Below are 129469 nucleotides of genomic sequence, written 5' to 3'. Positions count from 1 at the left end.
TCAAAAATTATCGAAATGGGCCCATTATTTAATTATTTATCGGAATGGTCTATTTTTCGCGAAATCGCGTCCACGTCAGCGCAATGTCAGGGTATGTGTCAGAAAATCGCGTCCACGTCAGCGCGAGTTGCTGACATTGCAACAAATCACGCCCTCAATGACGCGATTTCGACCCGCGCGTGAACAGTACCCAACGGTCAAAAATTTGACCGTTGCCCCCCAACGGTAAAAAAAAAAACTATAAATACCCCCACCCTTTTTTATTTTTCACAAACAAATCTTCTCTCATATTTCCTCTCAATTCCTTTCAATTTTCTTCCAAAATTCTCTCAATTTCCTTCCAAAATTCTCTCAAATCCATATTTAATTTCAATTTGCTCTCAATTTCCTTTTTTAAAATAATTTTAAAATTTTTTTATATTTTTATAAATCGTAAAAATTTGTATGATTTCATCAATGGCCGGATCATTGACTCGTTTTGATAAGCATCACATATCGGTGGAACAAATGAAAATGGTAAGTGTTAAATTTAATTTTTAAATATTATTTAAGAACTTTTTATTTATGCATTTTTAGATAATTATTAATTTATTATTTGTTATAAAAGTCTGTAGATCGGGTATTGGAATGCGATATCCGGAATATGCATGCTCCTCCATCACCGTTGTAGAGAACTACTTGCGGGAAGCGGGTTTTTGGCACGTGGCGACGGTAGGCGGGGATGCAAGTTGGACCCGAAACTGATCAGTGCGTTGATCGAGAGGTGGAGACCCGAGACGCACACATTCCATCTTCCATGTGGAGAGTGCACTATCACTCTAGAAGATGTCCATCTGTAATTGGGATTGCCGGTGGATGAGTACCCAGTCACCGGGTCTGCCCAATCTAACAATTGGGAGGCGGTGTGCTACGAGCTTTTGAGCGCTATTCTGGAGAAAATGGAGGGAGGTAAGGTCGAGATGGGCTGGTTACGTGACACATTCCCTGATCCGGATGAAGATTCAACCGAAATTGAAAGAATCTGATATGCTCGGGCATACATTCTTCAATTAATTGGAGGTTATCTGATGCCCGACACGTCACGGAGCCGCGTACATCTAAGATGGCTGCTGAAACACGTGTCTCCAGACGTTGTACATGTTTTCTAATTTGTACACTTCGTCCACATAACTCATCGGATCCAGACGGAGTTTCTGACAAGCTGCAATAACATGAGCGCATGGATAACGAAGTGCATCAAACTTCCCACAGTCACAAGTCCTATTTCGCAAGTGTACACGATATTGCCCGCCAACAACACCTTGGTGCGATCTGTCAAACTCTGTCACGCGAAACCATAAATTGTCTCGATCGTGACACACTGTGTGCATGATGTTTGCCCTCGCCTTGGCCTTGTTAATTTCTTGAACTACCTTACTGCACCATACATGGCCTCCCTGCATCTAACCTACATAACTTGCTGTTCACTTTGGAAATAGCGCCGCCAAACGAAAATATGTCTCTCGCACAACCGATGTTATCGGTAGATGACGCGTTCCTTTAAGAACAGAATTTATGCATTCAGCCAAGTTCGACGTCATATGGCCATATCGTAGGCCGCCGTCGTATGCTTGTACCCACTATTCGAAACGTATGTTACAAAGGTAATCCGCCCCTTCTTTGTTTTGGGATCGTAAGATTGCCAACATCTCATGAAAACGATCTTTATTTATTTCATACCCTGCCAATATAAGATTATAGCGAATAATTTATACCACTTCTACCAACAAAACTAATTCAAATTGACAAACGAAATAACACAGATATAGACTAAATACCCATGTTGGTGACTTGTTGTCATTCGCTCTTAGATGGATATTACCTGTAGTAGTTCGAAGCAACGTGTCTTAGGCAATATCTATGGTGTGTGCGCTGCCATAAGCTTTCCTCTCGATCAAATGCAGCTAGTATACCGGCGCCCCGATCTGAAATAACACAGATATCAGGTTGGGGGCACACATGCCTCCTTAACCTAGACAGAAAGAAATCCCAGTCATCAGACGACTCCCCCGGTGTTATTGCAAATTCAATTGGAAGAATTCTCTCACTGCCATCCTGTGCCACTGCAAGCAATAGCCGATGAGTATACCTACCGAACATGAAGGTACCGTTAATTTGTACCAACGGCTTGCAGTATGGAAATACGTCTCGACATTGCTTAAAGGTCCGAAACAGGCGTTTGAACACTTGGCATCCACGTAGCAATCGGCCGTTGTAGTACGTATGTTCCGTTTCAAGGTCTGTGATGGCACCTGGGACATATCTCTCTAGCACCTGACATCACTGCCATATTTCATTATATGAGGCGTCCCACCCACTATGCATCTTCTCCAACACCTTTTGCTTAGCTATCCAAGCCTTGCGGTAAGAGGGCGTGTACCCCATTTGGCTACGGATATTGGCAATTAACACCAACACTGAAGTCCTAGGATCTGCTTTTATCGTGGGCAGTATCAAGCTAGCTAACATAGCTGAATCCATTTTGGGATGATCTTGTGAAACACCTATAAAGGGAGTACATTAAATAATGCAACATTGCATAATAAAAGTATTATTCAGATACCGTCAATACTATACCTGTAGCACATGTATGTGGACCTTTGTACTTTTTTATCTCCCACAACCCTGTCCTTTTCCTTAACGAGGCGTAGATTTTCCATAAACATGTGCCGTCTTGCACCGCACACTTCGCCTCAAACTTATCAGATTTTGATTTAACGACGTGGTAGTTAACACCGTTTTTGATGCTATGTTGTTTCAAAGCACCAATAAAACTATCCTTTTTGGTAAACTGATTACCAACTTCAAGTTCACCGAAATCTACCCCTGAACTTGTACGATCACGCAACTGATGTGGTAGATTTGGAAACTCTAACGCATCATCTGCAGACAGATCGACATTATGCATTTAGGCTGGAGGTGAGTATGCTCTGAATCGTGGACTTTCTTCCTCATCTGAACTCCTTTCAGCATCTTCAACTTCTGTTGGAATAGGCTCCGGTTTAGAAAATAAGCCAACTTCTGCACCATCCGGCCCGAGCTCTCGAGGTGGATTCACATCGAAGTCATCTTCTAACCTACAATCATCTGCAGTGTACGAGGTCCCCTCACCGGTTGACGTCGTAGGGAGTACGTCATCCCTTCTTCTGGGCATTTGATAACGTCTCCAATTGGATGTAGATTGCCACCCACTAGAACTTGATGCCGTTCTCCAGTACGTATTTCCAGCATCAAACGTCGAGCCACCGACGTACATGTCCCATCCACCGACAGAGAGTCTCATGGGGGATGTGCATTCGGCACCACTACCGAACATGTGTTGTTCCGTATTTTGTAACCCGCTAACCGAGTGTCGGCCAGGGGTCGTGTATACATCTCGAACACCGGTCGCAAGTACATCAGTTGGCGATGTAAATTGTACATATAACTCAATATAAGGTGCTCCACTAGCAAGATGAGTCTGCACCATTGCCTCCAAGCTACGGGCACCTTTTATGTCGAACGAGTCATATGTCACCGGATCAACAGAAGAACAAAATCGATATGTGATAGACAGAACTTTCATTGGCGTCGTTCTGAAAATTTTACGCCTAATTCTTTTACGAAGTTCTGTCAAATCTATGTTCTGGTCAAAAACCAGTCGCACCGTATTCTCCGACAAAAAAACAACACCATCCTTGTTGTGGCAAACCTCACTATCGTAGTAAATAATAGTACTAATACGTTCACTCATATTTGAAACTCTAACCTTCTTAGCCTCTCTAAATTGTTTCTGCTGTGACTTATGCATTCTGAGAACATTTTTTACCTAATTTATAGCCTCAGTCCAAACATGCTACTGTAGCAAAAATGCGTCCACAATGGCGTGATTTCACAAATTCTTCTCAAATAGCATCCTGCTAGAAGCGATTTTATATTATTTGCTCAGAAACGTCAAAAAAAATTATTTCTCACATGACCTACTGTAGCAAAAGCGCGTCCACAAGGCCGCAATTTCACAAATTCTTCTCAAATAGCATCCTGCTAGAAGCGATTTTATACTATTTGCTCAGAAACGTCAAAAAAATAATTATTTCTTCCGTGACCTACTGTAGCAAAAGCGCGTTCACGAGGGCGCGTTTTTACAAATTCTTCTCAAATAGCATCCTGCTAGAAGCGATTTTATACTATTTTATAAGAAACGTCAACTCGAAATTATTTCTTTCAAGACCTAAAAACCCTAAAAAGCCTAAACCCTAAAAGCCAAAAAAACCTAACGTGGGAAAAATGACAAAATCATCTCCCCCGGAACGCACTACGTGGCGCCAGGAAATCGCGTCCACGTCAGCGTGAGTTACTGACGTGGAAGCAAATCGCGTCCTTGAGGGCGCGATTTGTTGCCATGTCGAACTTCATACCGACGTGGACGTGATTTCTGACGCATCTCGACATCGCTACCGACGTGGACACGATTTCGCGGAAAATGCACCATTCCGGTAAATAATTAAATAATGGGCCCATTTCGGTAATTTTTTTAAAAAAAGACTTTTATTGGTAAATTGCCCACTAACTTAGTCTTCAATTTTTATATTTTTGTCAATCTAACCCTAATTATATATAAAATAATAAAAATCATTTTAAAAAATTTAGAAAATTTTAAAATTAAAATTATATAAGAGTAGATAATTTTTTAAATAAATAAAATGAGGAAAATTTTCTTTAAATCCTCTAAAATTTATCTTTGTATTATCTATATAAAAATATCTAATATCCATTCTTTAAAATACCATAGAAAGAATAAAAATTAAACAAAATTATCAGTTATATGTTTTCTTTTTACCTATTTTGATTTTTAATATAATATTTTCATTATAAGGAAAAAATCAAAATATTATTTATTTTATGATTTGAGTTTTGAAAATAATTTAAATAAATTAAAATTTTGAATTAAATCGAAAAGAAAATTTCATGGTATATTTTACATTTTAGCTAAAGAAATAGTATCAGTGTCACAAGTCTTTATAATATTAATTCTAAATGTTCTTTAAAGGCATAAAACTTAATGAAAGATACTATTAATTTGGTTTCAAGAAACATTAAGGCAGCATATAATGATTTAATTTATTTTATTTTGTTCTATTTTTAATTTGTTATCGGATTCCATTGAAAGATAATCTTTTTTATTTTATTTCTCATATATATTATTTCTTCAACAATATTTTCGAGATTTTATATTTCTAGAATTTTCATATAGAATTTTATATTCTTTAAATTATTATGAGCTTCTTTTAGATAATTAATTATCTAGAATAAAGTGAATTTGACAAAAAAGAATATTTTAATGAATATTATATATTAATTTATATAAAAATTTTAAAAATTTTAAAAATTCCAAAATTTGACCCTCCTAACTTGGCCTTTTGATCTCCGGTACCTGCGATGAGGAAGTAATGAATAGGTGATTAAAAAGCGATAAAGGGTGATGTAAAGCCCAAATTTTGCCCGGGCCTAACAAACCCAAAAACTAAACACTACAGCCCAAATAAAAACTAAATGCATTCGGCTGAATAAGGCCCAAATTATTAACCCTAGCACTAGCCCAAAATACAAAACAGAAGCAGAAAGAACCCTAGCAGTAGCCCTCTTCCCAGCCTCGGTGCCGCACAACCGCCTCCACGCACGAACACACAGTAGCCCCGCATGTCGCGCACGTCGCGCACGTCGCACTCGCATAGCCTACGTACTTTAATCCAGTACCTACCTACAACAAAATCAGGAACCACGAGCAGCAAATGGCAGCAGAAATTACAACAAATGGAAGGGAGTTTTCGAGGGATTTTTTTCATTATTTTTGGCTATATAAAGCCAAATAAAATCTGTAAATAGGGGTTAGAAAAAAATGTGGTATTAAGAAATATTAAAATACAGAAACAAGGAATCAAAAGAAACAATTTTGGAAGGTGATTTTCTTCATTTTTTTTGTATCGCTTTCTTCGTTATTTCTTTGTTTTTTCGTTTTTTCTGGGTGTGCAAAACAGAAATAAAGAGAAGGAGAGAAGATTCTTACCTGCGTGGAGGAAGACGGAGCCCTATTTCCTTTGCCCGAATCGGAGTCGGAGGGAAGCTTGAGGCTCGCTGAAGTGGTTGTGGCGGCTGGGGGGAGTTTGGGTTAAGGAAAACCTAGCAGAGGTTTCCCCTTTGTTTTAGTTTTTTTTTTAAAAATGAAATGAAATTGTTTTTTAGAAAAAAAATTGTTTTTAATAATAAAAGTAAAACGGCGCCGTTTGGTGTAGGGATACCCGCGCGCGACCCGACCAATTTTCTCAGGATCTGCGTGTTTTTACTTTTAATGGTCTAATTCCGTAATAAGTCCTTCCGCATATCTTTGTCATTTCAATTCAGTTTATTCTTTGTTTTTAATTTATACAGTATATTCTATTTCGATTCCAATTAGATCCATGATTGAACAACGCCGTTTTTGTTGATTGGACCCAAATGCCAGAGGGGATTTTCTCGTCCAATTGTCGAAGTAGTCCCTCTAGTGTTGAACAGTTCCCAATTCGGATGTTTTAATATTTGTTTCAAATTCACCCCTGGGATTTTGTTTTATTTTCAAATTAGTCCTTATTATTATTATTTTTATTTATTAACATTTTTTTATTATTATCGTCAGTGTTATTATACTTATTCTCATTATTGTTATTACTATTATTATATTTAGTGTAACACCCCTTACCCGAGACTATCGCCGGAATCGAGTACGAGATGTCATCCAATTTAACTTACCAATTCGGAGCATAAAAATTTGCTTTTAAAATTAAATTCATTGTTCACAACAAAACTGTCCACCTGCGTGACTGTCACTAATTTAATTATAACTCGAGTTACGAGACTCAAAATTTAAATCCGTATATTTTCTCTGAAACTAGACTCAGATTCCTACTTACCATAAAATTTTCAGAATTTTTGACTTAGCCAATTAGTACAATTTATTCATTAAAGTATCCCCTGTTTCACAGCTTGACAGGTCTGACCTCTTGGCACTAAAAATCAATTATCTCATTGTACAGAATTCATATATGGTTACCATTTGTTTCTTTTGAAAATAGACTCATTAAGAAATCTAGAAATATAAATTATGACCCTTAATTATTTCTGTACAATTTATAATGATATTCTAAATTCAGAACAGGGGACTTTAAAAATCATTCTGACCCTGTCACACTAAAGTTCAAATATCTCAGAATATAAAATTCCTTTACCTACACCGTTTCTCTCATGTAAAAATAGACTTGATAAGCTTTAATTTTATATATCATTCACTCTCTAATTCCATTTCTACTATTTATGGTGATTTTTCACATTCACGTCACTGCTGCTGTCAAAGAAACTGCTTCTTTGTATTAACGACCATTCACACATATAACACCAAAACATAATCTTTACTGACCATTTCAATAGCTAATCTTAGCCATATCATATGAACATGCTCAAAATAATTAAGACTCTATACATGCCATAACTTTAAACATTTTGAAAACACATAATACCAAGATGGATGTGATAGTGTGATACGAGCTCCGACGATTCCCAATTCGAGCAAGCTCAAAACACTATAAAACAAAGGAAAAGAAAGAAAGGTGTAAGCTATAAATAGCTTAGTAAGTTACATGTAAACAATAATTACTCATTTAATAATTAACACTTTTAACATATAACTAATCACAACATTTCTTAGCAATTTCAATCACTTACACATGCACAATCTTACCAATTCACTTGCATATACATTTTCACACTTAACATTTATCACATATGCTCAATTCTTTCAATTGTACCTGCATACACACTTCATTTCATATTCACTTTAACCCATCATTAATCCCGTTGAACACTGGAATATACACGATACGTAGAGATTTATCACATAAGTGCAACACTACTATGTAGTCGGTTACCATCGTTATGTAGTGAAGCTACCACCGAAATGTAGCCGGCTACCATCGTTATGTAGCCGGCTACCACGAAATGTAGCCAAGCTACCACCGATCAATAACACCGAAATGTCCACGGCTCGCTCACACAAGTCGTCAGTGTCGCAACACATGCTAGATCACCCAGCACTCGGGACTCACTGTAACACTGTATCACTAATCTCTAGTGACATGTCACTTGTATCCACTTCTATTCCTAAGTTCAACCGGGAATTTACACTTAACACTTTATTTTCAACACTTTATCACTTGAATAATTCATGAACAATTTTCCTTCTACATTCAATATTAATTCACATATCAAATATAATTCACAATTTATAAAAATATAACTATTATTTACACGTAACTTACCTCGGATGCAAAACGACTATTTTTGTAATTTAGTCGATAACTTTCTCTTTCCCGATCACTTCCACTATTTATTCTTTCTTGATCTATATTAACACAATTTAATACATTTTATCAATATTTCATTCAAATACAATTCATACACAACATTTTGGCAAATTTACATTTTTCTCCATAACTTTTCAAAAATTCCACTTTTGTCCCAAAGTTCGTAAAAATAAAATTCACTAAATTTTTAAATTTCAAACTTCACTAAATCATATTTCATGCTCATAACAGCCCTCAATTTCACAAAATCACAACTTTATGCACACTTTACCATCTTTCACAATTTAGCCCTTTTTCAACATTTTCATCAAAATTCATCTAGTAAAACTTGTAATTAACACTTCAAACATTCATTATCTAACATCACTAATCAATTTACAATTATATCATGAATGGGTCAATTTTTAAACTTTAATTTCATTTAAATTAAATAGTAGAAACATGAAATTCAAGCATCAATAAGCAAAAAAATACGAAAATAATTAAAAACAGGCAAGAAATCACTTACAATTGAGCTTAGGAAGATCAAGAACCCTAGCTATGGTGACATGAATTTTTTTTGGCAGCAAACGTCTGATTTTGAAGAAGATGGACACTTATTTTCACTTTATTTTGTCTTTTATTCACTTTTGACAAAAATACCCTTAACCCATTACTTAGATATTTTTCTAGAATTACCCTTTTGTGTCCATAACACTAATTTATGGTTTAATTGCCACATAAACACTTCCAATTTCATACAATAATTCAATTAAGTCATTTAATCACTAATTAGACACACTTTGCATTTTTCCCAATTTAGTCCTAAAAATTCAATTAGGCACTAAATCATTAAAATTTCATATCCATATCTTCACACAATATTTCAATCAATCAGTAATTAATAAAATTTATAAAATTAAATTATTTCACTTGGATTTGTGGTTCTGAAACTACTATTCGATTAGGCCCTATTTCGGCTATCACATTTAGTATTATATTTTCGTATATTATTGGTTATTTTTTTATACATACATTACTTTATTATATATAGGATTCTGAGTTTTATATATTTGTACTTTAAAATTTTGCATAATTGTCATATATTTAATTTTTGTACTTTATTTGTATTAATAATTTATTATATTATTATTTTAAATTTATCATACATTAATTTTAAAATTCATTATGTAGTGCCACTCTAAAATTCACATTATTATTACTTTAAAGTTATTATGCATTATTACTTAAAATTATCGCTTTTCTTTATGTTCTTGTAAATTCAATATAATTTGTATATTTTATGATTTTATTTTATACTATATTTTGTAATTCACTTTTATGTACTTCTTTGTTTTAAATTTATATAATAACGTTTTTTGCAATGCTATTTTATATATATATCCATATAATTCATATTAAGATATTTGGTTTCATTGAAGCATTAAAATCATTTTGTTCAAAAGTTTTCAAAATAATGCAATACATGGAATTTGGGATCTTCGAGAGGATTGAGCCTTAACGTATTGGGTTCCAATTTTTTTCGTTGAATCTAAATAATCGAGAATATTCTTCAATCAAAACACATAAATAAATAAAAATCATTTTCGGTAATTCAACATGTTGTGTCCTAACGCATTGGGTATGACATTGTTTTCTCGAGATGAAAATTTTCCTAAAAAATAAAGGCAATATTCTCTATTTAGGAATTTTGGGAAATTGAACCTTAACTTATTGGGTTTTGATTTTTTCATTCGACCCAAATAACTGAATATCCTTTTCAAATTTAAATGCATGAGTTTTAAAAATCAAAAGACAAACTTAATTTTGAAGATTAAAATGTCGCGTCCTAAATCATTGGGCGTGACATTTTATTTCTTTGAAATAAGAATGTTTTATTATTTTAATTCATTCAAGTTAAAAGATCGTATTCTAAAATCTTTTCAAAATTTTGACATTAAGACATTAACAATCAATTCGGTACCAATTTTGGGCGTTACGAGGGTGCTAACCCTTCCTCGTGCGTAAATACTCCCGAACCTGTTTTCTCAAATTTCGCAGACCAAAATCGTTTTTAAAGTGAGCCAATCACACCTCACTAAAGTATCGGTGGCGACTCCAACTTTCGTTTTAAAGTCGATAACTAATTTTGTTTTTAAAAAAGTGGTTTCGACAGGTGAGTTTAGATGGGCAGTGCATTTACCTGCGGTTAGTGTAAAAACAGCGGTGACGGTGAGATTAGATACTATAGCAATACTGTAGCGTGAGACAAATAGTAAATTAAACGCACCGCACCGCACCCAATCGCCCATACAATCCCACCCTAAATAACCCTATAGAAGTTAAAGAAAAGGAATGGACCCTTCTTTGAAAATAAGGGCGGCTGATAAAGGAACAGCTGTTTCTCCACTTACCATAATCTGACAGGATCTTACGGTTCATATCCCTTCAACATAAAAAACTGTATGCTCTTACTTACATTCTCGGACGATTTTTGGTTCTGGCGAGATGGAACCAGGAGCTGAAGCAGAAAATACCTTTCTAACTCTAATACATACAAATTAATATAAATAATATTATAATGGAAAAAGCTGACGTTATTTTATTAGTTAAGTCAATTGATAATTTCTCCACATTGACTTATATGAATCAGATCCCAAGTTTGCTTATACGAAGATGAGTCAGGTTTCAGCTCCAGCTGGAAAGGAACATCCCTTGGGCTTCCACAGTATTTTACGTTAAACCGTCTTAAGAGCAATTCTTTTCAGTTATATTTAAGAATTGTTGCGTTGTTTTGGGCGTTCAAATGAATCAACCAATGGAGGGTTATTCATCAGATGGGTCCACTTCGTTTTCTAGCTCAAGGATGGCAGATGGATGGGATCTGATTAGCACTGAGTTTGGGTTAGTGAAGGGCTCTGATATCAATGGTGGAGTCACGGATTCTGTAACAGACCATCACCAATTGAATCAAGGTGAAACATCAGAAGCTTCATACCAAACCGCAGCAGGTGGTGGCCGCGGCGGTAGAGCTAAGCTTACTCCAGCTCAAAGAAAAGAAAGCAAAAGACTAAGTGATCACAAGTATAGGCAAAAGCGCAAGGTAAACTAAGTGGTGGAACTTTATGATTGCCATGATTTCTGTAGTTTTGATGTTAACATTTTGCACTGCAGATAACAGCAGATGAACAGGCTGCCGAGATTAAACACTTGAAAGAGGAGAATGAACAGTTAAATGCTGAAAATAGAAGGTTAAAACAGAAAATACTGCTCCCCCATGGGCAACTTGAGCATCAATGTTTTTCAGCCCAGGTACCCAAGTGTTTGGTTATTTTGAGGTTTCCCGCTTTTCATGCTCCATCAATATTCAGATATGATGACCTATTTATGAAGATCGATGCAGATATGATAATTTTTTGAATAATCAAAGGTTAATGCCATGTCTTTTATTTCTTGTTTCTAAATGCTAATGTCATCTGTGTTGTTTCCTGTAATTTGTAGGATCACCATGGATCTAGACCTGAAGCTTCAGTCAGGGTATGGCAACTGTTCTAGATCTTTGAGTCTATTGGTTTTAAGATATCTTGAAATATGATTACTAGTTATCTAAGAATCAGTATCTCGTATATATATATTTCCTTAGAATAGTATCTTGCATATGATAAAGGGCTGTTTGGTCGAGAGGAAGCGTTGCAAAACAAGTGAAGCAAGATGTGTTAAAAAGAGGCAGAGAGGAATATCGAACGCGATGTTAAGTTTGTATAAGCTTCTGATTCTGGAATCCTAATTTGCTTTTCCTCCCAATTTATTGTTTCAGCTCGGCAGTTTACAAATGAATGAAATAAAAAATCTGCAGCAGATAAATTCTGAAGCTGGAACATGCAGTAATGATGATACATCCATTTCCGACCTTCTTATGAAGATCGATGCTGATGAGGAGAGCAAAGTGAAGTTCTCGGACTTCACTGGCTTAGATGGGGAGCTCGTCACAGTAGGCAAATATTGTTTCCCACTGTCCCTACATCCGACTCTAAAACTCATCATTAATGTTTACGGTGATGTTGCTGCAACAAGTAAGATGAGCCCGAGTATTACCGAGAGGATCTATGTAATATTCTGCGCTTCAATCAAAGAGATGCATGATCTACGACTTGAGCAAATCACCGAGTGTAGGATATTGAAGTGGAAAGATGCCATCAAGGATGCTTTACGTATGAATTTCATGGTGGATTTCGCCATGGAACATTTGAAGAAAATTGCTTGCGCTTATATCGGTTTAATGGAACGTCAAAGGCTGGAGGAGGTGGCTTTAAGGATCTCCAAGTTAGAGGCTGAGTTGAGTGCTAGCAAAAAGGAGCACTCTAAGATATGTGAACGGTTCAAGGTGTACATGGATACTACAAAAGAGTTCATTGGCAAGCCTGTTAGCTTGGGTATGTTTTAGAGTTTTCCTACATTAGAAATGTACTTGCTTAAGGAATTTCGCAAGGGGATTTAATAGCGAGGGCTACCTAACATATATACTTGTTAAATATTTACATGAAAACAGGAATGTGAGTTTTTTTACAGAAATAGATTAAAAAAAAAATTAATACTGAAATAGGTTGTCAGATAGATTATTATGTTTTTTGTAATAACGTCTATCTCAGAGACGCCAATAAATATTTTATAATAATTTTTTTAATAATATTTTATTTTAATTTTTTTCTTTTAATAAATATCATTAATTTCTTTCCCAGGTCAGTATATGACCCGGTATAATACAAAGTAGTGGCGCCTATCGCCAATGGTAGAGCCTATCTGACAGGCGCCACTGCTTCTTATTTTTTTCTTTTAAATAAATAAAAAATCAAATAAAATTATATTATATAAAAAATACATTATATAAAAATTAAATGAGTTAACAACAACTATATGATTAAAAGAGTCAGTTATGATTAAACTTTTAATGAAATGATTTTTAATTTTTTTACAAACTTATATGTTAAACTCACCAAATACTAAACTAAACACAACAATTTATAATTTAATCCTAAATTACTAATAAATTAATTTTGTAAAGTAAGAGATGAAATTCATAATTAAGATATTTTAAAGGTGTCAACTGATAAATTTCTTTGTGTTCTTTTTAACAAAAACTTTCATTTATACCAAAAATTCCAAGGTAAATCTCACTTTAGTACTTTAAATAATGACTTATCTTTGGCATAGATAAAACTAGTTTTATACCCATCCATCTTTATTATTTATGTTCTTAAATAGATCAAATGTTATTAATCCCTTAACGGGATTTATAATTTTATAATAAAAGATAAAAGATTAAATAAATTTAAATTTCGAATATAATATTAAGTCTTACAATATAATATTGAAGTCATACAAATTTAAATTACTAATAAATTAATTTTAAAATAATTAAAACACAAAATTTATAACATAATCCTAAATTACTAACAAATTAATTTTAAAATAATTATAAAAAGCAAAAAATTACATTCATACAAAATACTAATCCAAAACTATAAACACTAAACATAAATAATTTATAATTAATAATTAATAACAAAAAAATCACAATATCTTAATTAAACTCTTTAAATTATAAAAAAAATCACAAAAAAATCACACTAAACATTCATAGGGTATTGGCGCCTACCTGTCAAGCGTCATTAGTGGCGCCTATCTGACAGACACCACCCGAAAACCCCTTTTTTATCTGTATTTTGACCCGTTAACCGTATTTTTACCTATATTTATATTTAAATATTTTTAATAAAAATAAAAAAATAATATTTTATTGAAACCAAAATTTTTTATTATTATAAAATATTCATTGGTGCCTAAATAGGCCCCATTACAAAAAAAAACAGTATATAATTTTTTTAGCCTATTTTAGTAAAAAACCCACAGGAATGTTGACAGCTGAGAACAGGCGCTTGGAAGACCGGAACAGGCGAAGACAGATTGAACAGTCAATCAACGAGTATAAACGTGAAAGTGCCCAGGTATTTCAAGTGTTTGCTTCTGAGAACTTGGTATACAAACATGTATCTCTACTTCATTTTATTAGCTTTTAGTAGTTTCGGAGCCGAAGTAGAATTCATTTTCACTATTCAGTTCATCATTTCGTTGCACAGTTTAATAAATATGTAGACGTAAGTATCGTCGGATTGTGTTCGTTATGAGTTGTTAAGTCTGTGTTGGAGGTGAAAACTGTCCTAATGATTGTATGCACGTGTGGCCTTTACTTATATAGCCACAATCCAATCCTTGACTAATCAATATCAGATCGATTTCCCCCTTAACCCTGACAAAGGTGTGCATTATATTGTTTTTCCCATCAACACTAGCGCCGTAGACAATAGTGCGGATTGCGTTTTTCTTGAGGGTTGGCATTCCATGATGGAGAATGGATTATCACAAATGACATCATTTTTTTTATGAAGATGCTGGTGAATTGAACTTGTACTTCGGGATACACAGATTATGGGGCATTCGAGTTTGTACTTGGGGATAGGCATGTTAAAGGTAGAGAGAATGGTATAGCAAAAATGCTGATAATAATGAATCGAAAGGACTTACGAGGCTGTCCGAGGAGTTTCACTATCTGCCTGCCTTGTTGTTCTGTTTGTATGATTGATGAACTTACCTATGTAATTAGTTGCAATTGTCTTCCCGTAAGTTTTGTACAGCACGTAATGGAAAAAGGTTTTTTGTTAGGTTAGATGTAGCCTTTACATTGATATCAAAATATCACTAATTTCATTTGCCTAATCTTGTTTCTTTTTGTGTGTGCGCGTGTGTCAGATAATGACAGCGATACAAGTAACCACCGAGCATTCCTGGGACATTAGGACCGAAAACATTGTGCTGAGAGCTGAACAATCAGAACTTAATGCTTGATTGCAGAGTTTGAAGGAGACTATCAGGTTGATGAACGAAAGCAATGTGTCAGATAATGACAGTTTGAATGAGACTATCAGGTTGATGAACGAAAGCAATGATGGTGAGGGTGGCAGGATACAATCATAAGCCTTCCTGAACTATGTCAACCTATTTTAACCTCTGCAGATATGTTATTGATGATCTCCAGCAGCTTACTACTGGTTACTCACTATAAATTTGTTTGTGCACTATAAATTCTTTTGACCAGAAAGTAGTAGTCTTCATGGCGTGGTTGTTGACTTAATCATGTCAGTTTCCTTTATTTTATTTTAAAGAATATTGAGCTTAATTTTTTTAATCCATCAAATCAAGGGTCGTCCAATTAATCAACCAAACACTTGTTAGCTACTCAAACCAAAGCATTAAGATACTTGAATCCGGATCCTTCTTTAGCTCTAGCTCGATGTCGACCTGGCAAAGTCTTTTTAAGCATACATGAGCTGACAGACTTACCGTTAAACTCTTCAGTAGCATCCATGAACAGCTTGGACCGCTCACATATCTTTGCATGTTCCTTTTTCCCAGCACTCAACTCAGCCTATAACTTTGATATCCTAGAACCCACATTATCCAGCTTTCAACGCTCAAATGTTCCATGGTAAAATCCACCTTCGAAATTTATTATATAATTATAATAAAATAAAAATAACCCAATCCGAGAACCGATCAGACCCGAAATCCGACACAATATAATAAAAGAAAACCTTAAACCCCCAAAGTAAGGGCTCCTTCTCCTACCTCCATTTTTTTCTCTAAAACAAGAGGAGACCATAGACCATTTTCTCTCCTATGGGGTCCTCCATTTATACTTTTGTTAGATTCTTTGTATCAACAATGGTGTGATGAACGTGGATCGAACACGGGACCTTCAGATCCAGGGAACTCAGTAGCTTTTGAGTTAGAAAACGAGCATGGATTGACGAATTAGCTTCGGATTTCACTGAAATCGGAACGATTGAAAACAATATTTTAGAAACGCCTCCTTCCGCTGTCTCCTTTTGTTTTTTTTTAACTGTTTTTTTAACATTTTTATTGAATAAGTTTAAGGTTTTATTTTTTTCAAAAGGTTTTAATCTTTCTTACGTTCGGTTGGTTGTTGAGGGGTTTTTTTGAGTTAATTTTTTTAGATAAATATGTTTATTTTTTAATTTTATGTATTATTAATTTAATTTATTATTTTTACATATACATCTTGTAGAATTATTTAAGTTTACATCTTATAAAAAATATATCACATATAAAATTTCATATTAAAAACATATAATTAATACTATTTTGATAAAAATATACAAACATTAGTGGTCAACATTTTCATTTACCCTTTAATGTTTTAAAAGTTTTAATTTTTAATCTTCTTTTATTATCTTTATCATACTTTTAAGGGTTAAAATATTCATACTTTTCTTTTGTCGTGGAGCTGAACCAAACATTACCGAAAGCTAAAAGTAAACAATTACATCATCACTAACTTCGTCTTCAATTTTTATATTTTGTGAATCTAACCCTAATTATTATAAAATAATAAAAATAATATTTTAAAAATTTAGAAAATTTTAAAATTAAAATTATATAAAAGTACGTAAATTTTTTAAATAAATAAAATGAGGAAAATTTTCTTTAAATCCTCTAAAATTTATCTTTGTATTATCTATATAAAAATATCTAATATTCATTCTTTAAAATAACATAGAGAAAATAAAAATTAAACAAAATTATCAGTTCTTTTTACCTATTTTGATTTTAATATAATATTTTTATTATAAGAAAAAAATCAAAATATAATTTATTTTATGATTTGAATTTTGAAAAATAAATTAAATAAATTAAATTTTGAATTAAATCTGAAAAGAAAATTTCATGGTATATTTCAAAGCATAAAATTTAACGGAAGATATTGTTAATTTGGTTTCAAGAAACATTAAGGAAACATGTAGTAATTTAATTTAATTTTTGTTTTATTCTATTTTTAATTTGTTATTAAATTTCATTGAAAGATAATCTTTTATTTTTATTTTTCATATATATTATTTCTTCAACAAACATTTTCGAGATTTTATATTTCTAGAATTCCCATATAGAATTTTTTATTCTTTAAATTATTATGAGCTTTCTTTTATAATTATTTAGAATAAAGTGAAATTGACAAAAAGAATATTTTAATGAATATTATATATTAATTTATATAAAAATTTTAAAATTTCCAAGATTTGACCCTCCTAACTTGGCCCTTTGATCTCCGGTACCTGCTATTAGTAAGTAATGAATAGGTGATTAAAAAGCGATAAAATCGCCCGACAGAAGTTAAAGAAAAGGAATGGACCCATCTTTGAAAATAAGGGCGGCTGAGAAAGGGACAGTTGTTTCTCCACGTACCATAATCTGACAGGATCTTACGGCTCTTACTTACATTCTCGGACGATTTTTGGTGCTGACGAGATGGAACCATCAGCTGAAGCAGAAAATACCTTTCTAACTCTAATACATACAAATTAATAAATAATATTATAATGGAAAAAGCTGACATTATTTTATTAGTTAAGAGCATGAATGATTCCGTAGAAAAGCTCACTTCATAATTTCTCCACATTGACTTATATGAATCAGATCCCACGTTTGCTTATAAGAAGACGAGTCAGGTTTCAGCTCTAGCTGGAAAGGAACATCCCTTGGGTTTCCACAGTATTTTACGTTAAACCATCTTAAGAGCAATTCTTTTCAGTTATATTTAAGAATTGTTGCGTTGTTTTGGGTGTTCAAATGAATCAACCAATGGAGGGTTATTCATCAGATGGGTCCACTTCGTTTTCTAGCTCAAGGATGGCAGATGGATGGGATCTGATTAGCACTGTGTTTGGGTTAGTGGAGGGCTCTGATATCAATGGTGGAGTCACGGATTCTGTAACAGACCATCACCAATTGAATCAAGGTGAAACATCAAAAGCTTCATACCAAACCGCAGCAGGTGGTGGCCTCGGCGGTAGAGCTAAGCTTACTCCAGCTCAAAGAAAAGAAAACAAAAGACTAAGTGATCACAAGTATAGGCAAAAGCGCAAGGTAAACTAAATGGTGGAACTTTATGATTGCCATGATTTCTGTAGTTTTGAGGTTAACATTTTGCAGTGCAGATAACAGCAGATGAACAGGCTGCCGAGATTAAACACTTGAAAGAGGAAAATGAACAGTTAAATGCTGAGAATAGAAGGTTAAAACAGAAAATACTGCTCCCCCATGGGCAACTTGAGCATCAATGTTTTTCAGCCCAGGTACCCAAGTGTTTGGTTATTTTGAGGTTTCCCTCTTTTCATGCTCCATCAATATTCAGATATGATGACCTATCTATGAAGATCGATGCAGATATGATAATTTTTTGAATCAAAGGTTAATGCCATGTCTTTAATTTCTTGTTTCTAAATGCTAATGTCATCTGTGTTGTTTCCTGTAATTTGTAGGATCACCATGGATCTAGACCTGAAGCTTCAGTCAGGGTATGGCAACTGTTCTAGATCTTTGAGTCTATTGGTTTTAAGATATCTTGAAATATGATTACTAGTTATCTAAGAATCAGTATCTCGTATATATATATTTCCTTAGAATAGTATCTTGCATATGATAAAGGGCTGTTTGGTCGAGAGGAAGCGTTGCAAAACAAGTGAAGCAAGATGTGTTAAAAAGAGGCAGAGAGGAATATCGAACGCGATATTAAGTTTGTATAAGCTTCTGATTCTGGAATCCTAATTTGCTTTTCCTCCCAATTTATTGTTTCAGCTCGGCAGTTTACAAATGAATGAAATAAAAAATCTGCAGCAGATGAATTCTGAAGCTGGGACATGCAGTAATGATGATACATCCATTTCCGACCTTCTTATGAAGATCGATGCTGATGAGGAGAGCAAAGTGAAGTTCTCGGACTTCACTGGCTTAGATGGGGAGCACGTCACAGTAGGCAAATATTGTTTCCCACTGTCCCTACTTCCGACTCTAAAACTCATCATTAATGTTTACGGTGATGTTGCTGCAACAAGTAAGATGAGCCCGAGTATTACCGAGAGCATCTATGTAATGTTCTGCGCCTCAATCAAAGAGATGCATGATCTACGACTTGAGCAAATCACCGAGTGTAGGATATTGAAGTGGAGAGATGCCATCAAGGATGCTTTACGTATGAATTTCAAGGTGGATTTCGCCATGGAACATTTGAAGAAAATTGCTTGCGCTTATATCGGTTTAATGGAACGTCAAAGGATGGAGGAGGTGGCTTTAAGGATCTCCAAGTTAGAGGCTGAGTTGAGTGCTAGCAAAAAGGAGCACTCTTATGTGAACGGTTCAAGGTGTACATGGATACTACAAAAGAGTTCATTGGCAAGCCTGTTAGCTTGGGTATGTTTTAGAGTTTTCCTACATTAGAAATGTACTTGCTTAAGGAATTTCGCAAGGGGATTTAATGGCGAGGGCTACGTAACATATATAATTGTTAAATATTTACATGAAAACAGGAATGTTGAAAGCTGAGAACAGGCGCTTGGAAGACCGGAACAGGCGAAGACAGATTGAACAGTCAATCAACGAGTATAAACGTGAAAGTGCCCAGGTATTTCAATTGTTTGCTTCTGAGTACTTGGTATACAAACATGTATCTCTACTTCATTTTATTAGTTTTTAGTAGTTTCGGAGCCGAAGTAGAATTCATTTTCACTATTCAGTTCATCATTTCGTTGCACAGTTTAATAAATATGTAGACGTAAGTATTGTCGGATTGTGCTCGTTATGAGTTGTTGTCTGTGTTGAAGGTGAAAACTGTCCTAGTGATTGTATACACGTGTGGCCTTTACTTATATAGCCACAATCCAATCCTTGACTAATCAATATCAGATCGATTTCCCCCTTAACCCTGACAAAGGTGTGGATTATATTGTTTTTCCCATCAACACTAGCGCCATAGACAATAGTGCGGATTGCGTTTTTCTTGAGGGTTGGCATTCCATGATGGAGAATGGATTATCACAAATGACATCATTTTTTTTTATGAAGATGCTGATGAATTGAACTTGTACTTCGGGATACACAGATTATGGGGCATTGGAGTTTTTACTTGGGGATAGGCATGTTAAAGGTAGAGAGAATGGTATAGCAAAAATGCTGATAATAATGAATCGAAGGGATTTACGAGGCTGTCCGAGGAGTTTCACTATCTGCCTGCCGTCTTGTTCTGTCTGTATGATTGATGAACTTACCTATGGAATTAGTTGCAATTGTCTTCCCGTAAGTTTTGTACAGCACGTAATGGAAAAAGGTTTTTTATTAGGTTAGATGTAACCTTTACATTGATATCAAAATATCACTAATTTCATTTGCCTAATCTTGTTTCTTTTGTGTGTGCGCGTGTCAGATAATGACAGCGATACAAGTAACCACCCAGAATTCCTTGAACATTGAGACCGAAAACACTGTGCTGAGAGCTGAACTATTGGAACTTAGTGCGAGATTGGAGAGTTTGAATGAGACTGAGAGCATCAGTTTGATGAAAGAAAGCAATGATGGTGAGGGTGGCAGGATAAAATCATAAGCCTTCCTGAACCATGTCAACCTATTTTAACCTCCGCAGATATGTTATTGATGATCTCCAGCAGCTTACTACTGGTTACTCACTATAAATTTGTTTGTGCACTGTAAATTCTTTTGTCCAGAAAGTAGTAGTGTGGGTTTGGATGGGCGATTGGGTGCGGTGCGGTGCGTTTAGCTTACTTTTTGTCTCACGCTACAGTATCGCTACAGTATCTAATCTCACCGCCACCGCTGTTTTTACACTAACCGTAAGTAAACGCACCGCCCGTCCAAACTCACCCGTAGTCTTCATGGCGTGATTGTTGACTTAATCATGTCAGCTTGGCCTTCTTTCCTTTATTTTATTTTAAAGAATCTTGAGCTTAATTTTTTTTATCCATCAAATCAAGGGTCGTCCAATTAATCAACCAAACACTTGTTAGCTACTCAAACCAAAGCATTAAGATACTTGAATCCGGATCCTTCGTTAGCTCTAGCACGACGTCGACCTGGCGAAGTCTTTTTAAGCATACAATGAGCTGACAGACTTACCATGAAACTCTTCAGTAGCATCCATGAACAACTTGGACCGCTCACATATCTTTGCATGTTCCTTTTTCCCAGAACTCAACTCAGCCTGTAACTTTGATATCCTAGAACCCATATTATCCAGCTTTCAACGCTCAAATGTTGCATGGTAAAATCCACCTTGAAATTTATTATATAATTATAATAAAATAAAAATAACCCAATCCGAGAACCGATCTGACCCGAAATCCGACACAATATAATAAAAGAAAACCTTAAACCCCCAAAGTAAGGGCTCCTTCTCCTACCTCCAGTTTTTCTGTAAAACAAGAGGAGACCATAGACCATTTTCTCTCCTATGGGGTCCTCCATTTATACTTTTGTTGATTCTTTGTATCAACAACGGTGTGATGAACGTGGATCGAACACGTTACCTTCAGATCCAGGGAACTCAGTAGCTTTTGACTTAGAAAACGAGCATGGATTGACGAATTAGCTTCGGGTTTCACTGAAATCGGAGCGGTTGAAAACAATATTTTAGAAACGCCTCCTTCCGCTGTCTCCTTTTGTAAGGCAAGTAAAATTCCCATATTTTTTGCTGTATCTGATGAGGCTGCATATGTAAACTTGATTCTCGTCGGGAGCTTTCTTCTGCTCATCTTACCGTGAAAATGCAGAAAAAGCAAGAATCGATGATTGGAAAAGTTAAATGTTTGGGTTCGCATCCAACCAATTCTGATCTTGTTCTCTCTGGGTCAAAAGATGGGTCCCTTGCCATTTGGGGCCTAAGATGCAAGAGTAACTCGAAAAGTAGATGTGATGAAGTCTGCCATCCATCAACTTCCATGGTAAAAGGAGCTCATCTTTCATCTCAAGCAAGGCGGGGGAGGCGTGGCAAGGTTGCTGTCGTGGAGTGCCTTTTGTAGATGTCCTGAGTGGGAGGTATTTGGGTTTTTTACAAAAATATTATAAAAAAATAAAAAATAATTAAAATATTATAATTTTTTTATTTACCAAAAAATATTTTTTTTTATTTACCAAAAAATATAAAAAAACAAAGATGTAACGGGATACTGGTCATGCTAATGGTATTGGCGGCACCAATGTATAATAGGGGGGTCGGTGGTGGGGGGCAGAAGGAGAGGGAAAGAAAGAAAGAAAGAAAAAAAAGGAAGGAAGGAGAGGAAAGAAAGAAAAAGAAGGAAAGAAAAGGAAAGGAGAAGAGAAAAAGAAAGAAAGAAGAAGAAAAGGAAAGGAGAAGAAAAAGAAAGAAAGAAGGAAAGAAAGAAAAGGAAAGGAGAAGAGGAAAAAAAGAAGAAGAAGAGGAAGGAAAGAAAAAAAGAAAAAAAGTAATTTTTTGTAATATTTGTGTGTTTAAAATTTATGTTATGTATATTATACTTATTTTATTATTTTATTTAGCATATATATTTTGTGAAATATATTTAGAATTAAAAAAATAATGGTATGTACATTGTTTAGGATTTTTTATGAAATTTACTTAGTAATTTGAAATTAAAATTTTAAGAAAATAGTATTAAAAGTAAAATGACAAAGAAATATGTTTAAGAAAACATAAAATACGAAAAGAAAACGGAATTGTATATTTATCGAAAATAATAAAATGTGAAAAAATACGAAAAATGTACATGTAATAAATTTCAAACATAATAAATTGAAATAATGTAAAATTATAAAATTAAAAATTACGATATTTTTAAAATAATAAAATACGGATAAAAAATACGAACAAATAGCCAAAGTAAAAGTGTATTAGTAAATTTTTTAAAAAATTCAGAAATAGTTTATACAAATAATTGAAACAAACTCATGAAATAATATAAAATAATAAAATACGAAAATAATATATTTTTATTGAAAGTAATAAAATCGAGAAAATAATAATACGACCAAAGGGCAGGGAAAAGGGTTTTGTTTCGGGTTTTTTACCAAAATATTACAAAAAAAAATATACCAAAATATTATAAACTTTTTTTATTTACCAAAATAATAGAGGAAAAAAAAGAGGGTGATGGAGGGGAATAAAAAGGCGGCACCAATATATGGCTAATTGCCTTTTAATCCCTCATTATTTATTATTTTCTTTTATTCCCCTTTAACACACTAAATTAATAAATTTCAAACTTTATGCTTTGAAATAATGTAAAATTATAAAAGACTAAGTTTATGATATTTTTTAAATAATAAAATGCGGAGAAAAATACGAACAAATGGCGAAGTAAGAGTGTATTACTAACTTTTTAAAATTCAAAATAATTAATACAAAATATTTCAAAGAAAATGTACTGAAATAATATAAAATAATAAAATATGAGAATAATATATTTTATTTAAAGTAATAAAATCGATAAAATAATACGAGCAAAGGGTGGATAAAGGTTATTTTTTACACCAAATTTATTTAAATAACACACTAAATTAATAAATTTCAAACATTATGCAATTGAAATAATGTAAAATTATAAAATTAGAAATTATGATATTTTTTAAAGGAATAAAATGCGGAGAAAAAAATACAAATAAATGGCCGAAGTAAGATTTGTTTACTAACTTTTTTTTCAACTTGCAAGCATCACAATGGCTCGGTTGATTCGAAGCGATATTAGACACATATCTGATGCAGTTAATAACGCGGTATGATTTATTATTTGTTAATCACGAGTTCTATTTATTTAAAAAGGATATACGCAGTATATACAAATAAATTATGTTATCGTAATATTTTTCTGTAATTTAACACTATCAGGACTCGTTCCGAGTATTAAGGGGCCGTGTGAGTGTTTTAAAGGAAGCTCCGGATGCACGATTGATGCCGTACCTGGATCTAGCCAGATTTGGGTCAGTAGTATTGATCCGATCCTCCGACTTGCGCTTTGATTTATTATCTGCGCTAATGGAGCGGTGGTGCCCGGAGACCCACACTTTCCATTTGTCGTGCGGGGAGTGCACGGTGACATTGGAGGATGTTGCATTGCAGCTTGGGCTCCCAATTGACGGGAGTCCTGTAACGGGAGTATCTTCATTTACCGATCCAGCTGCACTTTGCTATCAACTCCTAGGAGAGTCGCGAGAGGACGGTGATAAATATTTTTCCGGCATAAAATTTACATGGCTAAAAGCAAAAATTGGACAATTATCAGCGACCGCCACTGAAGGTGAGTTGATGTGCGCTGCTCGAGCGTACATCATGCATATGATAGGGACAGTACTCATGCCTGATGCAAACGATGACAGTGTGCATTTGTCGTACTTGCCCTTGCTAGCTGATTTGTCCACTACTAGGTCGTATAGCTGGGGTTTCGTCGTTCTACAAACGCTGTATTGGGAGCTTTGTCGGGCGACAGAGCCGTATGTTAAAGACATCGGTGGATGCCTCATACTGCTACAGTCCTGGGCACTTTATTGGATGCCTTTTTGGCATCCGTTAGTCATCAACCGTATCTGTATCCACTGCCACTCAGGTGATAAAATATAAATTGTCATTATTTGTAGTCATAATATATTGAGTAATGTTATCAACCCTAAACTCTATACTATTTTTTGTAGGTGGACGACCCGTCCAGGACTCGGAAGGTCGTGTGATGTCCCGATATACCGTCTCAGGATTGAACAGCATGCCCGGGAAGGGGTAAACTGTTATTCTAATATTCGTGACATCTATTCTATTTCTATATCTTACTCACATGTTATCGGTCTAACTCGTTACAATGTTATTACTCATACAGTTTATATGGATGCCATATCGGAGGCTAGAAATTACAAATGTTGTACCCTCGTCCGCACTCGTTGATTCTCACATATGGTGTACTAACACACCAATTATAAATTTCAACGTCGTCGAGTGGTATCACGGCGATCGGGTGCTTCGGCAGTTTGGCTGCATCCAACCTATCCCGGATCCGCCGTGCCAGGTGGGGGAAGATTACGGCTTGACAAAGAAAGGAATATTTCAATTGGATTGGGGAATTAAGCACCGAAAATTTATCGCACTGTGGAACGATCGATTGCACTGAATTCTTCAGATGGTTATGGCTACCGACCTGCAACCATCATTAGAGTATACACAATGGTATTATAGTTGCGGGTAGCCATATTTACTTGGAGGCCAGTCGACTGTAATCCCCCCGTACGGGCAGCAAGTTGGAGGATCGGACGCAGCGAGCTCGATGGATCCGGATCCGATGGCATATTATTCTCCGCAACTAGCAGAGCCCGAGCAGGACCCCCAGCAAGATCCCGGACAATCACAGTCAAATGTGGATTCACATGGCTATCTTCCAGATTTGGTGGGCGGTGAATATTATCCGAGCTTCGCAGAGGGCAAATACGCCTACGAGTTTGAACTGTTTGGATCCCCCGGCCGCAGTACGGCATGCCCGGCCCGTCCGACACGTATACGCAGCATTATGGGACTCATTCCGATTTAAGTTCGTCGGCGGTGAACGAGCCACAGGACCTTTCCTCTATGTTTGCCACACCCCCACCTGCGGACGATGAGGATGTTGGTCATTGCCCAGGCCGTGAGCGTTGACCTCCGCGTAGGTATACCCCTAGGACAACACCATCGAACCATCAATTTTAGGGGTTTAATGCACTTTTTGTATAAATTTAATATTTTTATTTTAATTTTTGCTTACTTATGAATTTTTTGTATAAATATCCATTATTCTATTTTTTTCATTATATTAAAGCTGAATCGAATTATGAATGCCTCTATTTTCGATATAATCTTAATAATTCCAAATGCGCACATGTTATTTTATACCTTAATTTGGAAACAATTTGGATACAATTTAAGCGTAAGCATAAGCTGAATAATAAAAATTATTATTAATTAAATTAATTTTTATAACAATATACATAAAAAATTTATAGCATTAGCTCAATTTCGACCTGATCAGGACAACTGTCCAACATGAAAGTTTCGGTTAGGGCATTTATTACGGCTATGACCACTTAACCTGCATATTCCTCAACACTTTCCGTCAGATTTCTCCCTAATGTCCATCTCATTACGGATTCTGCTTGACTGCGGACGACCCCTTGGATTCCTCCGTAGCCCTCTGTCTAGGAGAAGCTCGAAAGTCATCAGCGGCACCTTCCACCTAGATAGGTCAGGCAAGACGAGGAACTCATTCTCCTAGACACGCAATGTGCACTTCAGCGTGTACACATCATCGACATATTCTTCAGCATCAAGGTTGACTTTAGCACACGCTGCCACGACATGCGCACAGGGATAATGAAGTGTTTCGAACTTCTTGCACTCGCACCGTATGTTCCAGAGATCAACTTCGTAGGACTTAGGTCGACGACCGATGTTCTCAGTAACTCGAAACGTTTCCAGTCGTCGTGAATATATTTCCACGTTTATTGACCTCGCCAACCGACGGTTTACGACCATTGCATCCTTTACATGTTCGACAAACACATGTCCCGCCTGAATCTGGTCGACTTGCTGCTGACCCATTCTTGGCATCAAAGTAGCCAGCATGTAGAAAGTAGCAGAAAATACCGATGCAATCGGAAGATGACGTGTTTTCAACAAGACAACATTGAAAATATGTGGCTCTAACTCGTATGCTGCATACGTATTAATGAAAAATAAGTTCTAGTAAGTCGATAACATCAAATATTACAACTTATATTGAAAAGATAAGGTTATCATTTACCTATTGCCACGACTTGTCTCTTCCAGTCTGCATTCTTATAATCTTTATAGAAGTTAGACACAATGTGACGAATGCAGTAAACGGATCTCCACGGCACACCGGAATACCTAATAGCTGCAATTAAACCCTACCCTCTATCGGAGATGATGCAAATGTTATCGTTCCTAATAACATACCTTCGCAGATTTGTGAGAAAGAATTCCCAAGACTCCATGTTCTCTTTATCTACGATAGCAAATGCTATCGGGAGCACGTTTCTGTTACCGTCTTGAGCAACTGCAAGAAGTAAGATCTGTGTATATTTTCCATATAGCCAGGTCCCATCCATCTGCACAAGTGGCTTGTAGTGGGGAAATGCCTGCACATATGGATCGAACGTCCAGAACATCCGATAGAAAATCCTTTTTGCCGGCTGTAAATGGTCATCCGGGTCGTAATATAGACTTGTCTGCAACTCAATCACAGTCCCTAGTACGTACTCCCGCAGAGCAGCTATCCAACCTTGAAGCTCGTTATACGATGAATCGTAATCCCCATACAGATGCTCTATCGCCATTTGTTTAGCTATCCATGCCTTCCGATATGAGACTCAATACTGGAATTGTACTTGCAGTTCCGCAATGAGTACAGAAACTTTAATGGTTGGCATGTCCTTCACCATTGGCATGATACACGTACAAATGTTTTCGAATTAAGTTTTCCATGATCTTCTATCATACGTGTTGATGTGCATGTATGAGGACCAACAAATTTTCGTATTTCCCACATCTGAGAACTTCTAATGAATGCAGCTCATACCCGCCAATTGCAGTTTTTCGCTACCTTCCAACACTCCCCAATATATATTGTCGGAGTAGACACGGAGACTTTATAATCCATCGATATCTTCATGCTGTACCGTTTAATGGCATATATACAATCTTCTTTACACCTGAATCTCTGGCCAATGAATAACTCTTCATCATCAGATGTTACGGCCAGCCCATGAGAATGAGCTATTTCAGGGTACTCCGGAAACTCAGTTACATACGCTGCACCAGGGTCTATGAGCGACATGTGTGGCCCAGGATTATTGTGTATCAAAATACGTCGCATCTGCTCATCGACCGAAAAAGTGTTAATGCCTTCATCGTTGTTGACATCTTCATCGTCAATATCATCAGGTACATCGTCCACATCAGGATCACCGTCACTATCGACCTCTTCATCCCAGTGATCGCCACCACCTTCTTCTTCGCCAGCACCTTCTTCTTCACCACCAACCATATCAACATCGGGTGTAATATTCAGGTCGATACCGATCCCACCCATAGTTGATTCACTATCAACGTATGATATTGGAGCCACCATCCACGGTTCTTCAAATTTCGTCTTCTTCATCAGATGCATTAACATCTTTATTTTGCTCCATACCGACTAACTCAGCAAATAAGTGAATCGGTGCATTCTTCTCACTCCCTTTCCCACAGTAGAGATCGACCATTGTCTCCACGTCTTCGTCATCTACAAGTTCCATTTCGACAAATTTGACCGAATTTGTCGAAACTGGAAACTTGTAGAAAATTTTTGATATCCTTCTCCCACAACGTCTATGAATTTTTGTATTAATCTTTGTCTTCATTTCATCGAACGATACATTTCTATTAAATCTCATTGCTATTTGTTGTCGACATTCAAATACACATCCAACACTTGTTGTCAAGATGACTCCATCGAAATAAACGCATACAAGAAACTTAGCATCCTTCTTCAATATTTAATTTGTCAAAAAAACAAAATCTCATAAAAATTCTCGAACGGTAACTAAATTACTTCAAAAAAAATTTAATATTTCAATATGCAATTTTCTACATGAAAACCGTTTAGCCACTAATCCTAATAACTAACACACTAATAATATTAATAATTTTATCCTTAAAATAATACACACTAAAATTATTAATTTTACTAAAATAATAACTAACTAACTATAACAATAATACTAGTTTTTACTAACTAGTTTATTTTGGTAAATAAAATAATAACTAACCATAATAATAATACTAGTTTTTTACTAACAATAATACTACTAAGTTACATCTTAATACATTAATAACATCTTAATACTAACAACAACAACAACAACAACAACAACAACAATAATACTAACTAAAACTATCAATTTGAGTTTTATTAATTTTAATAACTAAACTAAAACAAAAAAATATTACAAAATATACAAAACAATAACAACAATATAATCAATTATTTTTAAAAAATATCTTCTTTTTTTCTTCTTTTCTGCAGCACCTCTTCTTCTTCTTTCTTTTTCTTCTGATTTTTCTTCCTTCAGCTGAACGGAGGTCGTGTTTATAACACGAGCAATGCCACCAATGCCTTTGGCACCATTGGTACCGCCAATCGTTTTGGCGTGACCAAGGTGCCGTCAAATCGGTGCAGACTTTTTTTTTGCAGGTTTTTTCTTTGTTTTTTTGTTTTTTTTATATATTTTGGTAAATAAAAAAATATATTTTTTGGTAAATAAAAAAAGTTATAATATTTTGGTTATTTTTTATTTTTTTATAATATTTTTGTAAAAAACCCGAGGTATTTTCTTTCCCCTTACAAAATTTGATTTTCCTTTTTTTTGAATCAAGCAAAAAGCAGACCTTTATGATGCAAGCAATGCATTTCCCGTTTATGAAAAACCGGAAAATCAATTGGTAACCCCAAAAGAAAATGTTTTTAAATACTAATTATCAACATTAAGAAGACTAAAAAATTAGGAAGAACAAGGATAATGTCTGAAGAGGTTACTAATAAACACCTTCATTAAAAAATAAAGGAAAGGCGCCATCAGCGAAACTCCCAGATTTTGGGATTTGATTTCAGCCTCCCATGAATCAAATAAGCACGTTTTTATCTTTAGCTCATTTGGGATTATGAAGGCCATCATCCCCTATTATAAGCACTTTTTTTTTTCTTTTTTGAATTCATAATGAAATAAATATATCGTCATAAATTGGTGGAAATTCAGATTTTTATATAAATAATACAAAAAATTTAAAAATACTAAAATAATACAATTATTTTATTATGTATCAAAATAGTACAAACAGTAAAAAAAAGCTGACGGAAGTGACATGACCCTGGTCGAGGTCTGTCACAAGCGACACCAAAGGTGCTAGTAGTAGAGGCGGCACCAAAGGTGCCACTGCCACAGGTGGCACCTATGCCATGTTTTCCCGCCTTTTGAGGACTTTATAATGGTCCCCAATTTCACTTTCACTTCAACTGCACGAAGGAGAAGAAAGAAAAGGAAAGAAGAAGAAGAAGAAGAAGAAGAGAAGAAGAATGAGGAGGAGGAGAATGAGAGGGCTGTACCGAAAAAAGAAAAGAAAAAGAGAGACAGAGAATAGAGAAAGGAGAAAGAAAGAGAAAAAAAATAGAAAAAATAAGGTATTTTTAAAAAAAATAATGGATTATCTTGTTATTATGTTTTTTTGTATATTTATTATTATTTTTGTTGTTAGTTTAGTTATTATTGTTAGTTATTAGGATTAATAAAACCCTAATTATTATTTTAGTTAGTATTATTATTGTTAGTTTTAGGGTTTGGTTATTAATAATTATTGTTACTTGGTACTATTGTTAGTAAAAACTAATATTATTATTATGGTTAGTTATTAGGATTAGTAAAACCCTAATTATTATTTTAGTTAGTATGATTGTTAGTTTTTGCACCATATTATTGTTAGTTAGTATTATTTTAGTAAAAATTATTATGATTATTGTGTTAGTTATTAGGCTTAGTGGTTAAATTTTGTTCATTTACAAAATGATAACCTGAAATAGTATGAGCTTATGAATGAAAAAATTGCATATTGAAACATTAATTTTTTATTTAAGTAACTAATTTCTTGTTCAAATTATTTTTTTGAAATTTTGTTTATTTTTTAACAGATTGAATATTGAAGATGGATTATAAGTTTTTCGTATGCGTTTATTTCGATGGAATCATCTTGAGAACAACTGTTGGATGTATATTTGAATGTCGGCAACAAATAGCAATGAGATTTAATAGAAATGTCTCGTTGGATGATATGAAGAGAATGATTAATGCAAAAATTGTTAGACGTTGTGGGAGAAGGATATCAAAAATTTTCTACAAGTTTTCAGTTTTGACAGATCCTATCAAATTTACCGAAATTAAACTTGTAGACGACGAAGACATAAAAATAATGATCGCTCTTTACTGTGGGAATGAGAGTGACAAAAATGCACTGATTCACTTGTTTGCTGAGTTAGCCGGTATGGAGCAAAATGAAGATGTGGTTGGTGATGATGGATATGATGGTAGCGATCATTGTGATAAAGAGGTCGATAGTGACAGTGATCCTGATGTGGACGATGTACTTGATGATATTGATGATGAAGATGTGAATAACGATGGAAACATTAACGCGTTTTCGATCGAGAACCAGATGCTACGTATTGTGATACACAAAAATCTTGGGCCACACATGTCGCTCATAGACCCCGACGCAGCGCATGTAGCTGAGTTCTTGGAGTACCCTGAAATACTTCCTACTCACTGGCTGACCGTAAATTCCGATCATAAGGAGTTATTCGTAGGCCATAGATTCCAAAGTAAAGAAGAGTGCGTATTTGCTATTAAACGGTATATCATGAACATATCAGCGGATTATAAAGTCGTAGTGTCTAAACTGACAGTATATGTTGGGGAGTGTTGGAAGGCAGTGGAAGGCTGCAATTGATGGGTTCGAGCTGCATTCATTCAAATTTTGCAGATGTGGGAGATACGAAAATTTGTTGGGCCTCATACATGCACATCAACACGTATGACAAAAGATCATCAAAAACTTGATTCCAAAACTATGTGTACGTGTATCATGCCAATGGTGAAAGACATGCTGACCATTAAAGTTTCGGTACTGATTGTCGAAATGCAAGTACAATTCTAGTATCGAGTATCATATCAAAAGGTGTGGATAGCTAAACAGATGGCAATGGAGCAATTGTATGAGGATTATGATTTGTTGTATAACGAGCTACAAGGATGGATAACTACTATACAAGAGTACGTACCGGTGACTGTGATTGAGTTACAAACAAGACATTATTACGGCCCGGATGATCAATTACAGTCGGGGAAAAGAATTATCTAAAATGGACCCATTTAACCTTGAATTCAGCTTTAATATAATGCAAAAAGAGAAGAAAAGTTTCGTACTAAGCATACCTAAAATTGATCTAATTAAATTTATACAAAAAAGTACAAACTTTGTAATATAAAAAAAAATACAAACTAGAGTAATATCAAAAATGCAAGAAACCCCTAAAATTGATGGTTCGATGGTGTGGTCCTAGGTGTATACCTCTGCGGAGGTCGATGTTCACGTTGTAGGTGATCGCGACGACCAACATCCTCTTTAGGCGCAGGTGGGAGTGTGCTAAACATGGAAAAAAAATAAAAAATAAAACAAAATTATCAATTCTTTTTACTTATTTTGATTTTTAATATAATATTTTATTATAAGAAAAAATCAAAATATAATTTTTATGATTTGAATTTTGAAAAATAATTTAAATAAATTAAAATTTTGAATTAAATCTAAAAGAAAATTTCATGGTATATTTTACATTTTAGCTAAAGAAATAGTATAGAGTCACAAGTCCTTATAATATTAATTCTAGTATTCTTTAAAGACATAAAATTTAACAGAAGATATTATTAATTTGATTTCAAGAAACATTAAGGAAACATGTAATAATTTAATTTATTTTTGTTCTATTTTTAATTTGTTTTTGAATTTCATTGAAAGATAATATTTTTTCTGTTTTTCATATATATTATTTCTTCAACAAACATTTTCGAGATTTTATATTTCTCTATTCTTTAAATTATTATGAGCTTCTTTTGTAATTATCTAGAATAAAGTGAAATTGTCAAAAAGAATATTTTAATGAATATTATATATTAATTTATAAAAAAATTTTAAAATTTCCAAGATTTGACCCTCCTAACTTGGCCTTTTGATCTCCGGTACCCGCGATGAGTAGGTGATTAAAAAGCGATTAAATCGCCCGAAAGAAAAGGAATGGACCCATCTTTGAAAATAAGGGCGGCTGAGAAAGGAACAGTTGTTTCTCCACGTACCATAATCTGACAGGATCGTACGGTTCATATCCCTTCAACATAAAAAACTGAATGTTATTACTTACATTCTCGGACGATTTTTGGTGCTGACTAGATGGAACCATGAGCTGAAGCAGAAAATACCTTTCTAACTCTAATATATACAAATTAATAAATAATATTATAATGGAAAAAGCTGACATTATTTTATTAGTTAAGGGCATGAATGATTCCGTAGAAAAGCTCACTTGATAATTTCTCCACATTGACTTATATGAATCAGATCCCACGTTTGCTTATAAGAAGACAAGTCAGGTTTCAGCTCTAGCTGGAAAGGAACATCCCTTGGGTTTCCACAGTATTTTACGTTAAACCATCTTAAGAGCAATTCTTTTCAGTTATATTTAAGAATTGTTGCGTTGTTTTGGGCGTTCAAATTAATCAACCAATGGAGGGTTGTTCATCAGATGGGTCCACTTCGTTTTTTAGCTCAAGGGTGGCAGATGGATGGGATCTGATTAGCACTGAGTTTGGGTTAGTGGAGGGATCTGATATCAATGGTGGAGTCACGGATTCTGTAACAGACCATCACCAATTGAATCAAGGTGAAACATCAGAAGCTTCATACCAAACCACAGAAGGTGGTGGCCACGGCGGTAGAGCTAAGCTTACTCCAGCTCAAAGAAAAGAAAACAAAAGACTAAGTGATCACAAGTATAGGCAAAAGCGCAAGGTAAACTAAATGGTGGAACTTTATGATTGCCATGATTTCTGTAGTTTTGATGTTAACATTTTGCAGTGCAGATAACAGCAGATGAACAGGCTGCCGAGATTAAACACTTGAAAGAGGAAAATGAACAGTTAAATGCTGAGAATAGAAGGTTAAAACAGAAAATACTGCTCTCCCATGGGCAACTTGAGCATCAATGTTTTTCAGCCCAGGTACCCAAGTGTTTGGTTATTTTGAGGTTTCCCCCTTTTCATGCTCCATCAATATTCAGATATGATGACCTATTTATGAAGATTGATGCAGATATGATACTTTTTTGAATCAAAGGTTAATGCCATGTCTTTAATTTCTTGTTTCTAAATGCTAATGTCATCTGTGTTGTTTCCTGTAATTTGTAGGATCACCATGGATCTAGACCTGAAGCTTCAGACAGGGTATGGCAACTGTTCTAGATCTTTGAGTCTATTGATTTTAAGATATCTTGAAATATGATTACTAGTTATCTAAGAATCAGTATCTCGTATATATATATTTGCTTAGAATAGTATATATCTTGCATATGATAAAGGGCTGTTTGGTCGAGAGGAAGCGTTGCAAAACAAGTGAAGCAAGATGTGTTAAAAAGAGGCAGAGAGGAATATCGAACGCGATATTAAGTTTGTATAAGCTTCTGATTCTGGAATCCTAATTTGCTTTTCCTCCCAATTTATTGTTTCAGCTCAGCAGTTTACAAATGAATGAAATAAAAAATCTGCAGCAGATGAATTCTGAAGCTGGGACATGCAGTAATGATGATACATCCATTTCCGACCTTCTTATGAAGATCGATGCTGATGAGGAGAGCAAAGTGAAGTTCACGGACTTCACTGGCTTAGATGGGAAGCACGTCACAGTAGGCAAATATTGTTTCCCACTGTCCCTGCTTTCGACTCTAAAACTCATCATTAATGTTTACGGTGATGTTGCTGCAACAAGTAAGATGAGCCCGAGTATTACCGAGAGGATCTATGTAATGTTCTGCGCTTCAATCAAAGAGATGCATGATCTACGACTTGAGCAAATCACCGAGTGTAGGATATTGAAGTGGAGAGATGCCATCAAGGATGCTTTACGTATGAATTTCAAGGTGGATTTCGCCATGGAACATTTGAAGAAAATTGCTTGCGCTTATATCGGTTTAATGGAACGTCAAAGGCTGGAGGAGGTGGCTTTAAGGATCTCCAAGTTAGAGGCTGAGTTGAGTGCTAGCAAAAAGGAGCACTCTAAGATATGTGAACGGTTCAAGGTGTACATGGATACTACAAAAGAGTTCATTGGCAAGCCTGTTAGCTTGGGTATGTTTTAGAGTTTTCCTACATTAGAAATGTACTTGCTTAAGGAATTTCGCAAGGGGATTTAATAGCGAGGGCTATCTAACATATATAATTGTTAAATATTTACATGAAAGCAGGAATGTTGAAAGCTCAGAACAGGCGCTTGGAAGACCGGAACAGGCGAAGACAAAGGTACTTAGATGATCTTGAACAGTCAATCAACAACTATAGACTTGAAAATGCCCAGGTATTTCAAGTGTTTGCTTCTGAGTACTTGGTATACAAACTTGTATCTCTACTTCATTTTATTAGTTTTTAGTAATTTCGGAGCCGAAGTAGAATTCATTTTCACTATTCAGTTCATCATTTCGTTGCACAGTTTAATAAATATGTAGAGGATTGTGTTCGTTATGAGTTTTTGTCTGTGTTGGAGGTGAAAACTGTCCTAATGATTGTATGCACGTGTGGCCTTTACTTATATAGCCACAATCCAATCCTTGACTAATCAATATCAGATCGATTTCCCCCTTAACCCTGACAAAGGTGTGGATTATATTGTTTTTCCCATCAACACTAGCGCCATAGACAATAGTGCGGATTGCGTTTTTATTGAGGGTTGGCATTCCATGATGGAGAATGGATTATCACAAATGACATCATTTTTTTTATGAAGATGCTGATGAATTGAACTTGTACTTCGGGATACACAGATTATGGGGAATTGGAGTTTGTACTTGGGGATAGGCATGTTAAAGGTAGAGAGAATGGTATAGCAAAAATGCTGATAATAATGAATCGAAAGGATTTACGGGGCTGTCCGAGGAGTTTCACTATCTGCCTGCCTTCTTGTTCTGTTTGTATGATTGATGAACTTACCTATGGAATTAGTTGCAATTGTCTTCCCGTAAGTTTTGCACAGCACGTAATGGAAAAAGGTTTTTTGTTAGGTTAGATGTAGCCTTTACATTGTTATCAAAATATCACTAATTTCATTTGCCCAATCTTGTTTCTTTTTGTGTGTGCGCGTGTGTCAGATAATGAAAACGATACAAGTAAAAACCCAGCATTACTTGGACATTGAGACCGAAAACATTGTGCTGAGAGCTGAACAATCGGAACTTAATGCGAGATTGCAGAGCTTGAATGAGACTGTGAGCATCAGTTTGATGAAAGAAAGCAATGATGGTGAGGGTGGCAGGATACAATCATAAGCCTTCCTGATCTATGTCAACCTATTTTAACCTGTGCAGATATGTTATTGATGATCTCCAGCAGCTTACTACTGGTTACTCACTATAAATTTGTTTGTGCACTGTAAATTCTTTTGACCAGAAAGTAGTAGTCTTCATGGCGTGATTGTTGACTTAATCATGTCAGCTTGGCCTTCTTTCCTTTATTTTATTTTAAAGAATCTTGAGCTTAATTTTTTTTATCCATCAAATCAAGGGTCGTCCAATTAATCAACCAAACACTTGTTAGCTACTCAAACCAAAGCATTAAGATACTTGAATCCGGATCCTTCGTTAGCTCTAGCTCGACGTCGACCTGGCAAAGTCTTTTTAAGCATACATGAGCTGACAGACTTACCGTTAAACTCTTCAGTAGCATCCATGAACAGCTTGGACCGCTCACATATCTTTGCACGTTCCTTTTTCCCAGCACTCAACCCAGCCTATAACTTTGATATCCTAGAACCCACATTATCCAGCTTTCAACGCTCAAATGTTCCACGGTAAAATCCACCTTGAAATTTATTATATAATTATAACAAAATAAAAATAACTCAATCCGAGAACCGATCTGACCCGAAATCCGACACAATAAAATAAAAGAAAACCTTAAACCCCCAAAGTAAGGGCTCCTTCTCCTACCTCCACCTCCATTTTTTCTCTAAAACTAGAGGATACCATAGACCATTTTCTCTCCTATGGGGTCCTCCATTTATACTTTTGTTGATTCTTTGTATCAACAATGGTGTGATGAACGTGGATCGAACACGGGACCTTCAGATCTAGGGAACTCAGTAGCTTTTGAGTTAGAAAACGAGCATGGATTGACGAATTAGCTTCGGATTTCATTGAAATCGGAGCCGTTGAAAACAATATTTTAGAAACGCCTCCTTCCGCCGTATCCTTTTGTAAGGCAAGTAAAAATTCCCATATTTTTGCTGTATCTGATGAGGCTGGATATGTAAACTTGATTCTCGTCGGGAGCTTTCTTCTGCTCATCTTACCGTGAAAATGCAGAAAAAGCAAGAATCGATGATTGGAAATGTTAAATGTTTGGGTTCGCATCCAACCAATTATGATCTTGTTCTCTCTGGGTCGAAAGATGGGTCCTTTGTCATTTGGGGCCTAAGAGGCAAGAGTAACTCGAAAAGTAGATGTGATGAAGTCTGCCATCCATCAACTTCCATGGTAAAAGGAGCTCATCTTTCATCTCAAGCAAGGCGGGGGAGGCGTGGCAAGGTTGCTGTCGCTGGAGTGCCTTTTGTAGATGTCCTGAGTGGGAGGTATTTTCTTTCCCCTTACAAAATTTGATTTTCCATTTTTGCTGAATCTGAAGCAAAAACAGACCTTTTATGATGCAAACAATGCATTTCCCAGTTTATGAAAAACCCAGAAAATCAATTGGTAACCCCAGAAAGAAAATGTTTTTAAATACTAATTATCAACATTAAGAAGACTAAAAAATTAGGAAGAACAAGGATAATGTCTAAAGAGGTTACTAATAAACACCTTCGATTAAAAAAATAAAGGAAAGGCGCCATCAGCGAAACCCCCAGATTTTGGGATTTGATTTCGTCCTCTCATGAGTCAAATAAGCACCTTTTTATCTTTAGCTCATTTGGGATTATGAAGGCCATCATCGCCTATTATAAGCACTTTTTTTTTTCTTTTTCTTTTTTGAATTCATAATGAAATAAATATATCGTCATAAATTAGATAATGGCAGTACAAATGGTGGAAATTCGTTCAACTCTTTTACCAGTAAACTATAAAAATAATTATTTTTATTTGTTCAAATTATATTTTAGTCATTTATGTTTAAAATATTACGTTTTAGTCATTTACGTTATCGTTTTGTTACGGAGTTGTCATTCTACCGTTAAGTTCCTTTATCTCTCTAACGACGGTCCTATGTGGTAGTCTAAATGGGTTTTAAAGGCTAACTTAAATGTCTTACGTGACAATCTAAATTAAATTTATTTAATTAAAAACTTATTTTCATCTCAGCAATTAAACATCAAAGTTGGTATTTAAAATCCATTTGGACTTCAAATGAGGGTTTAACAGAACTAAAAAGAACCAAAAACATAAAGATTTTCTGAAAAGAAAAAAGAAAAGAAAAGAAAAAACTCATCTAAAGAGGAAATTTAAAGTTGGACCTCTAGAGATTCTTCAGCCTTCTATTCATGACCTTTTCATCCGAATTTTGTTAATTTAATCAAATTGTTAAGTTTGGTTTAAATGGACTGCCTGACATATCTGCAATTGAATTTGCTGTTTATGACAAATATAAATGTTTTCAGTGTTAGCTTTATTGCTAATAGTTAAGGAGCAAGGACCTTGTTTACGGAATTTGTTGAGTATTGATTGTGATGAAATACTTGAGATTGGAAGACGGAAAATATGAAAAAAGAAGAAGAAAAAACAGCTCATATTTTCTTTCAGCTAGGAAATATTGAGTTCAGAACACTGGACAAAACATTCTAAAAGATGTTAGAACTCAGAAAATAGCAGACATTTATAAGTGTGATTTAAGTTTCATTCTATGGGAGATGATCACTATGTAATTGTTTTGTACTCAATATGATTGCCTCAATTTTGCAGGGCACTAACTCTCTCTTTGCATGCCTAATTTGTTATTCTTGCAGGTGATATTACTAAGGCTTGCAAGTGAAGAGCCGTAATCTCCAACACAGTTAGCGAGAGCAAAGTCCCTAGCTGTCATATTAAGGCTCGCAGGTGAAGAGCTATAGCCTTTAACACAGTTATTAAGGCTCGTAGGTGAAGAGCCATAGCCTCCAACACAGTTAGCGAGAACAAAACTCCTAACTATCATATTAAGGCTTGCAGGTGATGAGCTGCAACCTCCAACACAGTTAGTGAGAGTAAAGCTCCCAGCTGTCATATTAAGACTCGCAAGTGAAGAGCCGCAGCCTTCAACAAAGTTAGCGTGATCAAAGTTCTCAACTGTCATATTAAGGCTTGCAGGTGAATAGCCGCAGCCTCCAACACAGTTAGCGAGAGCAAAGCTCTTAGCAGTCACATTAAGGCTCATAGGTGAAGAACCATAGCCTCCAAAATAGTTAGTACGAGCTTAAGCTCCCAGCTGTAATCTTAAAGCTCGCCGGTTTAATATTGCGACCTTTAAAACAACTTGAGGACCTACGTTCTCGACTCATATTATAGAGTTTAGCTAGTTTAAAATTGCAACATTCTATTATTTGAGTTGATTTAGGACTGCAGCTTCACATAACTCACTGATTTAAGATCGTAGTTGTCATCTCAGGTTCGCAGGTTAAATATCGCAACCTTTGAAACAGTTGGCCCGAAGCTCCTAGTTGTCATCCTAGGCTCGTAGGTTCAACAACACAACCTCCAAAATAGTTAGTACGAGCTTAAGCTCCCAACTGTAATCTTAGGCTTGCAAGTTCAACACCATAGCCTCCAACATAGTTAGCGTGAACTCAAGCTTCTAGCTGTAATCTTAAGGCTTGCCGATTTAATATTGCAACCTCCAAAATAACTCGTGGACCTACTTTCCAGCTGATATTCTAAAGGCTCGTCGGTTTAATATCGCAACATCCAAAACAGCTCGCGGACCTACATTCCCAGCTCATATTATAGAGGTTACCCGATTTAAGATCGCAACTTTCAATTACTTGAGTTAGTTGATTTAAGATCACAGCTTCATGCAACTCATTGATTTAAGATTGTAGCCTCCGAACAGCTCGCTGATTTAATATCAAATTTGATATTGAATAATTTTCTATGAGTCGGTTGGTTTACAAAATTTTTCTTACAGGAAATACAGTTCATAATATTCTGCATTACAATTCTTGACTCCTGTTCCACACTATCAGACAATAAAATTTGTTCAATAAAGTTTCAAGTTAAAAACTTATATAATACACCCCAAATTAAACACGCTATAAATATAAGTTTTTCTTAGAAGAATCACTTTATAACTTTTTTTCGACAAGATGAGAGATAATTTATTATACAATTATAATAAAATAAAAATGACTTGATCCAGAGTCTAACCCGATATGATAAAAAGGAAACCCTAAACCCCAAAGTAAGAGGGCTCCTTCTTCTACCTCTATCTTTTTCTCTAAAGAGGAGACCATTTTCTCTCATCTGGGGGCCTCCATTTCTATTTTTGTTGATTTTTTGTATCAACAAATTTGATACGTAAAGCATCTTTGATTGCATCCCTCCACTTCAATATCCGACCCTCAATGACTTGCTCCAGGCGTAGATTACTCATCTCTTTGATAGAAGCATAGAACATAACAGACAGTTTTAACAATACTCAGATTCATCCATTAACTATCCTTGGGTTCATCTTACTGTTGTAGAAACATCACCGTAGACATTAATTATGTTGTTTACAACCGGAAATAGAGCCAATGGGAAACTATGTTTGTTGCACTTAAAAATGTAAAACATCAAATAAGATATGTGATCTAAATATGATCGATCTAACCCTATTCTTTTTTATACAATTGTAATTCAAATTCAAGTTATTTTTAATGAATATCTGTTAGGATATTATTATGAGATATATTATATATTACTGTATATCTTTTAAGCATATTTTTAAGAATATATTATATATCTTTTTATTTCTATGTGACTACTGCTGCATAAATATTATGTATATTCTTAGATAAATCAATAAGATTAAAACGTATTAATCTATTTTGTCAATATCATACTTGTATGAAACAAAAATAGATATTGATTATTTGTGACTATTTGTGAAAGGATAATGATATTGAATGACAAAACACATTATTATATAAACCTATTGAAAATGGAAAAGTTGTTTACATTGCGATTTTGCCTGTACTTGAAATCACTGTCTTGGAGGTGGAAGTTTAGGTCTACCACTACCACCTCCAGTTTTCGTTGGACATGAAACTTGGGGTGTTTCGACTTGATTCATCATTTAGAGACTCTCCAATTAAAGCAGATCAATTGATTTCCACAAATTTAGATTCATTTGCAACCATTTAACAACATCATTTATGAAGCTCAAAATTATTCTCATCTAATTTTAGATCAATCTGATGCAAAACTCAAATTTATAATTGAACCATCATTAATATAAAATACAAAATTTGATATCTTAGTTTTGGCATTTTTTTATAAATATGATACTTGTGTAATTTTTGGTTTAATATGGTACTGATAAAAGTTATTTATTTTGGTACCTGAAAATAACAATATTAATTTTGTAGTGTTTAATTTTAGTTTGAGTTGATTTGATAAAAAATTATAATTAATTAATAAAATTAGCGACTAAATGTCATCAAATCAACCCTAGAACCTAAATTAAATCACATCAATTAAATCATACTTGACAAATTAAACATATAAAACTATTTATTCTTGTTAGGATTTGGTAACCGCTAGCCCAAATAATCCAATAGGTTCCAGATCTTCGACCAGGATAGACCCGATCCAGAAGAAGAATATTCGCCGTAAAGATAGTTCTCTGGGGACCCTGCAAAGATAGTTCGCTGGGGACCCCGTTGAGATGCTGATGTTTGTAAAGATAACTCGCATGGAGAGCTTGTGAGGGACCCCGCTAGGGTGCTCGCAAAGATAGCTCGCATAAGCCAAGAATAGGGTTACAAGCTATATCCACCAAAGAGATCATGACCCTTACAAGGGATCCCCACTTGTGACTAGCGGGTATGGGGCTCGCTGGAGGTATCAGTCTCAAGATTAGGAAGGACCAGTTGGCGCAAGATTTTGGCCTTCATCATTCGGCCTCTGTACCCCAGTAGAGAACCCAACTCGGCGCTGGCCGAATCGCGCCCTAGGTTACGCCCAATTGGTCAGTCATATAGACCATGCGAAATAATTGGGCCACCAGCAGACCCATGAAAGACGCCATATGGTCCATCAGCAAGACCAAAATCACGCCCAACTCAAGTAGGTGTAGGATAAGTAAAGGTATGAGCAACCCTATGTGGCGGCTGCTGATAGCCAAAATCTTGTGGCCATCTCCCCCACGAGGCGCCTCCAAGATCGTGCTCCGGAACAGGCACCATACGTAACCCAGGGCCACCAGAACTAGCGGATCGGCCATAAACGTCACCGTGCAGCCCTTGGCCATCACCAGCAGAGAAAAATCGCGCCGTGGTTGAAGCGTTCAGACCACCATAGTCGTGATTGAATTGATAGAAACATCACTGTGCCAAGTGACCGTATCTGCCGCAAATTTGACATTGTGTTCGAGGATGAAACTCGCGACCACTGCGCGACCCTGCCATGGAACGCGTACCACGCAAATTTGAGTCAGCCGCCGCTGCAACCAAAGGAGCTTCAACCATGTGAGCAAGCATCGGAACATCATGCGCCGCTCTCGTCTGTCGATTTTCAAATTCCAATAGAATGTCAACTAATTTCTAGAAAGGCAATGTCTTCGACAAAAATGAGGCCAACGTGAGCACCGCGTCAAAGTTAGTGGAGAGGCCAGCTAGGAGAACCTCCACCTTTTCAGCCTCCGAAACAGCAGAACCAGAAGCCACAAGTAACGCACAAATATCTTAAATTTTGGCAATGTATTCTTTTACAGTTAAATCACCTTTCTTGATAGAATGTAGGTCATGGCGAGCACGAGACACCTTCACACCGGTGGAAGCTGCAAAAAGATGATTCGCAGTGCTCCAGATATCGCAAGTAGATTTAGCAGTGATAAAATAGGATAACAAAGACGTACTAATCGTAGAGAGGAGCCTAGAGGTCAACAACTTATCTTGTTGAGTAAATAAAGATGCATCTGGATTCGGAGTAAGACTGCCATCAGAAGACGACACAAATCTAGGCGGAGCAGGTAACGTGCCCTCCAGAAACCCTTGCAACTCATATCCTTCTATAATGAGTCGAACATGATGCTGCCATTGAACAAAGTTTCCCTCATCTAGTTTCACTGTATCATGACGAGGAAACGATTGAACCAGTCGTGCACTGGAAAAAGATGAACTGGTAGGATCAACAGCAGTAGAATCTGTGGAATGAGCCATGAATCCAGGAACTAGGCGACTGATACCATGTTAGGTACCACACTATTACAAGAATAGATTTTAGAGAGAATTTTTTCTGAGAAATTGCTTAGTATTATTATCTACTTTAATCAATACACTGTCAATGTTTTTATACTTCAATATGAGTAACTGCTCCTAACCAACTATACCAGACTAATCAACTGAATGATAACAAACTAGCAAATCTTATGTTAACAATCTCTATTCTTCTAACATTGTCTATTTATGCTTTTGAAATGTTGACTTGTACTGCTATTTCCAACCCTTTTTTCCTTCAGCCCTTAAATTTCCCTCCTTGTACCGCCCAAAGCAGCCCTCTTGTGTGCCATCCATGGTAATGTGTCGCCATTTTAAAAGTATACATTTCGATAACACAAACACTTGCATACTTAACCCTATTTTCATAAAACATGGACAAAAATCATACACCCATAAATAATTTAAAGCATTCAAGGTTGATCTTTTAGGAATTAGGAATTAAGACTAAATGAACAATATATATTTTAATTATCTCTACATTATATATTTTTAAAATAATATATTAAAATTTATCAATTTCCGTAAATTTTATAATTTTTTTGAATGTTTTGTAATATTTTTGAAAATTTGATAAATTTTATTTATATATTTCAAAATTTTTATTTATAATTTTTCTTTTAGAATTAAAATCAAATTTACACCATGTATAAATGTTGAAGGTTGAATTTGTTGAATTTAAAAAACAAATAGAACTAAATAAACAAAATGGGTGAATGCTGAAGACTAGATTTGTTATTATTCCAATATTTCATTTGGTGATCAAAGGTATTTTAATAGTAGAATGACTATAAATTGCAATCGATCTAGTGACTAAAATAATAATAATTTTTTTTTTGTGACCAATACAAAAATACCTTAAAATTTGGGTGACTGTAAGGAAAGTTTACCCAAAATAAAACATTTTAAGCTTTTACAAATTCGGACGATTTCTACAGGCGTGATTGTTCGTTGACTTACAGGTCGAGAGTTGTCGAGCGATTGAAGTTTTTCAGCTACGAGACCACCTTAAGCAAATATGTCAATAAATAAATAATCCAACTCCATCCAATCAGAGACTTCAAACTCTTACCGCCCACCTCTTATTACATCTCTTGCGTTCCTCCTGTATATGTTTTTTTTCTTTTTTATTGCAGAAATCTGGTTGAATTCAAGAATTGTTACTTTGTTTTGGCCGTTCAAATCAAGGTTCTACATCTGGGTAAACATGGAGGGTTATTCATCAGATGGATCTACTTCATTTTTTGGCTCAAACATACCCAGCGAACCACAACTTCCACAACAGACTAACTCTTTGGGCGTAGTAGATGGATGGCTGGAGCTGCTTGGCAGAGACAATGGGTTAGTACAGGACAACATCGACTTCTCTGCTATAGACGATGGACCAACGGTTCGGTCTCTGCTAGACCAACACCATCAATTCAATCAAGGAGAAACATCCGAAGCTTCATATCAAACAGTATCAGAAGGTGGGACTCGATCTAAACTCACTCCAGCTCAAAGAAAAGAAAACAAAAGACAAAGTGATTACAAGTATAGGCAAAAGCGCAAGGTATAAGATAATCTAATTGTTTTTCTCTCTCTCTAGAATATAGCCTCTAATGGAATTAGTTATAATCAAAATTTTTACTTTAAATGCCCTTTTTAACCCATCATATTGATATGATTGTATTTTAACTAGAATGGTCAAGTGGTGACCAAATTATGTAAATTGATTTCTTAGATTTGTATTTGGTATCAACATTCTGCGGTGTAGGTAACAGCAGATGAACAGATTGGGGAGATTAAACGCTTGAAAGAGGAAATTCAACGGTTCAACGTTGAGAATGGAGAGTTGAAAGCACAACTTGGATTGCTACTCCTTAATGCGCAATTCCAAGCAGCAGCTCAACAGAGACAGGATGGTTACATTACCCAGTCAACCGGCAAGCAGCTTCACCCTCAATATGTTACTGTCCATGGAACAAACTCTGAAGCTGTTGACAAGGTATGGCATATTAATTGTTCTACATGTTTGAAAAATCTAATGCATGAACTGGAATTTATGTTTGGATTTCGATACCTTGGATTAAACCATATTAAGTTTCTCATAAAGATTCAAATTCTGGAATACTGATTTGTTTTCCCTCACAATTCATTGTCTCGGCTCTGCAATTTGGAGATGAATGAGATACCAAATCTGCAGGGAACAGTTCCTGTAAATGTAGTTGATTGTAATGACGGTATAGCAAAAAATCAGACGAGTTCTGAAGTTGAAACATGCAGTAATAATGAAGCAGCCATAACTGACATTCTTATGAAACTTGAAGCTGATGACGAGAGCAGAGTGAAGTTCTCTGACTTCACTGGCTTACATGGTGAGCGCATACAAGTAGGAAAATATAGTTTCCCACCAGCCCTACATCCGATTGTGAACAACATTATCAAAGTCTACGGTGATGTTTCAGCAACAAGTAAGATGAGCCCAAGTATTGCCGAGACCGTTTATATCGTGTTCTGTGCTTCTGTCAAAGAGATGAGCAATCTACGGCTGGAGCACGTCACCGAGGATCTCATATTGAAGTGGAGGGATGCAATCAAAGATGCTTTACGCATCAATTTCAAGGTGGATTTCGCCCTGGAACATTTGAAGAAAGTTGCTTGTGCATACATCGGTTTAATGGAACGTCAAAAGCTGGATAGTGCGGGTTTGAGGATATCCAAGTTAGAGGCTGAGTTGAGTACTGCGAAAGAGGAGCATGCAAAGATATGTGAGCAGTCCAAGGTGTTTATAGATGCTGCAGAAGAGTTCAACGATAAGCCTGTCAGCTCTGGTATGTTCAAAAGACCTGGCCAGATCAACGTTGAGCTAGAGCTAACAAATGAACCGGATTCGAGTACCCTAATACTTTGATTGGAGTAGCTATCAAGTCCAATCGAGTTTTTCTTGTTAATATAAATTTTGTTCATTTTTGTTTGAAACTAAAATTTGAGTTTAAATAATTGAATGAGAATTATGCTCATTTTAATAAGGTAAATTGACCTCAAACATTAAAAGTGAAAGTTGATAGAGCTAGACCGAGCTTGACCAAGCTTCTAAACTCTTCTACAGCATCCATAAACACCTTGGACCGTTCACATATCTTAGTATGCTCTTCTTTCCCAGGATTCAACTCAGACTCAATTGGATATCCTCAAAGCCATATTATCCAGCTTTCGACACTCCACTTCAATATCCGCAAGCAATTTTCTTCAAATGTTCTACGGTGAAATCCACCTTGAAATTGATGCCTACAGCATCCTTTGTTGCATCCCTCCACTTCAATATCCGACACTCAGTGAAGCATAGAACGTGATATAGATCGCTTCGAAAATACTTGGGTTCATCTTACTTGTTGCTGAAACACCTCCATAGAAATCAATGATGTCGTTTACATTGGATGTAGAGACGGAAACTACCGTCAACTACCACATCGGCCTTTTATAGTAGGTAGAAAATGTGTGAATAAAAACAGAGGAAGAAATTCATATGTTACGAAGAATCAGATTTTGGTTTTCTTACAGTTTTCCTTGCGATAACACCCAAGTTAGTCGTACGCTTTGTATCTTTTGGTTGTTTTGTGTTTTTCTTGTTCACATTGTAAAAGTCAACAATCCCGTGAGTAGAAGTCGCACGGAAAAGTGCAACCGCTTCTTTAGTTACAATAACCATAAATATAAATAAATGGGTAAATTTTATTATGCTTCTTTAGTATCTTATAGAGGTGGCAAGGGCCGGGCTAGGTTCGGGTCAGGTCAAGTAAAAATTTAGATTCGTTTGTTAGGTCTAGGTTTGGCATGAAAATGAGTCTAAAAATTTGTCCAAATTCAGCTCGGATAAAAATGTTAAAACTTGAACCCAATCCTGCCCACCCATATTAATTTTTTATATTATTTTATTTTTACATAAATTTTAAATATATATAATATATCAAAAATATTAAAAATATTAAAATAAATATTTCTGAACAAATTGAAAATAAATTTTAAAAAATATATATACTTAAATAATACTAAGATAGATGCAACTTAATAAAAAAATTCTTTAAAATAATAACAAAATTAATAATAAAACAAGTGTTATAAATATCCAAACAATAACAACAAAATAGTAGTAATATAATAGTGAAATGGTAACAAAATATGGAGAAAACAACAAAATATCATTAAAATAACAAAAAAAGATTTTTTTTGGCATTTAGTGAATTCGGGCCAGGCTCGGGCAAAAAATGTCTTTACCCAAGGCCGGGCCCATTTTTAAAATGGACCTTATTTTTTTTGTCCAAGTCCATTTTTTGAGCTTATATTTTTGCCCAAACCCTTTCATTTTTCAAGCGGGCCTTAGGGCTGGGTGACCCAACCCATGAGCAGGTCTAATATCTTAGGGCTTTTTTTTTATCAGTTTCAAAATAGCCACCCAACCGGTTTGTTTTCTTTTATCTATTTTTGTTACATATTTAACAGAAAGGTGAGATGACGGTTCAAATATTAATATAATAACAAATTTAGTGTACAATTTTTATATATTATGTCAATTTAGTCAGAAATTAAAATAATTAACTATTAACATTTACATATTATCTTAATTTGATCCTAATTCTAAAAAGTTAAAAAGAAATTATAAATATACATAAATATTTAAAATATATAATAAATTTAAAATATATAAATAATAAAGTCAAGATCAAGAAAAAAAACTTGGAGAAGAAGTATGAACAAAGTCGAATTCCAAGTTTTTATAGATTTCTTCATCAAGTTCTCTTTTGTAGATTTTAAAATAAAGAGCAAATCTTATAAAATATGATATTTGACTTTATTCATACTTTCTCTCAAGTTTGCTTTTTAGATCTTGATTTTATTTGATATATATTTTAAATTTATTATAATTTTGAAAATAGATATGTGTGATCAAATTGAAATAATTTATAATGTTGAGGGTTATTTTTAAAAGTTGTGATCAAATTGGCATAAAATGAAAAAATTTAAGGTTAATTTTATTATTATATTACCTTTTGAACTGTCATCTCACCCTTCTATCAAACACTTAAATAAAAATAAAAAAAATAAAAACTTGATTAGTTGGGTCACCCTCATATCACCCTTCTATCAATTTTGGAAAATTAGAGTAAATTAATTTTAGGAAAATGATTTCAATGATTTTCTAAAATATTGGTATTTTCAATATTTGGATTATTTAGCTGTTTGGTAAATATTGTTAGAATAGTGAAACAAATACAATAATAATAATGCATTTAATTAACATATTTTTATTAATTATTTTAATTAATTTGGACATAAATTTTAATTAATTTCACACTTAGTTAGTTATTTTCTTTGTCGATACAGTTATTATCTAATGTGTCAATAAATAAGTAGATATGTGATTTGCACAATAAATTTGACACAAGAATTCGAATTGACGTGCGAAACAAATATTTTAAAATTATTTTATTATTATCTCTTTTTATTTTAGGATTTTATATAATGTATAATTACCGGGCAGCACATGACAACCAACCCTTATACTTACTAGCAGGGTCGGAGTCAAAGAGGTTGGTTGATAAAGTTCCCATCCTCCTAAATTTAATATTATGATAAAATTATATTTTAACTCTTAAAAGAAACTTTTTAAAAATTATAAAAATATAAAATATCAAAATATTAAAATTTTATTTATACCATTATAAAAACATATAATTTAATTCCGATCTCCTTTAAAAAAATTTTGACTTTTATCTTATTATTAGTATTAAATATATAGTTATAGTAAGCAGGGGAGGCAGGAGCACAACAACCCTTCCTTTATATTCACTTGCGCTATTTTTATTTCATTTTATTTGAATACAATTTATCCCTTTCTTTTATTATCGTTCTTCAATTTTTTATTTAGTTTTTATTAAATCTATTCTTGTGTTGGGTCGAGTCGAGTCAGGATAAGATTTTAAATTCGACTAATAAGACTAACCCGACACAATCCAAAAAATAGATTTAGATTTTCTTTCTCAAACTTGGCCCAAAATAAAGTTATTAAGCTTAGGCCTCACCCATATTATTTTTAAAAATATTTTATTATATGAAACAAATTTTAAAATATATAATATATCAAATTTGAATTTTTTTTTTTTTGCACCGGGACATTTTCAACAAATATTAAACATCACTCTAATAAAAATAAAGGATAAGCATTTTTAAAAAAAAAAAAAAGAAGAAAAGAAATGAAGTAAAAAAAACATATTAATATAAGAGCACAAGACAAAGAAGCAAAATTGTGAGGTAAATTAGACCTTTCATTTCATCATATAAATGCAGCCTGGCATAGACAAAAATTCATACTTAGAAACCAGAACCAACTTGAAATCGCACATGCATGTAAGCATATTGGATATGAAGTTTGGTGTAATATCCTAATTTTGCTCCGCCCAACACAAATAAATAAACTTAAATAAATAAAAAAATTCAAAACAAAAATAAACAAAAATTCTATTAGCAGTCCAAGTTACAAGCCCAATAATAAAGTCAATTTACAAAACCCTAACCTAATACCCAATAATCCAAAGCCCACAACCTAAATTTTTTCAAAAAAAAAAAAACCCCCTAGATCCCTTGTGCGCTGCTACTCCTGGCCACGTCAGTGAATGCACTGCCCAAGACCTGACGCCTCCTTTGCCACCATTGCACCAAAATGGCAAAGGCGTGGCTCTCTCCCCACTGTAGACCTTGCACCATCTCCTGCAAAACAGAAAAAACAAAAGAGCAGAAACAAAAAAGAAAAAGAAAAAGGAAATATTATAATTAAAATGGCTATAAAGGCCAAACTATTGTAAGATTCAAACATAGAGTGAAATACAAAAAACTAAGATTTTGAAATAATAGAGAGTAAAAAAGAACAAAAGCTAGTCGTTTTTTTTATTTACTTTTTTTTCACGCATATATAAAAAATAATAAAATAAATAATGCGAAGGGTTTTTACCTTTGTCGCCACCGTCGATATCCCCTCTGTCTCAAAAGGACGTCGAATCCTTGGGGATTTGCTGAAAGGCTGCGTCGGAGGAAGACCAAAAATCGAAAGGTCCCTTTGGTATTTTCGAATCTTGACCAGATTTTTAGGGATTTCAACCCTAGATCTTGGTTCTCTTTGAGACGGAGATGAAAAAAGGTTTTTTTGACAACTTCGGCCACCGGAGGTGACGGTCACTGTCACCGTTGTCGATGACCAGTGGCCACAGCGGGGCGACGATAGCCTTATGGCCGGACCCAGGGACTTGTTTCTGTAACAACCCGTTTTTAGTTAAATCGGAACAGTGGTTTCGGGACCAAAAATTTGAATTCAGAAAAATTTGTTATTATTATATGGTCTACAGTATGATAGAAATACTGTATAAAAATTTCATTAAGAAATTTTACCATTTACATACCTAATTTAATGTAAATGACTAAATTGCATTAAGGGCAAAAGTTGAGTTCTAATCGCTAAAGGTATTAAATAGCTATAGAATTTGAAATTAGAGGTCCTTATATAGTAAATAGACCATTAAAGTGCTTAGTGGTTAAGCATGAGTAGTCATCACTGGAAATTGAATAAATTATTAAGGGTAATTTTAGAAATCATCAACTAAAGTTATAATAAATAAAATAAAACAATCTATTATTATCATCTACCACCAAAAAAAAGGAAGAAGAGAAAACCTAACCATAGAAGCTTGAGATATTAGGAAGCTTATTTTGCTCAATTAGGTATGTATTGTTGTCCCGTTTTTAATGATTTCTATGTTTCTGATATCGTAGTAGCTTAATTTAGCTAGCTCGGGGATTAATTTGCAAAATTGTTAAAGTATTATGATAGAAAATGAAAGGTTGTTGTTAGATAAATAACTTTTGTAAAGAGAATTTTGATGAAATTATCAATGAGGGATTAAATTGAAAAAGATGATAAATTTATGGTTAAATTGTGAAATTGTGAATTATGTGGGCTGTTATTAATATGTAAAAAAATTGACTAGGCTTGAGTAAGGATTAAATTGCATAAAAGTCAATTTTCGAGCCTAGGGACTAATTTGCAATGAATTAAAAGTATAGGGAAAAATAGTAATTTCCCAAAATATGTGTTGGACTAAATTGAATATGAATTATATTGAATTGAGTTAAACTCATTTGTATAGATCCGGTTAGACCTAGTACGGAGTTAGATCGAGGCAAAGGAAAAATATCAGATTAGTCACCTTCGTATCTACGTACATTTATCGAGGTAAGTTCGTATAATTAAATTGAGTATGTATATGTATTAATTGAATTATATGTATGTGAATTGTATACTTACCATGTATAAATACCGATCGCATATCCGATGATTATCGAGTCCCATTTGAACCTTATGAAATTCGTAAGATAGAAATGACATGTCATTAGGGTTACCGATTTGGTTGGGGTCCTGCATGTGTTGCGGACACACCACAGCTCTTATGAGCTTTGTGATACCCAGCTCGCATGAGCTTCCCGATACCCAGCTCGCACGAGCTTCCCGTTATTCAACTCCCATGAGCTTCCTGTTATTCAGCTCAGATGAGCTTCCCATTTACTGCTCTTATAAGCATACATGTACATGAATTGATAGATTACAGTTCAGTACACTTTGTGTGTACTACTCGTGTATCCAACGATATTTTAAATGGTTCAATGGGCACAGTTCTATTACGAGATTTTATGAGTTCGATATGAACTATTATTGGTATTAATATGAAAAACATGAAATGTGATTATTTCATGAATTCAACCATGTGTGTTGGATCTTATAAGTGATTTTCATGGCTAATATGTTGGTGATCATGTATTTAGGCTTTTGGCCAAATTGATTGAGATATGCTATGTTTACTTACCATATTTTATGGAAATATGGTAAGTTAAATTTTGTATTATATGAACTTACCAAGCTAAAATGCTTACTCTGTGTTATTTTTCATGTTTTATAGTAATTCAGCGTACGAGTTAGAAGCTGGTCGGAGCTATTTCACACTATCCATCGGTCCTTTTAGTATTTTCAGTAAATTAATTTTGGTTATAATGACATGTATAGGTTATTTTGACAAATGTTGGCATATAAATGTTTTATGGAAACTAGTTACTTGAATGACTTGTGTTTGGTATATTTTGATGCATATATATATATAAGTGACTTTATCATGTTTGATGTGTGAGTGATATGGTAGAATGAAAGAAAGTAAAATGTGGTTTGAATATGCATACATGAATTTGGTCATTTAGGTAAATTGAGATGCTTGTTGACATGTCTTTAAGTTGTCAATTGAGGTGCCTAAGGGCATATTAGTTGTATGTGGTAATATTTCATGTTTAAGAATTGATTTTGGATTATGTTGAATGCCTTGTTATGGCTTGTTGATATGCAAAGTGCTGTGTTTAGGTTGATGTCAATTTGGGTGAGAAATGTGGCTTGGAAAATGACCTATTTTCGTCCATATGGGTAGAGACACGGGCATGTGTCTCAACCGTTTGTCCCCTGTATCTTTTAATTGCGCAAGTTAGTATTCTCACACGGCCTAGCACACGGGCGTGTGGCTTGGCTGTGTGACCCAAGTCAGAGAGTTACACGAGTACAGACACGGGCTGGACACGGCCGTGTATCCCTATTTCGAATGCCTACATGGCCTGAGACATGGGCGTGTCTCTTGATTGTGTGAGTCATACGGCTGTGTGTCCCCTACAACTTTAAAAATTTTTAATGTTTTCGAAAAATTCTTTGAGTATCTGATCTAGTCTCGACTTGTTATTAACGTGTATTTTGGGCCCCAAGGGCTCGTATAAGGGACAATATGTATGATTTTGATTGATTTTTGACATGAATGTTATACGATATGAAATATCTATTTATTTGATTTGTAAACTCTGGTAATGCTCAGTAACCCTGTTCTGACGATGAATACATGTTAGGGGTGTTACATTTATAGAGAAAAAAAAACGAAAGAAGAGGTTTTTTTTTTAAACACAGGAGAAGTGATATTTTTTCAACAAATTTTGGCTTATGGGGGCCTTGGTGTGACTTCGTTTTGGATTGGCATTAGAAGCTCCAAAACAGCGTCGTTTTGAAGCCTGACTGCTGACCCGATCTAGATCCCTTAGGATCCGCATGTTTTCGTGACAAGGGTCTAATTGCTGACCTAGTCCTTCCGCTTTTTAAATGTTTTTCAACACAGTCCTATTTCTGGTCTTTTTTCTTTTTCTTTTTAAATTATACCACTCAATTTTGGATTTTTTTATTTTGGCCGTTTGGACCTTGGTCTCTCCAGAAAATGGTGTGTGTAATGAGGTTGGGAATAATTTCCCATTTGGTCCCTGTTCCTTTTCGCATTTTATATTTAGTCCTTTATTTTGCTTTATTTATTCATTTGTTTATTTGATATAATTCATCATTTAAATTTCATCTAAATTTCAATTTAATCAATCATTTATTTAACTTCACACTTTTAATTACTGTTTTAAAAAAATATTTTGGCACTTAAAATTTAAGTTGTTTGTATCTTTTTTATTTTTATTTATATATTTTTAGGTGGTTATTACATATTTTTATTTATTTATTTATTTTGGTATTATGATAATGATATGACTATTGCTATTAGTATTATGAATTAATATCTTATTTATTATTATGGTTGCATTATTATTATGGTATTTATTTATTTATTATTTATCCTTTTAATATAGATGTTTTACCCACATGATTATTTTATGTTATTTAGCTATCACTATATCATGTGTCATGTTAAATATATTTGTCCATTTTCATGCTATGCGCAAATAAATTAAATGCACATCACTTTAAATGTTATTTTCGTTTTTACTCGATGCATAAAAAAGGAAACTTAAAAAAAAAAAAATGAGGCAATGTTCTTTGTTTAGGGATTCAAGAAATAGTGCCCTAACTTACGGGGTACGACTTTCTCCTTGAACCAAGATAAATGAGCATTGTTTTTAAATTCAAGACATATAAGATTTAAGTAATGATCAAATGGTGATTATTCTTGTTTTCGAAGATTTGAAGCATCGTGTTCTAACTTACGGGGCATGATATTTTCTTCTCGATTAATTTGAAATAAGACCTTTTTTGTGAAAATTAATTTAGTTAATCGATATTTTAATTAAAAAAACATCATGCAAAAAGCGATCGCATTTTAAATTTTCTTTTAAATTTTAAATTTTCGATATCAAAACATCAAGTAACCAACTAGGTACCAATTTTGAGGGTTATGAGGGTGCTAATCCTTCCTCATACGTAATCGACTCCTGAAACCATATTCTTGGATTTTGTAGGCTAAAAATTATCATTTTAGTAAAATCTAATCTTTTATTAAGATGATTAAATTTTGAGGTGACCTGATTACACCTAATAAAAAGGATAGGTGGCGACTCCATTTTCGTTTTTAAAATAAAAATCGATTTAAAAAAGGTTTCAGGTAACGTTAAATTAGCCGCTGCAAACTGCTACTAAAACTACAAAAAAGAAAAAGAAAAATAAAAAGAACACTCATAATTTCTGAAAAACACTCAGCAAATCTTTAAATTAATTAGCAACTACCATTTAAACCATCTACCACTTAATCAAGCAGATCAACCACTAACCAAACAAACTGTAATTTATAAAGTCCAATCTAACAGCCAAAACTTTAAATCCGATTTTCTTTTATCATAATTTCTGACAAATCACTCAACAAATCCATAAATTAATTACCGTTACTCATCTGCTTAAATGTCAATCTAAAGCTACAATTAGTATCAAAGACGAAGAGAAAATCAAAGAAAATACAAAAAAAGAAGTATAGAATAAAAGAAAATATAACCTAAAAATAGTTGCTGATGAAATGAAGAAGCACTTGGACTTCAATCAGTCCAATAAAAGAGTGGAGCCAGCGAATGATGCGAAGGTTAAGAAAACTTGAAGGGTGCCTAGCGTATGATGAAAGTGAAAGTGAAAGTGAAGGTGAAAGTGAGAAATTAGGGATTTAGTTTTAGAAATTGTTTTTGTTTGAAAGAAGGAACATTGTTTGGAGTATTGGACAGAGGGAAAAACAAAGAGGAAGCCTTATTTTCAAACAAGTAACATGGTTTTCCAATTTCAAAGCCCAATCCAATAAATGCTTAATTTGCTAAAAATATGATTTATAAGTACGGTTGGGGTTAGATTGGGCCTGGGTTGAAAAAACCTTACTCGAAGCTTGACTCATTTAGAAAACAGGCCTCAATTTTTTATCCAATCCCATTTTTCAGGCTTATATTTTTGTCCAAATCCTCCCACATTTCAAGCGAGTCTGGTCGAGCAGCCCGACCCTTGAACAGGTTTGTTTTTTATCTAGGCTAATTTTTTATCTAGTCTTTGCAACTATGAGACTCGAAACCATATCTAAAATTTTTCATTCTTGTATTTATTATTTTTTTGGGTAAAGAAATAGACACTATAGTCTCATAAAATCATACTGGCATAAAATCAAAAAAGATTCGTTGATTGGGTGTTGTGTGGTGTCTAGTTGGCAGAACCAATATGGTTGATTGCTATATTCAGTTTACTAAGGAATACATTGACGTGTTCAATTGAGTGGTTGGTTGGACCCGTCAAAGAAAATAACAATCGGGTTTAAATGACTTGCGCGGTTGAGGCCATTTATCTGAGTTGGGCCCTTCTGGTTCGCGAGGCTATTGAAAAGTTAAATCATGGATATGTGTTTCATGGTTGTTCGTTTGGTAAGGGTTAATCATCGGACGTTCTCATATTTATTTTATACACGGAAGGTTTGGTGGCCTAAGGCGTCCTCGATCACTATAATTAACTTATCGATTGTAGGAGAAAATTCTTTGCCAAGAACTAGTTTAAAGTCAAAGCTTGAAGCTAGAGCGTCGTCACATCAGTTTATTTAATTTTAATTTTGTTTTAGTTTATTTTACTCCAATTTCAATTTGTTTCTATTACTTTTATTTTTAATCGGATTTAATCTTCCCTTTTATTTTAGTATAGGTTGACACACGTTGTGGGCACGACAATTGCTTGACTGCGTAACATGGTTAAACCAAAAGTCAAATTTCGATACCTCAACACTATGGGATCAACCCTGCCACTTATACTATTTAGGTGTAGGAATATTATTTTTGGTAGATTTGACATCCATCAAATTTTGGCATCGTTCCAAAGGATTGCTACTAACTAATTTTGTGTTTTCCTTTTTACGGGCCTAGACGTACAGATTGCTTAAGCACAATCTAGATGTAGAGCATAAGAGGTAAATGCATCTTCATGGAAAGTACACTTACAACATGTTTGGTTGGGGGGACTAGGAATGGTTTACATCCTAATTTGGTAGGCCTATCACCAAACTAATGTTTGGTTGACTGTAATGGCCTATTACGACTTGTGCTGAATAGGGCTCTATTCTGGGAAAAGGCTACATAGTCATTCCTTTCCCTTACTGTTAAATAGGTATTCAACTCGGTGGAATAGGAAGATTTTTTCCCATTTTCAATTTTTTTCCTCACCTTTACCCGGAGGATAAAAACCATGTAATTGGAACCATCATCGTTCTTCCTCGGTCTCATTGGTAACTTCCTTTCATTTCCAATTCTACTAAGGATATTGGTACTCTTTTTTAAATGCTTCCCTTTTTTTTTCCTTTGGTTGTAGAGGAAACCTACGTCAGTCAATTGAAGCTATCATCCTTCGCTCTTTTTTTCTTTTTCTTTTCCTAAGTTTATATTATCTTGAAGCTACCAGTTCCTCCTAAATTTGAAAAAAAGGGTAAGTTTTTTACTGATATGTTTTCTAAACCCAAAAATTAGGGCCTCGAATTGCATATTCAACTATGTTTCCTATGTTTAGTGCAGGCAGTGAAAGATCCTAATTCTTCAATTCTTTTGTTATACATTTAAAGATTTTTATACAGAATTTTATATTATGATTTGTAGCATGTAAACTATTGTAATATAACCCCTAGGCTTGAGAGTTAACTACATTGGATTGAGGGAGCACAAGTTTGCTTTCTTTGTATCTTAATTGTATTTTATTTGTTATTAGTCAATTTTCAAATAGGTACCTAGTTTCAGTTAACTTATGATTGTCGAAACCATTTTTTTATTTGAAAATAGAAATCGACTTTTAAGGATAAAAATGGGAGTCACCACTGATCTTTTATTGGGGTGTGATCGGATCACCTTGAAAATAATTTTAGGTCTACGAATTTTGAGAAAATAGGTTCGGGAGTCGGTTACGCACGAGGAAGGGTTAACACCCTCGCAACGCCCAAAAATTGGTACCAAATTGATTGCTTAATGTCTTAGTGTTGAAAATTTGAAAAGATTTTAAAATACGATCCTTTGAAAAGAAAACTTGAATAATCGAATTGGATGATAAGACATACCCATTTCAAAGAAATAAATTGTCACACTCAGTAAGTTAGAGTGCAACAGTCCAATCTTCGAAATTAAGTTTGTCTTTTTAAAATTTAAAATTCATGCATTTTGAGAAGGATATTTGGTTATTTGGGTCAAATGAGAAATCAGAATCCAGTAAGTTAGGGTTCAATTTCTCGAAATTCCTAAACACCGAATATTACCTTTATTTTAAAATCCTTAACTCGAGATAACAAAATGTCATATCCAATGAGTTAGGATTCAACATTTTGAAATCCCGAAAACTTTATTTAGAAATTTGTATGGTTTTATTGCAAAAGAAATACTTGGCTATCTAAATTCATCGAAAAAAATCGAAGCCCAGTAAGTTAGGGAACAATCCTCTCGAGAATCGCAAATACCGAGTATTTTGACAATTTATGAAATAAGATGATTTTAATGTTTTTAATGAAACACGGTTCCTTTTAAAAATGTAGTGTGATTAAGCGGCAGCATACCACACAAAATTTGAATATAAGATGTACATCAATGAGTAATGAACAATAAATAAATATAAACAAATAGAATAACAATAATTTCAATCATACATTATGCAAATATCAACGTCAACATTAACCTAGAAGAAAAATAAAATGTAACTTATAAAACAAAAAAAAATGAGAGAAAGGAAATTTGGAATTAATAAAGTATGTACACAAAATTATACATAAAAAATTTAAAAATAAGTAATTAATGTGAAGATTTGAAACAATTTAATAATAGAACTAAAATGAAAAAATGTTTAAATGAATTTTAAGAAAGAATTATAAAACGAAAATAAAATGAATAAATCTTAAAATTAATATACATATTTTAATCTAAATGAGTAAAAACTTAATGTAAACAATAATATACATATAATAATATGTGTAAAAATCAAATAAGTAAAACATAATAGAAAATTTAAAAGAAATAAAGTATTTATGTATAGAAAATAGGTAAAATTTATAATTTGAAATTAATAATATATTTTATATATACATATGTATATTAAAATTAAGTACTAAAAAAAATAAATTAAATACTAAATTAAAAAGAAAAAAAAACAAATTCAAGCTAAATTGATAACTGATTCAATACTGCAGGACTAAAACAGCAATTGAACATAAAGGCTCAGAGATTCGAAACCAATTAATGAAAACGATGCCGTTTGACTTTGGACCAAAATGTGACTAGAATAAAATATATGGTACATATTTAAAAATTAAAGAAAATTGGATTGCGGCAATACAAAACAAAGGGGACTGGTTGCACAAATAGTCCAATTTACCAAAAAGCGCGGATCTTGCCCTCGGGTTGGGTCACCACGTGGATCTGAGCCTTCAAATGACGCCGTTTCGAAGCCATCGTAGTGGCATCAAACGACGAAGTTTTAATCACCGTGCTTAAGGGCTAAGATAGCCCTAAAAACAAAAAACCTTTCACTAAAAACCTAAACTAAACACTCTCTGCACCGCTCTGTGAATTGTCCACTCAAGGATTCTCCGAACGTCGCCCAAACTCCGATGACGACGGAGAGAGCAAGGATTCGGCCACAAGGTCACTTCTCTGCTTTCTAATCTCTGTTTTAATATTCTTTTATTCAAAAATGAATCAAACAAACACAGAAAAGATAACCGAAAGAAAAGAGAAAAAAGAAAAAGAAAAAAAAAAGAAGTAAAGGAAAGATTTAAAATCACCTTTAGAACTCTCTTTCTCTGAATCTTTTGTTTTGATTTCTTAAATTGTGTATGCGTAAAAATTTACAGTATTCCAATGGCTCTTTTATAGTCAGATTTACAGAAAAAATAAAACAAAATAAATAAAATGAAATTCCCTCAAATTACATCTGTTATTCTGTTACTGCTGGCTTTCGTGTGTATTTGCAGGTATTCGGCCAAGCTGGAACAATAGACGGAGGCACACTCGTGTGAGGAAGATGCACGAGCCTGATGGTGATACACGCGCGAAGTCTGGGTCCAACCGTTGTGGCGCCGATGAAACCCTAGAAGCTTCTGGGGTACTCCCCTGGTTCGGGCTGAGTTTTGGGCCTGGGAGATTCGGGTTTAGAAAATTGGGTTTAGGGTCTATTAGTTATTTGGGCTGTTTTTATATTGGACTTTTAATTTTATTTTTCTGGTATTTACTGGGCCAGTAATGTAATTGGACCTTATTATTATTTTTTATTTGGCTTGGTTTTTTTTGAAATGTATGTGGGCTGGGCAAATTTGGGTTATTACAATGATCATCATAACAAACCTTGTATTTGACTTTTTGTTGAGGGATATCAACTCATTTGGGAGAAGTCTTTTGAGTGTTGTCTACCAGACAGCCGATGTTGCCCTCAACAACTAAAGGTATTGTCCCCATGTCAAGATTTTCACCCAGCCTTTGTAGAAAAATTATGGAGAACATGTGCATAGGGATTCAAACCACCAACCAATGCATATGTATCCTTTAATTGCAGAATCAAGATGTAATAGCCCATTTTTAGTAGTTTTAGAACTCCTTTTTTCGATAATCGATTCAGTAAATAATATTTATTAATATTTACGAGTCTATTATAGTGTTATATTGATTTTTGGTCTGGTAATTTTGATGAACGATTAGTAATTATGGTACAAGGACTAAATCGTAAAAAACATAAAAGTTGATAGCTATTGAATTTTATTAGTTAAAAGAATTAAATAGAAATTGTTCAAGGGTTTAAGTGGCAATTAGGCCATTTTTTTTATAGTTGTGGACAATTGATGTTTTGTTTTAAGTAATATATGTTAAAAATTATAATGAAATTATGTTATATGTTATAAGAAAAATAAAACAACAGTGATCATCCACTTTAGTTTCTTCCTTCTTCAGCCATGAGCACCAAAGAGAACTTCAGAAACCATTTTTTTTGCATCAATCTTGTTCGATCCTCTTGCATCATATGTTAACTAAGTCATTTTCTTATAATTTTTAAGTTTTGAGATCCCGGGGAGCTTGATTTAACTAACTCAAGTACTAATTCACAAAATTGTAAAGTTTTGAAATGTTTTCATTGATGATTATTAAGCTTTTGGTATTAATTGGTTGAATGTTAAGCTTAGATGTTAAATATGACTATTTTGTAATGAGAAAATTACTAGTTTTGAGTATAGGGACTAAAGTGTAAATATTTTGAAATTGACATGAAATTTATATAATTATTGATTCTAGAGGGTTATAGAATGATGAAATTGAAATCCGATTGAAAACGAAGCTTGAATATGAAAGTTATGGTTATTTTAGTTTTAGGGACTAAAATGAATAAAATGTAAAAAAATTAGTGAATTTGTGAAAATTAAAATTTAAGTGTCATATGTATAGAATAAGGTGTTGTAAGGTAATTGGAACTGATAAATTGAAATGAATTACAATATAGTTTAAGATTTGAATTGACCAGAAGTTAGTCGAGGAAAAAAGAAAATTGTAGATTAGGCCGGCACTTCGCTTACTATCGTTTTTTCCAGGTAAGTTTATATGGTATACTTATATTTAATTGTTATAGATAATTGAATTATAAATTGTGTATGTGTGTATGTAATTTGAGTTGCTTATATGTTGATGTATGATTGCACTCTAATGTCCCTGATTGCACTCTGGTGCCCTTGATTGCATTTTCGTGCCCCTGATTGCACTCTGGTGCCCTTGATTGCATTTTCATGCCTCTATATGCACTTTGGTGTCCCTTTTTGTATTACAATGATCGTCAAGAAATGAACAAAGTTTGAGAGATGAGTTCAAATGGGATAATATGAACATGTCCATGGTTGAATGTGGAATTGATTTTGGTGTGGTACTAAAGCATTAAATTATAATAGAGTTTCTTGTACACTGAATTAGCATATGGAAGGATTGTGTGAACTCATCTTGTGGAAATTGTACTACCATGGTTAGGTTTAATTGGCAACTTGGTTAAGTAATTACTTATAGGTTTTAAATGAGGCAAGCTAATCATTCTATGCTTATGAACTTGCTAAGTATTTTAAAATGCTTACTTTGTCTTGTTTTCCTATCTTTTAGTTGCCTTTTGCGGAACGCAACAATGTATAAACTTGGAGCTCACACAATCTAGTCTTTAATTTGTGGAGCATTACATAACCCAAATGGCATTACTCTCCATTGATAATGTCCATTAGGAGCACTAAAGGCTATTAAGGGTTTAGATTTATTAGTTAGCATGATTTGCCAAAAACTCTATTTACAATCAAACTTACTAAAGTATTTAGCTTATTTAGCCTGATTAATCAAAACAACCTTTCTTGGAATAAAATATCCATCAAAAATAATATTTTGATTTAACCTTTTATAATTAATTGCCATCCTAACTTTTCCTCTTTTATTTAGGCATGGTTTCTTACCATAAAAGCAGGACTAGAATGTGGACTATTAGTTTTTCTATTAATCCCTTTTCTAATAGTTCATTTATTTGAACTTCAAATTCATCCATATCTTGTTTAGTATAGATCATAGGTTTAACTTTGATAATTTTATTGGGATTTTCCAATTTAATATCATAGTGTCTAAGACTATTATTCCATAATTTTAATGGTTCTTCACTAAAATTATCTTCAAGAATTTTAAACAACCAATGATTTGTTTCTTGTTGTTTAATTTGTTCTTTTCTAGTTGGTGTAAAGTTTTTATCACACACAAACTTATGATTTTCTACAAGTGGTATTTCCATCAAGACTTTTCTCAGATAAAATAATTAAATTTCTATCTATAGAAAATGGTAGATGCTTGATATATAAAATTACTTCTTAATAATATATCTCTATGCATCGCAGAAAACATAATATTTTTGGAATCACAAATCTTACATTGTTCATGTAAATTGATATATTTCTAGCCTTATATTGAATTATGGTTTCGTTACCATCTATTCATATTCCATTTATAGGATTTTTCATTAATTCCCATTTTCTCTGTGAATGACATTTTTTGACAACTCTTGGTTGTAGCTCCTATATCTAATAAAGCATGTAAAGAATATTTTTATATTCTTTAAACTGAAATGTAATTTTAATATTTGTATAATATTTCCTTGATTGAAAATTTGAAAAGGTAATTACATCATCTTTTCCAACTTTTATTTGTTGAATAATTGTTTGTAGTTTTTTCATTCTAGTGTTTCTAGAATTTTCTAACACAAATATATAATCTTTATTATTATCAAAATTTGTTTCGATAGTATTTTACTAAGATTTGTTTCCTTTTATAACATATTTTTAAATCTTGTTTTTCAAGACTTTTGATCCTTTTTCTAGCCTCTTTTCTTTTGTTAGAAAAGTTTTTGACTATATGATCTTTCTTAACACCTAAAAAGCAGTTATAACTTAGTTTTTAAGTTTTCTAGAAGTTTTTCTTCTAAAAGACTTTTTGTTACCAGAAAACTTGTTATTTCTTAATTTCCTCTTAACAAATTTATAATGTTTTTTTTATGCCTATGATGTTCAAAGGCGTCCAGATAAAGACAAAAAAAGTTTTGCAATGTGGAAGCAACAATCAAATCCATGATGGGAAAAGACGGTGAAACGTGGAAGCAACCATGATCACACAAGAAACATGACAAATGCGACGTGGAAGCAACCACATCCATTCAAGAAGGGATCCTTATCAGAATCACTGTTCAAGATTCAAAATACAATTGTATAGAATTTTTGAAATTGGACTATAAATAAAGATAGGCTATCAATTGTAGAGGCATCTTGAAAATATCGTATAGTTTTCCCTTTTATATTTTCTCTTCTATAAACACTTTCCTTTTGTAAATTAAAAGAGTCTATAGCCTTCCGCACATAGCACGCACTCTACCACCCTTCCCCCTATTGGTATCAGAGGTGCCGGTGTAAATATTTCTTGGAGAAATAATATCGTAGTATTCATTGTAAGTCTTTATCTTTGATTTACAGTTCTGTTTGTTTCATGTTTATTTGACTCAAAACCCATATATCTATTATTCTGTCTTTCTATTGCCGTTGAGTCTAGGGAGGATGTTTAGGCCTTTGAGAGAAGACGTTTAAGACAATAGACGGTTTTAGGTACCAGGGACAAATAAAATGGAGCCGATAGAGTGTTTATATAAAGATAAAACTTGTAATCATACTATGATCTGTTGAAAGGAAAATCATGCTCATGTGTGCAATTTGAATTATGGTATCTTGGTTCATGAATGTGACTTGGATTTTTAATGGATATATGTCATATACCTATATGTATTTACTGGTTAGTAATGCTTGATGAAAGACACATTTGCTTAACTAGATTGGCATTGTTATGCTTGTACACTTGGTGAACGTATTTAGGCCTTATTGGATATATGAGATTACTTGAATATGCGAACCTCATTGCATATTCAATGCCAGCTGTCATTGTATTGAATGTGTGAATTGTCAATGTATTACATATGTGAACTATCACTGTATTTTTCTGCGTGAACTGCATTTGTAGTAACGCGTGAGTTAATTATCCACGCAAAGTAAGAGTAACCAATCCATAATATAGTTATAAGCGAACTCTATATAAATAGTTATGAGGTGAACTGTGACAATGTGTGAGTTTTGTTTATATGCGAACTGAGTTATATGTGAACTGTGTGTAAATGCGAACTGAGTTATATGCAAATTGTGTTTATATGTGAATTGTGTTTATATGCAAACTATGTTTATATGTAAGTTGTGTTTATATGAGAACTAAGTTATATGCGAACTGTGTTTATATGTGAGTTGTGTTTATATGTGAACTGAGTTATATGCAAATAGTGTTTATATGCAAATTGTGTTTATATGTGATCTGTGTCAATGTGTGGACTTTGTAAATGTGAGATCTGTAATTCTAACTTAATATGTGAACTGGTTCATTAAAATTATGTGTGAACTGACTTTGTATGGCTTGTATGTACATGCTCTTTGTAAAGTAATTACGTGCGAGCTCTTTGTAAAGTGACTAAGTGCGAGCTAGTCTATAAAGTAGTAAAATGTGTGTTATGTAATCTATGAGTTGTATTGACATGCGAACTATGTTAATACATGAGCTGCGTCAACTTGTGAGCCGTAGCAAAAGTACAAGCTATACTCAACTTGTGTGCCGTAGCAAAAGTACAAGCTATACTGTGGTAGTAGTTATAGCTCAGGTCCGGTGACTGGACCAGGCGAGGGGTGTTAAACAAGAGATAATCTCAACACGAGAATAATACCATCTTTTGAGAGTTCCGTCAACACAATAAATGAAATTTAAATGCATACTTTTTTTAATGAAAGTAAATATCATATTAATTAAAGAAAAGCAACTAAAAATCCAATAATAAAATCCTTAGCAAAAGATTGAAACACAATTATATTGTAAATGAAGTAAGAAACTAAGAAAATCCAATCTAATAAAGAAAAAACTTGATGCCCCAAAGCTACCATAAAACTAAATCATGGTAAGGCTCACGCTTTCGTTTTATTGGTTTCCATGCATCTTTATTTTGCAAAAGAAGTTTGAATTCGAATAGAGCCTAGTACATGGGAGCAAAAGAAAGAAAATTAGTATATTAATTTCCACGATTTTTAAAACAAAATTCATGGAAACGAATATTGACATATTAGATATCTATGATTATAATGCTAAAATAGATTAAAATTATTAAATTAATGGTAAAATTAAGAGTGAATTAATAACCGCAAGCGTACTCATTACTCACCATATTTGTTAAACATGTTTGATGTTGTTTAGCAACCTTTGTTTGATTTTCTTTAGCTCAACCACAACATCTTTCATGTCCTTTCTTTCTTCCGTAACTCAATTGAACAATTCAGAGCCAACTCCATGATGGTGAAATACAATTTGCTTTAACAACAAAGTACTCATCCTCTTCTCTTAATAAATCAAGATCGCAATTTCTATTGCTCCTTTCGGCAATGAACATTCCATCCAATGCCTTATAGTCACTTCTTCAGCAAAAAGATTATCAGTTGGCTTTTTCTTTGTGAAAGTTTCTATAAGGATGATCCCATAACTATATACATCACATTTTATAGAAACAATTCCAGTTGATCCAAATTCTGCATTTCAAGTATAATTAGAGCATCATTAATCCTTAATTATTTCTAAAATGCTTATTCAAATATATATCCACAGACGCATGAAGCAAAAATATAAAATGCAAATCAAGAAAATAATCATACAAAAATAAAAAAATTCACCTGGTGCCATATACCCGATAGTTGCAAGAGTCATGGTTTGCTTCATTACATCACCTTCTCCCAACAATTTGGCAATGCCAAAATCTCCTACATGTGCAACCATGTCTTCATCCAGTAGAATATTGCTTGGTTTTAAGTCACAATGAATTATAGGTGTTGGATGTTCGTTGTGAAGATGTTCTACTGCTGCCGCAACATCTATCATTATGTTGACCCTTTGTATGATATCAAGGAAACAGTTATTAGAATGTAACCATTTCTCAAGATTTCCATTAGACATGTAATCAAACACCAAGGCTTTGAAGTCAACACTTGAGCAGCAATTAATGACCTTGACAATATTACGATGAACTATATTACGCATAGCATCACATTCAATGTCAAAACTCTGAAATGCTCCCTCTATTTGCAAATTGAAAACTTTTATTGCAACTTCCATTCCATCTGAAAGCCTCCCTTTATATACATATCCAAAACTCCCAAAACCAAGCATATTACATTCCTCAAACCCATTAGTTGCTTGTGAAAGTTCATAATATGAAATTCTTCTCAGTGTTTTCAAAGATAACAAATCATCCCTAATTGGTAGAGTTGTACCCCTACTTTGGCATCTTCTGTAAATAATAGTTAAGACTATTAGTACTATGACAATACCAATTGTTGGTAAACCATACCTAAAAGCATGCAATAAAGTCATTTTGGAATTTTTGTGGATGTCGTTTTTGCAAGGTGGGACTAGCAATCTAGGTGGACCACAAAGTGCATAATTCTTCATGAATGATGTGCTAGAAAAGTTTGAAAAACATCCTTCGATGGGAATTTCCCCTTCAAGTCTATTGAAAGACACATTAAAATACTTTAGATATAAAAGCTTTTCCAAAGACTTGGGAATGACACCAGAGAGATTGTTATTGCATATATCCAAGAATTCCAAACTAATCAAACCACCAAACGATTCAGGGATATGACCATGTGTTGGAACAAGGGTAGCAGCAAAAAGAAACAGAACAAGACAGAAAACAAAGGAGGAAGAAACAAAAACAATTTACTTGCTCACAAACGTGCAGCAAGGGAGCTAAGGCTGATAGCTCATTCAGCTCATTCATTCAACTAGAAAAACAACATATATATAGTCAAATACATCACCAAATACTACCTACTACCACTAGTTTTACTTTGAAACAAGTAAAACTTAACTTATACAAGTCGATTATGTCAATCAGCACCTAAAAACATCAAAACAATACCAACTTAGTTCATTTTCAACTAAGTAGCTTAACAAAGAAACTAAAGAGAAAACCTTGTCACATTAAAGAAGTATCGTCGTCTGAGATGTCATTAAGCTGCATGCACTTCAAACAGCAGCATGGTTGGCCAATTTCAACACTCCTCCTTGGACTCCATGTTGCAAATACCAGTCATTCATCAAGTTTTTGAACTTGGCAGCCCTTAGATGCTTTGTTTCAAGCTGACCAATTCATTTTCTTCTTGCACAAACAGTTCGTGAGTATAGTTGCTTGCCTTCTTTCTGCCATTTTGGCTTGCAAATTGACAGGCTCACACTTTGCTTACTGCCTTCATCAGGCTTGCAACCATACAACACGCATTGAGCTTCCACATGTTGCTGAGCTCACACCTTTGACAGACTCACATCTTTGCATATTGTCTTCAACAGTGTCTTCATCAGCTCAAGACTTTGCTAAGCTTGCGCTTTGACATCTTGCTAAGCTTGCACATTTGGAAAGCTCACACCTTTCCTTGAAACTCCTCCTTCAGCTTATTCAAGCTTGTTTGGGGGTCTCATAAGTTTGAGCCGATGCTGTCTTCTCTACTAGCATAATGACTTGCTTGTGCTTTGACAGCTTCTTTCTTTTTAACAAGCAACGGAAGAAAAATCAATGGCCCTTTAAGACTTAGGCTCTTGATACCATTTGTTGGAACAATGGCAGCAGCAAAAAGAAACAGAACAAGACAGAAAACAAAGGAGGAAGAAACAAAAACAATTTACTTGCTCACAAACGTGCAGTAAGGGAGCTAAGGCTGATAGCTCATTCAGCTCATTCATTCAACTAGAAAAACAACATATATATAGTCAAATACATCACCAAATACTACCTACTACCACTAGTTTTACTTTGAAACAAGTAAAACTTAACTTACACAAGTGATTATGTCAATCAGCACCTAAAACATCAAAACAATACCAACTTAGTTCATTTTCAACTAAGTAGCTTAACAAAGAAACTAAAGAGAAAACCTTGTCATTAAAGAAGTATACGTCTTCAAAGATGTCATTAAGCTGCATGCACTTCAAACAGAAGCATGGTTGGCCAATTTCAACACCATGTAGTATATTATTTGATAAATCCAATGAAACCAAAGTTTTAAGACCCCCAAATGTAGATAAGATATCGCCCGTGAGAATATTCCTTGATAAATTTAGTTTCAGCAGACTTCTTAAATCACCGACATCAAGAGCATGTGAATTGTCAAGGTAATTTGATGATAAATCTACTTCTAATATATCGTTAAGATTCCACAGAGTCGAGGGTATTGCAGAACTCAATTTGTTGGATTCTAAGTAAAGATATCTCAAAGAAGTAATATTACCAAAACAAGAGGGTATGGATCCATACAACTTATTCAACCCTAAAAACAAGTTGTATCGTCTTTCCAAATCACAAAGGCTTTCTGAGATAGGCCCTTCTAATTTATTAGAGAAAAGACCCAGACCTTGGAGATTTCGCAGTCCTCCTATTGATGTTGGAATAAATCCACTTAACTTATTATAGCCAAGTTCTAAAACCAACATGTTGCTTAAGTTACCTATTTGCATTGGGATATTACCTTCAAGCTCACAATGGTCAGCATAAAAACGTTGCAAGGATGTCGAAAGGTTCCCAATATAAGTAGGAAGAACGCCACTCAGTGGATTTCCTGAAACAACTATTTTTCTCAAATGCCTGCAATTTGTCAAAGAAGAAAGAAAGGTCCACTCATGATCAGCAGATCCTGTGATCAAATTATTGTTCATGATTTGGAGCCGTTCAAGGTGTCTTAAGTTGCCAAGCGTTTTAGGGATTGGGCCAGAGAATAAGTTATCTACCAAGTCCAGAAACTTAAGCATGGAAACATTGGAGATTGAGTTGGGAATGTTTCCGCTAAGTTTATTTCCCCTCAATATAAGATACTCAAGCTTTAGAGCATTGGTCATAGATGGTAAATTACCTGTAAAATTACATCTTTTAGTATACATATTCATTGAATACCAAATTCACAAAATATATAATACACTAAAATACATCTTTAAAATAAAAACTGTAAAACTTTATATCAAATAAAAATAAAATTCTGGCATGGAAAATGTGATCAAATCAATTTGAACAATGGCATATAATAAGAATTTTGAGTAGTAATTAGTCCATTGTGATTTGTATAAAAAAAAAACCATTCCATGCTTGTAAGTTACTTGTAAAATTGCATGTTATAATATATAAAATCTGTACTCCAAACTAAAATGAACTCCTCACTATTCTTAGCCCAAGTCTTGCATTGAAATCATCATTATCAAATTTACAAAATATATAAAACATTGCAAAACTTTAAATCAAATAAAAATAAAACTTTGGCATGAGAATGTGGCATCTAATCAATCTTAAAGATGACACAGAATAAGAAATTATGAATAATAATTAATTATGATTTGGAAAGCAAAATTTTAAATCATTCTGTATGAGTATTCGGTTTAATGGTAAACTTGCATCAATACAAGTCTAAGAAATCAAAATAATATAACATCAATAAAATTATTTCAAATACAGTTAGATGTTGGTTTAGCCCTTAAAGTTGTATTTAATTATTATTTTGGTACCTAAAAAATTATTTGTACCAATTTGATATTTAAAGTTGGAAGCATTAATAAAATGGTACAAAAATATTATTATGAAAAATTAAAAAATTAAAAATTCAGATTTTTTAAAAAAATGTAGAAAATGTTTTTAAAAATTATAAAATAGGAAAGTAAAACATACATAAACAGTAAAATAGACATAGAGAATACCAAAAATTTATATATATATATATATATATATAAAAGAAAATAGGACAAAAAAAAAAGAAAAACTTAAAAGGAATCAACAAACCATGGAGAAGGTGAGCTGTGGAATTGATAAGATCAATTAGAAAATGGTTTCGAGCTTTCTGCTTAGTTAAATCAAGTAAATTAAAATGCCCAAAAAGAGAAAGGAAAACCCCAAATGTGGAAATACGATATAAAGATTAAGAGTGAAATTTAAAATCCAAGCTATATATTCTATAAGCTCCAATTAAAAATTTTGGCCTAAAATATTTGTGTTAATGTAACATTTTGAAAAATAAAATAAACTTAATATCAATGTCATCAAAAATTTTATAATGGATTTGAATTTAATAAATAATTTTAATAGTGTTGACAATTCATTAAAATTCACATTATCATTTTTAAGAATAAATCATTAAATTAATAAATTACATGTTAAGGGTTACGATGTTTGTTTCAAATACAATATAACCAAAAGAAATTATAATGGATCTGAATTCGTAAAAAGATTTAACGGTGTTAATAATTCTTTAAAATTCATATATTCATTTTGTCCTAAATAAAATATTTTAATGAAATTAAACCTTTTTATAAAAAAATATTTTAAATTAAAGAAACCAGGGAATTTTAATACCTTCCAGGTTATTTAACGCCAAATATAATTCTTCAAGTTGTGTCAAATTCCCGATACTTCTTGGAATGATCCCCGTAAATTTATTAATGGACAGTGACAAAATTCTGAGGTTGTTGCATTTGCCTATACTTGATGGAATGTTACCAGATAATTCATTCGAAATCAAGTCAAGCCCTTCAAGCTTGGGAAGGTGTTGACACACATCATTAGGCAAACTATCTGATAGGTTATTTTCGGAGAGACCAATAGCTTTCAGAGAAGAAATGTTGAAGATGGGAGATGGAATCGGACCTGTAAGACCTTTAATTGCTTGAATACTAAGCATTTCCAAACTAAGAAGATTACCAATTTCCTTCGGAATTTGACCTGCAAATTAACATAGTTGAAAAATCAAGGTGTTAAAGCTAACTATTTCGTAAGTGTAAGTCAAAGAGGCTTTTTTTTTTTCGTTATGAAATAATATGGATATGTTAGATTCTAATCATATTTAAGTATATTAGTTCAGCTAATTAAGTATTTTTCCTTGAAAGAAAATGTTCTTTTTTTTGTATTTATATTACAAATAAATTTTTTACAATTTAAAAACTAAAGAGGTAAAATGTGTTTAATTTAAAGACATCAAGAAAAATGCATACCTTCTAGGTTATTAAACCCTAAATATAATTCTTCAAGTCTTGACAGATTTCCAATACTTCTCGGAATGATTCCCACAAATTGATTATAGGACAATGACAAATTTTTAAGATTGTTGCATTTGTCTATACTTGATGGAATGTTACCAGAAAATTCATTCCAACTCAAGTAAAGCCCTTTAAGCTTGGGAAGATGTTGACACATATCATTAGGCAAACTACTTGATAAGCTATTACCGGAGAGAGTAATAATCTTCAGAGAAGAAATATTGAAGATGGAAGATGGAACCTGGCCAGATAATTGATTAAATATCAAGTTAAAGATCTCTAGATTGGACATGTTGACAAGTGTTTGAGGGATTGTGCCTGTAAAAGTATTATTTGTCATTTGCAACCTTTGAACTTTGTGTAAGTTCCCAAGCCATGATGGAATTTCCCCATTAAGACTGTTAAAGCTTAATTGTAAGATCTTCAAACGATGCAATTGACCCAATTCTTTAGGTAGCAGGCCATAGAAACTGTTGTGATTCAAGTCGAGAGAGAGTAGAAATGAAAGATTTCCAAGGTATGGAGGGATAGTAACCCTAAGATTCATGCTTGAAAGATTCAAAGCTATAACTCTTTTATGGATGATGCCACACGAAACACCAATCCACCTGCAAACAGAGGTAGAGGCCGTCCAATTGTTTGCCAAGACATTTTGAGGATCGGCAATGCGATCCTTAAACTTCAGAAGCGCAAACTGATCGGAGTTGAGATTCCTGGCTGTCATAGCCAAGCAAAGTACGGAACATGGTATGAATAAAGCTAAAAGAAGATGAAAGCAAGCGTTGTAGTTCATGATTGGAAGACGAATTAAGGCAAGAAAATAAAAAAAGTAGGAAAAGGGAAGTTGAAATGATAAAATAGCCCAGAGAGCATGCTTTAATATGTTTCAACCCTCGCACACTTCTCCCACATTAAATTCACTCGGCCGGGTGGAGCGGGGGGGGGGGGGGTTACAACACTAATCCAGATTTTACTTTTTCATTGGTATCAAGTCTTCTTCACATACAAAGAAAATATAATTTCTCCTAAATTTTCTTCACATTACTCCACATAATCCGTAAAAAAACACCTTAATAAAATATAATTTTTAAATACTATATATTCTTTTATTTTTTCACAATAATATATTGGTTAAAATATGCTATTCCCCTGTACTTTTTATAATTTGAGATTTAGTCCATGTACTTTAAAAGTTAAAAATCCAATCCTCCTAATTTCTCAATTTAAAATTTTAGTCCAATCATTATCATTGTTGGTAATCCCGTGAAAATTTGTTAACTTAACATGTTTATTTTCTATCATATGCAACGTCATATGAAGATAGCCTAATCAACATATATACCAATATAATAGATTTTGACCAAAAATACTAATAGTGTTAATGGTAGGACCGAATTATTTAAATAAGGAAAGTAAGAGGAGTTATTTTTAAGTACAATGACTAAATTTTAAAGGTTGTCCAAGTACAAGCATTAACAACATATTTTGACCAAAATTTTTTAAAACTTTTCAAATAGAATAATGTTAAAATATGCTATTAGTGCTTATACTTTCATAAAATTTGAGATTAAGTCATTGTACTTAAAAGTTAAAATTAAGTCCTACTATCTTTATTTAAAAATCTTAGTCCTATCATTAACATTGTAACTATTATTTTGTCAAAATTTGTCAACTTGACATATTAATTAGGTTTCCTTATATGACGTGATATATGATTGACAAGTAATAAACATGTTACGTTAACAAATTTTGACAAAAATTACCAATGATGATAATGATTTACTAAAATTGTAAGGGATTGAATTTATAACTTTTAAAGTATATTGACTAAATCTTAAATTTTATAGAAATACAGGACTAACAACATATTTTAGACACATAATAATATATATAATTTTCAATTAAAACTACATTGGACTTAATTGGCTAAGGGTTAATATATTAATGGGTATATGAGTTTCACAAATTTTTTTATAATGCTGTATTGTTGGTTTTTGTTCAATGTGATAAATGTATTTGGCAAAAGTTATATATTTTGGTTTCTTAAAGGTAACAATGTTAGCTTATTAGTGTTTGATTTAAATTTTAGAGTTGATTTAATGAACATTAATTGCTAAAATTATTAGTTAATTATGAGTTTTCGTCAAATCAAATTAAAACCTACTCATATATATATATATATAAAACAAGTTACGTCATATACTAAATTTACAAGAAGTGACTCTCTCAATTTTTTTATATTTTTAGTTTTTAATTATCCATTAAATTTGTTTTTTCTAATAAAATTAAATTATAGAATACCATTAAAATTCTATATAAAAATTAAATATTTATTTATTTTATTTTTATTTCAAAACCTAACAATTCTACGTTCTTTTTCCTAATTTTCTCTACACGTTCTTCCCTTCTTTTCCACCTTGTTCTTTGTAACTTTCTTTGCTTCTTCCATTTTATAGTTACTTGTTGTCTATCAAGGGAGTCTTATCATCGTGTGTTCATTTAATCAGAAGAGAAGAAGGTAGGTTTTGTTTTTGGGGGTTATTGATAGAATTTTTGTTGTTTTCTATTTGTTATTGAATTGAAGGTTTCATTAATTGGTTTGTTAAACTAAGGTTTTTGAACGGTTTGGTGGAGCGAATCGAATGGTTCTTGGTGCTGGGAATCGTGATTAAGGTGTTTGTTTAGAAACTCTTCAATTTTGTTATAGAATTTTTGATTTGATTCCGTGAAATTAGACATATTTTGTATGTTTTGAAATTGACCAATCGAAGTATCGATTGTTATGGAATTGTTTGAAATTCTGTGTGTTTTTGGTGTATTTCTAAGTTATCGTGGGTTCGGGAACATTTTGACAACAAAGGCACATTTTACAGCCTAATTCAATGTGGTTTCGTGACCACATGAGTGGCCATACGAGCATGTGCTGTACACGAGCAGTCCACAGAGCTGTGTGAATTTGGGAATTAGGGCTTTCGGGCCAATTTTTGTGCCACACGGCCGTGTGGCTAATATTTGGGAATTTTAGTCATTATTCACACGGGTGTGGGTTTTGGACACATGGTCGTGTCCCTCAGCCACACAGGCGTGTGAGATTTTCACATGGCTGTGTCTACGATGCACTCTATTTTATCAAATTCAGACAGAGAGTTACACAAGCTGTTTACACGGGCGTGTACCTCCTTCACATGGGGCGTGTAGACCTCCACACAGCTTAGGAACTTCCACATGGTTGGGGCACACGGTCATGTGGCCTTGTTTTGTAGATTTTTGTTCTGTGTCAGATTTTGACTCGTTTTGTGCCTCTGTGTATTCTAACCCCGGTTAAGACTTAGTAAGAATGTTTAGGACTCTGATTAGTTCAAATTTGTGCATTTGTTCGTAACTAATGTGTTAATTTATTAGTTTGATTAAATGTTATGTGATGTTATTAGTAAATAGTTACAAACCTAATTGATTCTGAATCTGATTGATTGAACTTGTGTGTTTTGTTTTCTGTATGAATGTTTGTATGTTGTGTGCATTTTGCAATCGCATAAAAATTTTACAATTGAATGACTGAATATGATGTGCATTCATACATATGCATAAAATTGGGGTTTTGGTTATGAAGAGAAGGGAGCCTGTTTCGGTAGTTCAACTGTAATATTTCTGAACAGCGGTTTACCGCGTGATTCTATATATATGTCAGGTCAGCTGCATATTATGATTTCGAGTGGCTTAGTTTCCACATTGTAGTGTGTAGGGTGGATGAACCTTTTATAGTTCTTGTAATAGGCCCAATCTACCCGGGCCCAACAAAATAAGTTACAAACCCAAAATAAACATTACAAGCCCAAAAATTAAAAAAAAACTAACGGCCCAAGTGGCTCAAAACCTAACCCCTTTAGCTGCCGCTCCTCCCACGCGCGCCAACCTCCTCACGCGTGCTGCCATGTCAGCACCTCCATACCCTCCACGCTCTCTCTGCCACCATAGCATGCGTCCTTGCCCCATACCTGCAAACCAAGCAAAAGAGAGCACAACAGTAAAGAGAAAAACATTGTATTTTTCGGCTATAAAAGCCATGGACAAATCAATGTAAATTTTTTACGACAAAAATCAATACAAAAAAGGCAATCAGAAACAAAAAAGGTGGTTCTTTTGTTTTTTGTTTTTATTTCTTTTCTACTTATATTTTTACTAGTTTTTAAGAAAAATAAAAAAGAAAGGAGTCGAATCTTACCCTTTTCTCGCATTTGCGCCGTCGTGGGGGGCCGAGGTTCGTCGTTTCCGATGAAAAACGACGTTTTTTGAGTCGAGGAAGTCGAAAAGTTAAAAAATGGCCTTCTTTCAATTTTTCAGCCACCGTGGATGGCGACCGTCGCCGGCGATCGGAGAGGGGATTTGAGAGAGAGGAGGAGAGTGATATGAGTTTTTTTTTTCAAAGAATGGGGTGAAATGAAAAATTTTAAAAAAAAATTGGTTTTTATAGAGGATTGAAACGGCGTTGTTTTGGGCCTTAACCCTAGTGGCCAAAACGACGTCGTTTCACCCCTTTAACCTGGGCGTGGACCGGACCCGCAAGAGGATCCGCGTGTTTTTGTGGAAGGGTCTATTTGTGCGTTAGACCCTTTCGCATTTTTCAATTGTCTTAATCCAATCCTTTTTTATTTTCTAATTTGTACTTCAAATTTTATTTCATTTTCGATTTGGTCCTAGCAAAACGGAGCATTTTAGAGGGCGGGGATATTTCCCCAGTTAGTCCCTCTGAGTTATTCGCGCCTTTCAAATGGGTCTTATACCTTATTTTCATTCTCGATTTTTACCCAAATTTCTGATTAAACTTCAATTTAGTCCTTCTGCGTCTATTTTATTATAGTTTTAGCCCCTCTTATATTCATAAACTTATTTTATTAGGATTTGGACTCTTAATGTTATTTCAATGTCAATTTAATCCCCTTTTATCTCTGTCTAGGTTTTATTTTCTTTTTTTGTTGTGTTTTATTTATTTTATTTATTTGCTTACCATTTCTTTTTTTATTTTTATTTTCGTATTTAATGATGCTTTTATTTTATTTATTTTATTCTTGACTTTCATTGTTATTATTGTTGTTGTTGTTGTTGTTGTTGTTGTCGTCGTTGTTATTTTTATGTTATTTTTATTATTTCATTTATTTACATATTTTATTCCAAATTGTGTCTTTAAATTTCGTTTATATTTTAATTAGGTTCTTTACTTTCAATATTTTTATAAACTATTTTCCTTACATTATTTATGTATTTATTTTATTTGTTTTTTAAGTTGGTATTGTCCTTTTATGTGCATACTTTGGCATTATTACCATTGTTATTATTTATTTTATTTATCTTTTGATTATTCTTATTAATGTTAAAGTAGTGTATATTATATGATTCTCGTAAATTGTCTTTATTATATTCATTATTGTTATTTATTAATGCAACATTTCATTCATGTATTATTTTAAAGATTACACATTTTACCCAAATTTGTAAAAATATAAAAATTAGAAAATAAGCAATATTTTGTATTTTGGAATTTGAAAAGTCGTTCCCTAACTTACGGGTTTCGATTTTTTGATAAATCCAAATATACGAACCATTTTTCAAAAACACATTTTTAAAATTATCTCGAATTAAAAGATCGTTTTCCAACTTATGGAATATGATTTCTTTTCTAAAACTGAGATAATAAAAAAATTCTAAAAATAAATAAAATTTTCGGTGTTTATTCTCGTTTCGAGATTTAAGGTTATATCCTAACTCACGGGGTATAATTCTTTTTCTCGGTTGAAGTGAAATATGCCCTTTTTTAAATTCTTTTAGGTAATTTTAATAAAAGGATCGTATTTTAAGTCTCTTCAAAATTTTTAACTTTCGACATTAAGACACTAATTAATCAATTAGGTATCAATTTTTGGCATGACAAGGGTGCTAATCCTTCGTCGCGCGTAACTAACTCCCGAATCCATTTTTCTCAAATTTCGTAGACCAAAATCATTGTTTTAGTAAAATCGAAACGTTTTGTTAAAACGGTTGAATTGGAAGGTGATCCGATCACACCTCAAAAAAAATATCGGTGGCAACTCTAGTTTTTTTTCGTTTTTATTTTCAAAATAAAAGTCGACCCCTTTTTATTAAAAAAAAAGGCTTCGACAGTTCTATGTGGTGTGCAGGGTGGACGGGCATTCTTTTTAATATTATTTGCAAATGTTTGTACTAATTTGATTATTACATGTGTTTGAGACATTGCTTATGTAGTTTCGTACTGTATATTGACTTATCGATGTAAGATTTTCGTAAGTGACCATCATATAGTGCTTGTTTGAAATATTTATGGTGTTATCCCCTCTTTTACCGACTGTTGTGTTTTGGACTCACACTGAGCTCGCGTAGCTCACCCCCTTAGTTTTCTCCCTTTTAGGTACTCTCGTGTTCTGTAGCTAGACTCGACATATTAGAAGACTCAGACGGAAGAGGTGAGATTTGATTTAATAAAGTGTTTCGATTCAATTTTAGTTTTTCTAACTTCTTGGGACTATAAGTGTTAATAGGGACTGTGGTATAAGTTTTACTTCTGGATTTTCGTAAATTTTTATTTTGGGACTGAACTTTTGAAACTGCGGAATTATACTTTCTAATGTTTTTAACATAATTTAAAATTTTTGTTTGAATCCTGAATGGTTAAACGACTTAGGTTGATTTTAGCAAAAATGAGTTATAAATGAGATGTTAACAATTCATTTTGTAAAATTATTTTAGATCACTTCGGTGTTCAAAGTAACCTCTGAGATTCGATTCATACTTCTAGGCCGAGTTTTGGGGTGTTACATTATTTTTCAAGAGGAGATTGGTGATCTATTTGAAGAGAGATTGATTTTGAAAACTTTGACTCCTTTTGCTTTGAGAGTTGGTTTGAAGAGAAAAGAGCTTGAAGGTGCTTTTGTAGAATTAGGACAAATTTTAAAATAAGGACTAAATTGGAAAAAAAGTTTTTGGGTTGGGCTAATTTGAAAATTTGACACTTTTGTGGGATAAAAATAGAAAAATATTTTGGTTGAATACACACAAGGAGTTACGGACTTGAGACTATAGGTAGACTAAGGCCTTACCACTGAACCAACAAGTTCATTCTTATTATGTTTTAACACAAATAAATTTTAAGTCATACTAAGGGCTTGTTTAGCATTGCTGTGAAGAAGCACTTTTAGCTTAAAAAACACTTTTGAGAGAAAAGTTGTTCTAAGCTAGTAACTTTTGGCTAAGATTTTGGCTTTTCAAAAGTACTTTTGGCGAAATGAAGAAGCTAAAATTTTTAGCTTTTCTTACCCAAAAGCACTTTTGAGTGCTTAATTACTAATTCATCCCTCCAAGAACACATTTTAAAATAAAATAATACAAATATGTTAATATTTAATTACAAATATTTAATGGTTATATTTAAATATTTAAAATATAATTTATATATTCTAATTAAATTTTATAAATAATTAATATTTGTTGCTTAAAAATATTTAAAATTTATATTTTATTTATTAAAATATTAACAAAAATTATAATAAATTATTTTTATATTCTTACTAAAATATCATAATATTAATTAATTTTAATATTATTTAAATGCATATTTCTTACTTTATAATATCATGTCTAAAATTGACGTTTTATTTCTCAAAAGTACTTTTGACATTAATACTAAACACTTAAATCTTAAACTAAATTTCTCAAAGGTAATTTTCTACAACACTTTTTAAAAGCACTTTCCAAAATCAATACTCAACTATCTCAAACTCTCTTACCTTATACTTTAAAAGAGAAAAAGATTTTAAAATTTATCCCTATTTCTTTTAATCCAATTTTTAGGATGTCAAACATTTATAATTTTCTGTGTTTTTCTTCTTTGCTGACTTTTTAATGTCATTTTCTATCATGAAAGAAAATTAAAGATTCACTAATTATTTCTCAACCACTATGAAATTACTTGACTATGGGGGTAGAATTTTCTCACCAATTTTCTAACATGAGATTTGTTGAATGAGGCAAATATTTCAATTTTAACACAAACATATCTTTAGGGTGATAGTTTAATTGTTGAGAGCGTTTCCCATAATGAGTCACCCCTATTTGTGAGTGATTTGGGGATAAAAGCTTAAACATTTCTGGATCACATTGCATTTAAGACGGGTGTTTGGAGTTATATGATATTTTGACATAGACTGGCTTTTCTATAAAGAGTCCTTGCTTTACTTTGGGTGGATTCTTCCAATTAGCGTGGTCGTTGGTATTACTCTCCAACAATTATTGTACTGTCATCCTTATTCCTACCCCACCTAGCAGAGAAGTTTCATTTTATATTTTCATGGATATGAGGAGATACTCAAAATTATTATACTATGGAATTTTAATTCACTCCAAAAATAAGTGTTTTATTTCAAGAGATTAATATTAGCTCTCTTTTTAAATTTTGAATTTTTTTACTACTGCATAATTAACAATGTATCAATTTTGAGTGTTATAAGGGTGTTTTAACTTTCCTATATGTAATCGATTCCTCGACTTTTTTTCTTTAGAATTTAACGCTACCTCAAATTTGTCTTTTAAAAGATTTTTAAAATCTCTTTATAAAAGATGATCACACTTAACAGAAATGATCAATGACGAATTTTCTTTAATAAAATATTATGTTTTTTCAAAGACCAAAATTTTCATATTTTTCAAGAATTTCTCAATCTAATTTTCTTTTTTATTTTTATTTTCTGCCTATCGGCCGGAGCCATGGCCGGAGAGGGGAGTTGAGAGAGAGAGGGAGAGTGATTTGAGTTTTTTTTCAGAGAAAGGGGAGATATGAATTTTTTTTTTAAAAAAAATTTAATTTTTATATAGGTTGAAACGGCGCTGTTTTGGGCCTTAACCCCAATGGCCAAAATGCCATCGTTTCACCCCTTTAACCTGCGCATTGACCCGACCCGCAAGAGGAAAATTTTAAATATGATGAAATTTTAAAATTGCACTTGAGTAAAATATAAAATTTATGAATATGGACTAGCCATTTTATTTATAATTTTCTGTGCTTTTCTTCTTTGCTGAATTTTTTAATGTCATTTTCTGTCATGAAAGAAAATTAAAGATTCACTATTTATTTCTCAACCACTATGAAATTACTTGAGAATGGGTGTAGAATTTTCTCACCAATTTTCTAACATGAGATTTTTTGAATGAGACAAATGTTTCAATTTTAACACAAACATATCTTTAGGGTTATAGTTTAGTTATTGAGAGCGTTTCCCATAATTAGTCACCCCTATTTGTGAGTGATCTGGGGATAAAAGCTTAAACATTTCTGGATCACATTGCATTTAAGATGGGTGTTTGGAGTTATGACTTTGGGTGGATTCTTCTAATTAGCATGGTCGTTGGTATTACTCTCCAACAATTATTGTACTGTCATCCTTATTCCTACTCCACCTAGCAGAGAAGTTTCATTCGAAGATATCCTTTTTTCCTTTTTAATATATATATATATATATATATTTTCATGGATATGAGGAGATACTGAAAATTATTATAGAAATTTTAATTCACTCGAAAAATAAGTGTTTTATTTCAAGGGATTAATATTAGATCTTTCTTTTTTAAATTCTGAAATTTTTTTGACAACTGCGTAATTAAGAATGTATCAATTTTGGGTGTTATAAGGGTGTTTTAACCTTCCCTATGTGTAATCGACTCTGAACCTTTTTTTTTCTTTAAAATTCATCACATACCTTAAATTTGTCTTTTAAAAGATTTTAAAATCTCTTAATAAAAGATGATCACACTTAACAAAAATGATCAGTGACGACTTTTCTTTAATAAAATATTATGTTTTTGCAAAGACCAAAATTTTCATATTTTTCAAGAATTCCTAAATCTAATTTTCTTTTGAATTTTTATTTTCCAGAGGAAAATGATCCCTACAATTAATATTTATTTTCTCCATTTTTAATGTTTTTTAAGGAGATGAATAGTGGAATGATAATTTTAGTTAAGGTAAAGTAAATTTAATTATGCATAACCTTCAACTATTAATTTTTTCGATTTAATTACACAATTTTTTGAAATTAACACTCTTTTATTAGTTGTCGCTAGTTGAGGGACGAAAAGTTGATTCGGACTTTTTTATTGACCTAATAAAAAATTTAGATATTCAAAGTTTACTTATTCTATCAATGTAATGCTAAATTTAAAAAATTCAACAAATCCTATCAAAAAACAATTGGACCCTCTCTCACTCTTAGCAATACACACCATCATACATGACACATCACCATCTTCAACTCACCCGACCATTGGCACCACTAACAATCTCCTCTCTACTTTTTTTTTTTTAATGAAAATTAGTGAAAATATATAAATAATCACTGTATATTTATATTTTAATCATTTAACTTTAAAATTTTAATTACAGTATAAAAATAATTATCTAACCATTCGATTTATTCTATTTTAATCTAACTTTTTCACAATTGTACATCTCTGGGTGGGCACAAAAACTTGTACATTTCTTGATGACATTTAATCCAATTGCATTTAGGATCACATAATTTTCTTTCATCCATCTCATTAATAAACTGTTTCAAAAACAATACCACGTCGACAATAAATTTGCTATTACACATTCAATTTTTAGACGTACGGGTCGTTGAAATATTAATTTCACTTAAGCTATTGACAGACTTTTCCGTAAATAAATGTATTTATGAGCCGGGTGAAGTAAGATTATGACATGAACAATTTTGAAAATTGTATTCAAATTTAATTTAATTTAAAATAATAAATAATAAATATATTTATATTGAAGTTTATATATATTTATAATAAAATATATTAATTTTGGGGTTACACTTCCTAAATCCTTTGAGGATGATTTTAAAGTTTCTAAAGATGATTTTAAGTAGTCCCAAAAACCACTGGATTTTTTAGTGACATCCAATTTTCCTTTTCCTGCAGTATTGTTTAAAGTTAATTTTCAGAACAAAAGTTTGCCTTACCAAAGATGATTTACCCTGACATGCATGTAGCATGCAAATATGAAACAATAAGAAATAATTAAAAAAATGATCCTTCAAAATTAAAAAAGAAAGAAAGAAAGAGAGTGAGATAAATCTAAAATTGCTTAATAAGTCATTTGATATTTGAATTTGATATTTTTTAAATGTAGTAATTGTATTATTTTCTTGTTTAATGAGATATATTTATATTTGATAAAAGTTATACATCTTGGTCTCTAAAGTTAACAATGTTAACTTTTTAATGGTTTAATGTAGGTTTTATGGTAGCGATTTGATGAAAATTTCACTGTAAACTAATAATATTAGCAATTAACTTTCAACAAATCTGTAACAACCCCAAATCTAACCTAGACGCTATGGTCAAATCTGAAAGGTTACATCAATATGTAGAAAATTTTGTTTTTCTAAATGTGTTTGGTTACGAAATTGAAAACCAAAATTTATGTAAGTTCGTCATGATTCCTCAATAGAAAAATCTATAAATTATCAAAACGTAAATGTGAACATATTAATTATTAACTTAAAAAAAACCTAGTCTTGTACAATCAAAATGCTAAAATCATTTGCCTTGTAAAACTTGTAACTTTCACTAAAATTTTTGCAGCGAAAACATTTTATTTAGCCTATTGAGCATAGTTTTAAATTTACGTTTTTGACTTTCGTAAAATCCCAATTTGTATTTTTGTGGCCGAAAATTTTATAATTTTGAAAACCCAGCATTGATTGTTGGTTAACACAAATCATGCAGAAAAAAAAAACACTTTAATTAAGCCAAAGAAATCCAAAGCCAAATTAAATCGGAGAAATTCAACCAAAAGCCAAAAGTCCAGTAAATCAATTTATTAACCAGAGCAAACATTTAATGAAAGAATCAATCTGAGCGCCCGCAAATTCTAACTTACCGATTACTTGAAATATCATAAATAAAACAAAGGGGAGAGCTATAAAGCTCAGTCCATAACTAAAACTCAAGCTGAGATCACACACAATACAATATACAAATCATAAAATCATAGAAAAATTCATAACAATAAGTCAAACAGAATTGAGTATACATGATTATGCCAATGCGGTATTTTTTAGAAAATCTTCATGCAGATTTTTCAAAAAACGTCCTACCCAAATCCTCTACACACTTGAATAGAGTTCTCCACAACTTATCCATAAAAAAAACACACCAATTAAGTCATCCCAGGTTGCCCAAAAACGATGACTCGCCACCATGGGATGCCCGACAACGATGGCTTATCAATATGCAATTAAACTGTTAGATCAAATATTTGTGTACAAGCCATTCAATTGCAACTTAGCTACCGAAACAAAATTATGTGGTGAAGCCACTATATTGCATCCAAGCTGCCAAATAAAAATATGTGGATAAACCACCAGAGAGTGCAGACCATTAAACTGCAAAACTTCCTCCCTTCCATATTATCCCAACCCCATGCAATGTGACATGGCATGCATTTACATAATCAAAACGACAAGCATGTAGTCGTACCGTAACAGAATTTAGAAAGCATGGCATTCCACTCTTTTACAGAACAAATGTGTCACAAATTCAACATAAGCAAGTTGGTATGCTATAAAATCACATGCATGATCACATAGTAGAATCAGAAACATAAAAATAACGTAACCAAACCTCATATAATCATATACAAACATAAAAATACAAATCATGCTACCAGATTCATTAGAAAATAGTTTATGCACACGAATTTCACATGCCTTATTCATGTCACCTACAATATCAAATTATCAGATATTACATTTTCAAAGTCAGTTTTACACAGTACGAACCCTACAAAGTGGCTAAACATGATTCACGAATCAAAATAGGCCTAAACGATAATTTTTAAAAAATGGGCCAACATGGCCCAATTAGCATAGGTCGTATGGCGTCGACAGTCTAATTTTCGACTTTCAACTGTTCATTATTTTTTGAGTTTTTCGATATACACCTTACTATTTTTTGAAGCAAAATCATGGCAAGAATTCCAAAACCTAAAATCCATATTCAACCCACTCAAATAGCATTGAAACCCAAAACTAAATCATTAAACAACCAAAACTGCTACCAATAAACCTTATCAAACCAGGAATCAACCTTTTGGCATCTGACTACTAACCCAGAATAGTAGCAGCAGTACTAAAAATCTCTTAATTCACCGGAAGACTATTTGTTACAGAAACGTCACCTAAACCAAAAATTTCAGAGTAATCAAAATCGCGTCACACAAAGAAGGAAACAAATTAACCCCAAAATTGTGAAACTCAACAAAGTACGAATCTTTTCACATATTCCTTACCACCAACCGTCAAGATTGCTCAAAAACCACTAATGACACCGACCTTCGCAAGGTTAAATTGAAACCAAAAGGCAACTAAAGATGGAACAAAGGTTGTTATAAAAAATATTAACAAACACTTATTGGAGCAAAAATGGCGAAAAATCAAGAATAAGGAGATTGGAAAAAAAACAATGAAATGACAAAGAGAAGGAGTGGGAAAGTGACAGCAGTTTGTGGAGAGATTTTGGGTAAATAAAAAGTAACTCACCACTCAACCCATTAAATTTGATTACCCTCTAAACAGATTCCCTTAGAGTTTAAATTCAACCCAAATACCACTACATGGGCGGCATAGTGTAAGGAAATAAAAATATTTCTACTTTGCACACACGGGGTCTTAAACACGAAACCTTAGGGTAATTTGAAGCCTTACCACTAAATTAGTAGGCTCATCCTTGAAATTAATTGAACGAAAATATTATTTATTTCAAATGATCAGGGATAGAGGTTAAGACCAAAGATGACAAAAATTCAAAGGAAATATTTAAACCTAGAACCTTACACACACAAGCATAACACCTACCCATTGAACCAGATTTACTCCATTGACATAATTTTCACAATATTAACTAAAAATTCAGAATATGGTCACTCTTGATTTCACTTACTCAATTTCTTCTAACCTGATTTTTGTGATGTGACAACTCTCCCATCCTTAAAAGAATTTCATCCTCAAAATTCCTACTGTGACACCATACACTTAACCATAAAATCTAAAATTCCCTAGTCCAAACCGACCACCAGGCTATCATTGTACAACTCTAATCTCCATTCAAGTCTGATCTAGACAATATTTCAAAGAAATTTCCTATTCACTACTTCGGATTACCTCAATAAGCTTCCCACAGAAACATCACTAATGATCTTTTACCCCAGACTCTAAAAAACATCACTTGCCATAAAATACAGGTACAAACAATTCTTATCAATGCACAGTACATTTGGAACATATCATAAAAGTACCTGTATCATTGTCAAATGCATCACGGCTCGCTTGATACCTAGTTGCATATCCCCATCTCGAATTTTGTTTCTATGCTGAAGCTTGTACCCGACTAAAATAGTGTTGTGAGCAATCCCAAACTCGATTCTCAACGGACCCACATCTGAAACACGCTCCCATTTTCCTCCAACAATCATCTGAATGGTGCCTATCACAGTAAGTACAAATCAAAACCTCAACCGCATTCACAATTGCCTCACCCCGCTGAAGCCTGTCTATTTTAGCCCATTTCCTTGGTCATGGATTCAAGTCAATAGAACCATCACTCATCTTATTTCGCACTTTATTCGTTACTTATTCTCTCCCTCCGAGAAATTACAATCTACCGCTAACTTGACTTGATACGCTTGAGGTCACTCAATCACAGACTCTTGTCCCATATATCCAAATTAGGTTCCATCGACCCTTTGCAAATCTCTAAACACCTCTTGGAACACTGAAACATCCCCTACTTATAAACTACCCTTAGATTTGGGCGTCATAGCAAACTTATTTATTTTCAAATTGGGCTTACTGCCCAAAGAAGAGAACTCGGCTCGAGTCATCCGGCTATGTCCACTACGCCTTCGCATATCATGACCTCGAGTACTCATTATACTAATCTATAGTTTGAGAAATTTTATGAATTAGCTTAGGTTTATTAAAAATCATAAGTCTAGAGTTTTATCAAAGTTTCTTACATAATTACCATAGTCTTTAGCTAGAGTAGAGCAATCCTAGCACTTAAGTTTTGCTAGTTTGTCTAGCATAGCTAAAGTAAAGATACTTACAGGATCGACGATGTAGCTTTGGATTCTCTTTTTATAGAATCAAATATAAAAAAATCAAAATCTAAATACCCATTTTAGAAACCCAAAGTATCAAAATTAATTAGAAATTCAATTTATTTAAACCATATTTAATGGAGATTTTTGAACCCAAAAATCACAGCTTGAGTTTTGTTACCTTACTCTGATACCACTAAATGTAACACCCCAAACTTGGCCTAGACGTTATGGCCAAATCTGAAAGGTTACATTAGTACGAAAAAAAATTATTTTTCCAAAGTGTGTTTTGTTACGAAATTGAAAACCAAAGTTTATGTAAGTTCGTCATGATTCCCCGATAGGAAAATTTGTAAATTATGAAAACGTAAATGTGAACATATTAATTATTAACTTAAAAAAAACCTAGCCTTATACAATCAAAATGCTAACATCATTTGCTTTGTAAAACTTGTAATTTTGACTAAAATATTTGATTAAATGCTAAAGTTACATATTTTATGTATTTAAATTGGTTAATTTATGAGAATGCACCACTAATTTTGCCATATTTATTGAATTTTGTGCAGGAATGCAATTTGGGGCTAAATAGAAGAAAAAGGAAACAATTGGGCTAGATTGAAAAAAGAAGCAAAGAAGAAGGGCCAAAGCAGAATTTTTCCAAGAATAATTAGCTGAAATTGTTGACTTAGTGGGATATTATTTTGGGATATTTTTTTATATTATGGAATATTTTCCTTGATTTTCTATACTAGTTGGCTCTTAATTTAGCAAGGCCACTAGTATAAATAGAGGCTACATTGTTCATTTTAATCATCAATCAAAAATATTAAGCTTTTATCTTTCAATTCTCTCCTTTCTCACGTAGCATTTGTTGTTTCTTTAGTTTCCTTTCCTTTAATTTCTTTCCAGTAGCCAACCACCCATTTACCTTACTTTCAACTATTAACAATTTATTATTTGTCTTTAGTTTCCTTTCCTTAAAATTTCCAACTTGTTACCTCTCATAATTTACAATTTCTTTTTCAAATTCTCTTTTCATTCCCAATAATCTAGCACCCCACTTTAATATATTTTTCCAACCCCTATAATCAATCACGTCACCCATCTTTTCATCCATTTACCTTATCCAATTATACCCAACACCATCATGTCCCAAACCTTAGCCAACTAAACCCATTTTCAGCTTTAGGCCAAAATTAGCTTTGTCAAAACCCGTGAGTTACGAACCCGAGCCATTTAACTCCTAAAACTCCAGTACTTATTACTTCTCTGGATTAAGAGTATGATTTTGTCAGCTCATAGAGTCAGATCAACACTAAGTCAAAAAAGACGTTGTTTGATTTAGTGTGGTTAGACGTACAGTTGGAATTTTGAAAGGAACGTTTCCAATCAGTTTTCTATGAACACATTGGCGTGCCAAGTAGAGATTGCTGTTTGGTTCCGTCAAGGGAAGTAGTAACCGGATTTAAATGTCTTACGCAGTTGAGGGCATTGGTTCAAGCTAGGCTCTTCTAGAACGCAAAGCTGCCGGAGTTCTAAATCACGAACGTTTCGTGGTTGTTCGATCGGTAAGGGTTAGTTATTGGACGTTCCATAACTAATTTACACAAGGAAGAGTTGATGTACGAGGCGTCCTTGGTAGCTATAACTAGCTTATTGGAAAAGAGGAGTTCATCCAATTTCGAGGATCGGTTCAAAGACGAGGAAAATTCGTGCCTAAAGCTGAGCTTATTCTAATTAGTTTTTCTTAATATTTATTTCACTGTTTTTATTATTCTGTTTTCAACTTTTTCTTTTCACGCATTTTATTTATTTATTTTCAGGACTTCAAATTTTATCCCCCCGAATTTCTTAGGCACGACAGCTGCCCCGACATAAATCTAGTCAAGAGAGCAACAATTTATAGTAAACCAGTCTCTGAGGGATCGACCCTACTCCCTATACTGCATAATTTGCAAACTAAGGCGTAGGTTTATATTGGTGGACTCAACACCCATCAATTTTGGCGCCGTTGCCGGGGACTGGCAACACTTATAATTGTTTAAATCATCTTCATGACAAGATCTTCATCTGGAGATCTCGAATACGACCCAGAGATCGAAAAATTAGCACGAGCACGACGTAAAGAGACGGAAGTTCTTAAACGTGTAGAAGCAATTGAACGTGGAAAACAAGTCGAAGTGGTTGAACATGAGACTAAACCACTTCCTGAAACAGAAGAAGTAGAAGACAACCTCAGTGAACCAGAAATGATGGCAAACCGAACCATTCGTCAACTAGCCGCTACTCCCAATGAGCAAACACCGTTATGCATCAACTATCCAGTCGGAAAAGCCCCGTTCGAGTTGAAGTCAGGCCTGATTCACCTTTTGCCCACTTTTCGAGGCTTGAAGAACGAAAATCCACACACTCACTTGAGAGCATTCCACATGGTCTGCTCAAGCATGAAACCACAGGGAGTAACCGAAGATGAAATTAAACTTCGGGCCTTTCCTTTTTCTTTAGTTGATACAGCAAGAGAATGATTATTTTACTTACCCCCTGGTTCTATTACAACGTGGGATGACTTATCTCGTGTTTTTATTGACAGATTTTTCCCAGCATCGCGAGCAGCAGGACTTAGGAGAGACATAGTGGGAATCCGCCAAATGGAGAGTGAATCGCTCTACGACTATTGGGAGCGATACAAAAAACTGTGTGCAAGTTGTCTTCAACACGGTTTGATCGAGTAATCACTTCTTCAATATTTCTACGAGGGTTTGCTCCCTATGGAAATGAAAATGATTGACGCTGCTAGTGGAGGGGCGCTTGTCAATATGACTCCTCAAAGGGCAAGAGAACTGATATCCACCATAGCGGCAAAGTCTCAACAGAATCGGCCAAATTCAAAACCCACAATACGGGTTAATGGGGTAAACGTTTCATCCTTAGAAGATAAATTGGATAAACTCACTAATATTGTTCAATCTATGCTTACAGAAAAGAAAAATCTGACCCAATTGTGTGGAATTTGTACTACATCTGAACATCCGACGGATTTGTGCCCAATCCTTAACGAAAATTCAACGGCACATGTTGACGTTGTCGGAAGTTTTCTGAGACCTCAGCAAAGACGCTATGATCCTTTCTCCAACACCTACAATCCCGGGTGGAAGGATCATCCCAACTTGAATTACGGAGCTAATCCCCGATATAATCCGTCATACCAACCGAGACCTTTGCAACCACCGCAACTGCCACCCAACCCGAGCACATCTCTAGAAGCTATTGTAGAAAGACTTGCCGTCGATGCTGTAAAATATCAACAGAGGACAGATGCATCAATACAGAAGTTAACTAATCAAGTTAGTAAACTTTCGATGGCAGTTAATCGTTTAGAGTCTCAAGGTTAATTACCTTCCCAGATAGAGCCGAATCCTAGGCAGAATGTAAGTGCAATAACTCTTCGTAGCGAAAAAGTTTTGGAAATAGTTCCAGACAAAAGTCATGGGCAAGACAACGAACGGGAAAAGTAGATCTCTGATCTAAAAGTCAGAATGGAATCAGAAATCCAGAAACCGTTGGATGCTGAAATGATATACCCGATCTCTGACATTGATTGGGTTAGCCCGGTTCATGTCGTGCCCAAAAAAATGGCGTGACAGTGGTGAAAAATTTGTCAGGAGAGCTAGTTCCTACCCGAGTCCAGAATGGATGGCGGGTTTGCATCGATTACAGGAAGTTGAACGCAACCACCCAGAAAGACCATTTTCCACTTCCCTTCATCGATCAAATGCTCGAGCAATTAGCTGGTAAGACTCATTACTGTTGTCTCGATGGATATTCAGGATTTTTCCAAATTTCGGTGACACCTGAGGATCAAGACAAAACAACTTTCACGTACCCCTTTGGAACGTTTGCGTATAGACCAATGCCGTTTGGACTCTGTAATGCTCCGGCCACTTTCCAGTGATGCATGGTGTGCATATTCTCTGATTATGTTGAGAAAATCATTGAAGTCTTCATGAATGATTTCACGGTGTACGAATTTTACAGACGATTCATAAAATACTTCTCGAAGATCATGCAACCGCCTTGCAGTCTATTACAAAAGGATAAAGAATTTGAATAACACAGGTCATTGAACTAAACGACGTTAAACAAAGCGCTGTTGGGAGGCAACCCAAATTTTCTTTTCCTTTATGCAAATAAAATTTTTGGTAAAATGGAAAATGAAAATGCATGTCAAGGATTAGTTCTGTCTAAGGAAAGACTTAGTACTTAAGTATGTCAACTGTGACTCATCGCTCTTTCCTGGGAACTTACTTGGTGCATTTATCACGATTATTTTACCAAATCTCGTAATCTTGGTTTTTAATAATTTATTTCTCGAGTTTATAATAAAATTGAAGAAAAAACATTTTAATTTTCCTAATTTTATTGTTTATTTTTACTATTTTATTTTATTTTCATTTTTTTATTATTTTTGCAGGAAACATTCCAAGACAAGATTAAATTCCACATGTCAACCCACAAGATTCTTTTTATTTCAGCCAAGGCCCACTCTACCTACGAGACCACCCTCCACGACGTTGAAATACATGGGGAGTTTCTTTTTCTCTCTTTCTCCTACTTTACTTTTATTCTTTAAATTACATTGGGACAATGTAAAATAAGTAGGGGGAAGGAAATATAAATTGGTTCTAATTTGCTTATCTGTCATCGCTATTTTTGCATGTTTTCGGTAAAATTTTTCTTTTGATGGTACACTTATGGTTTGATCTATTTAGCTATTTAATTTTTACACATGAAACATTTTAATAACCTAGACTTAGTGGGTAAGAAATTTTTGGGAATTATGAGTTTGCTTGACTGCTTACCTTTTATCATATATCAAATCTTTTCAACAAAAAAAAACAAAAAATAATAAAATAATAAAATAAAAAATAAAAATAAAGATACTCCTCTGATACGAATGTTAAGAGTGAAAAATTGGGGCTGTACATCGGGCTGAGTAACCAGAACGTGGTGCTTGGGTTGTCATCACATCTCGCGTAAAAAGGTTCGTGTGGCTGCCCAATTTCTTTGCACTCACTCCGCTAACAAGTTATCAAGAGTATGGCGAAATAACTCGCTTAGAGACGTCCGAATTGAGTATCCGGAACATGGTGCTTGGGTTGTCATCATGTCTCGCGTCAAAAAATTTCGATAATGTCCTAAGTACAAAAATAAATAAATAAAAAATAAATTAGGGGTAGGCCTATCAAGCTCTAATAAATTCCAAAATATATTTACTTACTTCTTAGGCTAGGCTATTTGAGATGTTAATATGCTAGGATTAAATTGTTGAATTGTGCAAACCATGAGGGTCAAGTCCTATTTTGGAGAAAATTTTTCCTTTTGCAGATACATACAAAATGCTCGAGGACTAGCATAAGCTAAGTAGGGGGGATTTGATTAAATGCTAAAGTTACATATTTTATGTAATTAAATTGGTTAATTTATGAGAATGCACCACTAATTTTGCCATATTTATTGAATTTTGTGCAGGAATGCAATTTGGGGCTAAATAGAAGAAAAAGGAAACAATTGGGCTAGATTGAAGAAAGAAGCAAAGAAGGAGGGCCAAAGCAGAATTTTTCCAAGAATAATTAGCTGAAATTGTTGACTTAGTGGGAGATTATATTATGAAATATTTTCCTTGCTTTTCTATACTAGTTGGCTCTTAATTTAGCAAGGCCACTAGTATAAATAGAGGCTACATTGTTCATTTTAATCATCAATAAAAAATATTAAGCTTTTATCTTTCAATTCTCTCATTTCTCACGTAGCATTTGTTGTTTCTTTAGTTTCCTTTCCTTCAATTTCTTTCCAGTAGCCAACCACCCATTTACCTTACTTTCAACTATTAACAATTTATTATTTGCCTTTAGTTTCCTTTCCTTAAAATTTCCAACTTGTTACCTCTCATAATTTACAATTTCTTTTTCAAATTCTCTTTTCATTCCCAATAGTCAACCACCCCACTTTAATATATTTTTCCAACCCCTATAATCAATCACGTCACCCATCTTTTCATCCATTTACCTTATCCAATTATACCCAACACCATCATGTCCCAAACCTTAGCCAACTAAACCCATTTTCAGCTTTAGGCCAAAATTAGCTTTGTCAAAACCTGTGAGTTACGAACCCGAGCCATTTAACTCCTAAAACTCCAGTACTTATTACTTCTCTGGATTAAGAGTATGATTTTGTCAGCTCATAGAGTCAGATCAACACTAAGTCAAAAAAGACGCCGTTTGATTTAGTGTGGTTAGACGTATAGTTGGAATTCCGAAAGGAACGTTTCCAATCAGTTTTCTATGAACACATTGGCGTGCCAAGTGGAGATTGCTGTTTGGTTCCGTCAAGGGAAGTAGTAACCGAATTTAAATGTCTCACGCAGTTGAGGGCATTGGTTCAAGCTAGGCTCTTCTAGAACGCAAAGCTGCCGGAGTTCTAAATCACGAATGTTTCGTGGTTGTTCGATCGGTAAGGGTTAGTTATTGGACGTTCCATAACTAATTTACACAAGGAAGAGTTGGTGTCCGAGGCATCCTTGGTAACTATAACTAGCTTATTAGAAAAGAGGAGTTCATCCAATTTCGAGGATCGGTTCAAAGACGAGGAAAATTCGTGCCTAAAGCTGAGCTTATTCTAATTAATTTTTCTTAATATTTATTTGACTATTTTTATTATTCTGTTTTCAACTTTTTCTTTTCACGCATTTTATTTATTTATTTTCAGGACTTCAAATTTTATCCCCCCCCGAATTTCTTGGGCACAACAGCTGCCCCGACATAAATCTGGTCAAGAAAGAAACAATTTACAGTAAACCAGTCTCTGAGGGATCGACCCTACTCCCTATACTATATAATTTGCAAACTAAGGCGTAGGTTTATATTGGTGGACTCGACACCCATCAATTTTTGCAACGAAAATTCCAAACTAATATTCGTAAATTGTAATTTCGTCAAGTAAAAACGTTTTATTTAGCCGATTGGGCATATTTTAGATTTACGTTATTAAATTTTGTAAAATCTCAATTCGTATTTTTGTGGCAAAAAAATCTTAGCTCGTATAATTTTGAAAACCCAACATTGATTGTTGAGTAACACAAAACATGTAGAACAAAAAACTTTAACTAAGCCAAAGAAACCCAAAGCAAAATTAAATTTGAGAAATTAAACCAAAATATAAAAGTCTAGTAAATCCATTTGTTAACCAGAGTAAACCACTTAATTAGAGAATCGATTCGAGCTTCCGCACACAGCCCGATTCTAACTTGTTGATTATCTGAAACATTAGAAATAAAACAAATGGGTGAGCTATAGAGCTTAGTGCATAACTAAAACTCAAGCCGAGATCACACACAATACAATATACAAATCATAAAATCATATGAAATTTCATAACAATCAGTCAAACAGAATTGAGCATACATGATTATGCCAATGCGGTAGTTTTCAGAAAATCATAATGCATATTTTTTCAAAAAACATCCTACCCAACACCACTACACACCCGAATATAGTTCCCCAGAACTCGTCCATCTAAAAACACACCAATTAAGTTAGCTTAGGTTGCTCGAAAACGATGACCTACCACCTCGAGTTAGTCGGCAATGATGACTTATCAATATGCATTTAAACTACCAAATTAGATATTTGTGGTCAAACGATTGTATTGTAGCTCAGCTGCCAGATCAGATGTTCCTAGTGTAGTCCCTAACAATATCAGGTGTTCTCGGCTCAGTCCTTTGGACATTAAAAAAAATAGATTTGGATATCCAATTAATCATAAATTGTCAGGTGGTATATGCTGAAGTCACGATAACATCATCATCAAGAAAAACCCAAAAAAATCTTTAAAAAATATCATAAAATTCAAATAAACTTTTATAAAATTAACTACATTATAAATATATAATTGTTCAAAAAAAATAAAAATTCTTAATGTTTTTAAAATTTGTAAAAACATTATAAAAATATTAGAATCATAAAAGAAGGTAAAAAATAAAACGTTAAAATACTAGTAAAATTGTCTAACTTAAAATAAAGTATACATTTGGTAATCAAATTAAACACGCTATAAGTGTAAGGTTTTCTTAGAAGAATCACTTTATAACTCTTCTTTGACAAGATGAGAGACAATTTATTATATAATTATAATAAAATAAAAATGACTCAATCCAGTGTCTAACCCGATATAATAAAAAAGAAACCCTAAACCCCAAAGTAAGACGGCTCCTTCTTCTACCTCTATTTTTTTCTCTAAAGAGGAGACCATTTTCTCTCATCTGGGGGCCTCCATTTCTATTTTTGTTGATTCTTTGTATCAACAAATTTGATACGTAAAGCATCTTTCATTACATCCCTCCACTTCAATATCCGACCCTCCATGACTTGCTCCAGGCGTAGATTACTCATCTCTTTGATAGAAGCATAGAACATAACAGACAGTTTTAACAATACTCAGATTCATCCATTAACTATACTTGGGTTCATCTTACTGTTATAGAAACATCACCGTAGACATTAATTATGTTGTTTACAACCGGAAATAGAGCCAGTGGGAAATTATGTTTTTTGCACTTAAAAATGTAAAACATCAAATAAGATATGTGATCTAAATATAATGGATTTAACCCTATTCTTTTTTATACAATTGTAATTCAAATTCAAGTTATTTTTAATGAATATCTGTTAGAATATTATTATGAGATATTATATATTATTGTATATCTTTTAAGCATATTTTTAAGAATATATTATATATCTTTTTATTTCTATGTGACTACTGCTGCATAAATATTATGTATATTTTAAGATAAATCAATAAGATTAAAACATATTACTCTATTTTTGTCAATATCCTACTTGTATGAAACAAAAAATAGATATTGATTATTTGTGACTATTTGTGAAAGGATAATGATATTGAATGACAAAAAATATTATTATATAAACCTATTGAAAATGGAAAAGTTGTTTACCTTGCGATTTTGCCTGTACTTGAAATCAGTGTCTTTGAGGTGGAGTAAGTTTAGGTTTACCACTACCACCTCCAGTTTTCGTTGGACATGAAACTTGGGGTGTTTCGACTTGATTCATCATTTAAAGACTTTCCAATTAAAGCAGAACAATTGATTTCCACAAATTTAGATTCATTTGCAACCATTTAACAACATCATTTATGAAGCTCAAAATTATTGTCATCTAATTTCAGATCACTATGATGCAAAACACAAATTTATAATTGAACCATCATTAATATAAAATACAAAATTTGATATCTAAGTTTTGACATTTTTTTAAAATATGATACTTGTGTAATTTTTTGGTTTAATATGGTACTGACAAAAGTTATTTATTTTGGTACTTGAAAATAACAATGTTAATTTTGTAGTGTTTAATTTTAGTTTGAGTTGATTTGATGAAAACTTATAATCAATTAATAAAATTAGCGACTAAATGTCATCAAATCAACGCTAGAACCCAAATTAAATCACATCAATTAAATTATATTTGACAAATTAAACATATAAAACTATTTATTCTTGTTAGGATTTGGTAACCGCTAGCCCAAATAAACCAATAGGTTCCAGGTCTTTGACCAGGATAGACCCGATCGGGAAGAAGAATGTTCGCCGTAAAGATAGCTCGCGGGGGACCCTGCAAAGATAGTTCGTTGGGAACTCCGTTGGGATGCTGGATCTTCGTAAAGATAGCTCGCGGGGAGAGCTTGAGAGGGACCCCGCTAGGGTGCTCGCAAAGATAGCTCGCATAAGCCTCGCAGGAATGGGGTAACGAGCTATATCCACAGAAGGGATCACAAGCCCTACAAGGGATCCACACTTGTGACTACTAGGTATGGGGCTCGCTGGAGATGTTAGCCCCAGGATTAGAAAAGACCAGTTGGCCCAAGATTTTGGCCTTCACCATTCGACCTCTGTACCCCAGTAGAGAACCCAACTCGGCGCTGGCCCAAATCGCGCCCTAGGTCACGCCCAGTTGGTCGGTCATATGGACCATGCGAAATAATTGGGCCACCAGGAGACCATGAAAGACGCCATATGGTCCATTAGTAAGACCAAAATCACGCCCAGCTCAAGTAGGTGTAGGATAAGCAAAGGTATGAGCAACCTTATGTTGCGGCTGCTGATAACCAAAATCTTGTGGCCATCTCCCCCATGAGGTGACTCCAGGATTGTGCGTCAGAACGGGCACCGTAGGTAGCCCAGGGCCACCAGAACTAGCGGATTGGCCATAAACGTCACCGTGCAGCCCTTGGCCATCACCAACAGAGAAAAATAGCGCCGTGGTTGAAGCGTTCGGGCCACCATAGTCGCGATTGAATTGATAGAAACATCACTGTGCCAAGTGACCGTATCTGTCACAAATTTGACATTGTGATCGAGGATAAAACCCGCGACCACGCCACAAATCTAGGCGGAGCAGGTAACGTGCCCTCCAGAAACCCTTGCAACTCATATCCTTCTATAATGAGTTGAAGATGATGTTGCCATTGAACAAAGTTTCCCTCATCTAGTTTCACTGTATCGTAACGAGGAAACGATTGAACCAGTCGTGCACTGGAAAAAGATGAACTGGTAGGATCAGCAGTAGTAGAATCTGTGGAATAAGCCATGAATCGATTACAGAAGCTTGCACCAGGAACTAGGCGACTGATACCATGTTAGGTGCTACACTATTACAAGAATAGATTTTAGAGATTTGAGAAATTGCTTAGTATTATTATCTACTTTAATTAATACACTGTCAATGTTTATATACTTCAATATGAGTAACTACTCCTAACCAACTATACCAGACTAATCAACTGAATGATAACAAACTAACAAATCTTATGTTAACAATCTCTATTCTTCTAACATTGTCTATTTATGCTTTTGAAATGCTGACTTGTACTGCTATTTCCAACCCTCTTTTCCTTTATTTTTTCAAGCCTTATACTATCCCTAATCAGCCCTTAAATTTCCCTCCTTGTGCCGCCCAAAGCAGCCCTCGTGTGTGCCATCCATGGTAATGTGTCGCCATTTTAGACACTACATTGGGGTTACTGTTTTTCTCTCTTTAGCCGTATCTTTCTAGAAAAAAAAATTGTTGTTCCACTCCTCTAATCAATATTTAATTGTGTCGTTTTCAGGTGTATTCGATTCCCTTCGTTCAATGATTTCGAAATAGTTAACGGGTAGTGTAAGTGTGGAAGCTAGTGAGATTTAGTGTCGTATTAATTTCGTTTAAATATGTTGATTTGGCAGATTATTCTAAGGAGTTATTGATTGTTTTAGCTACTAATTTTTGATATAAAATTATCGTAGGTGCCGATTGTAGCATCCTGATTCAACAGTAAGCCGAAACCTATTCGCACTCTCGCTTGGCATTATTTCAGTATCAACGTGATTAATTGTCCTTAGTTGCTCATTTTTTAATTATCAGAGATAATTTGCTCCATTTTTTTAGAGGAATCAATTTACTCTATATCAAGATTGAGAGGCACATAGAAGTGTTTTTACTAATAAAATCGAAATATAAAAGTATACATTTCGATAACACAAACACTTGCATACTTAACCCTATTTTCATAAAACATGGACAAAAGTCATATACCCATAAATAATTTAAAGCATTCAAGTTTTTACTAATAAAATCGAAATATAAAAGTATACATTTCGATAACACAAACACTTGCATACTTAACCCTATTTTCATAAAACATGGACAAAAGTCATATACCCATAAATAATTTAAAGCATTCAAGGTTGATCTTTTAGGAAGTAAGACTAAATTAACAATATATATATTTTAATTATCTCTACATTATATATATTTTAAATAATATGTTAAAATTTATCAATTTCAGTAAATTTTATAATTCTTTTCAATGTTTTATAATATTTTGAAAATTTGAAAATTTTTATTTATATATTTCAAAATTTTTATATATAATTTTCTTTTAGAATTAAAGTCAAATTTACACCATGTATAAATGTTGAAGGTTGAATTTAATAAAACAAATAGAACTAAATAAACAAAATGGGTGAATGTTGAAGACTAAATTTGTTATTATTTCAATATTTCATTTGGTGATCAAAGGTATTTTAATAGTAGGATGACTATAAATTGTAATTGATCTAATGGGAGTGACTAAAATAATAATAATTTTTTTTGTGACCAATACAAAAATACCTTAAAATTTGGGTGACTATAAGTAAAGTTTACCCAAAATAAAACATTGTAAGCTTTTACAAATTCGGACGTCTTCTACAGGCGTGATTGTTCCTTGACTTACAGGTCGGGAGTTGTCGAGCGATTGAAGTTTTTCAACTACGAGACCACCTTAAGCAAATATGTCAATAAATAAATAATCTAACCCCATCCAATCAGAGACTTCAAACTCTTACTCCCCATCTCTTATTACATCTCTTGCGTTCCTCCTGTATATGTTTTTTTTCTTTTCTATTGCAGAAATCTGGTTGAATTCAAGAATTGTTACTTTGTTTTGGCCGTTCAACTCAAGGTTCTACATCTGGGTAAACATGGAGGGTTGTTCATCAAATGGATCTGCTTCATTTCTTGGCTCAAACATACCCAATGAGCTTCAACTTCCACACCAAACTGATTCTTCGGACGGAGTAGATGAATGGCTTCGCATACAAAATTGTGGGTTAGTACAGGACGATGTCTACTTCTCTGCTGGAGACGATGGACCAACGGATCAGTCTCTGCTAGACCAACACCATCAATTCAATCAAGAAGAAACACCCGAAGCTTCATATCAAACGGTATCAGAAGGTGGGGCTCGATCTAAACTCACTCCAGCTCAAAGAAAAGAAAACAAAAGACGAAGTGATTACAAGTATAGGCAAAAGCGCAAGGTATAAGATAATCCAATTGTTTTTCTCTCTCTCTAGAATATAGCCTCTAATGGAATTAGTTATAATCAAAATGTTTAATTTAAATGCCCTTTTCAACCCATCATATTGATATGATTGTATTTTAACTAGAATGGTCAAGTGGTGACCAAATTATGTAAATTGATTTCTTAGATTTGTCTTGTTTGATATTAACATTCTGCGGTGTAGGTAAAAGAAGATGAACAGAATGGGGAGATTAAACGCTTGAAAGTTGAGAATGGAGAGTTGAAAGCACAACTTGGATTGCCACTCTCTAATGCGCAATTCCAAGCAGCAGCTCAACAGAGACAGGATGGTTACATTACCCAGTCAACCGGCAAGCAGCTTCACCCTCAAACTGTTACTGTCCATGGAACAAACTCTGAAGCTGTTGGCAAGGTATGGCATATTAATTGTTCTACATGTTTGAAAAATCTAATGCTTGAACTGGAATTTATGTTTGGATTTCGATACCTTGGATTAAACCATATTTTCTCATAAAGATTCAAATTCTGGAATCCTGATTTGTTTTCCCTCACAATTCATTGTCTCGGCTCTGCAACTTGGAGATGAATGAGATACAAAATCTACAGGGAACAGTTCCTGTAAATGTAGTTGATGGTAATGACGGTATAGAAAATAATCAGACGGGTTCTGAAGTTGAAACATGCAGTAATAATGAAGCAGCCATAACTGACATTCTTATGAAACTTGACGCTGATGACGAGAGCAGAGTGAAGTTCTCTGACTTCACCGGCTTACATGGTGAGCGCATATCAGTAGGAAAATATAGTTTCCCACCGGCCCTGCATCCGATTGTGAACAACATTATCGAAGTCTACGGTGATGTTTGAGAAACAAGTAAGATGAACACAAGTATTGCCGAGATCGTTTATATCATGTTCTGTGCTTCTGTCGAAGAGATGAGCAATCTACGACTGGAGCACGTCACCGAGGATCTGATATTGAAGTGGAGGGATGCAATCAAAGATGCTTTACGCATCAATTTCAAGGTGGATTTCGCCATGGAACATTTGAAGAAAATTGCTTGTGCATACATCGGTTTAATGGAACGTCAAAAGCTGGATAGTGCGGGTTTGAGGATATCCAAGTTAGAGGCTGCGTTGAGTACTGCGAAAGAGGAGCATGCAAAGATATGCGAGCAGTCCAAGGTGTTTATAGATGCTGCAGAAGAGTTCAACGATAAGCCTGTCAGCTCTGGTATGTTCAAAAGACCTGGCCAGATCAACATTGAGCTAGAGCTAACAAATGAACCGGATTCGAGTACCCTAATACTTTGATTTGAGTAGCTATCAAGTCCAATCGAGTTTTTGTTGCTAATTATGCTCATTTTAATAAGGTAAATTGACCTCAAACATTAAAAGTGAAAGTTGATAGAGCTAGACCGAGCTTGACCAAGCTTCTAAACTCTTCTACAGCATCCATAAACACCTTGGACCGTTCACATATCTTAGTATGCTCTTCTTTCCCAGGATTCAACTCAGACTCAATTGGATATCCTCAAAGCCATATTATCCAGCTTTCGACACTCCATTAAACCGATGTAAGCGCAAGCAATTTTCTTCAAATGTTCTACGGTGAAATCCACCTTGAAATTGATGCCTACAGCATCCTTTGTTGCATCCCTCCACTTCAATATCCGACACTCAGTGAAGCATAGAACGTGATATAGATCGCCTCGAAAATACTTGGGCTCATCTTACTTGTTGCTGAAACACCTCCATAGAAATCAATGATGTCGTTTACATTGGATGTAGAGACGGTGGGAAACTACCGTCAACTACCACATCGGCCTTTTATAGTAGAAAATGCGTGAATAAAAACAGAGGAAGAAATTCATATTTTATGTAGAATCAGAGTTTGGTTTTCTTACAGTTTTCCTAGCGATAATCGTTCGAAAACTTGCGATAACACCCAAGTTAGTCGTACGTTTTGTATCTGTTGGTTGTTTTGTGTTTTTCTTGTTCACATTGTAAAGGTCAACAATCCCGTGAGTAGAAGTCGCACGGAAAAGTGCAACCGCTTCTTTAGTTACAATAACCATAAATATAAACAAATGGGTAAATTTAATTATGCTTCTTTAGTATCTTATAGAGGTAATAATGGGCGGGCTAGGTTGGGGTCAGGTCAAGTAAAAATTTAAGCCTATTTGTTAGGTTTAGGCTTGGCATGAAAATGAGCCTAAAATTTTCCTCAAATTCAGTCCGGATAAAAATTTTAAAATTTGGACCCAATTCGGCCCACCCATATTAATTTTTTTATATTATTTTATTTTTACATAATTTTTAAATATATATAATATATCAAAAATATTAAAAACATAAAAATAAATATTTTTGAGCAAATTGAAAATAAATTTTAAACAATATGTATACTTAAATAATACTAAGATAGATGCAACTTAACAAGAAAAAAATCTTTAAAATAATAACAAAATTAATAATAAAACAAGTGTTATATAATATCCAAACAATGACAACAAAATAGTAGTAATATAATAGTGAAATAGTAGCAAAATAGGGAGAAAGCAATAAGAAAATATCATTAAAATAACAAAAAAAATAGCATATTTTTTTTTTGACATTTAGTGAATTCAGGCCGGGCTCAGGCAAAAATGTCTTACCCAAGGCCTGACCCATTTTTAAAAAGAACATTATTTTTTTGTCTAAGCCCATTTTATTTAAATATTCAAAATATAGTTTATATATTCTAATTAAATTTTATAAATAATTAATATTTGTTGCTTAAAAATATTTAAAATTTATATTTCATATATTAAAATATTAACAACAAATTATAATAAATTATTTTTTATATTTTTACTAAAATATCATAATATTAATTAATTTTATTATTATTATTAAAATGCATATTTGTTGCTTTTAATATCATGTCTAAAATTGACGTTTAATTTTTCAAAAGCACTTTTGATATTAATACTAAACACTTAAATCTTAAACTAAACTTCTCAAATGCACTTTTCTCTAACACTTTTAAAAGCACTTTCCAAAATCAATGCTCAACTATCTCAAACTCTCTTACCTTATACTTTAAAAGAAAAGAAAAATTAAAATTTATCCCTATTTCTTTTAACCCCATTTTAGGAGGCCATATATTTATAAATAAAATAAGAAAAAAGAAAAAAAGCATATACATATTGATGGGTTTTTCATGATTAGACTTTATTTTTTTCCCGGTAAAAGTATTTATGGAGAGTATCATGTAAAATAATGACCTGAATAATTTTAAACGTTTCATCATTGCAAAATGAGATAATAGAAAAGAATGACTATATGAATTTGCATTTGTGTTCTTTTTTCAATATTTGCTTTAAAAATGTGGGAAATTTTTAAATTTTATGAAATTTTAAAATTGCACTTCAGTAAACTATAAATTTTATGAATATGGACAAGCCATTTTATTTATAATTTTCTGTGTTTTTATTCTTTGCTGAATTTTTAATGTCATTTTCTATCATGAAAGAAAATTAAAGATTCACTATTTATTTCTCAACCGCTATGAAATTACTTGACAATGGGGGTAGAATTTTCTCACCAATTTTCTAACATGAGATTTTTTGAATGAGACAAATATTCAATTTTAACACATTTCCCATAATGAGTCACCCCTATTTGTGAGTGATTTGGGGATAAAAGCTTAAACATTTCTGGATCACATTGCATTTAAGATGGGTGTTTGGAGTTATATGATTTTTTAACATATAAAGAGTCCTTGCTTTACTTTGGGTGGATTCTTCCAATTAGCGTGGTCGTTGGTATTACTCTCCAACAATATTCCTACTCCACCTAGCAGAGAAGTTTCATTCGAAGATGTCCTTTTTTCCTTTTTAATATATATTTTTTTATTTTCATGGATATGAGGAGATACTGAAAATTTTAATTCACTCGAAAAATAAGTGTTTTATTTCAAGGGATTAATATTAGCTCTTTCTTTTTCAAATTCTGAAATTTTTTTAACAACTGCCTAATTAATGTATCAATTTTAAGTGTTATAAAGATGTTTTAACCTTCCCTATGTGTAATCGATTCTGGACCTTTTTTTCTTTAGAATTCAACGCTACCTCAAATTTGTCTTTTTAAAAGATTTTTAAAATCTCTTTATAAAAGATGATCGCACTTAACAGAAATGATCAGTAACAAATTTTCTTGAATAAAATATTATATTTTTGCAAAGACCAAAATTTTCATATTTTTCAAGAATTCCTCAATCTAATTTTCTTTTTTATTTTTATTTTCTGTCCGTTGGCCGGAGCCATGGCCGGAGAGGGGAGTTTTGAGAGAGGGGGAGAGTGGTTTGAGTTTTTTTTTCAGAGAAAGGAGAGAAATGTAATTTTTTTTAAAAAATTTGGTTTTTATAGAGGATTGAAACGGCGCCGTTTTGGGCATTAACCCCAGTGGCCAAAATGCCATCGTTTCACCCCTTTAACTTGCGCATTGACCCGACCCGCAAGAGGATCCGCATGTTTTTGTGGAAGGGTCTATTTGCGCGTTAGACCCTTTTCAATTGTCTTAATCCAGTCCTTTTTTTTATTTTCTAATTTGTACTTCAAATTTTATTTCATTTTTGATTTGGTCCTAGCAAAATTACGAGCGTGTGTATGTACATGCTCTTAGTAAAGTAATTACGTGCAAGCTCTTTGTAAAGTATCTAAGTGTGAGCTAGTCTATAAAGTAGTAAAATGTGCGTTATGTAATCTATGAGTTGTATTGACATGCGAACTATGTTAATACATGAGCTGCGTCAAATTGTGTGCCGTAGCAAAAGTACAAGCTATACTGTGGTAGTAGTTATAGCTCAGGTCCGGTGACTGGACCAGGCGAGGGGTGTTAAACAAGAGACAAAATCTCAACACGAGAATAATACCATCTTTTGAGAGTTCCGTCAACACAATAAATGAAATTTAAATGCATACTTTTTTTAATGAAAGTAAATATCATATTAATTAAAGAAAAGCAACTAAAAATCCAATAATAAAATCCTTAGCAAAAGATTGAAACACAATTATATTGTAAATGAAGTAAGAAACTAAGAAAATCCAATCTAATAAAGAAAATAACTTGATGCCCCAAAGCTACCATAAAACTAAATCATGGTAAGGCCTGCTGCTCGTTTTATTGGTTTCCATGCATCTTTATTTTGCAAAAGAAGTTTGAATTCCGAATAGAGCCTAGTACATGGGAGCAAAAGAAAGAAAATTAGTATATTAATTTCCACGATTTTTAAAACAAACTTCATGGAAACGAATATTGACATATTAGATATCTATGATTATAATGCTAAAATAGACTAAAATTATTAAATTAATGGTAAAATTAAGAGTGAATTAATAACCGCAAGCGTACTCATTACTCACCATATTTGTTAAACATGTTTGAAGTTGTTTAGCAACCTTTGTTTGATTTTCTTTAGCTCAACCACAACATCTTTCATGTCTTTTCTTTCTTCTGGTAACTCAGCTGAACATTTCAGAGCCAACTCCATGATGGCTGAAATACAATTTGCTTTAACAACAAAGTACTCATCCTCTTCTCTTAATAAATCAGCATCTGCAATTTCTATTGCTCCTTTCGGCAATGAACATTCCATCCAATGCCTTATAGTCACTTCTTCAGCAAAAAGATTATCAGTTGGCTTTTTCTTTGTGAAAGTTTCTATAAGGATGATCCCATAACTATATACATCACATTTTATAGAAACAATTCCAGTTGATCCAAATTCTGCATTTCAAGTATAATTAGAGCATCATTAGTCCTTAATTATTTCTAAAATGCTTATTCAAATATATATCCACAGACGCATGAAGCAAAAATAAAAAATGCAAATCAAGAAAATAATCATACAAAAATAAAAAAATTCACCTGGTGCCATATACCCGATAGTTGCAAGAGTCACGGTTTGCTTCATTACATCACCTTCTCCAACAATTTGGCAACATGTTTAGACAAGCCAAGAGACCTTTGGGATCATACGGGTGATTTTAATGATGTTAATGGTTATTTTGGTGGAGAGGGTGAAAAAGAAACAAATGGTTCATTATATATAATATAATTATGAAATTCAAGCCATATATTGTATGTTTCATACATAAAAATTTCATGGGAGGTCCAAAAGTAATTAAATGACTTGTAGGCTTGCTGAATTTCATCTTTTGAATAGGTGGCATTAGGTCCAAAAGTAATTTAACATTCACAGAATAATCTCTAAATACTGTAAAGACAAATCAAATCCACAGCAGCATTAGAGTTGATCAAGCTAAGCATTGGCAAATATTACTTTGATTTTGCATGCAATATTGGCAAAATCCCCTCTTACATTAGAAAAACAACATAATCCATTAAACATTGATAGCCCAATACAAATTTCATCGAGCAAAAAGTTTCTTTGTTTTGTAGAACATGATAGTAAAGATGTGGAGTTTCCTTTAGTTTTCCTTGATCAACAACCACTTGCCAAAAACACAATTAGATTAGATTATGAATGATACTTTCAACTATGACAATATTAAATACTAAACACTCCAAATAACTCTAAGGAACTGGAAAGCAGCAAATTACCTGACGAGGCAAGCTAGCTCAATTAAGACCATTGTGTTATACTTGTCTCTGAATTGAAAATTTAGAAGACAATAAAGAGAAAGAGTTAGCAAATACTTGAAAACCGATAAAACTTATATGTCATTGATTGGATAAACTACGATCACCCATAATAGCCTTTATCTTGCAACCATCTACATGAACCTATAGGGCTCTTAGCGGAATCAAGAGACAAAACCTTAACATGAGAAAAATACCATTTGTTGAGGGCTTTTTTAATAGGGCCGTACCTAGGAGAGTTGGTAGGGGTCCCAACCCCCCTTAAAATGAAAAAGTTTCCATTTAGGCCCTTCAAAATTTTTAAAATTTTAAATTAATAAACGTAAAATTGTACTTTGGCTCCCCCAAAAATGATAAAACTTTGATTTAATCCTTTAAAAAATATAAAAATATAGGCTATTAAAACGGTGAAATTGCATTTTTACCATTGTAAAAATTATAATTTAATTTCAATCCCTAAAAGATTTTCTGGCTTCGCCCCTAATAAAACCTTTGGCAAAAGATGGAAATAAAATTATATCGTAAATAAAAAAAGAAACTATGAAAATCCAATCTAACAAAGAAAATAACTTGATGTCGAAATTTAATGCATTTTATTGGTTTGCATTTTGATTTTGAAGAGAGCCTAGTACGTGAGAGCAAAAGAAAAACAATGGTTTATTAATTTTTACGAATACCGACATATTATATATATGATTAAAAATGTTGAATTAAAGATAAAATTAAGTGTGAATTAATAACCACAAGTGTACTCATTACTCACCATCTCTGTTAAAAATGTTGGATGTTGTTTAGCAACCTTTGTTTGATTTTCTTCAGCTCAACCACAACATCTTTCATATCTTTTCTTTCTTCTGGTAACTCAGCTGAACAATTCAAAGCCAACTCCATGATAGATGAAATACAATTTGCTTTAACAACAATGTACTCATCCTCTCTTCTTAGTAAATCAACATCTGCAATTTCTATCGCTCCTTTAGGCAATGAACTTTCCATCCAATGCCTTATAGTCTCTTCTTCAACAAAAACATTATCAGTTGGCTTTTTCTTTGTGAAAGTTTCTATAAGGACGATCCCATAACTATAGACGTCAGATTTTATAGAAACAATTGCTGCTGTTCCAAATTCTGCATTTCAAGTATAATTAGAACATCATTCACCCTCAATTATTTCTAAAATGCTTATTCAAATATATATCCACATCCACATGAAACAAAAATATAATTAGAACATCACTCATCCTAAATTATTATATCCACATATACATGAAACAAAAATATAAAATGCAAATTAGGAAAATAATCATATAAAAATAAAAAAGAATTCACCTGGTGCCATATACCCTATAGTTGCAAGAGTCATGGTTTGCTTCATTACTTCACCTTCTCCCAACAATTTGGCAACGCCAAAATCTCCAACATGTGCAACCATGTCTTCATCTAGTAAAATATTGCTTGGTTTTATGTCACAATGAATTATAGGTGTTGGATGTCCATTGTGGAGGTGTTCTATAGCTACCGCAACATCTATCATTATGTCGACCCTTTGTATGATATCAAGGAAGCAATTTTCAAAATGTAACCATTTCTCAAGGTTTCCATTAGACATGTAATCAAGCACCAAGGCTTTGAAGTCAACACTTGAGCAGCAAGTAATGACCTTCACAATATTACGATGAACTATATTACGCATAGCATCACATTCAATGTCAAAACTCCTAAATGCTCCATCTGTTTGCAAATTGAAAACTTTTATTGCAACTTCCATTCCATCTGAAAGCCTCCCTTTATATACACATCCAAAACTCCCTGAACCAAGCATATTGCTTTCCTCAAATCCATTAGTTGCTCGGGAAAGTTCAGCATGTGAAATTCTTCTCGGTGTTTTCAAAGACAACAAATCATCTTTAATTGGTAGAGTTGTACTCCTCCTTTGGCATCTTCTATACATAATAGTTAAGACTATTAGTACTACGACAGTACCAATTGTTGGTAAACCATACCTGAAAGCATGCAGTATAATCATTTGGGAGTTTTTGTGGATGTCGTTTTTGCAAGGTGGGACTAGCAACCTAGGTGGACCACAAAGTGCATAATTCTTCATGAATGATGTGCTAGAAAAGTTTGAAAAACACCCTTTGCTGGGAATTTCCCCTTCAAGTCTATTGAAAGACACATTAAAATACTTTAGATATAAAAGCTTTTCCAAAGATTTGGGAATGACTCCGGAGAGATTGTTATTGCATAAATCCAAGAATTCCAAACTAATCAACCCATCAAATGATTCAGGGATATGACCATGTAGTATATTATTTGATAAATCTAATGAAACCAAAGTTTGAAGAACCCCAAATGTGGATAAGATATCGCCCGTGAGAAGATTCCTTGATAAATTTAGTTTCAGTAGAGTCCTCAAATGTCCAACATCAATAGCATGTGAATAGAGATGGTTTGATGATAAATCTATTTCTAAGATATCTTTAAGATTCGACAAATTTGAAGGTATTGCGGAACTCAATTTGTTGGAATTTAAGTAAAGATATCCCAAAGAAGTAATATTACCCAAACAAGAGGGTATGGGTCCATGCAGCTTATTCAACCCTAAATTCAAGTTGTATAGTCTCTCCAAACCACAGAGGCTTTCTGAGATAGGCCCTCCTAATTTTTAGAGGAAAGAAATAGACCTTGGAGATTTCTCATTCCTCCTATTGATGCTGGAATCAATCCACTTAATTTATTATAGCTAAGTTGTAAAAGCAATAGGTTGGTTAAGTTACCTATTTCCATAGGAATAATGCCTTGAAGCTCACAATTATGGGCATAAAAGTATTGAAGGGATTTTGAAAGGTTCCCGATATGAGTAGGAAGAACGCCACTCAATGGATTTCCTGAAACCGCTATTTTTCTCAAATGCCTGCAATTCGACAAGGAAGAAAGAAAGCTCCACTCATGATCAGTAGCAGATCCTGTGATCAAATTATTGTTTACGATTCGGAACCGTTCAAGGTGTCTTAAGTTGCCAAGTGTTTTAGGGATTGGACCAGAGAATAAGTTATGTGACACAACTAGTTTCTTAAGCATGGAAGCATTTGAGATAGAGTTGGGAATGTTTCGGCTAAGTTTATTTCCCCACAAAAAAAGAATCTCAAGCTTTGGAGCATTGGTGATGGGTGGTAAACTACCTGTAAAATAGCATCTTTTAGAAAACATATTCATTGAATACCAAATTTACAAATATATAATACATTAAAATAAAAACTGTAAAACTTTAAATCAATTAAGAATAAAATTTTGGCATGGAAAATGTGATGAAATCAATTAGAAAGTTGAGACATAATAAGAGGTTTTGAGTAGTAATTAGTCCTTGTGATTTCTATAGACAAAACATATAATACACTAATAATTTTTAAAATATTGTAGAACTTGAAATAAAATAAAAATAAAAGTTTGGCATGAGAATGTGGCATCTAATCAATCTTAAAAATGAGACTGACACTGAATAATAATTAGTTATGATTTGGGAAACAAAATTCTTAAAGTCATTGTTTTTAATGTAAACTGGTATGATTTTGATCTATTGGGTTAATTATTTATTTTTATTAAATTATAGTGTAAAATTTAAAGATTATTATTTGCTCAAAATTTTGTGTTTTTCATATATTTGAAAGTTAATCTTTATATTTTTATTTTCTGTGATTTAGTCTCTTTACTTTTGAATTAAAAATTTTAGGTTCATTTGTTAACACTGGTAAAAAAGTTTTTGTGTTAGTATGGCATTTTGAAAAATAAAATAAACTTGATATCTATGTTTTAATTATTCCAAATATTGTTTTACTATTTCAAGATAAACTTTTTGTGTCTAGACCAATATCTTAAGAACTATTGTTGCATGTTTAATTATTCTAAAGAATTGTTGATTGAGTCTTAGCCAAGTGCACTATTCTCCTATTTATGAATTAGAGAGTTGGTAAAGTATTAAATTTTGATATATTTTAAAATATTAAAATTTATTAAAATATTTTTATAGAAATTGATTGTACCACAATATACAATTTTAATATCAAATTTTAATTTTTTAAAAATATTAGCAAATATATACTTTATTTCAAGTTACACAATTTTACTAGTTTTTAAATTTTTTAAAAATTTTTATCGTCTTTATAATTTCTAATAATTTTTATAATTGTTTACAATATTTACAATTTCTAACCATTTTAATAATTTTATTATTTATTACAAATTTAAAATTAACAAATTTTTATTTTTAAAACAATTATATATTTATAATGTAGTTAATTTTTATAATTTTATTTGAAATTTTAAATATTTTTTGGTTTTTAGATGATGATGCCATCATGATGTCATCATATGTCACATGGCAATTTATAATTAGTTGAATATCTCAATCTATTTTTTAACATCCAATGGACTAAAACAAGAACACCTGATAATGTTAGAGACTACACTAGGAATGTTTGATAATATTAGGTACTAAAGTGGGCAAAAAAATTAAGGACTATATTAAAATATATCTATAATATATATAAATGCATGGATTTTAAGAAACTTTTGAACTGATAATTATATAGTCTTTGTTGTTTACTATATTATTGAATTTGTTATTTTAAATATTTTTTATTACTTTTAAGATTTATCATATGTATGGATAAGAATTTTGGTTTTACTAAAATATTTGGTTAAATAAATTCACTTCATAAGAAAATTTAGCATCCTTATAAATAACAATTTTGATTCTATTAAAATATTGTTTTAAAAATCTATAATAAAAATTTAAAATTTATATTGAATTACTTTATACTTAAATTATTATTAGAAACTTTATCATACACATACGTATATGAGAACCATGTATTTAGAACATAAATTTGTGTTTTAAAATAACTTATGATAAATAATGATAAATAATAACACATGGCATATCTACCATATTAAAATAAAAATAGATTAAATTGTAAGTAAAACATAATTTAAACATATGAATACATCAAATTAAGAATACTAAATGAATACGTTATTTATGATGATGTTGTTGCCAATTCTTAAGTTGGTGTCGAGTTAATTTGTGACATCATAAATTTAAGTGATAAATTTAAGGTTTTATGTATTGATGTGGATTCAAATATCACCATAATTTTTTTAAAAATAAAAACTAAAGTACCCTCAAATAATATAACTTATATTAAATATGAAAGGGTATTTTATAATTTCTCTAACCGAGTTGATGCCGGTTGACTCATGACACCAACTCAATCAAAAGCTTCAATAATAATATAGATATTCACATTAAAAAACAAAAAAAAGTACTTTAGTTCCAAATAATTATATAATAAGTAAATTTATATTTGATGAATAAATTTATAAATCATATATTTATATGATCTAATATATTATATTTATATTAATTATATATCATCTACAAACTTCGAAGATCAATTTATTAAGTATCAAGAAAAGAAAAATGAAATTGAATTAACACTAAATCAATTTTTAGATTTTGTCCAGATGATTTAATGATGATAAAAATTATTAGCACTATTTTTGAATTAACAAAAATTAGTGATATATTTTAATTATATTTATTATTTATTAGTTTTAATAATGTTTTTTAATTATATGAAGTAAAATTATATCGTATACTAAATATGGTACATATACTTTAACTATAACTTGAAAAATTATTATATAAATTAATATATTTTAATTATATTCAACCATTTGAATAACAAAATTAAAAAATAATTAGAATTATTTACTTTTTAAAGTTTAATGGAAATTAAAAATTAAAATAAATCAATTCATATAAATCTTATTGTTTATTATCAGATTAAAATGATAAAAGTATATGACATAAATAGAAGAAACAAATTCAACACAATGTTTTTGGAGTTTGGAAAAAATTAAAGTGAAAAACATACCTTCTAATTTGTTGTTAAATAGAGCTATTTCTTCGAGCGTAGTTGAATTAAAAATACTTGATGGAATCTGACCTACACACATAGTCAAAAATTGAAGTGAAAAACATACTTTCTAAACTGTTCAACTAAAAATACTTTAAGCATCTTTTCTTCCATCAAATTAGTTATCTATTACAAATCAAACTCTTTTATGAAATGTTGAAGATGGAAGATGGAACCTGACCAGATAATTGATTGAATCCCAAGTTCAAGATCTCTAGATTAGACATGTTAACAAGTGTTTCAGGGATTGTGCCTGTAAAGTTATTATTTTTCATTTCCAGCCTTCGAACTCTCTGTAAGTTCCCAAGCCATGATGGAATTTCCCCATTCAGACGGTTGTAGCTTAATTGAAGGATCCTCAAACGATGCAATTGGCCCAATTCTTTAGGGAGATGGCCATAGAAATGGTTGCTACTCAAGTCGAGAGAGAGTAGAAATGAAAGATTTCCAAGGTGTGGAGGGATAGTACCCCTAAGATTCATGCTTGTAAGATTCAAAGCTATAACTCTTTTATGGAGGATGCCACAAGAAACACCAATCCAATTGCAAACAGAGGTTGAGGCTGTCCAATTGTTTGCCATGTCATTTTGAGGACCGGCAACGCGATCCTTGAACTTGAGAAGTGCAAACTGATTGGAGTTGAGATTCTTGACTGTCATAGCCAAGCAAAGTACGGAACATGGTATAAATAAAGCTAAAAGAAGATGAAAGCAAGTGTTGTAGTCCATGATTGCAAGATGGAATAAGGCAAGAAAATAATAAAAAAAGTAGGAAAAGGGAAGTTGAGTTGATAAAATAGTTTGGATGATGAAGAAAAGCCCAGAGAGCATGCTTTAATATGTTTCAACCCTCGCACACTTGATAAACTTGATAAATTTAAGACTACCCTAAAAATTAAAAAGGAAAACAAAGTTTTGATGAAATTTCAAAATAAATGTCAAGTATTCTTCTTTTAGAAATACGTACAAAGAAGCGAATTTTCAAAATTTCTCCTAAATTTTCTTCACATTACTCCACATAATCCATTAAAAAACTTAAAAAATATATTTTATTAATTACTATATATTCTTTTATTTTCAGAATAATAAATTGTTTAAAATATGCTATTAGTCCCTGTAATTTAAAAGTTAAAAAATCCAATCCTCCTATTTTTTAATTTAAAAATTCTAGTCCAATCATTTTAATTCCATTAAAAATTTCAACTTAATAGATTTTTATTGTCAATCATATGCAACATTATATGAAGGCAGTCTACTCAAGATATATCCAAGTTTCCAGATTTTAATAGAAAATACTTACAATCCTAATGATAGGACTAAGTTTTTAAACTAGAAAAGTAAAACAAACTTAATTTTTAACTTTTTAAGTACAAGGATTAAATTTTAAATGTTGTCAAAGTACAAGCACTAACAAAATATTGTGATCTAATAAATGTAAAAAGCATTTTAAACAAAAGAAGGTTGAAATAATATATTTGTCCTTATACTTTGATAAAATTTGTATCTTTTTCGAACTATTTAATGCCATTTCAACATTTTCATTAAAAAAACATATCATTTTGAATTTGATCTTTTCAATATGAAAATATTGAAATGATGTTAAATTATTGGAAAGAGATACAAGTTTCATGGTATCTCTCTAAGAAAGCTGATGTAAGATATTAATGACATCATTTGAACAAAGTTTTAGGTCAAATTATTCATCTAGTCCTTGTAATTATTCTTTAAGGTGAATTTCATTATTATTCTTTTATTTTCTTTGGCTTAAATACACATTTACCCCTAATTTTATCACATTCTCCTTAATTGGTATTTATAGTTTAGAAAATTTTACAAATATATTATTTTTAAGAAATTATAAGAAGATTACAAAATTCCAAAATAATGTAAAAAGCTAAGAAAAACCTAGAAATTCAAAAAAAAAAATCATGTTTTTACAAATTGGGGTATGCAATAAATTTTAAGATGGTTTTTGGAGTTACATCTCACTTTAGCATTGACTTACTTTTCTACGGTTAGTCTTCTCCAACAAGTTAAATATTTCAATTTTAACAACATTGACAGGTCTTTGGGGTAGGGTCGAGCAAAACTCAATAGAAATAGATGATATAGGTTGAGTTGGCTCGGCCAAGTCGAGTCGACTTGTTCAAATTTGTTAAATTAGTAAATTTTAGGGTGCAGTTAGAATTTTTTGTTTTGAGATGCTAAGATTAAAAAATTTGAGTTTTGAAAACTTTGACTCCTTTTTGCTTTGAGAGTTGATTTGAAGAGAAAAGAGCTTGAAGGTGCTTTTGTAGAAATAGGACAAATTTTAAAATAAGGAGTAAATTGGAAAAAAAAATTTGGGTTGGGCTAATTTGAAAATTTGACACTTTTGTGGGATAAAAATAGAAAAATATTTTAGTTGAATACACATAAGGAGTTACGAACTTGAGACTTATAGGTAGACTAAGGCCTTACCACTTAACCAACAAGCTTATTATTATTATCTTTTAACACAAATAAATTTTAAGGCATACTAAGGGCTTGTTTAGCATTGCTGTGAAGAAGCACTTTTGGCTTAGAAACACTTTTAAGAGAAAAGTGGTTCTAAGCTAGTAACTTTTGGCTAAGATTTTGGCTTTTCAAAAGCACTTTTGGCCAAATGGAGAAGCTAAAATTATTAGCTTTTCTTACCCAAAAGCACTTTTGAGTGCTTAATTACTAATTCATCCCTCCAAAAACATATTTTAAAATAAAATAATACAAATATGTTAATATTTAATTACAAATATTTAATGGTTATATTAAATATTTAAAATATAATTTATATATTCTAATTAAATTTTATAAATAATTAATATTTGTTGCTTAAAAATATTTAAAATTTATATTTTATATATTAAAATATTAAAAAATATATAATAAATTATTTTTATATTCTTACTAAAATATCATAATATTAAATAATTTTAATATTATTTAAATGCATATTTGTTACTTTATAATATCATGTCTAATATTGACGTTTTATTTCTTAAAAGCACTTTTTAACATTAATATTAAACACTTAAATCTTAAACTAAATTTCTCAAAGATAGTTTTCTACAACGCTTTTAAAAGTACTTTCCAAAATCAATGCTCAACTATCTCAAACTCTCTTACCTTATACTTTAAAAGAGAAATTTTTTTAAATTTTATCCCTATTTCTTTTAACCCAATTTTTGGATGTCAAACATTTATAAATAAAATAAGAAAAGGAAAAAAAAAGCATATACATATTGATGGGTTTTTTATTATTAGACTTTATTTTTATCTCAGGTAAAAGTTTTTATGGAGAGGATCATGTAAAATTATGATCTGAATCATTTTAAACATTTCATCATTGCAAAATGAAATAATAGGAAAGAATGACTATACAAATTTGCATTTGTGTTCTTTCTTTCAATATTTGCTTTCAAAACTGTGGGAAAATTTTAAATTTGATGAAATTTTAAAATTGCACTTCAGACGTAAAATATAAAATTTATGAATATGGACTACCCATTTTATTTATAATTTTCTGTGTTTTTCTTCTTTGCTGACTTTTTTTAATGTCATTTTCTATCATGAAAGAAACTTAAAGATTCACTATTTATTTCTCAACCATTATGAAATTACTTGACTATGGGGGTAGAATTTTCTCACCAATTTTCTAACATGAGATTTTTTGAATGAGACAAACATTCAATTTTAACACATTTCCCATAATGAGTCACCCCTATTTGTGAGTGATTTGGGGATAAAAGCTTAAACATTTCTGGATCACATTGCATTTAAGACGGGTGTTTGGAGTTATATGATATTTTAACATAGACTGGCTTTTCTATAAAGAGTACTCCTTGCTTTACTATTGTCATGATACGAGGAGATACTGAAAATTATTGTACTATGAAATTTTAATTCACTCGAAAAATAAGTGTTTTATTTCAAGGGATTAATATTAGCTTTCTCTTTTTTAAATTTTGAATTTTTTTGAGAACTGCGTAATTAAGAATATATCAATTTTGGGTGTTATAGGGTGTTTTAACCTTCCCTATGTGTAATCGACTACTAAACTTTTTATTCTTTAGAATTCAACACATACCTCAAAATTTTCTTTTTAAAAGATTTTTAAAATCTCTTTATAAAAGATTATCATACTTAACAAAGATGATCAGTGTGACTTTTCTTTAATAAAATATTATGTTTTTGCAAAGACCAAAATTTTCATATTTTCAAGAATTCCTCAATCTAATTTTCTTTTGAATTTTTATTTTCAATAGGAAAATGATCCCTACAATTCATATTTATTTTCTCCATTTTTAATGTTTTTTAAGGAAATGAATAGTGGAATGATAATTTTAGTTAAGGTAAAGTAAATTTAATTATCCACAACCTTCAACTATTAATTTTTGATTTAATTACACAATTTTTTGAAATTAATACTCTTTTATTAGTTGTCGCTAGTTGAGGGACGAAAAGTTGATTTGGACTTTTTTATTGACCTAATAACAAATTTAGATATTCAAAGTTTACTTATTCTATCAATTTAATGCTAAATTTAAAAAATTCAACAAATCCTATCAAAAAACAATTGGACCTTGAGTACACAGGCTGTGAGATTTTCACATGGCTGTGTCTACGCTGCACTCTATTTTATCAAATTCGGACAGAGAGTTACACAGGCTGTTCACACAGGCGTGTGCCTCCTTCACATGGGGCGTGTAGACCTCCACACAGCTTAGGAACTTCCACATGGTTGGGGCACACGGTCATGTGGCCTTGTTTTGTAGATTTTTGTTCTGTGTCAGATTTTAACTCGTTTTGTGCCTGTGTGTATTCTGACCCCAGTTAAGACTTAGTAAGAATGTTTAGGACTTTGATTAGTTTGAATTTGTGCATTTGTTCGTAATTAATGTGTTAATTTATTAGTTTGATTAAATGTTATGTGATATTATTAGTAAATAGTTACAAACCTAATTGATTCTAAATCTGATTGATTGAACTTGTGTGTTTTGTTTTCTGTATGAATGTTTGTATGTTGTGTGCATTTTGTAATCGCATAAAAATTTTACGATTGACTGACTGAATATGAGCTTCTATATCTATGACACTATTAGTGTTTGATGTGCATTCATACACATGCATAAAATTGGGGTTTTGGTTATGAAGAGAAGGAAGCCTGTTTCGGTAGTTCAACTGTAATATTTTTGAACAGCGGTTTACCGTGTGATTCTATATATATGTCAGCTCAGCTGCATATTATGATTTCGAGTGGCTTAGTTTCCACATTGTAGTGTGTAGGGTGGATGAACCTTTTATAGTTCTTGTAATAGGCCCAATTTGTCCGAGCCCAACAAAATAAGTTACAAACCCAAAATAAACATTACAAGCCCAAAAATTTAAAAAAACCTAATGGCCCAAGTGGCCCAAAACTTAACCTTCTTCAGCCGCCGCTCCTTCCACGCGTGCCAACCTCCTCATGCGTGCCACCACCTCAGCACCTCCATACCCTCCACGCTCTCTCTCTGCCACCATAGCATGCGTTCTTGCCCCGTACTTGCAGACCAAGCAAAAGAGAGCACAACAGTAAAGAGAAAAACATTGTATTTTTCGGCTATAAAAGCCATGAACAAATCAATGTAAATTTTTTACAACAAAAATAAATACAAAAAAGGAAATCGGAAACAAAAAAAGGTGGTTCTTTTGTTTTTTGTTTTTATTTCTTTTCTACTTATATTTCTACTAGTTTTTAAGAAAAATAAAAAAGAATGGACTCAAATCTTACCCTTTTCTCGCATGTGCGCCGTCGTGGGGGGTCGAGGTTCGTCGTTTCCAATGAAAAACAATGTTTTTTTTGAGTCGAGGAAGTTGAAAAGTCAAAAAATGGCCTTCTTTCGATTTTTTGGCCACCGTGGATGGCGGCACCGTCACTGGCAACCGGCGACCGGCGGCCTCTACGATGGTCCGTCGGTTGGAGCCATGGCCGGAGAGGGGAGTTGAGAGAGAGGGGGAGAGTGATTTGAGTTTTTTTTTCAGAGAATGGGGAGAAATGAACAATTTTAAAAAAAATTGGTTTTTATAGAGGATTGAAACGGCGCCGTTTTGGGCCTTAAACCCAGTGGCCAAAACGACGTCGTTTCACCCCTTTAATCCGCGCGTGGACCCGACCTGCAAGAGGATCCGTGTGTTTTTGTGAAAGGGTCTATTTGCGCGTTAGACCCTTTCGTATTTTTCAATTGTCTTAATCCAGTCCTTTTTTATTTTCTAATTTGTACTTCAAATTTTATTTCATTTTCGATTTGGTCCTAGCAAAACGGTGCGTTTCAGAGGGCGGGGATATTTCCCCAGTTGGTCCCTCTTAGTTATTCGCGCCTTTCAAATGGGTCCTCTACCTTATTTTCATTCTCGATTTTTACCCAGATTTCTGATTAAACTTCAATTTAGTCCTTCTGCGTCTATTAATTTATAATTTTAGCCCCTCTTATATTCATAAACTTATTTTATTAGGATTGGACTCGTAATTTTATTTCAATGTCAATTTAATCCCCTTTTATCTCTGTCTAAGTTTTTTTTTCTTTTTTTTGTGTTTTATTTATTTGCTTACCATTTCTTTTTTTATTTTGATTTTCGTATTTAATGATGCTTTTATTTTATTTATTTTATTCTTGACTTTCATTGTTATTATTGTTGTTGTTGTTGTTGTTCTTGCTTTGTTATTTTTATGGTTTTTATTATTTCATTTATTTACATATTTTATTCAAAATTGTGTCTTTAAATTTTGTTTACATTTTAATTCGGTTCTTTACTTTCAATATTTTTATAAACTATTTTCCTTACATTATTTATGTATTTATTTATTTATTTCTTTTAAAGTTGGTATTGTCCTTTTATGTGCATACTTTGACATTATTACCAGTGTTATTGTTTATTTTATTTATCTTTTGATTATTATTATTAATGTTAAAGTAGTGTATATTATATGATTCTCTAAATTGTCTTTATTATATTCATTATTGTTATTTATTAATGCAACATTTCATTAATGTATTATTTTAAATATTACACATTTTACCCAAATTTGTAAAAATATAAAATTAGAAAATAAGCAATATTTCGTATTTTGGAATTCAAAAAGTCGTTCCCTAACTTACGGGGTTTCAATTTTTTTATAAATCCAAATATACAAACCATTTTCAAAAACACATTTTAAAATTATCTCAGAATTAAAAGATTGTTTTCCAACTTACGAAATATGATTTCTTTTCTAAAATCGAGATAATAAAAATTTCTAAAAATAAATAAAATTTTTGGTGTTTATTCTCGTTTCGAGATTTAAGGTTAACTCACAGGGTATAATTCTGTTTCTCAGTTGACGTAAAATATGCCCTTTTTAAAATTCTTTTAGGTAATTTTAATAAAAGGATCGTATTTTAAGTCTCTTCAAAATTTTCAACTTTCAACATTAAGACATTAATTAATCAATTAGGTATCAATTTTAGGCGTCACGAGGGTGCTAATCCTTCCTCGCACGTAACGGACTCCCGAAGCCATTTTTCTCGAATATCGTAGACCAAAACCATTGTTTTAGTAAAATCGAAACGTTTTGTTAAAACGATTGGATTGCAAGGTGATCCGATCACACCTCAAAAAAAATATCGGTGGCGACTCCAATTTTTTTTCGTTTTTATTTTTAAAATAAAAGTCGACCCCTTTTTTATTAAAAAAATGGCTTTGACAGTTCTATGTGGTGTGCAGGGTAGACGGGCCTTCTATAGCCCTAATGTGGTGTGCAGGGTGGTCGAAGTGGTGTTCAAATGGTTGGGTGGGTTTTTGACTTATTGCATACGGTTTGCATTAGGCATATGTGTCTGATTATGATTCTTTTTAATATTATTTGCAAATGTTTGTACTAATTTGATTATTACATGTGTTTGAGACATTGCTTATGCAGTTTGATACTATATATTGACTTATCGATGTAAGCTTTTCGTAAGTGACCATCATATAGTGCTTGTCTGAAATATTTATGGAGTTATCCCCTCTTTTACCGACTGTTGTGTTTTGGACTCACACTGAGCTCGCGTAGCTCACCCCCTTAGTTTTCTTCCTTTTAGGTACTCTCGTGTTCTGTAGCTAGTCTCGACATATTAGAAGGCTCAGACGGAAGAGGTGAGATTTGATTTACTAAAGTGTTTCGATTCAATTTTAGTTTTTCTATCTTCTTGGGACTATAAGTGTTAATAGGGACTGTGGTATAAGTTTTACTTCTGGACTTTCGTAAATTTTTATTTTGGGACTGAACTTTTGAAACTGCGGAATTATACTTTCTAATGTTTTTAACATAATTTAAAATTTTTGTTTGAATCCTGAATGGTTAAACGACTTAGTTTGATTTAGCAAAACTGAGTTATAAATGAGATGTTAACAATTCATTTTGTAAAATTATTTTTCGATCACTTCGGTGTTCAAAGTAACCTCTGAGATTCGATCCATACTTTTAGGCCGAGTTTTGGGGTGTTACATTAGTTTTCAAGAGGAGATTGGTGATCTACTTGAAGATAGATTGATTTTGAAAACTTTGACTCCTTTTTGCTTTGAGAGTTGATTTGAAGAGAAAAGAGCTTGAAGGTGCTTTTGTAGAATTAGGACAAATTTTAAAATAAGGAGTAAATTTGAAAAAAAAGTTTTTGGGTTGGGCTAATTTGAAAATTTGACACTTTTGTAGGATAAAAATAGAAAAATATTTTGGTTGAATACACATAAGGAGTTACGAACTTGAGACTTATAGGTAAACTAAGACCTTACCACTGAACCAACAAGCTCATTATTATTATCTTTTAACACAAATAAATTTTAAGGGCTTACCACTAAGGGCTTGTTTAGCATTGCTGTGAAGAAGCACTTTTGGCTTAAAAAATACTTTGAGAGAAAAGTTGTTCTAAGCTAGTAACTTTTGGCTAAGATTTTGGCTTTTTAAAAGCACTTTTGGCCAAATGGAGAAGCTAAAATTTTTAGCTTTTCTTACCCAAAAGCACTTTTGAGTGCTTAATTACTAATTCATCCCTCCAAAAACACATTTTAAAATAAAATAATACAAATATGTTAATATTTAGTTACAAATATTTAATGGTTATATTTAAATATTTAAAATATAATTTATAAATTCTAATTAAATTTTATAAATAATTAATATTTGTTGCTGAAAAATATTTAAAATTTATATTTTATATATTAAAATATTAACAAAAATTATAATAAATTATTTTTATATTAGTATTAAAATATCATAATATTAATTAATTTTAATATTATTTAAATGCATATTTGTTAATTTATAATATCATGTCTAAGATTGACGTTTTATTTCTTAAAAGCACTTTTGAACATTAATGTTAAACACTCAAATCTTAAACTAAACTTCTCAAAGATACTTTTCTACAACACTTTTTAAAAGCACTTTCCAAAATCAATGCTCTTACCTTATACTTTAAAAGAGAAAAAAGATTTTAAATTTTATCCCTATTTCTTTTAACCCAATTTTTAGGATGTCAAACATTTATAAATAAAATAAGAAAAAGGAAAAAAGCATCTACATATTGATGGGTTTTTTCATTAGGAGACTTTATTTTTATCGCAGGTAAAAGTTTTTATGGAGAGGATCATGTAAAATTATGATCTGAATAATTTTAAACATTTCATCATTGCAAAAATGAAATAATAGAAAAGAATGACTATACGAATTTGCATTTGTGTTCTTTCTTTCAATATTTGCTTTCAAAACTGTGGGAAAATTTTAAATTTGATGAAATTTTAAAATTGCACTTCAGTAAAATATAAATTTTATGAATATGGACTAGCCATTTTATTTATAATTTTCTGTGTTTTTCTTCTTTGCTGAAATTTTTAATGTCATTTTCTATCATGAAAGAAAATTGAAGATTCACTATTTATTTCTCAACCACTATGAAATTACTTGACTCTGGGGGTAGAATTTTCTCACCAATTTTCTAACATGAGATTTTTTGAATGAGACAAATATTCAATTTTAACACATTTCCCATAATGAGTCACCCCTATTTGTGAGTGATTTGGGGATAAAAGCTTAAACATTTCTGGATCACATTGCATTTAAGATGGGTGTTTGGAGTTATATGATATTTTAACATTGACCGACATTTCCATAAAGAGTCCTTGCTTTACTTTGGGTGGTCGTTGGTATTACTCTCCAACAATTATTGTACTGTCATCCTTATTCCTACCCCACCTAGCAGAGAAGTTTCATAAGTGTTTTATTTCAAGGGATTAATATTAGCTCTCTCTTTTTAAAAAATTTGAATTTTTTTTGACAACTGCCTAATTAAGAATGTATCAATTTTGGGTGTTATAGGGGTGTTTTAACCTTCCCTATGTGTAATCGACTCCTGAACCTTTTTTCCTTTAGAATTCAACGCATACCTCAAATTTGTTTTTTTTAAAAGATTTTTAAAATCTCTTTATAAAATATGATCACGCTTAACAAAAATAATCAGTGACGACTTTTCTTTAATAAAATATTATGTTTTTGCAAAGACCAAAATTTTCATATTTTTCAAGAATTCTTCAATCTAATTTTCTTTTGAATTTTTATTTTCAAGAGGAAAATGATCCTACAATTAATATTTATTTTCCTTATTTTTAATTTATTTTAAGGAGATGAATAGTGGAATGATAATTTTTAGTTAAGGTAAAGTAAATTTAATTATCCACAACCTTCAAATATTAATTTTTTCGATTTAATTACACAATTTTTTGAAATTAACACTCTTTTATTAGTTGTCGCTAGTTGAGGGACGAAAAGTTGATTTGGACTTTTTTATTGACCTAATAACAAATTTAGATATTCAAAGTTTACTTATTCTATCAATTTAATGCTAAATTTAAAAAATTCAACAAATGCTATCAAAAAACAATTGGACCTTGAGTACACAGGTTGTGAGATTTTCACATGGTTGTGTCTACGCTGCACTCTATTTTATCAAATTTGGATAGAGAGTTACACAGGCTGTTCACACGGTCGTACACCTCCTTCACATGGGGCGTGTAGACCTCCACACAGCTTAGGAACTTCCACATGGCTGGGCCACACGGTCATGTGGCCTTGTTTTGTAGATTTTTGTTCTGTGTCAGATTTTGACTCGTTTTGTGCCTCTGTGTATTCTGACCCCAGTTAAGACTTGGTAAGAATGTTTAGGACTCTGATTAGTTTGTATTTTTGCATTTGTTCGTAACTAATGTGTTAATTTATTAGTTTGAAAATTTCACATTAAACTAATAATATTAGCAATTAACTTTCAACAAATCTGTAACAACCTCAAATCCAGCCTAAACGTTATGGTCAAATCTAAAAGGTTACATCAGTATGTAGAAAATTTTGTTCTTCTAAATGTGTTTTGTTACGAAATTGAAAACCAAAATTTATGTAAGTTCGTCATGATTCCTCAATAGAAAAATCTGTAAATTATCAAAACGTAAATGTGAACATATTAATTATTAACTTAAAAAGAACCCAGCCTTATACAATCAAAATGCTAAATTAATCATTTGCCTTGTAAAACTTGTAATTTTCACTAAAATTTTTGCAGCGAAAACATTTTATTTAGCCTATTGAGCATATTTTTAAATTTACATTATTAACTTTCGTAAAATCTCAATCCGTATTTTTGTGGCGGAAAATTTTATAATTTTGAAAACCTAGCATTGATTGTTGGTTAACACAAATCATGTAGAAAAAAAAACTTTAACTAAGCCAAATAAATCCAAAGCCAAATTAAATAATGAAAGAATCAATCCGAGCGCTCGCAAATTCTAACTTACCGATTACCTAAAACGTCATAAATAAAGCAAAGGGGAGAGCTATAAAGCTCAATGCATAACTAAAACTCAAGCTGAGATCACACACAATACAATAAACAAATCATAAAATCATAGAAAAATTCATAACAATCAGTCAAACAGAATTGAGTATACATGATTATGCCAATGCGGTATTTTTCAGAAAATCTTAATGCAGATTTTTCATGAAATGTCCTAGCCAAATCCTCTACACACTTGAATAGAGTTCTCCAGAACTTATCCATAAAAAAAAAAAAAACACACCAATTAAGTCATCCTAGGTTGCCCAAAAACGATGACTCACCACCATGGGATGCCCGACAACGATAGCTTATCAATATGCAATTAAACTGTTAGATCAGATATTTGTGTTCAAGCCATTGAATTGCAACTCAGCTACCGAAACAAAAATATGTGGTGAAGCCACTATATTGCATCCAAGCTGCTAAATAAAAATATGTGGATAAACCACCAGATAGTGCAGACCATTAAACTGCCAAAACTTTTTCCCTTCCATATTATCCCAATCCCATGCAATGTGACATGGCATGCATTTACATAATCAAAACGACAAGCATCTAAGGCATGTAGTCGTACCGTAACAGAATTTAGAAAGCATGGCATTCCACACTTTTACAGAACAGATGTATCACAAATTCAACAAAAGCAAGTTGGAATGCTATAAAGTCACATGCATGATCACATAGCAGAATCATAAACATAAAAATAACGTAACCAAACCTCATATAATCATATACAAACATAACAATACAAATCATGCTACCAGATTCATTAGAAAACAGTTCACGCACACGAATTTCACATACCTTATTCATATCACCTACAATATCAAATTATCAGATATTACATTTTCAAAGTCAGTTTTACACAGTACGAATCCTACAAAGTGGCTAAACATGATTCACGAATCAAAACGGGCCTAAAGGAAAATTTTTAGAAAATGGGCCAACATGGCCCAATTAGCCTAGGTCGTATGGCATCAACAGTCTAATTTTTGACTTTCAATAGTTCATTATTTTTTGAGTTTTTCGATATACACCTTACTATTTTCCGAAGCAAAATCATGGCAAGAATTCCAAAACCTAAAATCGATATTCAACCCACTCAAATTAGCAATGAAATCCAAAACTAAATCGTTAAACAACCAAAACTGCTACCAATAAACCTTATCAAACCAGGAATCAACCTTTTGGAATCTGACTACTAACCCAGAATAGTAGCAGTAGTACTAAAAATCTCTCAATTCACCGGAAGACTATTTGTTACAGAAATGTCACCTAAACCAAAGATTTCAGAGTAATCAAAATCGCGTCACACAAAGAAGGAAACAAATTAACCCCAAGATCGTGAAACTCAACAAAGTACGAATCTTTTCTCATATTCCTTACCACCAACCGTCAAGATTGCTCAAAAACCACTAATGACACCGACCTTCGCAAGGTTAAATTGAAACTAAAAGGTAACTAAAGATGGAACAAAGGTTGTTATAAAAAAAATATTAACAAAGACTTATTGGAGCAAAAATTGCGAAAAATCAAGAATAAGGAGATTGGAAAAAAAACAATGAAACAACAAAGAGAAGGAGTGGGAAAGTGACGACAGTTTGTGGAGAGATTTTGGGTAAATAAAAAGTAACTCACAACTCAACCCATTAAATCTCATTACCCTCTAAACAGATTCCCTTAGAGTTTAAATTCAACCCAAATACCACTACATGGGCGGCATAGTGTAAGGAAATAAAAATATTTCTACTTTGCACACACAGGGTCTTAAACACGAAATCTTAGGGTAATTTGAAGCCTTACCACTAAATTAGTAGGCTCATCCTTGAAATTAATTGAATGAAAATATTATTTATGTCAAATGATTAGGGATAGAGGTTAAGACCAAAGATGACAAAAATTCAAAGGAAAGATTTAAACCTAGAACCTCACGCACACAAGCATAACACCTATTCATTGAACCAGATTTACTCCGTTGACATAATTTTCAAAATATTAACTAAAAATTTAGAATATGGTCACTCTTGGTTTCACTTACCCAATTTCTTCTAACCCGATTTTTGTGATGTGACAACTCATCCCTCCTTAAAAGAATTTCATCCTCGAAATTCCTACTGCGACACCATACACTTAACCATAAAATTTAAAATTCCTTAGTCCGAATCGACCACCAGGCTATCATTGTACAACTCTAATCTCCATTCAAGTCCGATCCAGACAATATTTCAGAGGAATTTCCTATTCACTACCTTGAATTACCTCAATAAGTTTTCCACAAAAACATCACTAATGATCTTTTACCCCAGACTCTAAAAAACATCATTTACCACAAAATACAGGTACAAAAAATTCTTATCAATGCACAGTACATTTGGAACATATCATAAAAGTACCTGTATCATTGTCAGATGCATCACGACTCGCTTGATACCTAGTTGCATATCCACATCTCAGATTTTGTTTCTATACTGAAGCTTGTAACCGACTAAAATAGTGTCATGAGCAATCCTAAACTCGATGCTCAACGGACCCACATCTGAAACATGCTCCCATTTTCCTCCAACAATCGTCCGAATGGTGCCTATCATAATAAGTACAAATCAGAACCTCAACCGCATTCACAATTACCTCACCTCGCTGAAGCCTGTCTATTTTAGCCTGTTTCCTTGGTCATGGATTCAAGTCAATAGAAACATCACTCATCTTATTTTGCACTTTATTCATTACTTATTCTCTCCCTCCGAGCAATTACTCTCTACCGCTAACTTGACTTGATACGCTTGAGGTCACTCAATCACAGACTCTTGTCCCATATATCCAAATTAGGTTCCATCGACCCTTTGCAAATCTCTAAACACCTCTTGGAACACTGAAACATCCCCTACTTCTAAACTGCCCTCAGATTTGGGCGTCATAGCAAACTTATTTATTTTCAAATTGGGCTTACGGCCCCAAGAAGAGAACTCAGCTCGAGTCACCCGGCTATGTCCACCACGCCCTCGCACATCATGACCTCGAGTACTCATTACACAAATCTCCAGTTTGAGAAATTTTATGAATTAGCTTAGGTTTATTAAAAATCATAAGTCTAGAGTTTTATCAAAGTTTCTTACATAATTACCATAGTCTTTAGCTAGAGTAGAGTAATCCTAGCACTTAAGTTTTGCTAGTTTGTCTAGTATAGCTAAAGTAAAGATACTTACAGGATCGACGATGTAGTTTTGGATTCTATTTTATAGAATCAAATATAAAAATAATCAAAATCTAAATACCCATTTTAGAAACCCAAAGTATCAAAATTAATCAGAAATTCAATTTATTTAATGGAGATTTTCGAACCCAGAAATCACAGCCCGAGTTTTGTTACCTTGCTCTGATACTACTAAATGTAACACCCCAAACTTGGCCTAGACGTTATGGCTTACATCAGTACGAAAAAAATTATTTTTCCAAAGTGTGTTTTGTTACGAAATTGAAAACCAAAATTTATGTAAGTTCGTCATGATTCCCCGATAGGGAAATTTGTAAATTATCAAAACGTAAATGTGAACATATTAATTATTAACTTAAAAAAAAAAACCTAGCCTTATACAATCAAGATACTAAAATCATTTGCTTTGTAAAACTTGTAATTTTGACTAAAATTTTTGCAACGAAAATTCCAAACTAATATTCGTAAATTGTAATTTCGTCAAGTAAAAACGATTTATTTTGCCGATTGGGCATATTTTAAATTTACGTTATTAAATTTTGTAAAATATCAATTCGTATTTTTGTGCTAAAAAAATGTTAGCTCATATAATTTTGAAAATCCAACATTGATTGTTGAGTAACACAAAACATACAGAACAAAAAACTTTAACTAAGCCAAAGAAACCCAAAGCAAAATTAAATTTGAGAAATTAAACCAAAATCCAAAAGTCCAGTAAATCCATTTATTAACCAGAGTAAACCATTTAATTAGAGAATCAATTCGAGCTTCCGCACACAGCCCGATTCTAACTTATCGATTATCTGAAACATCAGAAATAAAACAAATGGGTGAGCTATAAAGCTTAGTGCATAACTAAAACTCAAGCCGAGATCACACACAATACATTATACAAATCATAAAATCATAGGAAATTTCATAACAATCAGTCAAACAAAATTAAGCATACATGATTATGCCAATGTGGTAGTTTTCAGAAAATCATAATGCAAATTTTTTCAGAAAACATCCTACCCAACACCACTACACAGCCGAATATAGTTCCCTAAAACTCGTCCATCTAAAAACACACCAATTAAGTCATCTTAGGTTTCCCGAAAACGATGACCTACCACCTCGAGTTAGTCGGCAGTGATGACTTATCAATATGCAGTTAAACTACCAAATCAAATATTTGTGGTCAAGCGATTGTATTGCAGCTAAGCTGCCAGATCAAATGTTCCTAGTATAGTCCATAACATTATCAGATGTTCTCGGCTCAGTCCTTTGGACATTAAAAAAATAGATTTGGATATCCAATTAATCATAAATTGCTAGGTGGTATATGCTGAAGTCACGATAACATCATCATCAAGAAAAAACCAAAAATTCTTTAAAAATATCATAAAATTCAAATAAATTTATATAAAATTAACTACATTATAAATATATAATTGTTCAAAAATAAAATTCTTAATTTTTTTAAAATTTGTAAAAATAATAAAATTATTAGAAATTGTTAAATATTGTAAAACATTATAAAATTATTAGAATCATAAAAGACGGTAAAAATAAAAAGTTAAAATACTAGTAAAATTGTCTAACTTGAAATAAAGTATACATTTGGTAATCAAATTTAAAATATTGAAAATTTGATATTAAAGTTGTATATAGTAATACAATCAAATTTTATAAAAAATATTTTAAAATATTTTAATAAAAATCAAATAAATTTTATATCAATTTTTTGTACTTTACCAATGTTACTGGCAGCAAGATTTTTCTACTCGAATCCCTATTTATTGTCTTAAATAGCTTCCTGCATCCACCATTTTGCACATGGTTTTCTATTTTATACCAAAGCTCTTTAGAATAGTTAAACATTCAACAATAGTTCTAAAGATATTAGTTTAGAGACAAATAATTATCTTGAGATAGTAAAAAATTGAAATAATTAAATATATTATTTACTTGAAATAATATTATTTTTCATTATTTAAATTATTTGAAAAAAACTTA

The 129469-nt window shown here is 32.7% G+C and overlaps 6 protein-coding genes, 2 long non-coding RNA genes and 2 other non-coding genes across 18 annotated transcripts; 4 read left to right on the top strand and 6 right to left on the bottom strand.

Annotated features, from left to right (window-relative positions):
* Positions 1-5352: 5352 nt before the first annotated feature.
* On the bottom strand, positions 5353-6234 carry LOC128041253 (uncharacterized). The gene is made up of 2 exons (XR_008195975.1): positions 6086-6234; positions 5353-5779 (listed from the first exon to the last, which is right to left on the bottom strand). It is a non-coding gene; the product is annotated as an uncharacterized LOC128041253 (long non-coding RNA).
* Positions 6235-18070: 11836 nt separating this feature from the next.
* Positions 18071-36720, top strand: LOC105766363 (uncharacterized). 3 transcript variants are annotated; one of them, XM_052629982.1, is made up of 6 exons: positions 18071-18389; positions 34041-34178; positions 34365-34400; positions 34685-35300; positions 35417-35526; positions 36314-36720. In XM_052629982.1, the coding sequence occupies exons 1-6, from the start codon at positions 18093-18095 to the stop codon at positions 36488-36490; spliced, it is 1374 nt and encodes a 457-aa protein (XP_052485942.1). In that variant the 5' UTR covers positions 18071-18092; the 3' UTR covers positions 36491-36720. The 3 variants fall into 3 exon arrangements, with proteins under 3 accessions (XP_052485942.1, XP_052485943.1, XP_052485944.1); XM_052629983.1 differs by lacking the exon at positions 34041-34178 and adding an exon at positions 18461-18598; XM_052629984.1 differs by lacking the exon at positions 18071-18389 and adding an exon at positions 33495-33969.
* On the bottom strand, positions 29875-30017 carry LOC128041496 (small nucleolar RNA snoR83). The gene has a single exon (XR_008196515.1). It is a non-coding gene; the product is annotated as a small nucleolar RNA snoR83 (small nucleolar RNA).
* Positions 36721-37988: 1268 nt separating the features above from the next.
* Positions 37989-38133, bottom strand: LOC128041498 (small nucleolar RNA snoR83). The gene has a single exon (XR_008196516.1). It is a non-coding gene; the product is annotated as a small nucleolar RNA snoR83 (small nucleolar RNA).
* A 5313-nt stretch (positions 38134-43446) lies between these two features.
* On the top strand, positions 43447-46619 carry LOC105766361 (uncharacterized). 2 transcript variants are annotated; one of them, XM_052629981.1, is made up of 4 exons: positions 43447-43579; positions 44791-45154; positions 45359-45589; positions 45764-46619. In XM_052629981.1, exons 2-4 carry the CDS (start codon positions 44810-44812, stop codon positions 46493-46495), a joined length of 1308 nt encoding a protein of 435 aa, XP_052485941.1. In that variant the 5' UTR covers positions 43447-43579; positions 44791-44809; the 3' UTR covers positions 46496-46619. The 2 variants fall into 2 exon arrangements, with proteins under 2 accessions (XP_052485941.1, XP_012441244.1); XM_012585790.2 differs by having other exon boundaries at positions 44739-45154.
* Positions 46620-65922: 19303 nt separating this feature from the next.
* On the bottom strand, positions 65923-113230 carry LOC128031973 (probable LRR receptor-like serine/threonine-protein kinase At3g47570). Its single transcript, XM_052630436.1, has 5 exons — positions 112541-113230; positions 71596-71881; positions 70961-71326; positions 69096-69476; positions 65923-66107 (listed from the first exon to the last, which is right to left on the bottom strand). Exons 1-5 carry the CDS (start codon positions 113192-113194, stop codon positions 65923-65925), a joined length of 1872 nt encoding a protein of 623 aa, XP_052486396.1. The 5' UTR covers positions 113195-113230.
* On the bottom strand, positions 66104-67523 carry LOC105766360 (receptor kinase-like protein Xa21). Its single transcript, XM_052629989.1, has one exon. The coding sequence runs from the start codon at positions 67021-67023 to the stop codon at positions 66166-66168; it is 858 nt and encodes a 285-aa protein (XP_052485949.1). The 5' UTR covers positions 67024-67523; the 3' UTR covers positions 66104-66165.
* Positions 96996-98216, top strand: LOC128040951 (uncharacterized). The gene is made up of 2 exons (XR_008195710.1): positions 96996-97535; positions 98003-98216. It is a non-coding gene; the product is annotated as an uncharacterized LOC128040951 (long non-coding RNA).
* Positions 100602-101846, top strand: LOC128040947 (uncharacterized). 2 transcript variants are annotated; one of them, XR_008195706.1, is made up of 2 exons: positions 100602-101112; positions 101246-101846. XR_008195706.1 is itself a non-coding variant. In XM_052629994.1 (2 exons), exons 1-2 carry the CDS (start codon positions 100619-100621, stop codon positions 101308-101310), a joined length of 420 nt encoding a protein of 139 aa, XP_052485954.1. In that variant the 5' UTR covers positions 100602-100618; the 3' UTR covers positions 101311-101846. The 2 variants fall into 2 exon arrangements, 1 of the variants encoding a protein (XP_052485954.1); XM_052629994.1 differs by having other exon boundaries at positions 100602-100973.
* Positions 104384-112695, bottom strand: LOC105766369 (receptor kinase-like protein Xa21). Of its 5 annotated transcripts, XR_008195704.1 has the most exons (7): positions 112546-112695; positions 112323-112394; positions 107716-109568; positions 107151-107514; positions 106349-106396; positions 105653-105749; positions 105374-105511 (listed from the first exon to the last, which is right to left on the bottom strand). XR_008195704.1 is itself a non-coding variant. In XM_052629985.1 (5 exons), exons 3-4 carry the CDS (start codon positions 108488-108490, stop codon positions 105156-105158), a joined length of 1131 nt encoding a protein of 376 aa, XP_052485945.1. In that variant the 5' UTR covers positions 108491-109568; positions 112323-112394; positions 112546-112695; the 3' UTR covers positions 104384-104961; positions 105148-105155. The 5 variants fall into 5 exon arrangements, 3 of the variants coding, with proteins under 3 accessions (XP_052485945.1, XP_052485947.1, XP_052485946.1); XR_008195705.1 differs by lacking the exon at positions 106349-106396 and having other exon boundaries at positions 105653-106239; XM_052629985.1 differs by lacking the exons at positions 105653-105749; positions 106349-106396; positions 107151-107514 and adding an exon at positions 104384-104961 and having other exon boundaries at positions 105148-105511.
* Positions 113231-129469: the final 16239 nt, after the last annotated feature.

Source organism: Gossypium raimondii, chromosome 5, assembly GCF_025698545.1.
Source record: "Gossypium raimondii isolate GPD5lz chromosome 5, ASM2569854v1, whole genome shotgun sequence".
Taxonomy (NCBI): Eukaryota; Viridiplantae; Streptophyta; class Magnoliopsida; order Malvales; family Malvaceae; genus Gossypium; species Gossypium raimondii.
Note: the sequence above shows the minus strand (reverse complement) of the source record. Positions and strands in the feature narration are given on the sequence as shown.

Coding starts and splice junctions, on each gene's coding strand:
- LOC105766363 (XM_052629982.1), top strand. CDS start 18,093: ATGAATCAACCAATGGAGGGTTATTCATCAGATGGGTCCACTTCGTTT. Junction 18,390..34,040: donor AGTATAGGCAAAAGCGCAAG/GTAAACTAAATG, acceptor TTTGCAGTGCAG/ATAACAGCAGATGAACAGGC. Junction 35,301..35,416: donor TGGCAAGCCTGTTAGCTTGG/GTATGTTTTAGA, acceptor ACATGAAAGCAG/GAATGTTGAAAGCTCAGAAC.
- LOC105766361 (XM_012585790.2), top strand. Junction 45,155..45,358: donor AGTATAGGCAAAAGCGCAAG/GTATAAGATAAT, acceptor TCTGCGGTGTAG/GTAACAGCAGATGAACAGAT. Junction 45,590..45,763: donor ACTCTGAAGCTGTTGACAAG/GTATGGCATATT, acceptor TGCAATTTGGAG/ATGAATGAGATACCAAATCT.
- LOC105766360 (XM_052629989.1), bottom strand. CDS start 67,023: ATGAAGAATTATGCACTTTGTGGTCCACCTAGATTGCTAGTCCCACCT.
- LOC128040947 (XM_052629994.1), top strand. CDS start 100,619: ATGAACACAAGTATTGCCGAGATCGTTTATATCATGTTCTGTGCTTCT. Junction 100,974..101,245: donor CGATAAGCCTGTCAGCTCTG/GTATGTTCAAAA, acceptor CTTCTTTCCCAG/GATTCAACTCAGACTCAATT.
- LOC105766369 (XM_052629985.1), bottom strand. CDS start 108,490: ATGAAGAATTATGCACTTTGTGGTCCACCTAGGTTGCTAGTCCCACCT. Junction 105,512..107,715: donor TATAGGGTATATGGCACCAG/GTGAATTCTTTT, acceptor CTTGAAATGCAG/AATTTGGATCAACTGGAATT.
- LOC128031973 (XM_052630436.1), bottom strand. CDS start 113,194: ATGCTCTCTGGGCTTTTCTTCATCATCCAAACTATTTTATCAACTCAA. Junction 71,882..112,540: donor TCAATCAATTATCTGGTCAG/GTTCCATCTTCC, acceptor TTATCTGGCCAG/GTTCCATCTTCCATCTTCAA. Junction 71,327..71,595: donor AGGGTTTAATAACCTAGAAG/GTATGCATTTTT, acceptor GTTAATTTGCAG/GTCAAATTCCGAAGGAAATT.